Source organism: Trachypithecus francoisi, unplaced genomic scaffold (genome assembly GCF_009764315.1).
Source record: "Trachypithecus francoisi isolate TF-2019V2 unplaced genomic scaffold, Tfra_2.0 Lachesis_group11, whole genome shotgun sequence".
In the NCBI taxonomy this organism is placed as follows: domain Eukaryota; kingdom Metazoa; phylum Chordata; class Mammalia; order Primates; family Cercopithecidae; genus Trachypithecus; species Trachypithecus francoisi.
The window spans coordinates 80,981,316-81,095,437 of record NW_022681456.1 but is presented as its reverse complement, the minus strand read 5'-3'; the positions used below and the strand labels follow the sequence as shown (position 1 = coordinate 81,095,437).

Sequence of the window (114,122 nt, the reverse complement as noted above, 5' to 3'; positions counted from 1 at the left end):
ACTTTTCTGCAACTTGTTTTCTATATATCTTTTTTTATTTCCTTAAAAGTCCACAGGAAGACTGTAACAGTCATTCGTGCATCTCTGACATTTTTATATGATAATATGCTTGATATAGGACATGCTTTTTTATTTTATTATTATTATTTTATTATACTTTTTTTTTTTTTTTTTTTTTTTTTTTGAGACGGAGTCTCGCTCTGCCGCCCAGGCTGGAATGCAGTGGCCAGATCTCAGCTCACTGCAAGCTCCGCCTCCCGGGTTCACGCCATTCTCCTGCCTCAGCCTCCGGAGTAGCTGGGACTACAGGCACCTGCCACCTCACCCGGCTAGTTTTTTTTTTTTTTTTTTTTTTTTTTTTTTTTTTTTTTTTGAGGCGGAGTCTCGCTCTGTCGCCCGGACTGGAGTGCAGTGGCCGGATCTCAGCTCACTGCAAGCTTCGCCTCCCGGGTTACACCATTCTCCTGCCTCAGCCTCCCGAGTAGCTGGGATACAGGCGCCTGCCACCTCGCCCGGCTGGTTTTTGTATTTTTTAGTAGAGAGGGGTTTCACCGTGTTAGCCAGGATGGTCTCGATCTCCTGACCTCGTGATCCGCCGTCTCGGCCTCCCAAAGTGCTGGGATTACAGGCTTGAGCACCGCGCCCGGCCCGGCTAGTTTTTTGTATTTTTTTAGTAGAGACAGGGTTTCACCGTATTAGCCAGGATGGTCTCGATCTCCTGACCTCGTGATCCGCCCGTCTCGGCCTCCCAAAGTGCTGGGATTACAGGCTTGAGCCACCGTGCCCGCCACTTTTTTTTTTTTTTTTTTTGAGACGAAGTCTCGCTCTGTCACCCAGGCTGGAGTGCAGTGGCCGGATCTCAGCTCACTGCAAGCTCCGCCTCCCGAATTCACACCATTCTCCTGCCTCAGCCTCTGGAGTAGCTGGCACTACAGGCGCCTGCCACCTCGCCTGGCTAGTTTTTTTTTTTTTTTTTGAGACGGAGTCTCGCTCTGTCGCCCGGGCTGGAGTGCAGTGGCTGGATCTCAGCTCACTGCAAGCTCCGCCTCCCGGTTTTACGCCATTCTCCTGCCTCAGCCTCCCAAGTAGCTGGGACTACAGGCACCAACCACATCGCCCGGCTAGTTTTTTTGTATTTTTTTAGTAGAGACGGGGTTTCACCATTTTAGCCAGGATGGTCTCAATCTCCTGACCTCGTGATCCTCCCGTCTCGGCCTCCCAAAGTGCTGGGATTACAGGCTTGAGCCACCGCGCCCAGCCGGTCTCAAACTTCTGACCTCAGGTGATGTCCCCACCTCAACCTTCCAAAGTGCTGGGATTACAGGCGTGAGCCACCTTGCCCAGCCTCATGCTTATTTTTTTTTGAGCCGGGCTCTTGCTATGGTGGCCAGCCTGGAGTGCAGTGGCTATTCTCAATGAAATCATAGCTCACCATATCCTTGAAGTCCTGGGCTCAAGCAATCCTCCTGCCTCAGCCTCCTGAGTAGCTGGGATGTTAGGCATGCACCATCACACCCGGCCATTATTTATTTATTTATTTAGGGTAGAGACACAGTCTCACTATGTTGCCCAGGCTGGTCTCAAACTCTGGGCTCAAGGGATCTCTCACCTCGGCCTCCTGAAGTGTTGGGATTATAGGTATAAGCCACTGCTCCTGGCCAAAACATGTTTTGTTTTGTTTTTTTAGACGGAGTCTTGCTCTATCGCCCAGGCTAGAGTGCAGTGGTGCGATCTCGGTTCACTGCAACCTCTGCCTCCCGGGTTCACGCCATTCTCCTGCCTCAGCCTCCCGAGTAGCTGGGACTACAGGCGCCCACCACCTCGCCGGCTAGTTTTTTGTATTTTTTTTTTTTTTTTGAGACGGAGTCTTGCTCTGTCGCCCAGGCTGGAGTGCAGTGGCCGGATCTCAGCTCACTGCAAGCTCGCCTCCCGGGTTTACGCCATTCTCCTGCCTCAGCCTCCGGAGTAGCTGGGACTACAGGCGCCCGCCACCTCGCCCGGCTAGTTTTTGTATTTTTAGTAGAGATGGGGTTTCACCGTGTTAGCCAGGATGGTCTCGATCTCCTGACCTTGTGATCCGCCCGTCTCGGCCTCCCAAAGTGCTGGGATTACAGGCTTGAGCCATCGCGCCCGGCCTGTTTTTTGTATTTTTAGTAGAGATGGGGTTTCACCGTGTTAGCCAGGATGGTCTCCATCTACTGACCTCGTGATCCACCCGCCTCGGCCTCCTGAAGTGCTGGGATTAAAGATGTTAGCCACTGCGCCTGGCCCAAAACATGTTTTTTAATGACTGCCATGCATCGTTAGGGTGTTCAAGGCTATCTGAGGCCTTCTCCTATTTTGAGCCTAACAGAACTCCTGGAGGTAGTGAGGCTTGATGTTCCCATTTCACTGAGAAGGAACAAATTAGAAGTGGCACTAGAACCTGGCTCTTCTGTCCTATCTCGTTTTCAAAGCTCTTTCAACCATCCTGTGCTGCCTCTATAAGCTTGTGATTCACATGAGGAAATAATGTGACTCAAGTTCATATTAGTCAGCCTTTATTGATCTGTTGATACTTAAAGTATTTCTTGTAAGAAGTAGAAAAGAAATAAAAAAGAAAAAAGAAAAAAAAGCAAAACAAAAAACAACCAAAAATAAATAAGTAAATAAAAAAGAATAAGCTCTCTGCCCTTGAGGAGTTTAGAATTAAGTAGGTATAATAAGCTGGGCATGGCCAGGCATGGTGGCTCACGCCTGTAATCCTAGCACTTTGGGAGGCTGAGGCAGGTGGATCACTTGAGGTCAGGAGTTCAAGACCAGCCTGGCCAGCATGGTGAAACCCCGTCCCTACTAAAAATACAAAACATTAGCTGGGCGTGGTGGTGGGCCCCTGTAATCCCAGCTACTTGGGAGGCTGAGGCAGGAGAATCACTTGAACCCAGGAGGGAGAGGTTGCAGTGAGCTAAGATCACACCATTGTACTCTAGCCTGGGTGTCTAGAGCAAAACTCCGTCTCAAAAAAAAAAAAAAAATGCTGGGTATAGTGGCTCACGCCTGTAATTGTAACACATTGGGAGGCTAAGGCCGCAGAGGATCACTTGAGCTCAGGAGTTCGAGACCAACCTGGGCATCATAGTGAGACCTCGTTTCTATCTTTAAAAAAAAAAGGCCGGGCGCGGTGGCTCAAGCCTGTAATCCCAGCACTTTGGGAGGCCGAGACGGGAGGATCACGAGGTCAGGAGATCGAGACCATCCTGTCTAACATGGTGAAACCCCGTCTCTACTAAAAAAATACAAAAAAAACTAGAGGGCGATGTGGTGGGCGCCTGTAGTCCCAGCTACTCCGGAGGCTGAGGCAGGAGAATGGCATAAACCTGGGAGGCGGAGCTTGCAGTGAGCTGAGATCCAGCCACTGCACTCCAGCCCGGGCGACAGACCGAGACTCCGTCTCAAAAAAAAAAAAAAATTGTAGGTGTAATAAAATACGTTGGGAAAAAGTCCTAGAATGCTTGCTAAACAACAGGTAAATGAACACTGATAGCTAAGGTGTAAGTAAGAGGAACTGAGTACTGTGATGAATAATTTTTTTTTTGTTTTTTTTTTTTGAGACAGAGTCTTGCTGTGTCACCCAGGCTGCAGTGCAGTGGCAGGATCTCAGCTCACTGTAACCTCCGCTTCCCAGGTTCAAGAGATCCTCTCAAGTAGCTGGGACTACAGGCCCCCAACACCACACTGGCTAATTTTTGTATTTTCAGTAGAGACGGGGTTTCGCCATGTTGGCCAGGCTGGTCTTGAACTCCTGACCTCAAGTAATCCACCCGCCTCCGCTTCCCAAAGTGTTAGGATTACAGGCGTGAGCCACCGCGCCCGGCCTTCTTTTCTTTCTTTTTACAAAAATAATCTTCTCTGCTAGATTCTCAACTCATAAAAGAGCTCTATGATGATGGAGAAAGATGAATTAACCAGTAGAGTTCATCAGCGACAAGCTGATAACCACTTTTGAGCTTAATTCTTTGGTGGAGGAAGGAAAGAGACAGCTGAATCTGTGTTTGGGGAAGTGGTTAGTACTTATGAAACATAAGCCATTAAAGACTGTGAAATATCCCAGGAAATGAATTTCCAGAGTTCTTCCTGCCACTCACAACTCCCACCCCACCCCACTACCCTCCCTCCCCAATCAAAGAGCACCAGATCTTGTCTTTCTCATACAACCGATAGAAGGAGTAAGGATGGAAGGCAGAGAGAGAGCTGGAGGTCGCTACGGGTACTCATTTTAGTTCCCCTAGAAAACTATCTTTAAAATAATTTCGTAGGAAGTTGGGCGTGGCGGTGCACGCCCGTAGACTCAGCATTTTGGCAGGCCAAGGCAGGAGGATCACTTAAGCCCAGGAGTTCAAGGCTGCAGTGAGCTGTGATGCGCCACTACACTCCAGCCTGTGTGTCAGAGCAAGACCCTGTCAAAAAAAAAAAAAAAAAGCATAGAAAAAAGCACAGAAGTCTAAGCCCTGTTCTTCTAGTAACCCAAACCGCTTGAGTTCCCAACTAAGCTCTTTTTGTTATTTCTCTTCTCTTGAAACTTAAACTCTTATCTGAGCTCTGAAGATAAAGGAGGAAAAGGGGTGGCATTACCGATAGCGACTAAGCGACGGGTAGCTGAGAAACTGAGCTCTGACTGGAAAAAAAGGGGAAAGCCGCACTCCCAAGCAGCCTTAACGCACAGAGCAGCAAGACCCTCTGGGGCGCCGCGGGAGCGCGCAGCGCGGCGGGTGAACTACAACTCCCAGCGTGCCGCGCGCCCGGCGTTACGCCGCGCCCGCTGATTGGCAGTCGCGGATATTTGAAAGGAGGGGCTGGCGCGGAAAACGAAGGTTACATTTTGGATCCTCGCGGAGTACTGGTCGGGGGGTGGGTAAGTCCTGTACTTAGGAAAGAGGGCGACCTCTGGGGCGGTAAGGCCGGAAGGGACTCGTGAGCGTGGGTACGTGCCAAAGTGAAGGAGATCCCCAGCGCTGACGCGAGGAGAGGCGGGGGTGGCTCCTGGAGGGAGTATCAGGAGGCCTTCGGACGGCTCCGGGGCGCTGAAGGGCTGGGCCGAGGCCTCTGGGGTAGCGCGGCGAGTGGTGTGGTAGTGCGGTCGGGGATCTACCCGGAGGAAGGAAGAGCGGAATCGTCCGTTTATAACGGGAGCACGGCGTCCTGGCGTGGGTTTTCTCCCCGATGAAATTTCTGGTGTGATTCTTTGCCTCCTTCCACGACCTTCAGCCCTCTTCCCTTCCTCCAGTTAGCTTCATTAACGATCTTCTCTAATTGGTCTCTTTTTCTCTAGCTCTCTGGTGTCATGAGGAACTTCAAAGGAGTCAACTTTGGGACTCTGCTAAGCAGCCAGAAGGAGGCTGAAGAGTTGCTGCCTGACTTGAAGGTGGGGGTGCTGCCTAGCCCGGGATACACCTGGCTTTCCAAACTGAGCTGTTTTGTGTTTGCCTTTTGAAGAGATGGATAAGTTGGGGACCCTCTCTGAGCAACCCTATTTCTTTCTCTACCTCTTTCCTGCCTTTGCTAGCCCCATTCATATCTTTCTCTACTTCTAGGAGTTCCTGTCCAACCCTCCAGCTGGTTTTCCCAGCAGCCGATCTGATGCTGAGAGGAGACAAGCTTGTGATGCCATCCTGAGGGCTTGCAACCAGCAGCTGACTGCTAAGCTAGCTTGCCCTAGGCATCTGGGGAGCCTGCTGGAGCTGGCAGAGCTGGCCTGTGATGGCTACTTGGTGTCTACCCCCCAGCGTCCTCCCCTCTACCTGGAACGAATTCTCTTCGTCTTATTGCGGAATGCTGCTGCACAAGGAAGCCCAGAGGCCACACTCCGCCTTGCTCAGCCCCTCCATGCCTGCTTGATGCAGTGCTGTCGCCAGGCTGCTCCCCAGGACTATGAGGCCGTGGCTCGGGGCAGCTTTTCTCTGCTTTGGAAGGGGGCAGAAGCCCTGTTGGAACAGCGAGCTGCACTCACAGCTCGGCTGAAGGCCTTGAGCTTCCTAGTACTTTTGGAGGATGAAAGTACCCCTTGTGAGGTTCCTCACTTTGCCTCTCCAACAGCCTGTCGAGTGGTAGCTGCCCATCAGCTATTCGATGCCAGTGGCCATGGTCTAAATGAAGCAGATGCTGATTTCCTAGATGACCTGCTCTCCAGGCACGTGATCAGAGCCTTGGTGGGTGAGAGAGGGAGCTCTTCTGGGCTTCTTTCTCCCCAGAGGGCCCTCTGCCTCTTGGAGCTCACCTTGGAACACTGCCGTCGCTTTTGCTGGAGCTGCCACCATGACAAAGCCATCAGCGCAGTGGCAAAGGCTCATAGTTACCTAAGGAACACCAATCTAGCCCCTAGCCTTCAGCTATGTCAGCTGGGGGTTAAGCTGCTGCAAGTTGGAGAGGAAGGACCTCAGGCAGTGGCCAAGCTTCTGATCAAGGCATCAGCTGTCCTGAGCAAGAGTATGGAGGCACCATCACCCCCACTTCGGGCATTGTATGAGAGCTGCCAGTTCATCCTTTCAGGCCTGGAACGAGGCACCAAGAGGCACTATAGACTTGATGCCATTCTGAGCCTCTTTGCTTTTCTTGGAGGGTACTGCTCTCTTCTGCAGCAGCTGCGGGATGATGGTGTAAGTTAAGGACCTGGAGGTAGGATGGGGACATGGTCTGTGGACTCACTACCAGCCTAGGATATTTGGCAAGATCTGGAAGTCCTGGCTCCCTCCTTGTTAAGCTGCTCTCTGGACTGTGCCTAGTGAGCTAGCAAGCAGCCTAGTCTATCCTCAGAGGGCACTGGCCCTTCTGGATATCCTTCCTCGTGCTCCCTGGGCTCTGTCAGCTCTCCAGGACTCTGGGTCAGTCTTCAGCTTGGAGCCCTCTTTATCTCTGCTCCTCATACCAACCTTCTGCTTCCTTCCTCAGGTGTGTGGGGGCTCCTCCAAGCAACAGCAGTCTTTTCTTCAGATGTACTTTCAGGGACTTCACCTCTACACTGTGGTGGTTTATGACTTTGCCCAAGGCTGTCAGGTACTGTCTGGGAATCAAGGAACCTGGACTAGGCTCATAGGGTTTGGGGTTGCTCCACTGCCCTCAAACAGCTTTGGGGTTGCTTGGCTTTGGGTGTGGAGTGGATTGGAGGTCATCTTGGACCCAGCATGACTCCTCACCCTTCTTGTCCCTTCAGATAGTTGATTTGACTGACCTGGCCCAGCTAGTGGAGAGTTGCAAATCTACCGTTGTCTGGATGCTGGAGGCCTTAGAGGGCCTGTCGGGCCAAGAGCTGACGGACTACATGGGAATGACCGGTTAGTGCCCTGGGTCCCAGGCACAGAGTGTGGGAGGGTCATCACCCATTAGGCAGGTGAATAGTACTTGCTTCATGGTTCTGACCATTGTGAGGGTTCCTCATGGTTCAAGGAGGCAGTGAAAGAAATGTTTATAAGTACCAGCTACTCTATGTTTAACACCAGTAGAGAAGTGATGAGGCTAACTTATAGCAGCAGACACTATTTATTTGACTGGAATCTAACTTGGCATTAACAGTTGTACCTAATATGCAACCTTATGACCTTTCTTTTTTTTTTTTTTTTTTTTTTTTTTGAGACGGAGTCTGGCTGTGTCGCCCAGGCTGGAGTGCAGTGGCGCGATCTCGGCTCACTGCAACCTCCGCCTCCCGGGTTCATGCCATTCTCCCGCCTCAGCCTCCGAGTAGCTGGGACTACAGGCGCCCGCCACCACGCCCGGCTAATTTTTTTGTATTTTTAGTAGAGACGGGGTTTCACCATGTTAGCCAGGATGGTCTCGATCTCCTGACCTCGTGATCCGCCCGCCTCGGCCTCCCAAAGTGCTGGGATTACAGGCTTGAGCCACCGCGCCCGGCCCTATGACCTTTCAATATATTTTTTAAATTTCTATTTTTTTAATGTTTTCTTTTTTTCTTTCTTTCTTTTTTTTTTTTTTGAGCTGGAGTCTAGTTCTGTCACCAGACTGGAGTACAGTGGCGCGATCTCAGCTCACTGCAACCTCCACATCCTGGGTTCAGGCGATTCTCCTGCCTCAGCCTCCTGAGTAGCTGGGATTACAGGCATGTGCCGCCACACCCAGCTAATTTTTGTATTTTTAGTAGAGATGGGGTTTCACCGTGTTGGCCAGGATGGTTTTGGTCTCCTGACCTTGTGATCCACTCACTTCGGCCTCCCAAAGTGCTGGAATTACAGGTGTGAGCCACCGTGCCTGGCCAATGTTTTCTTTTTTTTCTTTTTCTTCACTTATCATAATCCAGAAATCATTACAAATGACCTTCCTGTATATTTAAGTGGTTGGTTTTTGGTTTTTTTTTTTTGAGACAAGGTCTTGTTCTGTTGCCTAGGCTGGAGTGCACTGGCACAACACAGTCTCAACCTCCTGGGCTCAAGCAATCCTCCCACCTCAGCCCCCCAAGCTCACCTTGCAAGTTCAAGCGACTCACCTGCCTCAGCCTCCCAAGTAGCTGGGACTGCAGGCATGCACCACTACGCCTGGCTGATTTCTGTATTTTTTGTAGAGACGAGGTCTCACCATGTTGTCCAGACTGGTCTCGAACTCCTGGACTCAAGTTATCTGCCTGCCTTGGCCTCCCTGAAACCCTGTCTCTACTAAAAATACAAAATTAGCCAGGCAGGGTGGTGCATGCCTGTAATCCCAGCTACTTGGGAGGCTGAGGCAGGAGAGTTGCTTGAACCTGCAAGGTGGAGATTGCAGTGAGCTGAGATTGCGCCATTGCACTTCAGCCTGGGCAACAGGGCACTCGAGCCTGGGCAACAAGAGTGAAACTCCATCTCAAAAAAAAAGGAGAATTCTTCCCACAGAGTACTGAAGACTGATTTTATTTTTTCCCAATCATCTATGTTGATGGCCAAGAAGCTGCATAAATAAGTTATTATCATTTATTCATTCAGCAAGTATTTGTTGAGTATTCACTGTGTGATGCACTATTTTGAGTACTTGGATGTGTCAGTAAACAAAACAAAGATTCCTTCCCTCATGGAGCCACGTTCTAGTTTGGGGGAAAAGATAAACAGATTCAGTAAATAAGTGAATTATCAACATATTAGAAAGTGATAAGAAATGTGAGGGAAAAAGAAAAGTAGAGCAGGATAAGAAAGGGAATTGAGAGTCTAAGGTGCATGACGGGGGGCACGTTACCACCTTAAATCAGGTGGTCAGGGTAGACCTCATTGAGAGGGTGATGTGAGCACAGGCTTGGAGGACGTGAGGGAGTTAGCCATGTGGTTTCCTGGAAAAGAACATCCCTGGCAGAAGAAACAACCAGTGCTGAGGCAGGAGGGGGTCTGGTTTGTAAAACAAGTGCAGATGGGCTGAGTGGTGTGGGTTCACCGTACTAGAATGAAGGGCATGGGCCTATTTGGAGCAGGAAGGGGACAGCCACCCCTTCCTCATTCCTAGCAGTAGGGGTTCCTGTCTGATCTGGAAGCTGCTGAGCTGACCATAGATTGAGCTAATCTCTGCTGCCTCTCCAGGAGGAGAGGGTGGTGGGAGCCATTCCTACGGTCAGTTGTGCCTTTTCTTCCCTGCAGCTTCTTACACCAGTAACTTGGCCTACAGCTTCTATAGTCACAAGCTCTATGCCGAGGCCTGTGCCATCTCTGAGCCGCTCTGTCAGCACCTGGGTTTGGTGAAGCCAGGCACTTATCCTGAGGTGCCTCCTGAGAAGGTACAAGGAAATGAGAGGTGCAGGAAGGGAGCTTATGTGGTCGGGGAGTGGGGGGAGCAAGAAAGGGCCTAGCCATCACCCTCCCTTCGAGTAGGGGGTTAGTAGCAGCATGTTGGCACCAGTATTTGGAGCAGTGTTTCCCAAACCTCACTGTACTGTAACTTAGTGTTTTTCTTTAGATTGACTCACTTTTTTTTTTTTTTTTTTTGAGACGAGTCTCGCTTGCTCTGTCGCCCAGGCTGGAGTACAGTGGCGCCATCTCGACTCACTGCAACCTTTGCCTCCCGGGTTCAAGCAATTCTCCTGCCTTAGCCTCCCGAATAGCTGGGATTACAGGTGCCCACCACCACGCCCAGCTAATTTTTGTATTTTTTGTAGAGACGGGGCTTTCACCATGTTGGTTGGCCAGGCTGGTCTCGAACTCCTGACCTCAGGTGATCTGCCTGCCTGGGCCTCCCAAAGCGCTGGGATTATAGGCTCAAGCCACCGCGCTGGGCAAGAACCAGTGTTCTTAAGCAAGAATACCTGTGAACTGATGCATTGGTGGGATTGGCAAGCAAGATAGGTCATAGAGGGGCTTGGGTTTCATCTTGACTGAGGTGATAAGCCTCTAAAGGATTTAAGTGGAGGCATGACAGCAGACAGGCGTTTTGGATTTCCCTGACTTCGCTGTGATGAACGGAGTGCAGGAGAAAAGACTGGGTAATCAGGCTGCTATAGTAACCTAGGCAGGGAGGGGTGGGCTGAACTGAAGCAGCTGCACAAGGGATGGAATGCAGTGGATGGGTACAAGAAGCCAAGGATTAACCTAGTAGGTGACTGGTAGGAGGGAGAGCGAGAGAAGGAAACATCAGACATGGCCCCACATTTCTGACTCAGGAGAAGGCAGTGCCATTTGCTGAGAAGGATTACAGGAGGAGAAGCAGGTTTTCAAGGGTGTGGATTGGAGCCTCTGAGTTTAAGGCACTCAGAGTATTTCATTCTTAGGTGTCTCCTGTCTTGGTTGGGGGTGGCTCAGGAGGCCCACCTGCCAACCCCACCCCACCATGTGGTGTATGTACCTATGCATGTACATCCCTTTCCACCATACACACTCACTGGCTCCTCTCCAGTTTGGTCTGTTCCCTTTCTCTGGTCAGTTGCACAGGTGCTTCCGGCTACAAGTAGAGAGTTTGAAGAAACTGGGTAAACAAGCCCAGGGCTGCAAGATGGTGACTTTGTGGCTGGCAGCCCTGCAACCCTATAGCCCTGAACACATGGCTGAGCCAGTCACTTTCTGGGTTCGGGTCAAGATGGATGCGTCCAGGGCTGGAGACAAGGAGCTACAGCTAAAGTGAGTTGGGGGCCAGATGCGATGGCTCATGCTTGTAATCCCAGCACTTTGGGAAGCTGAGGCGGGTAGATCACTTGAGGTCAGGAGTTTGAGACCATGGCCAACAAGGGGAAACCCCATCTCTACTAAAAATACAAAAATTAGCTGGGTGTTGGCCAGGCACGGTGGCTGACGCCTGTAATCCCAGCACTTTGGGAGGCCAAGGTGGGTGGATCACGAGGTCAGGAGATCGAGACCATCCTGGCTAACATGGTGAAACCCCGTCTCTACTAAAAATACAAAAAATTAGCCAGGCGTGGTGGCAGGCGCCTGTAATCCCAGCTACTTGGGAGACTGAGACAGGAGAATGGCATGAACTCAGGAGGTGGAGGTTGCAGTGAGCCGAGATCGCTCCACTGCACTGCAGCCTGGGCGACAGAGCAAGACTGTGTCTCAAAAAAAAAAAAAAAAAATTAGCTGGGCGTGGTGGCGGGTGCCTGTAATCCCAGCTACTCAGGAGGCTGACGCAGGAGAATTGCTCAAACCCCTGAGGTGAAGGTTGCAGTGAGCCGAGCTCGCACTACTGCACTCCAGCCTGAGTGACAGAGGGAGACTCCGTCTCAAAAAAAAAGTGAGTTGGGAAGGGGGTCAACCATGTTTCTCCCATGGATAGAGTGGCTTTTGGTACTCATGGTCATGTCCTTTCATGTTTATGTCTGAAAAAGACAGTAATTCCTTCATTCATTAGTTATTCATTGAGTGCCTACTATATGCTAGCCACTGTGCTAGGTACTTGTGGGTATAGTGGTGACAATGGTCTTACTTTCGTGGAGCTTATATTCTACTTGGGGAGATATTTTTAAAAAGGACATTTTGTGTCTGTTTTTTTTTTAAATAGAGACAAGGTCTCACTATGTTGTCTAGGCTGGTCTTGAACTCCCAGGCTCAAGTGATCCTCCCACCTTGGCCTCTCAAAGTGCTAGGATTACAGGCATGAGCCAATGCACCCAGCCTTCATGTATGCTCTATGAAGACAACTAAACAGTGATTTGCCAAAAGAGGAAGCAACTCTAGGTAGGTTATTTAGGAAAGCCCTTTTTGAAGAAGTGACAGATGAGACCTGAGGATGTGAAGGAATCTACTCTATAAAGATCTCAGGGAGCCTAGGCAACATAGTGAGACCTTGTCCCCACTTAAAAAAAATTAGCCGAATGTGGTGGCATGAACCTATAGTCTATTTACACTTAATTAGGAGACTGAAGTGGGAGCAAGGAAGAGCCTGGAAGATCAAGGCTGCAGTGAACCGTGATCACGCTATTGCACTCCAGCCTGGACAATAGCATGAGACTGTCTGGAAAAAAAAAAACCTCAGGGAAGAGAATTCCTTGCAGAGAGAGTAGTAAATACAAAGGTTGCAAGGTGGGAACAAACTTGGGACCATGCTTGAGAAAGCCAGCATGCTGGGGGTAGTAGAATAGGAGTATAGGATGGAGAGCCATATGGAATTGAGGTGGTCAAGGTGGGAAGAGGCCAGGTCACACAGGGCCTTATAGGCCATGGTCAGGGCTTTGGAAATGATTCCTAGTGGGAGCCCACTGCAGTTTGTTAAACAGAGGAGCAATGCAATCTGATTCAGATTTTTATTTTTTTATTTTTTTTTATTTTTTATTTTATTTTTTTTTTTTTTTGAGATGGAGTCTCGCTCTGTCACCCAGGCTGGAGTGCAGTGGCCGGATCTCAGCTCACTGCAAGCTCCGCCTCCCGGGTTCACGCCATTCTCCTGGCTCAGCCTCCCAAGTAGCTGGGACTACAGGCGCCGCCACCTCGCCCGGCTAGTTTTGTCTATTTTTAGTAGAGACGGGGTTTCACCGTGTTAGCCAGGATGGTCTCGATCTCCTGACCTTGTGATCCGCCCGTCTCGGCCTCCCAAAGTGCTGGGATTACAGGCTTGAGCCACCGCGCCCGGCCCTGATTCAGATTTTTAAAGCCATGACTGGAAACTTACTGAGCTTTCAGCAAGCCAAGGCTGGGGCTCCTCAGCATGGGAGCAGAGGCTATATGCCTTCTGGGCTCCACCCTGGTGCTGAGCATGCCCTCTCTCAGGACTCTGCGAGACAGCCTAAGTGGCTGGGACCCGGAGACCCTGGCCTTCCTGCTGAGGGAGGAGCTGCAGGCCTACAAGTCTGTGCGGGCTGACACTGGACAGGAACGCTTCAACATCATCTGTGACCTCCTGGAGCTGAGCCCCGAGGAGACACCAGCCGGGGCCTGGGCACGAGCCACCCACCTGGTAGAACTGGCTCAGGTGCTCTGCTACCACGACTTTGCCCAGCAGACCAACTGGTAAGGAGTAGTAGCTTGCGGAGGCCACTCTTGCTCCTTGCCCTAGGTCCTCTCACACTCTTCAGAACCAGTTTCCCTCTCCACATCCCTGAGTGCTCCCTTCATCTTGTGGCCATGGGAGCACATGCAAAGGGTGAGGCCAGCTGTTCTGTAGCCAGCCCTTCCCAGGGCACTGTGGCAGGTACTCATAGTAGGCCCAGCTTAAGCACATCTTCTCCCTGCAGCTCTGCTCTGGATGCTGTCCGGGAAGCCCTGCAGCTTCTGGAGTCTGTGAGACCTGAGGCCCAGGCCAGAGATCAGCTTCTGGACGATAAAGCACAGGCCTTGCTGTGGCTTTACATCTGTACTCTGGAAGCCAAAATGCAGGAAGTGAGTGTGGCTGCTGTGGGGCTCAGTAGAACTGGGTGTAGGAATTATTGTCCCTGGGCCCCCAACAAGTTGGTATCAGCCCTTTTTATTTTTGTTTTTATTTTTAGAGATGGGGTCTCTCTGTTGCCCAGGCTGGTCTTGAACCGGGCTCAAACAATCCTCCCACCTCAGCCTGCCGAGTAGCCAGGACTATAGGCCCACACCACTGTGCCCTGTTTTATACTCCAATCTTCCCCTCCAGGGTATCGAGCGGGATCGGAGAGCCCAGGCTCCTGGTAACTTGGAGGAATTTGAAGTCAATGACCTGAACTATGAAGATAAACTCCAGGAAGATCGTCTCCTATACAGTAACATTGCCTTCAACCTGGCTGCAGATGCTGGTGAGGGTTAAATGGAGTATGGCATGGGCATCTCCATGGTTTCCTAAGAGTGGAACAGGGACCCCTGGTGAGAGAGAGCCTGACCTTGTAGAGTAGGAGGTTGTGTAAGCAGTGGGAGGTTGATGTAAAGGGCAGAGGATGTTATGGAGGAAGGCAAGTTCTCTCCAGATTGCCCATGCTGAGACAGCAGTCATTTTCTTCTGGCTTAACAGCTCAGTCCAAATGCCTGGACCAAGCCCTGGCCCTGTGGAGGAAGCTGCTTACAAAGGGGCAGGCCCCAGCTGTACGGTGTCTCCAGCAGACAGCAGCCTCACTGCAGATCCTAGCAGCCCTCTACCAGCTGGTGGCAAAGGTAATGAGGTGGGGCATTTAGGGGGACCCATATAAATAAGGACTAAACCAGAAACAGCTCCTTCACCTTCTTTGGCCTGTGAGCCTGCTGAGAAGCCATGAAAGCCAGTGATGAAGCACAGGCCTGTATCACCAGTCTTATTTTAAATCCAAGCTCCCTCATTGTGTATGGCCTCGGGCAAGTTGCTTAACTTTCTAAGCCCAAGTTTCCTTATCTCTAAAATAGGGGCCATACTACTGCCTCGTGGCGTTATTATTCAGTGTGGCAGTGCATGGAAGAGGTATTGTGTAAATGGTGTGCTGGAATGTTAGCTTTAGTCTGGGCATCATAGCGAAACCCCATCTCTACAAGAAATAAAAAAAATATAGCCCGGTGTGGTGACATGTGCCTGTAATCTCAGCTACTCAGGTGGCTGAGGCAGGAGAATCCCTTGAGCCAGAAGGTGGAGGTTGCAGTGGGCTAAGATCGCGCCACTGCACTCCAGCCTGGGGGACAGAGCAAGACACTGTTTCATTAAAAAAATAAAAGTTAGCTTTAATGATTAGATGATTTGTTACCTATCAGAAAAATACATAGATGCCTTTATACACAATTTTACATTCTTACATTGTTATGTGTGCCTTTTTTTTTTTTTTGAGATGGAGTCTCACTCTATAGCCCAGGCTGGAGTGCAGTGGCGCAATCTGGGCTCACTGCAACTTCCACCACCTGGGTTCAAGTGATTCTTCTGCCTCAGCCTCCCGAGTAGCTGGGACTATAGGCGTGCAACCATGCCTGGCTACTTTTTTGCATTTTTAGTATAGACAGGGTTTTACCTTATTGGCCAGGCTGGTCTTGATCTCCTGACCTCAGGTGATCCACCCGCCCCAGCCTCCAAAAGTGCTGGGATTACAGGCATGAGCCACTGTGCCCAACTTTTTTTTCCCCCCCAGAGATAGTCTTGCTCTGTCACCCAGGCTGGAGAGCAGTGGCGTGATCTCAGCTCACTGCATCCTCCACCTCCTGGGTTCAAGCGATTCTCCTGGCTCACTCAGCCTCCTGAGCAGCTGGGATTCCAGGCGCATACCACCACACCCAGCTAATTTTGTATCATTGGTAGAGATGGGGTTTCACCGTGTTGGCCAGGCTGGTCTCGAACTCCTGATCTCAGGTGACCCGCCTGCCTCAGCCTCTCAAACTGCTGGGGTTATAGGCATAAGCCACTGTGCCTGGCCTATAAGGCCATGTACATTCTTATTTCAGGGAGTTTCACAAGCTTCCTGAAGCTCTACCCTAGACTCCATATTAGGAAATTTAGAAAAAATAAAATAAAAGCCATTATACATGCTGTTAACTGTGAGCATTAGACCATATTTCTAGCAGGGGAAGCTACCTCAGCCCTAGATTTGAGTCTTGGTTCTGCCACATACCTTTATGTGAACTTAGACAAGCAACCCATGTGAGTCTTAACTTCCTGTACTGTAAAATTGGGATTAGAGTTGTTATGAGGGTTAAATGCATTGATGCATGTAAGCCTTGGCACAGTGCCTGGCACATAGTAAGAACTCAGAAAATCCTGGCTATTGATGATGAATGGCATCTAGGCTTTAAAACAGTAGGGGCAGGGTGATGATTACTTCATCTGGGTAACCACATTCCACCCAGGCCCTGAGGTCAAACTACAGTCCAAGGTCCCAAAGGGCTGGGGAGCAGAGGGTAGAAATGGAGGCTTGAGCAGGGGTGAAGTAAACTGTGGCTGCTCTTGCTGACCAGCCCATGCAGGCTCTGGAGGTCCTCCTGCTGCTACGGATTGTCTCTGAGAGACTGAAGGACCACTCGAAGGCAGCCGGCTCCTCCTGCCACATCACCCAGCTCCTCCTGACCCTCGGCTGTCCCAGCTATGCCCAGGTGAGTGCCCAACCAGCCTAGTCTGGAGACTGCAGGGGGCCTGTAGCTTTAGAGGCCCACTTCTTTTCTGAGAAGACAGGATATCAAAGGGGCAGCTTCTCAGCCTTTTACCACCACAATTGGCTGGAGAATTGTGGAGTGTGGAGCAGTTGGAGGCGGCTGCAAGAAGGGGAGTCATCTTTGTCCTTCCTGCAAAACCAGTTGTTCATTAAGTTTACAGACTGCTGCAGGAATATACCGCCAGTCTTGTATTTCCTGACTGGTTCTGTTGCCCTAGTTGATGCTTCATTGCTCACATAAGGCTATCACAGTGTCTCCTGGTTGGTCTCCTTGGCCTCTAGTTTCTCCCTGTTCTACTTCATCTTCTTAATGACCACTGGTAGGCACAGGTGTGATCTAATCTCTTTCCTACTTAACCCTTTTCCCTTTTGCCCCAAGAATACTTGCCAGTGCTTACGGTTGCAGTGTTTACCCCTGGATAACTTTGCCACGAAATATCTCACTCTTACTATTTTCGCATCACTCTAGTATATTGACTTTGAAAACAGAAGACATGATTCTGTTTACAGCATTCTCTTTTTAGTGGTGTCATTTCCATTCACAAAATATAGTAATTCTTTTTTTTTTGAGTTCAAGCGATTCTCCTGCCTCAGTCTCCCGAGTAGCTGGGATTACAAGCACCTGCCACAATGCCTGGCTAATTTTTGTATTTTTAGTAGAGATGCAGTTTCACCACATTGGCCAGGCTGGTCTCAAACCCCTGAGCTCAGGTGATCTGCCTGCCTTGGCCTCCCAAAGTGCTGGGATTATAGGCGTGAGCCACCGCATCTGGCCAAAATATAGTAATTCTTTTTTTTTTTTTTTTTTGAGGTGGAGTCTCACTCTGTCACCCAGGCTGGAGTACAGCGGCGCAATCTTGGCTCACTGCAACCTCCGTCTCCTGGGTTCAAACAAGTCTCCTGCCTCAGCCTCCCGAGTAGCTGGGATTTCAGGCACGCACCACCACACCCAGCTAATTTTTATTGTGTTTTTAGTAGAGATGGGGTTTCAACATATTGGCCAGGCTGCTCTCAAACTCCTGACCTTGTGATCCACCTGCCTCGGCCTCCCAAAGTGCTGGGATTACAGGCATGAGCCACTGTGCCCAGCAGCCTGCTTATTTTTTAAAATTTATTTTATTCATTTTTTGAGACAGGGTGTTACTGTGTTGCCTAGGCCAGAGTGCAGTAGCATGATCATGGCTCACGGCAGCTTTGACCTTCTGCACTCAAGTGATCCTCCCACATCACCTTCCTGAGTAGCTGGGATTACAGGTACATGCCACCACACCTGGATAATTTTTAAATGTTTTGTAGAGACAGAGTCTCACTATGTTGCCCAGGCTGGTCTTGAACTCCTGGGCTCAAGTGATCCTCCCGCCTCAGCCTCCCAAAGTGCTGATATTACAGGCATGAGCCACTGTGCCCAGCTACTGCTTACTCTGTATATAGCTTTAATCTAAAAGTGGTTAACCAGGCTGGGCGCAGTGGCTCACACCTGTAATCCCAGCATTTTGGGAGGCCGAGGTGGGCAGATCACCTGAGGTCGGGAGTTCGAGACCAATCTGACCAACATAGAGAAACCCCATCTCTACTAAAAATACAAAATTAGCCGGGCATGGTGGCGTATGCCTGTAATCCCAGCTACTTGGGAGGCTGAGGCAGGAGATCACTTGAACCCCGGAGGCGGAGGTTGCAGTGAGTCGAAATCATACCATTGCACTCCAGCCTGGGCGACAAGAGCGAAACTCCATACCAAAAAAAAAAAAAAGTGGTTAACCAAGTGTTAAATGCACAATTTAGAGAGTGAATCAATAACTCCTGTGCAGATTATAATATCTGAAATAATATAATATTTATTGGACATGTTGAGCATTTTGTTTATAAATGCTTTACTCCACTTTTTTTTTTTGAGACAGTCTTACGCTGTCGCCCAGGCTGGAGTACAGTGGTGCGATCTCTGTTCACTGCAACCTCTGCCTCGGGTTGAAGTGATTCTCATGCCTCAGCCTCCTGAGTAGCTGGGATTACAGCGTGTGCCACCACGCCTGGCTAATTTTTGTACTTTTAGTAGATACGGGCTGTCACCATGTTGGCCAGGCTGGTCTTGAACTCCTGACTTCAGGTGATCCGCCCACCTTGGCCTCCCAAAGTGCTGGGATTACAGGCGTGAGCCACGCAGTCGCCCTTATTTACTCCACTTTCGTTTGAAGAGTGTGGCTGCCTTTCCTCATGTGCCCTCTGATTGCTTCCTTAGTTATACCTGGAAGAGGCAACATTGAGCCTGAAGCATCTCAATCAGACCACTGACACATACCTGCTCCTTTCCCTGACCTGTGATCTACTTCGAAGTCAACTCTACTGGACTCACCAGAAGGTATTTCTCACTTTCTTCATCTCCGAAGGCCCTGGGTATTAGAAAGAATTTAGGATTTTCTTGATATTTGCCTGGCTTTTGAGATTTCCCTGGAGCTAGGCAGAATGTTCCTGACCCTGAGAGGCAGGCATATTTCCTAGCCTTGCCCTCGCCAGCGACTTGCTCACCAGTCCTCCTCTGGTGGAGATAACAGTCCTTTTCCTTCTTCAAGGGCAAGGGGCAAAGTCTGTCCTGTGACGAAAAGCTGGGACAACAGTGATCCTGGGAAGGCATGGGAGCTCTGGACTAGAAATCCAGGGGATCGCAAAGACTTGAGTTTTCTCCCAAACTAGTTGTGTGACTTGCGCATGTCTTCTACCCTCTCATGCTCTAGTTTCTTTACGTTTTTATCATTCCTAAATTGGTGGACAAGTCACTGGTGAGGGCAAAGCTAGGAACTGTTACTGCTTCTCAGGGTCAGGAACGTTCTGCCTAGCTCCAGGGAGATCTCGAAAGCCAGGCAAATACTCAGAAAATTCTAAAATCTTTCTAATACCCAGGGCCGTCAGGGATGGGGCCACGTAATCTCCAGGGCCTCTCAAGTTCTGAAGTGCCTGTCTGACTCCACTTACTGCCTCCTCTGGCCCCTTCTCTCCTTTAGGCGACCGAGGGTGTCTCTCTGCTACTGTCTGTGCTTCAGGATCCTGCCCTCCAGAAGTCCTCCAAGGCTTGGTACTTGCTGCGTGTCCAGGCCCTGCAGTTGGTGGCAACTTACCTTAGCCTCCCGTCAGACAGCCTCTCACATTCCTTGTGGGAGCAGCTCTGTGCCCAAGGTGAAAGAATAGGGTGGATGGCCCCCTTTGGATGATGTGTATGGTTTGTCTGCTCTCAGCTCTTCTCAAACCTCATCCCCTCTGCCAGCTGTGTGGCCCAGCCTACCTAGAACCTGCACAGAGTAGGCTTGGGATAGCAGATGGGTTTCAGTTTGCCTGCTGACTCTATTGGTGTGTCAGCAATTGGTGACTGCCTGGAATACTAGGCTGAAAGGACTTTTTTTTTTTTTTTTTTTTTTTCCTGAGGCGGAGTTTCACTCTTGTTGCCCAGGCTGGAGTGCAATGGTGCAATCTCAGCTCACTGCAACCTCCGCCTCCCGGGTTCAAGCGATTCTCCTGCCTCAGTCTCCTGAGTAGCTGGGATTACTGACATGTGCCACTACGTCCGGCTAATTTTTGTATTCTTAGTAGAGATGGGGTTTTACCATGTTGGCCAGGCTGATCTCGAACTCCTGACCTCAGGTGATCCGTCTGCCTCAGCCTCCCAAAATGCTGGGATTACAGGCTTGGACCACTGTGCCCAGCCAGCTGAAAGGATTCTGAGACCCCCCATGGGATCTCAGAGGGAAGGCGTTATGAGATTGATTAGCTCTGCCTGCCTAAATGCAGAAGGAAGCATGGGAAGCAGGCTTTGCTGCCTTAGCAGCTGAAGGTGGTAAAGTTCTGGCTGCATCCTCTCCCTTCTTTGCCACACCCACCACAGGCTGGCAGACACCTGAGATAGCTCTCATAGACTCTCATAAGCTCCTCCGAAGCATCATCGTCCTGCTGATGGGCAGTGACATCCTCTCAACTCAGAAAGCAGCTGTGGAGACATCGTTTCTGGACTATGGTGAGTCTGGGGAGGACAGCAGGGCCCTGTTGGAATGGATAGGCTATATGAGAGGGCTGCAGTTTTTTTTCCAGATGATCCACACTGTGGCTGAGTGATGGTTGTCTTGTCTCTTTTGCTACAGGTGAAAATCTGGTACAAAAATGGCAGGTTCTTTCAGAGGTGCTGAGCTGCTCAGAGAAGCTGGTCTGCCACCTGGGCCGCCTGGGTAGTGTGAGTGAAGCCAAGGCCTTTTGCTTGGAGGCTCTAAAACTTACAACAAAGCTGCAGATACCACGCCAGTGAGTACAGGGCCAGAGGATATGGCAATGATGGCACCAGAGTGCCATGCACCCTTGAACATGGATTCCAAACTGTTCCACAGATTACATGCTATGTTTAGATGCATTCGTGAAAAAAGGCATTCCACAGCTAAGTAAGTGGGAAATGCTGAGTTAATCAAGGTTAGATGTTTTTATTTCCCGTAGGACTCTCGTGTCCTTCAGTATGTGGATATACCTTGCAAATCTCCAAAAGGGAGATCTAGTGTACAGCGTTTCCCTAAGAATGTTCTCCCACAGGATCTTTTTTTTTTTTTTTTGAGACGGAGTCTCGCCCTGTCGCCTAGGCTGGAGTGCAGTGGTGCAATCTCGGCTCACTGCAAGCTCCGCCTCCCAGGTTCACGCCATTCTCCTGCCTGAGCCTCCTGAGTAGCTGGGACTACAGGTGCCTGCCACCATGCCCAGCTAATTGTTTTGTATTTTTAGTAGAGACGGGGTTTCACCGTGTTAGCCAGGATGGTCTTGATCTCCTGACCTCGTGATCCGCCCACCTCAACCTCCCAAAGTGCTGGGATTACAGGCATGAGCCACTGCGCCCAGCCTCCCACGGATCCTTTTATTGAGGAATGCAGTTTGGGAAATCCTGTCCCAAGGCACAAGGAGAGTTGGGATTAGAGAGAAGAGTAGAGTTTTTCCCCAGGGAGCCTTTAAGTCAGCTTAAGGGAGTGAATGCCTTTTGGAGGCAGGGAAGGACTGAGGTAGCTCAGCCTGGGAAAGAAACAGAGAAAGACTCTCCAGGAAAACAAAGGATTCCTCTGATTGGTTCTCCTCTCCTCTCTCAACAAGGTGTGCCCTGTTCCTGGTGCTGAAGGGCGAGCTGGAGCTGGCCCGCAATGACATTGATCTCTGTCAGTCAGACCTGCAGCAGGTTCTGTTCTTGCTTGAGTCTTGCACAGGTGAGCAGCCATGTCCCCATGCCCATAGGCCGTGCTGAAATGACACACACTACAGCACATCTTTCTGTGTAAAGGTTTCGTTGCCTTTTTTTTATTTTTGAGACAGTCTCGCTTTATTACCCAGGCTGGAGTGCAGTGGTGTGATCTTGGCTCACTGCAACCTCTGCCTCCCAGGTTCAAGTGATTCTCCTGCCTCAGTCTCCCCAGTAGCTGGGACTATAGGCATGTGCCACCATGCCCGGATAATTTTTTCTTATTTGTAGTAGAGATGAGGTTTTACCATGTTGGCCAGCTTGGTTTTGAACTCCTGACCTCAGGTGATCCACCCGCCTCGGCCTCCTAAAGTGCTGGGATTACAGGCATGAGCCACCGCACCCAGCCTTTGTTCCCTTTTTTTTTTTTTTTTTTTTTTTTGAGATGGAGTCTCGCTCTGTCACCCGGGCTGGAGTGCAGTGGCCGGATCTCAGCTCACTGCAAACTCCGCCTCCGGGGTTTACGCCATTCTCCTGCCTCAGCCTCCCGAATAGCTGGGACTACAGGCGCCCGCTACCTCGCCCGGCTAGTTTTTTGTATTTTTTAGTAGAGACGGGGTTTCACCGTGTTAGCCAGGATGGTCTCGATCTCCTGACCTCGTGATCCGCCCGTCTCGGCCTCCCAAAGTGCTGGGATTACAGGCTTGAGCCACCGCGCCCGGCCCTTTGTTCCCTTTTTAATCAGATACTGACTTCTGGTCCCAGGGCAGCATTCCCTTGACTTTAGTCCAACCATTGGTCTCCTTTAGACAGCCTGTCCCAGACTTACCCTAGTTCTAGTTTTCAGTGCTTCCTAATACATTTTGGCTATTTAAATTTGATTTAGATAATATTTGGGGCCAGGCTTGGTGGCTCATGCCTGTAATCCCAGCACTTTAGAAGGCCAAGGCAGGCAGATCATGAGGTCAGGAGTTCGAGATCAGCCTGGCCAACATAGTGAAACCCCATCTCTACTAATACAAAAATTAGCCAGGTGTGGTGGCGGGCACCTGTAATCCCAGCTACTCAGAAGGCTGAGGCAGGAGAATCACTTGAACCCAGGAGGCAGAGGTTGCAGTGAGCAAGATCACACCATTGCACTCCAGTCCAGGCGACAGTGTGAGACTCTGACCCAAAAAAAAAAAAAGAAAGATAATATTTAGAATTCAGGTCCTCGGCCGGGCGCAGTGGCTCAAGCCTGTAATCCCAGCACTTTGGGAGGCCGAGACAGGCGGATCACGAGGTCAGGAGATCGAGACCATCCTGGCTAACACGGTGAAACCCCGTCTCTACTAAAAATACAAAAAACTAGCCGGGCGCGGTGGCGGGCGCCTGTAGTCCCAGCTACTCGGAGGCTGAGGCGGGAGAATGGCGTGAACCCGGGAGGCGGAGCTTGCATTGAGCTGAGATCGTGCCACGGCACTCCAGCCTGGGCGACACAGCGAGACTCCGTCTCAAAAAAAAAAAAAAAAAAGAATTCAGGTCCTCAGTCACACTAGCCACATGGCTAGTGGCTACCGTATTGAGTAGCACGAACATCCTCAGGAGGGCTGAAGCTAATCATAAAACATTGCATTTATGGCACATTTTGTCTCCTCAATCACATATACTTCTAGTATTTCATTTCCCCCACACTAGACCCCATAAAGCTGGGTGGGAGCATAGATTATTTTCATTTGTTAAATGAGAAAGTTGAGAAGTCAATGTTTGGGGCCAGGACCACAGGGTAGGAGGCAGGATTCAGGTGTGGGCCTGTTGGGGCCAGCCTGCTCTTCTCAGCCATGTGGCCCCTGAGCTGCAGGTGTGGGGGCTTTGTGGCCTGCATTTGATCCACTGTTGGTTGGAAAGAAAACATTAAAGATTTTACCTCCTAGGCGGGCGGATCACAAGGTCAGGAGATTGAGACCATCCTGGCTAACACTGTGAAACTCCATCTCCACTAAAAAATACAAAAAACTAGCTGGGCGTAGTGGCGGGCGCCTGTAGTCCCAGCTACTCGGGAGGCTGAGGCAGGAGAATGGCATGAACCCAGGAGGCGGAACTTGCAGTGAGCCGAGATCACGCCACTGCACTCCAGCCTGGGTGACAGAGTGAGACTCCATCTCAAAAAAAAAAAAAAAAAAAAAATTTTTTTTACCTAAAAAATAAGCCATACTAATATTTGATATGTTTTTTTTGTTGTTGTTTTTGTTTTTGTTTTTGAGACGGAGTCTCACTCTGTCACCCAGGCTGGAGTGCTGTGGCCAGATCTCAGCTCACTGCAAGCTCCGCCTCCCGGGTTCACGCCATTCTCCTGCCTCAGCCTCCCGGGTAGCTGGGACTACAGGCGCCACCACCTCGCCCGGCTAGTTTTTTGTAGTTTTTAGTAGAGACGGGGTTTCACCGTGTTAGCCAGGATGGTCTCGATCTCCTGACCTCGTGATCCGCCCGTCTCGGCCTCCCAAAGTGCTGGGATTACAGGCTTGAGCCACTGCTCCCGGCTATTTGATATGTTATACAGTAATACATATATATATATACATGTACATATATAAAACACGTATATTAGAGAGTTGGGCCCCAAAGTCGCTTAGGAAGTGCTTGATACCATTTCTCCTTATTTTGTAATTCTTGTTCTGCCTTCTCCCCAGAGTTTGGTGGGGTGACTCAGCACCTGGACTCTGTGAAGAAGGTCCACCTGCAGAAGGGGAAGCAGCAGGCCCAGGTCCCCTGTCCTCCACAGCTCCCAGAGGAGGAGCTCTTCCTAAGAGGCCCTGCTCTAGAGCTGGTGGCCACTGTAGCCAAGGAGCCTGGCCCCATAGCACCTTCTACAAATTCCTCCCCAGACTTGAAAACCAAGCCCCAGCCCATACCCAACTTCCTGTCCCATTCACCCACCTGTGACTGCTCGCTGTGTGCCAGCCCTGTCCTCACAGCAGTCTGTCTGCGCTGGGTATTAGTCACGGCAGGGGTGAGGCTGGCCATGGGCCACCAGGCCCAGGGTCTGGATCTGCTGCAGGTCGTGCTGAAGGGCTGCCCTGAAGCCACCGAGCGCCTCACCCAAGCTCTCCAAGCTTCCCTGAATCATAAAACACCCCCCTCCTTGGTTCCAAGCCTCTTGGATGAGATCTTAGCTCAAGCATACACACTGTTGGCATTGGAGGGCCTGAGACAGCCATCAAACAAGAGCCTGCAGAAGGTTCTAGAGTCAGGGCTGAAGTTTGTAGCAGCACGGATACCCCAGCTGGAGCCCTGGCGAGCCAGCCTGCTCTTGATTTGGGCCCTCACAAAGCTAGCTGGCCTCAGCTGCTGTACTACCCAACTTTTTGCAAGCTCCTGGGGCTGGTGGCCACCATTAATAAAAAGTGTCCCTGGCTCAGAGCCCTCTAAGACTCAGAGCCAAAAACGTTCTGGACGAGGGCGCCAACAGGTAGCCTCTGCTCCCCTGCGCCTCAATAATACCTCTCAGAAAGGTCTGGAAGGTAGAGGACCGCCCTGCACACCTAGACCCCCAGGCCGGATCAAGCAAGCTGGCCCTCATGTCCCCTTCACCGTGTTTGAGGAAGTCTGCCCTACAAAGAGCACGCCTGAAGTTCCCCAGGCCCCCAGAGTACAACAGAGAGCCCAGACGCGCCTCAAGGTGAGGTGGGACTGTTGCTAGGTGGTGGTGATGGTGTTGGATGGGGTTATTCCTGGAGGAGAATGTTTTATAGAGCAGGTGTCCCTGTGGAATAGCGGGGTCCCCAGGGCCTAGTGGAACCTTAATCTCCTGCTATCTGCAGTACCCCAACATCTTGCTTTTTTGTTTGTTTTTGTTGTTTTTCTGTTTGTTTGTTTTTTTTTTTTTGAGACGGAGTCTTGCTCTGTCACCGAGGCTGGAGAGCAGTGGCGCAATCTCAGCTCACTGCAGGCTCTGCCTCTCGGGTTCACACCATTCTGCCTCAGCCTCCCAAGTAGCTCGGACTACAGGCACCTGCCACCACGCCCGGCTAATTTTTTGTATTTTCAGTAGAGATGGGGTTTCACCATGTTAGCCAAGATGGTCTTGATCTCCTGACTTCGTGATCCGCCCACCTCGGCCTCCCAAAGTGCTGGGATTACAGGTGTGAGGAACCACCGTGCCCGGCCTTTTTTTTTTTTTTTTTTTTGAGACGGAGTCTCGTTCTGTCACCCAGGCTGGAGTGTAATGGCGCGATCTCGGCTTACTGCAATCTCCACCTCCTGGGTTAAAGCAATTCTGCCTCAGCCTCCTGAGCAGCTGGGATTACAGGCAGGTGCCACCACACCCAGCTTATTTATATATTTTTAGTAAAGATGGGGTTTCACCATGATGGCCAGGCTGGTCTCGAACTCCTGACCTCAGGTGATCCTCCTGCCTCAGCCTCCCAAAGTGCTGGGATTACAGACATGAACCACTGCGCCAGGACAACATCTTTCACAGCAGGACCTAGTTCCAAGTCTCCCTTTGCTTCAGAGACATTTTCCTTAACTCTAACGTTCCTTTTACCTTTTCATCCCACCTTCTGTTCCCTCATTTTCTCTCTTCTTCCCCTTCCAAGAGTCGCTGCCCCTCCATCTAGAGTGTTGGGTGTCATGTGGGAAGTTAGTTCTGAAATCTTCCATGGTCCTGTGGGACAGGGCCTGATGGTGCCTCCACTGCGCCACCTGCTGTCACAAGGTGTCTTGTCACTGAAGACCTCTTGGCCCTTCACCCTTTCCCTCTGCTCTCAGGTGAACTTCAATGAAGACAGTGACTTGGAAGACCCTGTCTCAGCTGAGGCCTGGCTGGCAGAGGAGCCTAAGAGACGGGGCACTGCTTCCCGGGGCCAGGGGCGAGCAAGGAACGTCCTGAGCCTAAAGACAGATGCCGTGGTTGCCCCAGGTAGTGCCCCTGGTAATCCTGGCCTGAGTGGCAGGAGCCGGAGGGCCAAGAAGGTGGCATCAAGACATTGTGAGGAGCAGCGTCCCCAGAGGGCCAGTGACCAGGCCAGGCCTGGCCCTGAGATCATGAGGACCATCCCTGAGGAGGAACTGACTGACAACTGGAGAGAAATGAGCTTTGAGATCCTCAGGGCCTCTGATGGGGAAGACTCAGCCTTAGGTAGGACAGCAAGGGTGAGATGGAAGGTGCATGTTTTGGGGGTTTGTTCTGGGGCAAAGCACAAGCAGTAAGTGCTTCCAAGGAAGTACAGGAAGAATGCTCTTTTGCTGACTCTAAGGGAGTGGATTACAGAAGGAAGAACAAAGAGAATGGCAGGGGGAGGGAGCACTGTGAAAAAGGCCTGCTCTCTCCCCAGGTAGGAAGGCTCCAGCGCCGGACCCTGAGGCAGCTTCTGGAGAATGCGAGCTGCTGAGGCTGGATTCCAGCAAGAAGGAGCTGCCCAGCCCATGCCCAGACAAGGAGAGTGACAAGGACCTTGGTCCTCAGCTCCAGCTCCCCTCAGCCCCCATAGCCACTGGTGAATATGCGACCCCTGACGTTGGTCACTTCGAGAGGGCTGAGCTTCTAGAACTCTTGGCCCCTCTGTCTTTCCAGGCTGGATTCTGATCTGGATCCAGTAGCCTGTGAACCTGTGTTTGAACCCCAGCACTCTGTCTATGAGCTGTGTGCAGGTCACTTAACCTCTCCAAGCTTCTATTCCTTCTGTAAAAATGGGGTTTAGGGGGCACGGTGGAGGGAGTTGATGCCTGTTAGTTGCATGGCACCTCATTTGGCACACTGCTCTTCATAAATGGTAGCTGCTGTTTGCCATGTGGGAGATGAGATAGGGACTCTTCTTTCTTGGAAAGTTCCTGTCAACTATGAAATAAGGAATTCAGCTGTACCAAGTGTCCTGACATTCCTCTAGGTCTTTCTACCCTGGACTCCATCTGTGACTGCCTGAGTGTTGCTTTCCGGGGCATTAGTCACTGTCCTCCTAGTGGGCTCTATGCCCACCTCTGCCGCTTCCTGGCCCTGTGCCTGGGCCACCGGGATCCCTATGCCACTGCTTTCCTTGTCACCGAGTCTGTCTCCATCACCTGTCGCCACCAGCTGCTCACCCACCTCCACAGACAACTCAGGTGGGTGCCCACCATCCCCAAGACTCCTGCTGGGGCAGACTGGAGGGAGGGTCCAGACTTTGAAGGAAGGGGACCTCACCCCTCCCTGTGTTGCTTGCAGCAAGGCCCAGAAGTACCGAGGATCACTTGAAATAGCAGACCAGCTGCAGGGGCTGAGCCTTCAGGAGACGCCTGGAGATGTCCCCCTGGCCCGCATCCAGCGCCTCTTTTCCTTCAGGGCTTTGGGATCTGGCCACTTCCCCCAGCCTGAAAAGGAGAGTTTCCAGGAGCGCCTGGCTCTGATCCCCAGTGGTATGCGGGCAGGCTTCTGGCCGGCTCCTCTGTCCTCTTCTGCATCTTCTTACTGAGGAGCTGGGTGAAGGAGTTTTAGGCATTGGTTAGTTTACATAGATTTATGACCCTTATGTCACACCTTTTCACCTGTTAGCATCTTAAATCAGGAAGGTTTGTTGTTTTTTTAAACCTCAACTTTGAATTACCAGCAAATTCAGTGTCTTTCCCCAGAGGTGAGTTCAGATGCCTGGGGTCTTCTGTACTAACATGAAACATACACGATTTGAGTACCTCACTTTGTTAGTTCCTGTGAGAAACACAAAGTACAGGACATGGTCTCTGTGCACAGGGAGCTATTAGGCAAGGGAGAGCACTTTGACCTCCAGTGACCAAGGAAGGCTTCTTGATGCTGTCTTGAGTGATGGACAGGGATTGAGTGCCCAAGACAGAGAAAGGAATTCTTTCAACAGCTGAATGATTCTGGCTGTATCCTGTTTGTCAGGGGTGACCGTGTGTGTGTTGGCCCTGGCCACCCTCCAGCCCGGAACCGTGGGCAACACCCTCCTATTGACCCGGCTGGAAAAGGACAGTCCCCCAGTCAGTGTGCAGATTCCCACTGGCCAGAACAAGGTAGGATTCCTGGGCCGTGGAGCGAAGTTGGGCTGGGTTGGGCTTTGGGTCAAGCTGCTCACATTCTGTGTTGGGAGAGGGAGAGAGATGGTGATCATGTGGACAGGCAGAGCTCTCACAGCGCCATCTCCCAAAGCTTCCTCTGCGTTCAGTTCTGAATGAGTTCGATGCCATCCAGAAGGCACAGAAAGAGAACAGCAGCTGTACTGACAAGCGAGAATGGTGGACGGGGCGGCTGGCACTGGACCACAGGATGGAGGTGTGTGCTCCTGGGGTGGGGTCAGGCCTGCCCTAGGAACGACCCGGGGGATCCCAGTGTCTTCTCTACCAGAGGGCCTGGGTCAGTGCTAAAGCCACTTCAAATCATTTCTGGAAGTGTAGACCTCAATTTAAAAATATGTCACCTGGGGAGAACTTCAGAGCCCTGAACTTGAAGAATATATGGGAATGGATATTTAAAGATATGCAGGAAAAAAAAGGACTTAAACCCAACTATCAGTTTCCCAGTTTTAGCTTTCATTGCCCACCTGTTAATATTTGTCACAACAGAGGGATAGATAATAGTCTGTACTCTCCCAGTCTCAGAAAATGAAAAAAGTTTCTAGATTCTTGCCTTCAGAAAGATACGTAAGACAGATATGCACGTTGGAAAACGCATTTTCTCATCTCCAGAATGTCAGTGCCTGTGAGAAAGAAGCTCAGTTTCCTCTCCGACTAAAGGGTCTGCCCTCTGCATTCAGGTTCTCATCGCTTCCCTAGAGAAGTCTGTGTTGGGCTGCTGGAAGGGGCTGCTGCTGCCGTCCAGTGAGGAGCCCAGCCCTGCCCAGGAGGCCTCCCGCCTACAGGAGCTGCTACAGGAATGTGGCTGGAAATATCCTGACCCCACTCTGCTGAAAGTGAGTGAGGAAAGGAGGGAATGGGGCCAGGCCCAGTGGCTTGCACCTGTAATCCCAGCACTTCAGGAGGCCGAGGCAGGTGGATTGCTTGAGCTCAGGAGCTTGAGACCAGCCTGGCCAACAGGATGAAACCCTGTCTCTACGAAAATACAAAAATTCGCTGGGCGTGGTGGCCGGCACCTGTAATTCCAGCTACTTGGGAGGCTGCAGCAGAAGAATTGCTTGAACCCGGGAGGCAGAGGTTGCAGTGAGCCGAGATCGCTGCACTCCAGCCTGGGTGACAGAGCAAGACTCCATCTAAAAAAAGGACAGGCGCTGTGGCTTAGGCCTGTGATCCCAGCACTTTGGGAGGCTGAGGCGGGTGGATCATGAGGTCAAGAGGTGGAGACCATCCTGGCCAACAGGGTGAAACCCCATCTCTACTAAAAGTACAAAACTTAGCTGGGCTTGGTGGCACGTGCCTGTAGTCCCAACTACTCGGGAGGCTGAGGCAGGAGAATCACTTGAACCCAGGAGGTGGAGGTTGCAGTGAGCCGAGATTGTGCCACTGCACTCCAGCCTGGGCAACAGAGCAAGACACTGTCTCAAAAAAAAGTAAAGCAGGGAAGGGGAAGAAACTGGACTTAATCCTTTCCCAGCAGCCATCATGAATGAAGATGGTGCTCACCACCACTGTTCCCCTGCAGATCATGCTCAGTGGTGCCGGTGCCCTCACCCCTCAGGACGTTCAGGCCCTGGCCTATGGGCTGTGCCCAACCCAGCCAGAGCGAGCCCAGGAGCTCCTGAATGAGGCAGTAGGACGTCTACAGGGCCTGACAGTACCAGGCAATAGCCACCTTGTCTTGGTCCTAGACAAGGTAAGGAGCTGGGGCAGAGGGGCAGTGTCTAGTGGGGAGTGAGTACCAACTCATCCCCATGCCCCTTCTGACTTCTGCATATACCTGGCTGGGGACAGTAACCTCTTAGTGCTTTTTGCCCAGGACTTGCAGAAGCTGCCATGGGAAAGCATGCCCAGCCTCCAGGCAGTGCCTGTCACCCGGCTGCCCTCCTTCCGCTTCCTACTCAGCTACTCCATCATCAAAGAGGTGGGGTTCAGGGAGTGGTGTCTGGGGATGACTGGCAATTGGGGAAGACCTCAACAAAGAAGGGCAGAGAAACCTGGGAAGAGAGGCGAGGGTCCTAGGAATGGCTCAGACATGGAAAGGGGCTTGGGCCTCTTGATGAGACAAGCATCCTAATCACCAGTGTCTCCTCCTCAGTATGGGGCCTCGCCAGTGCTGAGTCAAGGGGTGGATCCGCGAAGTACCTTCTATGTCCTGAACCCTCACAATAACCTGTCAAGCACAGAGGAGCAATTTCGAGCCAATTTCAGCAGGTCAGGGGCACGAAGACAAGAAGAGTGGGGAAGGGTAGACAACACACGGGGCAACAAGCCTTTTCTCCAGAAACAGCTGTTGCAGCCCACCTTCTATTTAATGATCCCTCTGCCGTCTTTGCCATCTAACTCCTGCCATGCATTTCCCTATTCTCACTCCCGCCTTTTCTCTGCAGTGAAGCTGGCTGGAGAGGAGTGGTTGGGGAGGTGCCGAGACCCGAACAGGTGCAGGAAGCCCTGACACAGCATGATTTGTATATGTGAGTGCTTAAGGCAGGGATGTGGGGAGAGGGCAGTCCTGAGGATGGTATCACCATGGGTTGCTTTGGGACTTGAGAGCCTCTGGAGACAAAGGCAGAGGCCAGGTACTACTAGGTCAAGACTCATCTCACCTCCTTCTGCCTTAGCTATGCAGGGCATGGGGCTGGTGCCCGCTTCCTTGACGGGCAGGCTGTCCTGCGGCTGAGCTGCCGGGCAGTGGCCCTGCTGTTTGGCTGTAGCAGTGCGGCCCTGGCTGTGCATGGAAACCTGGAGGGGGCTGGCATTGTGCTCAAGTACATCATGGCTGGTTGGTGAGTCTCCAAGGGCAAGACCCATCCTAGGGCACTAAGACTCCTGCCCTCACCCCAGGTTCTTTCCCAGGTCTGAATCCTGCCTCTCTTGTGCCCCATTTTCCTCCTATCCCTAGTTCTGTGGCATGCCCGGACCATTTAACCCTTAGCTCCCATCTATTCTTCTCTTGTAACCAAGGGCCAAAGGAGTTTCTCATTGGTTCAGTCCTCTCTACTCACCCACCCCACCACCAATGGTGTTTTCCTATGTATTCTGTTTTAGAGCCCTTACTTTATATTCTTTTCTTTTCCCAGCCCCTTGTTTCTGGGTAATCTCTGGGATGTGACTGATCGTGATATTGACCGCTACACAGAAGCTCTGCTGCAGGGCTGGCTTGGAGCAGGCCCGGGGGCCCCCCTTCTCTACTATGTAAACCAGGCCCGCCAAGCTCCCCGACTCAAGTATCTTATTGGGGCTGCCCCTATAGCCTATGGTTTGCCTGTCGCTCTGCGGTAACCCCATGGAGCTGTCTTTTTGATGCTGGAAGCCTCATACCTGTTCTACCTCCAAGGTTAGATTTAATCCTTAGGATAACTCTTTTAAAGTGACTTTCCCCAGTGTTTTATATGAAACATTTCCTTTTGATTTAACTTCAATATAATAAAGATACATCATTTAAACCTTGTTTTGTGTAGTTTATCTGAGAACATTTAAAGACACGTCATGACTGCCCCCCTTCCTGCTATGTGGTACTGTAAGCTGACAGGAACAGCTTACAGGAGATCAAGTTTGAGTGCCTGGGGAAGAAAGACAAAGACACAGGACAAAGCCTGCTGGGCCTGGCTGGGCCTCAGCAGACAAATCTGGAGGAGAAAGGGGCATCAAAATGCTAAGTAGAGACAGGCCCAATGAAGGGTAGTGATAGACCCGTTAAGAGTGTTTTGGCCAGGTACCATCTGTCCATCCTTTCTTCCTGCATCAGGTATCCTTGGAGTGGCACTAGTGTTGTGTTTTTTTTTTTGTTTTTTTTTTGTTTTTTTTTTTGTTGAGACGGAGTCTCGCTCTGTCGCCCAGGCTGGAGTGCAGTGGCCGGATCTCAGCTCACTGCAAGCTCCGCCTCCCGGGTTGACGCCATTCTCTCGCCTCAGCCTCCCGAGTAGCTGGGACTACAGGCGCCCGCCATCTCGCCCGGCTAATTTTTTGTATTTTTTTAGTAGAGACGGGGTTTCACCGTGTTCGCCAGGATGGTCTCGATCTCCTGACCTCGTGATTCGCCCGTCTCGGCCTCCCAAAGTGCTGGGATTACAGGCTTGAGCCACCGCGCCTGGCCGCTTTTTTTTGTTGTTTTTTTTGAGACAGTCTTGCTCTGTTGCCCAGGCTGGAGTGCAGTGGCACAATCTTGGCTCACTGCAACCTCTGCCTGCCGGGTTCAAGCGATTCTCCTGCTTCAGCCTCCCGAGTAGCTGGGACTACAGGCACATGCCACCACGTCCCACTAATTTTTGTATTTTTAGTAGAGGCAGGGTTTCACCATATTGGCCAGGCTGGTCTCAAACTCCTGACCTTGTGATCCGCCCTTCTCAGCCTTCCAAAAGTGCTGGGATTACAGGTGTGAGTCACCATGCCCAGCCATGGCACTAGTTTTAATGCCTCAGTTGCCCTGTCTCCCTCCTAAGTAGATGTTAAAGGCTACTGCTGTCTGCCCATGTACACCTGTTACACTTACCAATGTGTAACTTTAGCAGTAGAGTGTGGATCTGTGAAGTTCTAGTGTGGTTTTTCTCTTCAGTTGTTAAGCTCAAGGGAAGCAAATATCTTACTCTCACGTATTCCTCACATATAGCACATGGTAAAACTTTTTTTTTTTTTTTTTGAGACAGTCTGGCTCTGTTGCCCAGGCTGGAGTGCAGTGGCACATCTCAGCTCACTGCAAGCTCCGCCTCCCGGGTTCACGCCATTCTGCCTCAGCCTACCGAGTAGCTGGGACTACAGGTGCTCGCCACCATGCCTAGCTAATTTTTTGTATTTTTATTAGAGATGGGGTTTCACCGTGTTAGCCAGGATGGTCTTGATCTCCTGACCTCATGATCTGCCTGCCTCGGCCTCCCAAAGTGCTGGGATTACAGGCGTGAGCCACTGCGCCAGGTCTTTTTTTTTTTTTTTAAGAGACAGAGTCTAGCTCTGTTGCTAGAGTGCACAATCACAGCCTACTACAGCCTCCAACTCTGCAGCTCAAGTAATCCTCCCACCTCAGCCTCCCGTGTAGCTGGGACTATAGGCATATGCCACCAGCCCGGCTAACTTTTGTATTTTTTGTAGGGACGGGGTGTCGCCGTGTTGCCCAGGCTGGCCTCAAACTCCTGGGCTCAAGTGATCTGCCCTTCTCGGCCTCCCAAAGTGCTGGGATTGCAGGAATGAGCCACCATGCCCGGCCAAAACATTTTATTGATTAATTTGTGCTCTATGTGTTGACAATGGTGCTTCTTTGCTGTTCTCCCACCAATTCACTGGCAACGGGTTATAAACCCTTTTTCAGATTCTACTACGTGTTAGCCTGCTTCCTGCTGGGGGAAGATGGTCATAGCGAGAGGGGAAGAATTGGTTCAGTGATGAGAACATGGTTGGTTCCTGCCTTCAACAAGCTTTCAGTCTAATGCCTGATTTTTTCAAGGACAATTCAGAACGGTCTGACAAGGGATTTTTTTTGTTGTTGTTGTTGTTTCCTGCCTTTCGGCCTCAGAGGCCATCTGGGAAAAATAGTTTAGAATTTTCCTGCCATTTTCGTGCTGTGCGGGGAGGAACATTTGAAATCGGACCTGGCGGGGTACCAGTAGGCAGCACAAGCAGATGGGGTAGAGAGGGGCAGGGCGAGGCCCCAGGAGCCGTCACCATAGCAACCCAGCCTGCTTTCTAGTAGCTTATACCATCCACGTGGAGTAGCATACACTGCTTTGTAATATCGTGGTTGTGTCGTGAGAACTTTAAGATTTTGCAGTTCCTTATGGGCAGGAGTCCTGTTTGCTGCTACTTTACTGTACTAGGCTTAGGATATTTTATGAAAATAACTCACAGATCAGCCTCTGAGAGGTTCAAGCCCCTCCTTCCCTTCCGGGACGGAGGATCATAGAGCTGTATGGCGCAGCGAGGCCTCCTGGCGCCATCGAGACGCGCAGAGGACGGCTAGAGCGTTGCTAGCCGAGGGACTTCCTCTTTGTTAGTCCTCCTTCCCAACATGGCGCAGTCTATTAACATCACGGAGTTGAATCTGCCGCAGCTAGAAATGCTCAAGAACCAGCTGGACCAGGTAGTGACGGGCCCCATAGGAACCTCTTTCCCGCTCTACATCCCCTCTGCCCACGCGTACTTCCTGGCGCCCGGTCCCAAGTTGGGAGCCTACCTTTCCCAGGCGAAACCTCTATCCGGTCCCAGGACCCGCCCCCTCCCCGGCCGCTCTCCCTTTTCCCCATAGCCCTCTCATTGACCCGCTATACCCGTCCTCTGTAGGAAGTGGAGTTCTTGTCCACGTCCATTGCCCAGCTGAAAGTGGTACAGACCAAGTATGTGGAAGCCAAGGACTGTCTGAACGTGCTGAACAAGAGCAACGAGGGTATGGGGTAGGGGGGTGAGGGCAACCTAAAGTGCAAGCCTGCTTCTCTCGTCCCACCTCCTAATCCAGTTTTTCTTACCTGAAACGAGAAAATCCATTACATATCGTATACTGCTTCATGAACCCTTTGCATGTTGCCTACCTAGAATTGAAATGTACAGGACATTCCTCTGCTTCTATTGCCCCGTTTCCGTTCTTTTCACACTGTCTGTGGGTGCTGTGCCCTCTTGGAACTCTCTTTAACGTCTTACCAATTTGGAGCCGCTAACCTTCCCCAGGTGTTTGTCTTCATTGCTTTCACAGGGAAAGAATTACTTGTCCCACTGACGAGTTCTGTATCCTTTCCACAGGAACGGCTACCTGCTGCCTTCTCCCTTTCTCCCCCACTCCCCCAAAAAGCGGGGAGGGGGATTGTTTTGATTACTTCAGTACTTCAGATTATTCTCTCCCCACAATGATTTTGATAACACCTTTTTCTTTTTATTTTTAAGACAGAATCTTGCTCTCGCCCAGACTGGAGTGCAGTGGTGTGATCTCGGCTCACTGTAACCTCCGCCTCCCGGGTTCAAGAGATTCTTCTGCCTCAGTCTCCCGAGTAGCTGGGACTGTGGGCACGCGCCACCACGACCGGCTAATTTTTGTATTAGTAGTAGGGATGGGGTTTCACCATATTGGCCAGGCTAGTCTAGAACTCCTGACCTCGTAATCTGCCTGCCTTGGCCTCCCAAAGTGCTAGGATTACAGGCGTGAGCCACTGCCCCTGGCCAAGAGTACTCTTATTTCACACTTTGTAGCTCTTTTTATCTAACTTCACACCAACATCCAGCTAATGCCTTGTGAACACCAAGGAGTATGTATAGTTGAGATGTAATATTTCCCTTTGCTATTTGAGAACATTAATATGGAGATAAACCTGGTGGTTTACACTTTGCTAATATCTTAGAAGATACAGGCAATAGACAAAAATAGGAGGATATAGGAACAGGGAGGTTGGCTCTGTTAATTGTGGCTCATTTTTTTTTTTTTTTCTCTCTGTCACCTGGGCTGGAGTGCGATGGCCGGATCTCAGCTCACTGCAAGCTCCGCCTTCCGGGTTTACTCCATTCTCCTGCCTCAGTCTCCCGAGTAGCTGGGACTACAGGCGCCCGCCACCTCGCCCGGCTAGTTTTTTTTGTCTTTTTTATTTGAGACAGGGTTTCACCGTGTTAGCCAGGATGGTCTCCATCTCCTGACCTCATGATCCGCCCGTCTCGGCCTCCCAAAGTGCTGGGATTACAGGCTTGAGCCCCCGCGCCCGGCCTCATTGTGGCTCATTTCTAAACTGTCACTAAGAAACCTGGATTGTGTCCACTTGTTCAGTGTTTTACTTGAATGAGCAAGTTATGGCAGTAGGGCACCTTTAATCTGTAGTCTGAGAACTGACAGGCTAAAAGGAGCACAGGAATAGTAGTGTAGTAGGGAATGGTTAAAAAAAAAAATTAGCCAGGCATGGTTGCTCACGCCTGTAATCCCCAGCACTTTGGGAGGCCAAGGCTGGCAGATCACCTGAGGTCAGGAGTTCAAGATCAGTCTGGCTGACATGGTGAATCCCCGTCTCTACTAAATATACAAAAATTAGCCGGGCGTGGTGGCACACACTTGTGATCCCAACTACTCCAGAGGCTGATACAGAAGAATCACTTTAACCCGGGAGGCGGAGGTTGCAGTGAGCCAATAGCGTGCCACTGCACTCCAGCCTGGGCGACAGAGCAAAGACTCTGTCTCAAAAAACAAACAAACAAAAAATTAACTTCGGTAGGAATTATCTACTTCATGATTGAGGGTGTTAAGGGAAATGAGGCTGGCTTTCCACTTATAGTACTCTACAACAGTAGGAAAACATTATATATAGTCTTTCTGATAGGGCCAATGAGAAGAATCGCAAGAACTGCTTAGAGGGTGAGAGATGGGATGAGGCAGAACAAGAGGGTGTTCCAGCATACATCATTTTCTCCTTAAAGAACCAACTTCTCTGTCTTCTTTCCATTTGGAGTTATTGTTCTGAGGCCTACAGATTATTCAGTCCTTATCCCTTGAAGCTTTTTGGAAAAGGGTCTTTGGAGGCCAAGCAGGCTGGCTGGCGGAATCATGGCTCATGCTGGGCTACTTTTTGCCTTAATACTTGCTTCTCAGATGTATGTCCCTGGGAAGCTGCATGATGTGGAACATGTGCTCATCGATGTGGGAACTGGATACTATGTAGAGAAGGTGAGTGAGAGCGTGTGGATGCCCCTCTGAACAGGGAAGGGAAATTTAGGGGAAGCTCTAGAGTGCAACATGGCCAGAGGGAGTCTCCTTTTAGCCCCTCATTCACCTCTGATCTTGTAGACAGCTGAGGATGCCAAGGACTTCTTCAAGAGGAAGATAGATTTTCTAACCAAACAGATGGAGAAAATCCAACCAGCTCTTCAGGAGAAGCATGCCATGAAACAGGGTAAGTTTTTCCTGGGGCACCTGTTGACCCTCTCTGTCTCCATGATAACATGGATTGCAGAGTGAACCACGGGGGTGTCCCCTTTGCTGGAGTAAAACTACATCTTAGTTTCTCTTTGAAATCTTTAGAATCTGTGTATTGCATAATCACTATCTGTAGATTCCTGGGTTGAGTGTTTGAGAAATTTAGAGGAAGGAAATCATGTTTGTGCTTTGGTGGAGCTCCTATTTAATGAGGATGGAATGGGGGAATGAGATGAACACACAGGAAGGAATCATGATCCAAATGAACTAAATACCAGCAATTATAACCCTGACTGCACATGAGAATCACTCAGGAAGTTTAAAAAGAAAGCCTGGGTCCATTCCAGATTGACTAAATCAACTTGGAAGTCAAGGGAGGGGAAGTTGTACCAAGGTCTGTTTTCTTTGTTTTTGTAAAAAGCTCCCCTCTGTTACAATCAGGATTCAGAACCAGTGTTCCAGAGGTAAAAATCTTTCCACATTATAGTTTTCTGATTATGTCAGACTCATTTAATACCAAGTGTGTTCGTTTTTATATCTCTGATTAGCAGGGGTTTTTTTCCCGAGACAGTCTCATTCTCACCACACCCAGCTGTGGTTAACATATTGATTGATGCATTGTAGACCCTAAATTTGTGTTAGCGACCCCACAGTGGATCACTGAGGAGTTTTATTAACAGTGCCAGACGCGGTGGCTGACACCTGTAATCTCAGCGCTTTGGGAAGCCGAGGCAGGTGGATCACCTGAGGTCAGGAGTTCAAGACCAGCCTGGCCACCATGGTGAAACCCCGTCTCTACTAAAAATACAAAGTTAACCTGGGCATGGTGGTGCATGCCTGTAATCCCAGCTATTCGGGAGGATGAGGCAGGAGAATCGCTTGAACCCCGGAGGCGGAGGTTGCAGTGAGCCAAGGTCACGCCACTGCACTCCAGCCTGGGTGACAAGAGCAAGATTCCATCTCAAACAAAAAAGTTGGCTGGGCACAGTGGCTCAAGCCTGTAATCCCAGCACTTTGGGAGGCCAAGACGGGTGGATCACGAGGTCAGGAGATCGAGACCATCCTGGCCAACACGGTGAAACCCCGTCTCTATTAAAAAAATACAAAAAACCATCCTGGCTAACACGGTGAAACCCCGTCTCTACTAAAATATACAAAAAATTAGCCGGGCGAGATGGCGGGCGCCTGTAGTCCCAGCTACTCGGGAGGCTGAGGCGAGAGAATGGCGTAAACCCGGGAGGCGGAGCTTGCAGTGAGCTGAGATCCGGCCACTGCACTCCAGCCTGGGCGACAGAGCGAGACTCCGTCTCAAAAAAAAAAAAAAAAAAAAATACAAAAAAACTAGCCGGGCGAGGTGGCAGGCGCCTGTAGTCCCAGCTACTCGGGAGGCTGAGGCAGGAGAATGGCGTAAACCCGACTTGCAGTGAGCCAAGATCCGGCCACTGCACTCCAGCCTAGGCGACAGAGCAAGACTCTGTCTCAAAAAAAAAAAAAAAGTTTTATTAACAAACTGTAGTTAGTTGTCCACCTGTCCTTAAACTTGCCTGTAACTTCTCTTTAACTCTAGGTTCTCCTTTTTGCTCCTAACCTTTGACGCTTCTTTTTTTCCACAGCTGTCATGGAAATGATGAGTCAGAAGATTCAGCAGCTGACAGCCCTGGGAGCAGCTCAGGCTACTGCTAAGGCCTGAGAGTTTTTGCAGAAATGGGGCAGAGGGACCCGGCTTTGGGCATGGCTTCCTGGTGCTGGGAAGGGTCTTGTGTTTAATGCCAATAAATGTGCCAGCTGGGCAGAATGTTGGTCTTTTCTTGGATTAAGCAAGGGACTGGTGATGAGATGGGGGGGTGGTCGAGAGTGTGGGCCCCGCCCCAGAGCCTGATGCACAGGGTTGATGCGGTGCCCCTCTTGGAGGCTCCACCGCAGGGCCCTTTGACCAGCTGGAAGAAATCCTAGGCTGGCCGTGAGCTGCTGCTCCCGCTGCGGAGCTGGTTGCCAAGGCAACGGTTGGCAAGCGGAAGTGGAGCTGCGCTGGCCCTTTCCCTTCCGGGTCGGCCCTCCTGCCTCCCTGCTGGGAGAGTCTTATGGGACACCGCTTCCTGCACGGCTTTTTAACGCTGCTGCTGCCGCCGCCACCCATCTGTACCCGGCACCGCATGCTTGGCCTAGAGTCCGTCCCGCCCCCAAAACGACCCTGCAGCAAACTCATGGCATCGCCCCGAATCGGGACGCACAATGGCACCTTCCACTGCGACGAGGCACTGGCATGCGCACTGCTTCGCCTCCTGCCGGAGTACCGGGTACGGTTCGCAAAAAGTGACCTTGACACTGCGTGCATGCATGCCTCCGGGGTGGATGGCATTCCGCCAACAGGGTCCCTCCGATAGCGCGGGGCATCCCAAGCACCCTTCCTACCCGCCCTGTCTCCCTGAAGTCCAACTTTAATCTCCTACCCGGCGACCCCCGGCAGCCCCTTCACCCCTGTGTACCTCGCAGGATGCAGAGATTGTGCGGACCCGGGATCCCGAAAAACTCGCTTCCTGTGACATCGTGGTGGACGTGGGGGGCGAGTACGACCCTCGGAGACACCGATATGACCATCACCAGAGGTAGGTTCTCAGATACCGTTTATTTAACTTCCTTGACCTCAGCTTTCCTCTGTGCTCCAATTCAGCCATCCACTGCCGTGGTCCGCGTCAGCGAAAATAACTGCCTCATCGTTGAAATCAAACTCCCACTAGGACTACACCATCCTTCGGCCCTGCCTGTTCTTCACCCATCTCCTTGGCCTGGGACCTCCCTTGGTTCCCAGGGAGTCCCTCAGGCCCCTTATCTCATCTCCTTCCTTAGCCAAGGCTTTTTTCCCACCGGCGACTTCATCACCCTGAAGGGGTGGCCTGCCCCGCCCCACCTGTGGGCGTTTCTCATCAGGTGGAACCAGAGACTTGAGAAAAGAAATGAGACACGGAGACAAAGTATAGAGAAAGAAAAAGCGGGCCCAGGAGACCAGCACTCAGCATACAGGGGACCTGCGCCGGCACCGGTCTCTGAGTTCCCTCAGTATTTATTAATCATTATCTTTACTATCTTTTAGAAAAAGGGGAAGTGGCAGGACAATAGGGTCATAGTAGGGAGAAGGTCAGCAGAAAGACATATGAATAAAGATCTCTGTGACATGTATAAGTTTAAGGAAAAGTACTGTGCCTTGATGTGCATATGCAAACATCTCCATAAACATTTTCAGTGCATAAAGAGCAGCATTGTGGCTAGCACGTCCCACCTCCAGCCCTAGTCCCACCTCCAGCCCTAAGACGGTTTTCTCCTATCTCAGTAAATAGACTATCACATGGGGAGAAACCTTGGACAATACCTAGCTTTCCTAGGCAGAGGTCCCTGTGGCTTTCCGCAGTGTTTGTGTCCGTGGGTACTTGAGATTAGAGAATGGTGATGACTTTTGACAAGCATACTGCCTTCAGGCACTGGTTTAACAAAGTACATGCTGCACAGCCCCAAATCCATTAAACCTTGAGTCACCACAGCACAAGTCTCTGCAAGGACAGGGTTGAGGGTAGGGTTACAGATTAACAGCATCTCAAGGCGGAAGAATTTTTCTTAGTACAGAACAAAATGGAGTCTCATGTCTACTTCTTTCTTTTTTTTTTTTTTTTTTTTGAGACGGAGTCTCGCTCTGTCGCCCAGGCTGGAGTGCAGTGGCCGGATCTCAGCTCACTAGCTCACTGCAAGCTCCGCCTCCCGGGTTGACGCCATTCTCTCGCCTCAGCCTCCCGAGTAGCTGGGACTACAGGCGCCCGCCATCTCGCCCGGCTAATTTTTTGTATATTTTAGTAGAGACGGGGTTTCACCGTGTTAGCCAGGATGGTCTCGATCTCCTGACCTCGTGATCCGCCCGTCTCGGCTTCCCAAAGTGCTGGGATTACAGGCTTGAGCCACCGCGCCCGGCCTATGTCTACTTCTTTCTACATAGACACAGTAACAGTCTGGTCTCTCTTTTCCCCACATCACCCCAACTAAATAAACCCATCTATGATTAATCCATTCTGGTGCCCTTGCTGCTGCACCTAACTGCTGGGCCCACATGATTGTGGCAGTTCATGACAGTTCAGATGTGTGAGGTGTTCTACTTCATTTACACCCTTCCAAAGGGAAATCCTTCTTGCTCAAGGGTAGCCCATTCCAATCCTTTTCTTCCCCTTCAAGCCTCTACAACATCAAACTGATCGTCCCTGCCTCTTCGCAAAAGAAGTTGAGCATTTCCGCAGTCTCCCACCTCAAACATCCTCAGCTCCCTCCTACCAATTAAGGGAAATTTCTTCCCTTCTGTTGGAGGTTAATCTCTGTCCTGTTTCCAGTCTATTACTTTCCTCTGGGATTCCTTTTTCTTTTTTTCTTTTTGTTTTTTTTTTTTTATGAGACGGAGTCCCCCTCTGTCACTGAAGCTGGAGTGCAGTGGCACGATCTCGGCTCACTGCAACCTCTGTCTTCCAGGTTCAAGCAATTTCAACTGTCTCAGCCTCCTGAGTAGCTGGGACTACAGGCGCCCACCACCACACCCGGCTAATTTTTGTATTTTTAGTAGAGACGGGGTTTCACCATATTGGCCAGACTGGTCTCGAATTCCTGACCTTGTGATCCATCCGCCCTCAGCCTTCCAAAGTGCTGGGATTACAGGCGTGAGCCACCGTCGGCCTATCCTCTGGGATTTCATGTCACAGTTCCACTAGTGTCTCTGCCTCTCCTTCTCTACAGCCTAAAACCCTTCTCAAGTATCTTCTATCTTGAAAAGAAACAAAGGTATAAAAACAAAACCCTTCTTTAATTATACCACACCACGAAAAGTAATTATCTTGGAGAGAGGGATTATGATGTTTTAAGTCTCTCTCCTTTTTTCTTTTTTTAGCATACATTTTTTGTTTTTGTTTTTGTTTTTTTTGAGACGGAGTCTCGCTCTGTCGCCCAGGCTGGAGTGCAGTGGCACTATCTCGGCTCACTGCAAGCTCCGCCTCCCGGGTTCACGCCACTCTACTGCCTCAGCCTCCGGAGTAGCTGGAACTACAGGCGTGTGCCCCATGTCCGGCTAATTTTTATGTTCTTAGTAGAGACAGAGTTTCACCATGTTGGCCAGCCTGGTCTCAAACTCCTGACCTCAAGCGATCACCTGCCTTGCTTGCCAAAGTGTTGGGATTACAAGTGTGAGCAACTGAGCCCAGCCTGTATTTACTCAAGATTTAATAATAAAAGTCAGTTAACAAATGGAGCTCCCTAGGTAATTCTGAGATGGACTGGTATTTAGAAATCATGGCTGTAGTTTCTACTTCCCTAACATCTGTTATGTCTTTTCTCTATTTTCTGCCCCACTGCTGTTCAAATTCTTGCCTTCTTTATTCACCTGAACCATTGCTGGTAATCTCCTTGCATCTGTTCTCCATGCTGGCTGGTGCAATGCTCTAACATGCACCTGCCTGCTTAAAATCCCTCAATGACTTCGATTACCCACAGATAAAGTCCAGTGGTCTGGCCCTGCCTGCCCTTCCAGCTTTTTCTTTTGCCATTCACGTCTCACACCTGAGCTGCCTTTCCTGAAGTTCTATCAAGAGACTTGTCTCTCAGCCTCATTCATGTTGTTCCCTCTACTTGGAATGCTTTTCCTCTTTCACCCCTTGTCTATCTGGTGGACACCCACTAATTCATCTTTCAGAACTGACCTGAAGGCTCTCCTCTGAACCCTTTCCTCATCCCTTCCTTCCTTTCCCTTGTCTTGTCTAGTGAGAGTACTCGGGGGGTTGTGTTTGTCGGCCTCCAGCAGATGAATCTAAAGGCGAAAACAGTGTCTTGGTTTTTTTTTCTTGAGACGGAGTCTCGCTGTGTCGCCCAGGCTGGAGTGCGGTGGCCGGATCTCAGCTCACTGCAAGCTCCGCCTCCCGGGTTTACGTCATTCTCCTGCCTCAGCCTCCCGAGTAGCTGGGACTACAGGCGCCTGCCACCTCGCCTGGCTAGTTTTTTTGTATTTTTTAAGTAGAGACGGGGTTTCACTGTGTTAGCCAGGATGGTCTCGATCTCCTGACCTCGTGATCCGCCCGTCTCGGCCTCCCAAAATGCTGGGATTACAGGCTTGAGCCACCACGCCCGGCCAGTGTCTTGGTTTTTTACCCTTAATGTCTAATAAAACATAAAATGTGGCAGATAGGAAGCATTGAGTTAACCACTGAATGAATGCATGGAGAGTCCAGCCAAGGTGCCTCACCTCAGCCCCACCTCCCTATGCTCCTCAGATCTTTCACAGAGACCATGAGCTCCCTGTCCCCTGGGAAGCCGTGGCAGACCAAGCTGAGCAGTGCAGGACTCATCTATCTGCACTTCGGGCACAAGCTGCTGGCCCAGTTGCTGGGCACTAGTGAAGAGGACAGCATGGTGGGCACCGTCTATGACAAGGTGGGGACCTGAGGACAGAGATGCCACCCACATGCATTTCCAGCAGACCACCTGGGAGCAGTGCTCATACAGCACTCAGCACTGGGCCTCGGGGCAGGGTTCCTGGCCTATAGCAGGCCCAACACTCATCCTTTCCCTCAGTCAGGCGCATCTCACAAGGGCATGGTGATACCTCCCCTGCCTACATCCTGGGGTGGTTGTGAGAAGTGGGTGCTGTAATATATGGGGAAGGGCTTTGAAAACCATAAAGCAGCATGACCCTGTCTTTTTCTTGACAAACACAAACAGCAATTGCTCCGCACCTTTGGGTAAACAGAGGGGAGACTGCTTATGTGTAGAAGCAGATGGCTCAGAGGTTCTGGCTGCCCTGAAGGTTGAGGGAAGCGTATATTAGGCACCCCTGTAATTCACTAGTGGCACAGAAATTGGGAAGCTCAGCTGGGAAGAGTTGTATTATGAAACTGTCTTTGGATTCCACCAGTGTCCCCTGCAAGCAGCTTCCTGCTGTTGGGGAAGGAATATGGCTAGTGGCCCTGGCATGCAAGTCAGGTCTCACATTACTGAGGATAGACACTTACTTGTTTACAAGTCAAAGCTCAGGTTCAGTCAGCTGTATTTCTTGCAGGTAGGCTGTTGAGTTCAGTTCTCAGTTTTAGCTTGCCCATCTTCTACCCTCTGTAACTACAGAGCTTTTGGAATATCAAGATTTTAGACTGCCTGGGTCAGTTTTCCCTTCCACTGCTGAAGGGTTTCTAAACAACTGACAAATTTTTTTTTTTTTTTTTTTTTTGAGACAGGGTCTTGCTCTGTCATCCAGTCTGGAGTGCAGTGGCACGATCTCAGCTCACTGCAACCTCCGTCTCCTGGGTTCAAGCAATTCTCCTGCCTCATCCTCCTGAATAGATGGGATTATAGGTGCCCGCCACCACGTCTGGCTAATTTTTGTATTTTTAGTAGAGATGGGGTTTCACCATGTTAGCCAGGCTGGTCTCGAACTCCTGACCTCAAGTAACCCACCCGCTTTCACCTCCCAAAGTGCTGGGATTACAGGCGTGAGCCACTGCGCCCGGCCCTAACAATTGACTAAATTTAACCTGTGTTTATTTATTTATTTATTTATTTATTTTATTTATATTTTTTTTGAGACAGTCTCGCTCTGTCACCCAGGCTGGAGTGCAGTGGCCAGATCTCAGCTCACTGCAAGCTCCACCTCCCGGGGTTACGCCATTCTCCTGCCTCAGCCTCCCAAGTAGCTGGGACTACAGGTGCCCGCCACCTTGCCTGGCTAGTTTTTTGTATTTTTTAATAGAGACGGGGTTTCACCATGTTAGCCAGGATGGTCTTGATCTCCTGACCTCGTGATTTGCCCGCCTCGGCCTCCCAAAGTGCTGGGATTACAGGCGTGAGCCACCGTGCCCGGCCTATTTATTTATTTTTGAGAGACTGTTGCCCAGGTTGGAGTCCAATGGTGCCATCATGGCTTGCTGCTGCTTTGAACTCCTAGGCTCAAGCAATCTTCCCACCTCAGCCCCCCAAGTAGCTGAGACTGTAGGTGCATTCCACCATGCCTGGCTAATTATATATCTTAATTTTTTGTAGAGAGGGTCTTGCTATGTTGCCCAGGCTGGATTCAAACTCCTGGGCTCAAGTGATCCTCCCACCTCAGCCTAAACCCATGTTTTAACTGAGCATCAGGTTGGGGTCCAAACCAAGAAGTGCTGGGCATAGAAGTTACTTTCTCAGTGCTCTGAGAGTAGCACTTTTCTACATACCACAGGTGTAGTGTTATGGAGGCCTATTTTGTAGGGCAATTTTGCATAAAGTTTCGGCCCCGAGACTCTTGAGGCATTATCCTACCATTTATTCAGACCCAGGAGACAACTGCTGATGTCATGTGGCACATTATGGGCTTCCCTGGAACCCTAACTCAGCAACCAACTTTTGGTGTCTAGTCTCATATTCATTTTCTCCCTCTTGACTTGTGTTCTCAACCAGAGCCCCTCCTGCACCTCATTAACCATGTCACTGAATACCTACTCAGCCTACCTGGAGACTTACCAGCCTTCAACCACAGGGACCCACTCCCACAGAGACCCTCTAGCATCTGGAGACCTTCCTTGTTCAAAAGTTAGCAGTCCCCTCCCCACACGTGTTGGCTTTGGTTTGGGCTTTGTGCAGCAGAATGAGCATGGATTAGAAACCAGGTGATCTGAATTCCAGTCACAGCACAACGAGCCTTCTGAGCTTCAGCAAGCTGCTGAACTTGCCAATTCTCCCTTTTCTCATCCAGTTATGTTGAGAGATCCTCACAGGGCTGAAAGAGTGTGTATGAACATACTTTGAATCATGTAAGACTTCACATAAATAGCAGGTAGCCTCAAGAAAGTTTCCCCTGCTGCTGCCTTAGATGTATGAGAACTTTGTGGAGGAGGTGGATGCCGTGGACAATGGGATCTCCCAGTGGGCAGAGGGGGAGCCTCGATATGCACTGACCACTACCCTGAGTGCACGAGTTGCTCGACTTAATCCTACCTGGAACCAGCCTGACCAAGACACAGAGGTAAGGTGGCGTGGGAGGAAACCCTGAGACCTGTAAGAACCTTGGGCAGGGGGAAATGGGAGCATTTATTCCTCCTAAGCCCCAGCAAATTCCAAGTTTGGGCCAGCACCCTGGTTCTGATTCTCATCATTCCCAGGCAGGGTTCAAGCGTGCAATGGATCTGGTTCAAGAGGAGTTTCTGCAGAGATTAGATTTCTACCAACACAGCTGGCTGCCAGCCCGGGCCTTGGTGGAAGAGGCCCTTGCCCAGCGATTCCAGGTATAGGCCTTGGAGGAGGCATTGTGGCTTGGGGATTACTGACTGCCAATCAACAGGTGCTCCTGCTTCTACCCTAAACCTAAATCTTTCTTTTTTTTTTTTTTTTTTTTTTGAGATGGGATCTGTCTGTCACCCAGGCTGGAGTGCAGTGGCAGACAACCTCAACCTCCTGGGCTCAAGCAATCCTCCCACCTCAGCCTCCTGAGTAGCTGGGACTACAGGCACACGCCACCTCACCCAGCTGATTTTTGTATTTTTTGTAGAGACAGAGTCTCACTTAGTTGCCTAGGCTTGTCTCAAATTCCTGAGCTCAATTGATCCTCCCACCTCAGCCTCCCAAAGTGTTGTGACTACAGGCATGATCATCATGCCCAGCCTACCTTAAACCTTCTAGCTATCCTCTCCCTCTTTCAGGTGGACCCAAGTGGGGAGATTGTGCAACTGGCGAAAGGTGGATGTCCCTGGAAGGAGCATCTCTACCACCTGGAATCTGGGCTGTCCCCTCCAGTGGCCATCATCTTTGTTATCTACACTGATCAGGCTGGACAGTGGCGAGTACAGTGTGTGCCCAAGGAGCCCCACTCATTCCAAAGCCGGTGAGGCCCTAGGGAACCACCCTACTGACCTTCAGGCCTGTTTCAGCCTTGTTAAGAGAAGGCTGCCAATTCTGACCTCTGCTCTGCTCCCTCTTTCTGCCCACTTGTAGGCTGCCCCTACCAGAGCCATGGCGGGGTCTTCGGGATGAGGCCCTGGACCAGGTCAGTGGGATCCCTGGCTGCATCTTCGTCCATGCAAGCGGCTTCATTGGTGGTCACCGCACCCGAGAGGGTGCCTTGAACATGGCCCGTGCCACATTGGCCCAGCGCTCATACCTCCCACAAATGTCCTAGTGTAATAAAACCTTCCACCTCATACTGACCCAGTCCTTGACTCATTCTTGCCCTACACCATTCTGGAAACTTGTGAAAAGTGAAACAACTATTTATATGTAAGACCTTGTGCTAGATATATTTTCTTCACAGTAACTTCTCAGCCTTGCTCTCCAAAGCATTTGAAATCATACAGTTTCTAGGGTTAACGTGACCAAATTCACAAGTGGCTAAAAGGTGACAGAACAGGACCTTAACCCAAAGTCCATGCTTTTTTCCCCTACTCTACCCCAATGCAACTCCCTGGAAAAGACAGACTGGTAACTGAGTGGAAAACAAAAGGAAAACTTTTATTTATTATTAGAGGTGGGAATGTGGGGAGTGGGGCAGAACAGGTGATGGCCCTGGGAGAGGGTCCCAAGGGGTAGAGGTTGGGGATGTCTCAGTAAAGAGGGGCAGGTCATGAATACAGCCTCCACCCCCAGCAGGGGGTTCTTGGGCCCGGCCAAGCACTGGGCTAAAACGTGGAAACTGGGCATTGACAAAGTACAGCGGGATGTGAGCAATTCGGCCTGTGGACCAGCCCTGCAGAGAAGGGAAAGAAAAGGATCAGAGCCTGGGCCCAAAGAAGGGCCATCTGGCAGAGCCATACAGCAGCCAAGGCCCTCAGCTTCTCCATCCAACTCCTGGAAGCCCCAGCAGCCTGGCCCACTCACCACACTGAGCAGGGCCCCTTTGCTGAAGGAAGGATGGAAAGTGATGAGCTGGGGCTGGGCTCCTGGCTCCCCCTGGATAACGCCACTAGAAGAAAAGGTGAGCAGGCAACGGGAGGCAGAAGGGAGCTGCATGTAGTGGGATGTGGGTTTTGTGCAGGAAGGCTGGTGAGAAGTCCAGACCTAAGGGCCCACATGGCACTTACCAGGGAAGGAGCTCAAACACAGGGCTGTTTCGAGTGCGAAAAAGGAGGATGACTGGTTTACCATCCTGTACTCTTGGGTTTCCTGTAAGAAATGGATCCAGGGATAGGGGAGGAACTCTGAAGACAGAGTCCCAGGACAGGGACAGAGGAGAACTCCAGGCCAGGGCATGGCCTCACTAGATTAATTGGGAAGATGGCTGTAGGCTAAGCCCTTCATCCTTGCCTCTTACCTTTCATGAGCACAGCCAGACGCTCCCCACTGGGGTCCCAGACCATGGAATGAGCCTCTCCCCCAAGCCTGTGAGTGACGACAGGTTAGGAGAGTTTCAATGTGGTCCCTTCCACCTGCTTTTCACTGCTACTCCCTCAACCACTCAGCTCACCTCTCCTCCCCATCTGGTGTCTGTATTGTTGTCTCAGACAGATCTGCCACAATTGTTGCTGACTTTGCACCTCCAACGCGCCCCTTTCCCTCACCTGTGGATGGATAAGAGCAGAGAGGTTCTTGCAAGAAACAGGCCTCTCACTGGTCCCCCGCCAGCTCACCAAAGGCATCAACACCTCGAAATTTCCTAAGCTTCTATATTTCCCTTTATCCCTCAGAGCTGCATCTTACCAAAGGTTGCTGCCTCCCTCTGACCACCCCAAATACTGAAATGTTGCCCTAACTCACCACATTGTTCTGGAAAAGATAGGGAGTAAATCAGTGGCTCTCCCAATACAGTGAACAGCAGTCGGTTGCCATCTGGGCTCCAGCAGCCAGTCTGGGGTCAGGGAGCAAAAGGCAGGAGAAGGTATGTCTACAGTAGAATGCAGGAGGGAAAGTAGAGGTGGCCGGGCTTGGGGGCATCAGGGGCCCATTGGAATCATCTCCTCCCCAGCGTCTGTCAGTCAAGAGTCCCCTCTTACCTGACAGCGCCCTGATAGAGTAGGCCACCTCTCACAAGTCCACATCTGGGCCTCCCAGACTCTTAAGCCAGAGAAAAGCAAATTATAGCTCAGGACCTCTAAGTTCTAAAACTTGGACCCACCTCCCTTGACAGAGCTTCCAGGAGCTAAGTGCCTTTATCTAGGTCCTTGCCCTCCCTCCATCCTCCTCCCACTCACCGAAAGACAGCTGAAGGAGTGGTAGCCAGGATTTTGCTGCCATCTGGGGACCAGAGCAGGTTGGTCACCCCACCTCCTCGAAACCAAGGAAGGGGGACACAGGTCTCTGTTGAGACATCCCATACCTAGGAGAGTGGGGCAAAAGATAAGGGAAAACCCAAGCACCCTATCATCTCTCAGAGGGCTGGCCTCTCTAACGCACACAGAGCCAGAAACCAGAGGAAGCAGGAGAGGGACTGTGAAACAACAGGCATGGGTTCATGCTGACAATCACAGAGAATGGAATTTTAAACCTCATGAGTCTGATGGCAAAGCTCCTCTCTGGATAAGTTTAAGACTGAATGAACCAAGGTCCCTCCTCCTTCCCCCAAGATGTTTCCACCACCGAGTGAGGAACGCTTTTGCCAGGACTGAAATGCACATGAGGGGCAGGGACCCACTCACTCGGATAGCAGCATCCACGGGTGAAGCTGAGAGGAGCCGCCCCCCACTGGGGGCCCAAGCTAAGCTGGTAACAGGTGTATGCCCAGGGTGAGACAGCACTTGGGCACAGCCAGAAGAGGGTCTGGAGGGGAACACAGAGGATGTGGAGTCAGGAGATGACAAGAAGCCATCCCCAAAATTCTATTTCTTTGCCTCCTGCTAACACCTCCTATCGTGATGGTTGGGAAAAAGGAATAAGGATTGTGGAAGTTAAAAGAAAAACACAAACGGCGAAGGGGAAAAAAGGCCAAATCACGAGCAGGTCAACAGAGAAGAGGTGATTTGCAAGATCTCAGGCCAGGGTGAAAGAGAGTGCTTTCACGATAGGCCATGAGGAGGCAAAACCTAACCAGAAACCTAGAAGGTACTGCCCTGGGGCGGTATTAGGCCTCACCCCAGAACACAGCTATCTGCCCACAGGCCATCCAGCCTGGCCATCCATCCATGCAGGGATAATCTATGACATTACTTCAAGGTTCCAACCTTTTCTCTCCAGAGTTATCTAACACTCCTCAGAACACACCCTGTGCTCCGGAACAGCCCTCCTGCCTTGCCTTATCAGAGCGCCTCCCACCTCTGCACTCCTGCGTTTGCTGCTTATCATAAAGATGGTGCATGTGGCTCAGCCTCCATCACCAGCAAGGAACTACCTGACGGCACCTGCCATGTGTCTGCAGCTGTGTGTCAGCTGTGTATTTCCAGAGTCATGTGCCTGGCCTGACAGATGAAGGCTACTACCTGAATTAACGCCACCTTCTCTTTCTACCTAACTATAACCACCTTCAGCTCCAGTGAAGTCTTAGTCACAGATGTACAATTTAATTCTCTTGAACTTTACAATAAATCACAGCTGCCTTTGCAGGTGGGTTCAGATTCATCTCATTCTTTTCGGTGGCTCCACTGTATATCACTCAATAGATGAACTATAATCTATTCAGTCCTGCCTCTACAAATGGACATTTGACTTGTTTGTAATTTTTTATTATACATAATGCTGTGAAAAATATCTCCTGGGCCAGGCATGGCGGTTCACACTCCAGGCTGGAGTGCAGTGGCACGGTCATAGCACACTGCAGCCTCAAACTCCTGAGGCTCCTGCCTCAGCCTCAGCCTCTAAAGTAGCAAGGACTACAGATGTACACCACCACGCCCAGCTAGTTTTTTCATTTTTATTTTTTGTATAGACAGTGTCTATGTTGCCCAAGCTAGTCTCAAACTCCTAGGCTCAAGTGATCCATCTGCCTCAGCCTCCCAAAGTGCTGGAATTACACCCATGAGCCATCACGTGCTTGGCTTTGTTTTTTGTTCATGTATTTATTTAAAAAAATTTTTTTAAATCAAGTTTCGCTCTTGTCGCCCAGGGTAGAGTACAATGGCATTATCTCAGCTCACTAAACTTCCACCTCCTGGGTTCAAGCGATTCTCCTGCCTCAGCTTCCTGAGTTGCCGGGATTACAGGCACGCGCCACCACACCCAGCTAATTTTTGTATTTTTAGTAGAAACAAAAACAAAAAACCAACAACTTTTTTTTTTTTTTTTTTTTTTTGAGAGGGAGTCTCGCTCTGCCGCCCAGGCTGAAGTGCAGTGGCCGGATCTCAGCTCACTGCAAGCTCCGCCTCCTGGGTCTACGCCATTCTCCTGCCTCAGCCTCCCGAGTAGCTGGGACTACAGGCGCCCGCCACCTCGCCCGGCTAGTTTTTTGTATTTTTTAGTAGAGACGGGGTTTCACCGTGTTAGCCAGGATGGTCTCGATCTCCTGACCTCGTGATCCACCCGTCTCGGCCTCCCAAAGTGCTGGGATTACAGGCTTGAGCCACCGCGCCCGGCCAAAACCAACAACTTTTCAGGCGTGGTGTATGCACCTGTAGTCCCAGCTACTTGGCAAGGGGCTCACTTGAGCCCAGGTGTTCAAGGCTGTGATGTGCGATGACTGAGTCTGTGAATAACCACTTCATTTCAGCCTGGGCAACATAATGAAACCCCATCTCTAAAATAACCAAAAAAAGGCCAGGTGTGGTGGCTCACGCCTGAAATCCCAGCACTTCGGGAGGCCGAGGCAGGCGGATCACCTGAGGTCAAGAGTTTGAGACCAGCCTGGTCAATATGGTGAAACCCCCGCCTCTACTAAAAATAAAAAATTGGCTTGTGGTGGCATGCACCTGTAGTCCCAGTTACTTGGGAGGCTGAGGCGAGAGAATCGCTTGAACCCAGGAGGCAGAAGTTGTTGCAGTGAGCTGAGATTGTGCCACTTGCCCTCCAGCCTGGGTGACAGAGTGAGATTCCATCTCAAAAAGAAAAAAGAAAAAAAATCTGTGATTACGTATTTTTTTCTTATAGTACCTACTATCAAGGTTTAGGTATTAGTGTTACATTAGCTTTATAAAAATAAATCAGGATAGATCCTGCAACAAAAAAAGGGAGGACAGGCCGGGCGCAGTGACTCATGCCTATAATCCCAGCACTTCGGGATGCTAGGCAGGCGGATCACGAGGTCAAGAGAAGAATCCCTTGAACCCGGGAGGAAGAGGTTGCAGTGAGCCGAGATTGTGCCACTGCACTCCATCCAGCCTGGGCAACAAGAGTGAAACTCTGACCCCCCCCCCAAAAAAAAAAAAAAAAAAAAAAACTCATTATTTTCTTCTACAATCCACTTTGGTAACTTGCATTTTGCTAGAAAATCAAACATTTCCATAGGGCGCAGTGGCTCACTCCTATAATCCCAGCCCTTTGGGAAGCCAAGGCGGGCAGATCACAAGGTCAGGAGTTCAAGACCAGCCTGGCCAATATGGTGAAACCCTCTCTCTAATAAAAATACAAAAATTAGCTAGCGCACGCCTGTAGTCCCAGCTATGTGGGATGCTGAGGCGGAAGAATCACTTGAACCTGGGAGGCTGAGACTGCAGTGAGCCAAGATCACGCCACTACACTCAACTGAACAACAGAGCGAGACTCCATCTCAAACAAACAAAAAAAGAAATCAAACATTTCCTTCAGATTTTCAAATTTGTTGGCCTAAACATGTCCATAATACTATTTTATAATTCTTCTATTTTCTACCATATCTATATCTTTCCACTTCTGAAAATAGTATACTTTGGTTTTCTTTTTCTCCTTAATTAGGCTGACCAAAAGGTTTTCTTCTTTATTCATATATCTATATATATATATACACACACACACACATACACACTTTGTTTTTTGAGACAGTCTTGCTCTGTTGCCCAGGCTGGAGTATGGTGGCGTGATCTCAGCTCATTGCAACCTCTGCCTCCAGGTTCAAGTGACTCTCCTGCCTCAGCCTGCCGAGTAGCTGAGACTACAAGCGAGCGCCACCACGCCCAGTTGATTTTATTTTTTTTAGTAGAGATGGGGTTTCACCGTGTTAGCCATGATGGTCTCGATATCCTGATCTCATGATCCACCCACCTCAGCCTCTCAAAGTGCTGCGATTACAGGTGTGAGCCACCGCACCCAGCCTTTTTCTTTCTTTTTTTTTTTTTTAGACAGTGTCTCACTCTGTCACCCAGACCACAGTGCAGCTGCAGTGGTGTGATGTCAACTCACTGCAACCTCCGCTTCCCAGGTTCAAGTGATTCTTGTGTGTCAGCCTCCCGAGTAGCTGGGATCAGAGGCATGCACCACCACGTCCGGCTAATTTTTTTGTATTTTTAGTAGAGATGGGGTTTCACCATGTTGGCCAGACTGGTTTCAAATTCCTGGCCTCAAGAAATCCACCCGCCTTGGCCTCCCAAAGTGCTCGGATTACAGGCATGAGCCACTGCGCCTGGCCTAATTTTTGTATTTTTAGCAGAGACGGGTTTTACCATGTTGGCCAGGTTGGTCTCAAACTCCTGACCTCAGGTGATCCTCACGCTTTGGCCTCCCAAAATGCTGGGATTACAGATGTGAGCCACTGTCTGCAGACTTTATTCATTTTTTTTTTTTTTTTTAGACAGAGTCTCGTTCCGTTGCCCAGGCTGGAGTGCAGTGGCATGATCTCGGCTCGCTGCAACCTCCGTCTCCCAGATTCAAGCGATTCTCCTCCCTCAGCCTCCCAAGTACCTGGAACTACAGGTGCACACCACCACGCCCAGCTAATTTTTGTATTTTTTTTTTTTTTTTTTTTGAGACGGAGTCTCACTCTGTTGCCCAGGCTGGAGTGCAGTGGCGTGATCTTGGCTCACTGCAAGCTCCGCCTCCCGGGTTCACGCCATTCTCCTGCCTCAGCCTCCCCAGTAGCTGGGACTACAGGCGCCCGCCACCGCGCCCAGCTAATTTTTTGTATTTTTAGTAGAGACAGGGTTTCACTGTGGTCTCGATCTCCTGACCTTGTGATCCGCCCGCCTCGGCCTCCCAAAGTGCTGGGATTACAGGCGTGAGCCACCACGCTCGGCCAATTTCTGTATTTTTAGTAGTGACATGTTGGCCAGGCTGGTCTCGAACTCCTGACCTCAGCTGATCCACCCGCCTCCACAGTCCAAAGTGTTGGAATTACAGGCATGAGCCACAGCGCCCAGCTTATTCATAATTTAAAGAACCAATTTCTGGTTTTATTTTTAGTTAGTTCTCACAGGTATGCTTATTCTAATTTCATTAGTTTCTGATCTTATCAACACTAATTTTCTTCACATTTCCTTTAAGTCTCCTGATAGTCCTCTGAAAGACAGTCTTTCCACCCCATAACCCACAGACACATTGTCCCCACAATCCAAAAAGCCCCTAGTTCTGTCTCTTTCTCCAGATTAGAGTATTCTCAGCAACCCACCTTGATCTTACATCTGCTTTTCCCACAGCCCTGGGAAGTGCTGTGAGGACAAAGAACTTCTCCTTTCAGACCTCCTCACCATCCACCATGCCTAGCATTGCGTAACTCTCAGGCCAAGGTAAGACAGGCTACTAAGACTTACCGGGTAGACAAGGAGGTAGGGTCCAGGGTCCAGATGAGAATGCAGCTCTGGCAGGCCACAGCCAAGACAGAGGCACTAAGGGGTTTCCAGGCCAGAGCCGCCACATTTCTCTGCAGCCGGTGCTTCAGGGAGGGGACTATGGTGCTAGGGTGAAGGGATAGGAAACTGAGTCAAGGCAGGAACACTAAGGCTCCAGCGACCAGAGTGCAGTTAAGGAGGAAAGTCAGAGAGAAGGAGGAGGATTCATCTAGGGGCCAGGGGCACTATAGGACAGGAGGGGATAAAGGTTAGGTCTAGAAAAAGCACACATCCAGTTATCAAGTTTCCCTGACCCCAGTTCTGGAAGGAGCCCTATGAACCAGGTTCAAGAACTACAGGACTTCCCGGGACCAACGCTGGCAAGGGAAGATGATATTGACAAGTCAGAGCCCACCTGGTGTCTCCATACACACCTGCTGGCATTATACACACGGACTGAGTCATCTAGCAGGGCCACTGCAAACTTGTTGGTGTGGGGGTGCCACGCAAAGACACGCAAGCAGCAGCTGGACCTAAGGAAGGGTTAACATGAAGAGTTCCTGCACCTACCCCTACCCTAGACCAGAAGCTCACATTCATTTCCAGTAAGAACATGGTTTTTTTCTACTTTTTCTTGTATTCTCTTTTGGGGGGACAGAAGGAATGAGAACATGGTGAGCAATCAGAAAAGCAGTAGGAGTCTTTGCCTTCTCCCCAGAGGAATTTTCGAGGTTCAGGACTTCCTTCCCACAAAGCTCCAGGGCTTGTGCACTCACCAATTTGTGACTTGGGCAAATTCAGCAATCAGATCTTCACTCCTGAGCTGTAGGAACAAGGCAGACAGAGGACACACTGGGGCAAAAGGAGCCCATCCCCTCAATATTCCTACCGGGGAGCTGGACCACTCCTACCTTCTGAAGTCATCACACCCAACCCTGACCTGCAAGGATAGGAATGGGGGCACAGTAGGATGGGGACGCAGCAACTGCAGAGGGCTGGGGAGGAAGCCAAACTTACAGACAGATGGGGGAACAGGGACCCATGGAGGGAAGAGGCCCATCGACAGAGTGCCAGGGCCCAGCCGGATGCCGTCTTCACCCACTCAAACACTGTAGGGTTGAGGAAGCAGCTCTGATTAAACCATTCACAGGCCTCTTACCAGGTACCCTCTAGGTGAAAGACAAGGAAGGACAGGCACTCCCCAGGTCCTTCTGCCCAGTAAGTACTCTCAACATCCCACTCTGGACACCCACTCTGGGTTATTTGGGTAGGCAGAGGAGAGAAGACGACAGGAAAAATAGAGCTAAAAGAGGCTGGGCCAACAGTTGTCAGGTGAGTTCAAGAATATGGAGGGTCAAGCCTGTAATCCCAGCACTTTGGGAGGCCGAGGCGGGTGGATCACGAGGTCAGGAGATCGAGACCCTCCTGGCTAACACGGTGAAACCCCGTCTCTACTAAAAATACAAAAAACTAGCCGGGCGCAGTGGCGGGCGCCTGTAGTCCCAGCTACTCGGAGGCTGAGGCGAGAGAATGGCGGGAACCCGGGAGGCGGAGCTTGCAGTGAGCCGAGATCGCGCCACTGCACTCCAGCCTGGGCGACAGAGCGAGACTCCGTCTCAAAAAAAAAAAAAAAAAAAAAAAAAAAAAAAAAAAAAAAGAATATGGAGGGGAAGATAACCACAAAACGAGGGAAGGCTGGAGAGAAAAATACTTACCCTCTTCTTCTGAGTTTGCAATTTCATTTAGCACACCAAAAAGGCCCACATCACGCCTGATAAGGGAGGAAAATGTGGGTCAGATTTCTCTGATCCCGTGTCCCCCTCTACCAGTTTCATTCATTCATTCAATACACATGTATTAAAAACACAGACACATTTAATGAGTGCCAACTATGTACCAGGCACTCTACATGTTGTCCTTTCATTTACGTATCTCACAAATCTGAAAGAGATTCTAAACATTTACGGATGAGGCAACCAAGCCTCAGAGGACTTTTGGGCTTTGTGAGCAGGTTAAGGAGATGGGACTTGCTCTAAGACAGTGAATGGAAAGCCATGGAAGGGTTCTAAGGAGAGGAATAAACAGATCACACAGCAGCATTTTAGAAAGAGCAGTCTGGCTGCAGATTAGAGAGTGATAAGAATAGAAAAGACCAGGATGGGCGCAGTGGCTCATACCTGTAATCCCAGCACTTTAGGAGGCCGAGGTGGGCAGTTCACGAGGTCAAGAGATCGAGACTGGCCGGGCGCGGTGGCTCAAGCCTGTAATCCCAGCACTTTGGGAGGCCGAGACGGGCGGATCACGAGGTCAGGAGATCGAGACCATCCTGGCTAACATGGTGAAACCCCGTCTCTACTAAAAATACAAAAACTAGCCGGGCAAGGTGGCGGACGCCTGTAGTCCCAGCTACTCGGGAGGCTGAGGCAGGAGAATGGCGTAAACCCGGGAGGCGGAGCTTGCAGTGAGCTGAGATCCGGCCACTGCACTCCAGTCCGGGCGACAGAGCGAGACTCCGCCTCAAAAAAAAAAAAAAAGAGATCGAGACTATCCTGGCCAACATGGTGAAACCCCGTCTCTAATAAAAATATAAAAATTTGCCAAGCGTGGTGGTGCGTGCCTATAATCCCACCTACTCAGGAGGCTGAGGCAGGAGAATCGTCTGAACCTGGGAGGCGGAGGTTGCAGTGAGCCGACATCATGCCACTGCACTCCAGCATGGGCGACAGAGTGAGACTTCGTCTCACAGAAAAAAAAAAAAAGAGAAAAAATAGAAAAAGTCCAGGTGCAGTGGCTCACACCCGTAATCCTAGCACTTTCAGAGGCCAAGGCAGGTGGATCACCTGAGCTCAAGAGCTTGAGACCAGCCTAGGCAACATAGAGAAATGCTGTCTCTACAAAAAAATACAAAACGTAGCCAGGTATGGTGGCACACACCTGTAGTCCCAGCTACTGCGGAGGCTGAGGAGGGTGCATCACTTGAGCCCCTGGGGGCTGATGATGCAGTGAACCGTGTTCCATGTTTGCACCACTGCACTCCACGCTGGGCAACAGAGCAAGATGCCATCTCAAAAAAAAAAAAAAAAATAAGAGAAAAATAAATCAGTTAAGAATCTACTTCAGGGCCAGGTGCAGTGGCTCACGCCTGTAATCCCAGCATGCTGGGAGGCCAAGGCAGGCAGATCACGAGGTCAGGAGTTTGAGATCAACCTGGTCAAGATGGTGAAACTCCATCTCTATTAAAAATACAAAAATTGGCCGGGCGCGGTGGCTCAAGCCTGTAATCCCAGCACTTTGGGAGGCTGAGACGGGCGGATCACGAGGTCAGGAGATCGAAACCATCCTGGCTAACACGGTGAAACCCCATCTCTACTAAAAATAGAAAAAATTAGCCAGGCATGGTGGTGGGCGCCTATAGTCCCAGCTACTCGGGAGGCTGAAGCAGAAGAATGGCGTGAACCCAGGAGGCGGAGCCTGCAGTGAGCCAAGATCATGCCACTGCACTCTAGCAAGGGCAACAGAGTAAGACTCCGTCTCAAAAAAAAAAAAAAATTAGCCAGGCATTGTGGTGTGCATCTGTAGTCCCAGCTACTCCAGAGGCTGAGGCAAAAGAATTGCTTGAACCTGGGAGGCGGAGGTTGTAGTGAGCCAAGATCACGCCATTGCACTCCAGCCTGGGTGACAGAGTGAGACTCTGTCTCAAAAAAACAAAAAAGAATCTACTTCAGGAATCTAGGAAAAAGGTGAAAGTGGCCTGAACTGGTGGGATGAAGAAAAAGAGAGATTTGAGAGACTTAGGAAGTAGCATGAACAAGATGTGAAAACTAATCAGACATTAGTAAAGGAAAGAGCAATCAACACAAGAAAAACACCTAGGTAATAATTACATCAGCTAATAAGCTTACAATGTGCCAGCTCTGGACTAGGTGCCTCACATGAACTAATCAAGCCATTATGACAATTCTACAAGACAGGTATTGTTATCACTGCATTTATTTTTATTTTATTGAGACAGGGTCTTGCCCTGTCACCCAGGCTGGAGTGCAGTATTACCATCATGGCTTGCTGCAGCCTCAACCTCCTGCACTCAGGTATTCCTACCTCAGCCTCTGGAGGAGCTGAGACTACTAGCACACACCATCATGCCAAGCTAATTTTTAAATTTTTTGTAGAGACATGGTTTCACTGTGTGTGTGTGTGTGTGTGTGTGTGTGTGTGTGTAAGACGGAGTCTCACTTTGTCACCCAGGCTGGAGTGCAGTGGTGTGCACTCGGCTCACTGCAACCTCTACCTCCTGGGTGCAAGCAATTCTTGTGCCTCAGCCTCCTGAGTAATTAGGATTACAGACGGAGTTTCACCACATTGGCCAGGCTGGTCTCGAACTCCTGACCTCAAGTGATACACCTGCCTTGGCCTCCTAAAGTGCTGGGATTACAGGCGTGAGCCTCCGCGCCCAGCCTATCACTGCATTTTTAGATGAGAGAACAAAGGTGTGAAGAGGTTAATTAATATGAACAAGGTAATCTAAGTAGAAAGTAGTCAGGATTCAACCATCTATCTACCCCAGAACCTACACTCAAACCACTTTTTCCTGAATGAGTAATATGATCATTCCTTAAAGTGAACCATCCAAGGAAGCAAATTTGGAGAGAGAAATAAAGAGACTGGATTTGAGCATGCTGAATATATGAAGTCTGAAATATTCAAGCAGGATAATTTGACAAACAAGTGAACATCAGGTCTGATGCATCGACTGAAAATCTAGCCCCAAGAACACCAACATTCAAGGGACATTAGGAAGAGGAGCCACCAAAAAGCCTGAGAAGCAGCAGCCGCAGAAGTAGGAGACAAGAAGGAGCCTGGGAATGAATGGATTTTCAACAAACTGATGTTCAACTTCACACACACATGCCCATTAAACTGTACTAAAGTACCAAAGATCAAAGCTTAACAGCACGTATTGGAAAACAGGCACTCTCATACACTGCTGGTGGGAACATACACATGTACGATTTTGACAGAGGACTATTTGGAACAGCTCACAAATTACAGATGAACATACCCTCTGAACCAGCAACTTAACTTCTAGGAATTCACCCTATAAATAGTAATGGTATTAATAAAATATTAACTTTTTTTTTTGTTTTTTTGAGACAAGGTCTCACTCAGTGCCATTGCACTGTCACAATCTTGGCTCACTGCAACCTCCACCTCCCAGGCTCAAGCAATCCTCCTATACATAAGCCTCCTGAGTAGCTGGGACTAAAGGTGCATTCCACCACACCCGGCTAATTTTCGTACTTTTCTTGTAGAGAAAAGAACATGGTTTCGCCATGTTCCCCAGGCTTGTCTCGAACCACTGAGCTCAAGCAATCTGACAGCCTCAGCCTACCAAAGTGCTAGGATTATAGGCATGAGTCACTGTGCCTGGCATAAATAACCCTTAAAGGGATTTATATATGCCATTAATAGGTCCAGGTGCAGTGACTCACAGCTGTAATCTCAGCACTTTGGGAGGCCAAGGCAGGCAGATTACCTGAGATCAGGAGGCCAGACCAGCCTGGCCAACATGGTGAAATCCCACCTCTACTAAAATACAAAAATTAGCTGGGCATGGTGGCACGTGCCTATAGTCCCAGCCACTCGGGAGGCTGAGGCAGGGGAATTGCTTGAACCTGAACCTGAGAGGCGGAGGTTGCAGTGAGCTGAGATTGTACTACCGCACTCCAGCCTGGCAACACAGCAAGACTCTGTCTCAAAAAAAAGAAAAAAGAAAAAAAAAGAAAATGAGCCAGCGCGGTGGCTCACAGCTGTAATCCCAGCACTTTGGGAGGCCGAGGCAGGCAGATAATCTGAGGTCAGGAGTTCAAGACCAGCCTGACCAACATGGAGAAACCCCATCTCTACAAAAATTCAAAATTAGCTGGGCGTGGTGGCACATGCCTGTAATCCTAGCTACTAGGGAGACTGAGGCAGGAGAATCACTTGAACCTGGGAGGCAGAGGTTGCAGTGAGCTGAGATCGTGCCACTGCACTCCAGCCTGGGCAACAAGAGTGAAACTCCATCTTAAAAAAAAAAAAAAAAGAAAAGAAAAGAAAATGAGGCCGGGCGCGGTGGCTCAAGCCTGTAATCCCAGCACTTTGGGAGGCCGAGACGGGCGGATCACGAGGTCAGGAGATCGAGACCATCCTGGCTAACACGGTGAAACCCCGTCTCTACTAAAAAATACAAAAAACTAGCCGGGCGAGGTGGTTGGTGCCTGTAGTCCCAGCTACTCGGGAGGCTGAGGCAGGAGAATGGCATAAACCTGGGAGGCGGAGCTTGTAGTGAGCCAAGATCTAGCCACTGCACTCCAGCCTGGGTGACAGAGCGAGACTCCGTCTCAAAAAAAAAAAAAAAAAAAAAAGAAAAGAAAATGAAACCAGGTAGTGTGGCTCCACTCCTACAAGTGCAAAGTGGATGACCTATGTAGATTATTCAATGCAACCTTATATCTAATCTTGCTGAGCTTTAGGTAAAAGCTCAGAAGTGTTAATGACATGAGGTGGGGGCAGGGAGCAGGTTCACCTAATCAAGCCAGAAAGCAAAGCAACTTACTAGAGATTAAATAGAAGTACTTTTTCCATAGTGTTCCTGGGAAGGGCAAGGAAGGGAACCTGATATTTATTGAGCATTTGATTTCTACAATAAGGACTAAAAATTTCATATGATTTAAGATATACAGCTCTCATGGAGACAGCCTGAATAAGTCTTTTCAAGAACACCCCAAGGTAAAGAGTGGTGACTCATTTTCCAGGATCTGCAGACTATGACCCAGAAAACGCTTTGCCATGCCTCACCAAATGTTGATGCATCTCTTCCACACTTGCTCCCGGTGATGGATGAAGGCAGTTCTTGTGCCATGGTCCAGCCTTCCAGGGGTCTTTAGGGGATCCTTGGTCAGGTGTAGGACAGGAAGATTGATCCACTATAGCACAAAAGCGAGGGGTGTGATGGTGAGTCAAGATTCCAGAGGTCGGTTTTCCGTTTCCACAAAGCTAACACTTGTGAGTATGGGAAATAAGTCTTAGCTCCCGTATCTGTGCAACTAGAATAATATTTCATAGGGTTGTGATTATGAAACCATATAACATTTTTAGAAAACACCTGACTCATCCTCTTTCTTACATAACAAAAGCTCAGTAAATGTCAGTTTCCCTTCCTTGTCCTTCCCAGGTACACCACGGAAAAAAAGTTCCAAGTTGTACCTTTCTGATCCTCCCCAGATACCGTCCCCAACTTTTAGATAGTTCTCCCTCATTCTCTCCATTCCCTCTAGGACTCCTCCACAGCTCCTTAACCCCCCCTTATACTCCAATCCCTGCCCTAAAACAGATTCCAGCCCTTCTATTCTCCTGCCGGGGCCAAGCTGTTTCCAGTCCACCAGACTCTGCGACCCTGCCCCTGTCACACTGCTTCCCTTCTCCAATTCTCCCCGACTCCGCCCCCATGCCTGCAGGTCCCCTCCCTCCTCGCCCTGGCCACCTGGCCCCGGAAGTCGGGGGGAGGGCTCTCATAGCTACTGCCCGTCACCAGCTCGTTATTGTGCTCATATAGGGTGACTTGACCCCGAGGCGGTGGAGGAGGGAACAACCCCAGGGAGCACATCTTGCCGGTTCGCAGGACGTCTAGAGTCGGCAAACTCCTGGCCGGAACGGCACAGACGGCCCTCCCGCAACTCGGTTCCCGGGCTAGATTCGTATGCGGACGGGTAGCCGCAAGGGACAAACGGCGAGGCGGAACTCGACGGAAGTGAAAAAAAGACTTGACAGGAAAGAAGGACGAGTAAGCGGTCCCGGGACAGACCGCCAAAGCGTCCTCCTGCGCCCCCTGGCGGCCGGAGGGGGAGCAGCGCGGACACGTCCTCGGGCCAATCGTTGGTTACCAGGCTGGAGCGGGGTTTTTTTTGTTGTTGTTTTCCAGGCGACTACTGTTTTTCCCAGCCCCGAATTCCCCAACGCCTTTTCCCACTCACTCTTTTAACGCTTAGAAAGCCCGAAATAACCCACATTCAGGGAAGTACCAAATTAACCCTCCCAGGCCTGGGGATCACCCAGAGGAAAATACAGGCTATGTCACAGGCAGCTGGCTGGAAAGTTGAGGGAAAAACCTCAGAGAGGAGGAACAGTGCTGCACCCACAAGGTTAGGCGGACTCCTGGAAAGGGAGGTGGGGACAGGTGGAAAAGTAACATTTCCTGCCAGGCGCGGTGGCTCACGCCTGTAATCCCAGCACTTTGGGAGGCCTAGGTGGGTGGATCACCTGAAGGTCTGGAGTTCGTAGACCAGCCTGGCCATGTTGAAAACCCCATCTATACTAAAAATACAAAAATTAGTCGGGCGTGGTGGCGGGCATCTGTAATCCCAGCTAATCGGGAGGCTGAGGCATGAGAATCTCTTGAACCCGGCAGCGGGGGGTTGCAGTGTGCCGAGATGGCTGTGTTGCACTCCAGCCTGGGCAACAAAAGCAAAACTTTGTCTCACAAAAAAAGAAAGGAAAACTTTATTTTGTTTTATTGAGACAGGGTCTCGCTCTATTGCCCAGGCTGAAGGCAGTGGCGCTATCTCAGCTTATGGCAACCTCTGCCTCCTGGGTTCAAGCAGTTCTCCTCTCTCAACCTCTGGAGTAGCTGGGATTACAGGCATGTGCCACCATGCCCAGCTAATTTTGTATTTTTAGTAGAGACAGGGTTTGATCATGTTGGCCAGGCTGGTCTCAAACTCCTGACCTCAAGTGATCCGCCCGCTTTGGCCTCCCAAAGTGCTGGGATTACAGGCCTGAGCCACCTTGCCAAGCTACAAAACTATTTCCTGAGCACTTGTTATGATAAGTGCTCTTATAATCTTTACAACCCCATAAGGTGGGTGCTGTTCTGTCACCACGAGGAAAGTGAGTCACAGAGAGATTGGACCTAGGTACACCCAAACCAGTTATTCTGACTTAAGAATAAAAGTGAGGCTGGGCATGGTAGCTCACACCTGTAATCCCAGCACTTTGGGAGGCTGAGGCTGATCTCTTGAGCCCAGGAGTTCAAGACCAGCTTGGGCAACATAGCAAGACCCTGTATCTACAAAAAATTCAAAAGTTAGCCAGTGTGGTGGTGTCAAGCATCTGTAGTCCAGCTACTCAGAAGGCTGAGATGGGAGAATCGAGACTATAATGATCCAAGATTGCGCCACTGCACTCCAGCCTGGGGCAAAGAGCGAGACCCTGTCAAGCAAGCAAGAGAGAAAGAAAGGGAGGGAGAAAAAGCCAGGTGCAGTGGCTCACGCCTGTAATCCCAGCACTTTGGGAGGCTGAGGTGGGCTGATCACCTGAGGTCGGGAGTTCGAGACCAGCCTGACCAACATGGAGAAACCCTGTCTCTACTAAAAATACAAAACTAGCCGGGGCATTGTGGTGCATGCCTGTAATCCCAGCTACTTGGGAAGCTGAAGCAGGAGAAATGCTTGAACCTGGAAGACAGAGGTTGCGGTGAGCAGAGATCACGCCACTGCACTCCAACCTAAGCAACAAGAGTGAAACTCCATCTCAAAAAAAAAAAAAAAAGGAAAAAAAAAAGGGAGAAGGAGAAAGAAATATTGAATTCTTTGAGTCTCACTTTTCTCATTTGCAATGTCCTAATTATTTCATATGGTTGTTTTCCATACAAAATAATGAAGTGAAGCTATTTAATAAATTTTAAAGTGCTAAACAAATGTCAGAGGTTAATAGCTATAACTGTGCCATCAGCTAGGTGACCTTGGTCAGAGGTCATTAACAAATGTTAAGTGATTTGAAGAAGTAGAAGGCAGTCCCCACTCCCAAAAACTACCAGTCTTATTGAATAATCTAGGGGGCATTTAGTTCTAGTATTCTGGATTCCGTGTCTGCCCTTCTTTTTCACCTGAAAAATTTCCCCCAAGAGAGTTATTCCCAGGTCAGAAAACAAAGGGCTCCACAGTCTCCTGAAAACGCACTTCACCTGAGAAGGCAAGTGGATCGCCTCTAATCTAGTACTTATCAACTGTTAACGGACATATGAATCTCCTGGGCATCTTCTAGGGTGGAGCTCAGAGGCTATATTTCCAAAGAATCCCCAGCTGATACTGCACAGACGACATTTTAAGTAGCAAGGCTCTAACCTAGGGGTCCCCAATCTTTTTAGCACCAGGTTTAGTGGAAGACAGTTTTTCCACGGGGAGCGGGGGAGGGAATGGTTTTGGGATGAAACTGTTACACCTGAGATCATCAGCCATTAGTTGGATTCTCATAAAAAGCGAGCAACCTAGGTCCTTCACGTGCGCAGTTCACTACAGGGTTCGCGCTACTATGAGAATCTAATGCCGCTGATCTGACAGAAGGCGGAGCTCAGTTTGCTCAGCTCACCTACTGCTGTGCGCTTCCTTTACAGGCCACTAACACTAGGGGCGGCGGGACTCCTGCTCTAACCTTTTCCCATAGCCCCATTTAGTTTCCTAGATGAGTTCACCGTCACCTGGGAAGTCACAGAAAGCTTGAAGAGCATAAGGTATACACTAGGGATGGTTTGGGGAACCTGGCTGGGAAAGCTCTCCCTGAGAAGGGGAAGTGAGCAGGTTTGAGGGAAAGAGGGAATAGGTGACTGACAGATTAGTGGAGAGCACTGAAGACCCACGATAAAGTTTCCGTTTGTACCTTGGTAACACCATCCAAACCCAGATACCCCTAGGAAAAATCACTCCGGCCTGCAACTTGCATCCTTCGATGAAACCTCGATTTTCACCAACAGGTTATAATGATCGGTTTAGGTGCCTGCATCTTACCCTGTAAGGTGAACCAGAGAGAAGGAACAGTGCTGTTCCGCCCGCAGCCCCCGCCCTGGCCTGGCACAAGTACTGTCCCCTCCCCCATACTGCTTATCTAACATTTGTGGAACGCTTTTCACAATTTGCGGGTTCTAGAAAGGCCCAAGTCCAGGCCTAGCGCGCTCACCCAGTAACTTCACCAGGGGGCGCGGCGGGCCCGGCGACGCAGCGACTGTTACCCCATGGGCTCGGAGCGCTTAGCGGGCGGTCTCCGCCGGCCCCTCCCTACGACCTGGGCGGGAACCGAGACAGCGCGCAGGCCGCTTCTAAAAGGGGCCCCCCACTTTGGGAGTCATCGCCGGAGCCTGGGTGCCTGGAGCTCCGCCCGCCACCCCTTCCCGGGACCGCTGGAGCCCGGCGTCCCGACCCGGGGCCGGTAACCAGGCGCACATGGCCTGCCCGGCCCTGTTTGTCCTGGCAGCGCGCCGCCCTATTTGAAGCGGTTTTTATCTCCCAGAAACCAGCAAAACCCCAAGCGGAGTCTAGGGAAGATGAAAGGGGCCGAGGGGCTAGGGAGGGGAGTACCGCGAGGCTGCGGCGGGCAGGAGCTGGCACCGGACAGGCGGAGACCGGGAGGCGAGAGGGCCAGACTCTGGGGGGTCCGGAGGAGCCCGTCCGGCGGGGTTGGGGCGGGATCCCGGGGGTCCACTCCATCCAGGCCGCCGCCTCGCTCAGACCAGCTCCAAGGCGCCCCCCTTCCTTCCTCCGCCCCAGCCCCGTCTCCCGTGTCTCTTCAGTCACAGCCCCCAGCCCACTAAAGAAGTCTTCGGAACTCGGATTTCTTCAAAGCGCCTTTGAAGCAGCGCGCCCCGCCAGAGGGCAGGAGATGTCCCACCTGGGCGGGGGCGGGAGTGGCGTCAGGGGGTGGGGGGGCTCGTAACCCGAGCCCGCCCAGGATCGCCGGCCCCCTCCCACCCGGAGTATCGCCTCTTGCGACCTGCGAGGTGGACAGTCCGACGCGGGTCGCAGCTGGGAGTCGGGCCCAGGCCAGGGGGAGTGGCCTGTGAGTCCCCTCGGCCCAGCGGGGGAACCTTGGGGGGCGGGGGCCGCACAAAGCCCTATTGTAGCTCGGGGATGGCCGCCACAGAGTGGCTTTTGTTCTTCGGCTAACTCCGTGGCGGGCACGACTGATTGCAGGCCCCGGGCAGGGGGCGGGTTACGTGCCAGGCCCAGTCTGCCCGCCGGGAGCCGCACCACCGCCCGACTGGGGCCGCGCTGTAGTCCGCACTGCAACCGCGGTGCCAGCGCTCGGTCGCGTCACTGCCCTGACCAGGCTTAATTGGTGCAGTCCAGAAAGTGCCAGGGTAGAAACCAGTGAGTCTTCCCAACTCTGCAGAAAGCACTGCACGCCCAAAAACAACACCGCCGGAGGATTTGACCGAGAAACAATTTTGTGTTTTGTTTTGAGACGGAGTCGCTCTGCCGCCCACGCTGGAGTGCAGTGTCAGGATATCAGCTCACTGCAACCTCCGCCTCCCAGGTTCCAGCGATTCTCCTGCCTCAGCCTCCCAAGCAGCTGGGATTACAGGCACCTGCCACCACGCCCGGCTGATTTTTGTGTTTTTAGTAGAGACGGGGTTTCACCATGTTAGCCAGGACGGTCTCGAACTCCTGACCTCAGGTGATCCGCCCTTCTCAGCCTCCCGAAGTGCTAGGATTACAGGCGTGAACCACCGCACCCGGCCGATAAACTATTTCGCCGCGAGCATAATAAGCAAACGTGCACGATAGAATATTCACCCATGAGTAGTCTCCAATTTGCTAAGGAAAAAAACTCATTGGCCCTCGATTCGCCCTTCCTCTTCTCCTTTTCTCACCAGGACAAAATTTCAAATTCAACTTTTATTTATTAAATTAAAAAAAAGACTCCACAAAGGGCATGATCCCTTCCATTCCACAATGTTCTCTCCCCAAGCTCCAGCGGCTTTAACCCTTTAACTTGGGGCCTTGAGACAGCAGGGGACAGAAAAGGAGGATCCAAAGTTACAGGAAAGGCACGAAGCGGCTTTAAAAGTCACTGGAGGTGGAGATGGGAGCATCCGAAGTCCCAGGGTAGGGGTGTGTGGATGCACCCCCAGATCAGCTTGGGGGCCTCTGTCTTCCTAGCTCTGTAAGTTGTTCTTTCTCAGGGCTTCTAGGCACCACGTCTAGCACAGTACCTTGCACAGAGTAGGCACTCAAAAAATACTTGATTTATTTGAATCTGAACCCAGAGAAAGCCTTCCCCACTGATTCTTCAGGAGGTGCACCTCCAAACCAATGTCCTCCTGTTAGATGGGCTTCCCCAAAGAGCACATCTAAGATGGCAGCTGCAAGCTCTCCATAACCATGGCAACAGGGGATTAACCTGATGGGGTCATGGTGTCTAAGGGGAGGGGCAGTGGAAGAACCTGCTCTGGGGTCAAGGGAGCTGGGGTACATTCCAGTACTTCTCCCCTCCATAGGACTTGAGGTTTCACAGCTTCTGGCTGGGGCTGGGGATGTTAGGGATCCCCCTAATCAAGAGATACCCCATCAACTCTTTAGCAGAGACCTAGCTAACCCAATTTGTAGACACTTCATTATAAGAGAAACCCCATCAACTGAGATCCTGATGATAGACAATCTATTGCCAAGATCTTCTCCACTAACATTTTGTCTATACAGAGATGCATTTGACTAGAATTTCCTTAGTAGAAATGGATCCACTTCCCTCCCCAGCTCACTCTACCTGACCTGTCATCATAACTTACATAAATAGAATTATTATTACTATTCATTACTCCTGGTACATAGGGATTAAATATACAGGCCTGGGGGCAGCCTCCCTGACCCTGGGGTCACCCCATCTTTGGGATCAGATCCCCGCTGGTCTGCCCCCCTCTTAGCACCCTGCCTCTGGCCAGGTCACTAACCCCAATCCCCCTAACCATGGTCCCTGATGAAGAGGCCACCAGGGGGCAATAAATTATCATTATCATTGTGTTTGTAAAAAGGAAAAGTTCTGGAGAATGGAAAGCAATGATGTAAGAAGTTGGGAAGACTGAAGCCTAGAGGCTGAGGGACAGCAGTAAATAAGCTTGAGAAGTAGAAAGGGTACATTTCAAGGAGTGAGATGGAGAAATCGTGTTGGGAGCCCAAACGGAAAGAAAGTGTGTCGGTGTGGCAGGGCCAGAGTCTAGGAAGCGGGAGTGCGGAAATCAGGCACAAGTGGAGGGCCTGAGATGAGAGTTTGCAGAAAGCCAGTCTCATGGTGAAGGGAGGTGAGCTGAGGAGGCATGCAAGGAGATACCCAAGCCCAGAATGACCAGGAGGGAGAAAGAGGGAGAGAGCCCTGAAGGATGGCATGCATGGGGCAAAGAGAGTGATTGGCAAGCAGTGGTCTAGCGAGCCAAGAGAGACTGGCAGGGCAGCCCTGGGGTGGGAGACCTTCCACCCGGCTCAGATCTCCAGCAGGTTGCTCTGCTCAGGGCTGCCTCCAGGGGCTTTCTCTGGGGTTGCTGGCGAGGCGGAAGGTCGGGGCGTCTGACTGGCCTCCTCTTCCCCCGTGCTGCGGACCTCCCCCAGCTCCTTGGGGCCACTGGGAGGGGGACCTGGGCCTGGTTCTCCATGGGTGCGCTGGTGTTTGCTCAGGTGGTCACTTCGGGTAAAGCGCTTGGAGCAGAGCAGGCAGGTGAACTTCTTTTCCCGGGTGTGAGTGCGCACGTGACGCTCCAGCTCATCCGAACGAGTGAACCTCTTGCCACAGAAGAGCCAGTTGCAGACGAAAGGCCTCTCGCCTGTGTGCCAGCGCAAGTGGGCCTTCAGGTGCGAAGCCTTGCCATACACCTTGCCGCAGCCAGGGATGTGACAGCTGTGGATGGGCTTCTTCCGCAGCCCAGCCGCTGCTGCTCCCAGCCGCTCTAGCTCCTGGCAATTAGGGCAGTCGCAGGAGGAGCGACCTGCCCCACTGCCCCCATATCCACCACTGCCCCCGGTGCTTGCACCTCGTGGGGGTTTGGCTCCACCACTCCCTTCCAGCTGCCCACTATTTCCCACTGCCTTGGGTTTATAGACATCTTGGGGCAAGACATGCTGGGGCCCTGGTTGCAAGAGGTGGGGAGCTGGGTAGGGGGCTGGATTAATAGGAGCAAAGTCGGATGGGTAGGTGGGCAGCTGGGGGTTCAGTGGAGGCTGAGCTGGACCTGTGGGCAGTGTTCCTTGCAGCCCATCACCCTGGCCCTGTCCACCACCTAGCCAGTTGCCTCCAGGGTGCACGTCCCACCATGGAGTAGGAGCATTGCCTGGGCCTGGTGAAATGCCTGCATGGATGCCTGCCTTGTACCAGGAGCCATAGGGATGTGTCATGTCCAGAGAGGTGTAGACACTGGGCAGACAGTCAGAAGAGCCGTGCCCCTTGGGCACTAGTAGCCCAGGCTCCTGGGTGCCCGTGGGCCCAGGGAATGAGTGGGAAAAGGGAGGGTAGTCATTGGCATAGCCTGAGGTGGGTGCTGGAGGACTGCCTGCAGGTGAGAGGAGCCCATTAGTGCTTGAAAAGGGGGCTGGATAAGCATCCCCCATGGTTTTGGAGGCTGAAAGGTCACTGCCCACAGAGTACGGCTTCTTTGTGCCTGCTTTGCCCAGTGTTGTTGAGTCCCGCAGAGGGCTGGAGCCACCAAATTTGCTGCACGCTGCCGTCAGCATGGCCAGGGGACTGGAGCCATAGTGAACTTCCTCCTGTGGAAAGAGGGACACACTGCTTAGGCAGAGGGGAGGAGAGGTGCAGAATGAAGGGCAACACTTTAGGTCTGTGACCTAGAGACATCCACAGCAGAACAGAGGGGTCAGGGAAGAGTTGAAGAGGGTGAAGAATTACAGGTAAAAGAGGTTGGCCGGTGAGAACTGGACCTCAGGGCAGACTCACATGGAGTCGTGGGAAGAAGAGCAGAGGCCCAAGACTGCAGCTCAGTATCCCAGCCTGGGAGGCAGGAAGCAGAGCTCATTCTGGAGTTGCTAGGGGTGTACTAGGGGCCTCCAAGGAACAGGAGGTTCTTTTTCATTTTGTTTCTGTTTTTTTTTTTTTTTTTTGAGATGGAGTCTCGCTGTTGTCGCCCAGGTTGGAATGCAATGGTGTGACCTCAGCTCACTGCAACCTCCGCCTCCCGGGTTCAAGAGATTCCCCTGCCTCAGCCTCCCAAGTAGTTGGGATTACAGGCGCCTGCCACCACACCTGGCTAATTTTTTTTGTATTTTTAGTAGAAACGGGGTTTTGCCACGTTGACCAGACTGGTCTCAAACTCCTGACCTCAGGTGATCCACCCACCTCGGACTCCCAAAGTGCTGGGATGATAGGCATGAGCCACTGTGCCCAGCCTTTTCTTTTCATTTTTTTTTTTTTTTTTTTTTTTTTTTTTTTTGAGGCGGAGTCTCGCTCTGTCGCCCGGACTGGAGTGCAGTGGCCAGATCTCAGCTCACTGCAAGCTCCACCTCCTGGGTTTACGCCATTCTCCTGCCTCAGCCTCCTGAGTAGCTGGGACTACAGGCGCCCGCCACCTCGCTCGGCTAGTTTTTGTATTTTTAGTAGAGACGGGGTTTCACCGTGTTAGCCAGGATGGTCTCGATCTCCTGACCTCGTGATCCGCCCGTCTCGGCCTCCCAAAGTGCTGGGATTACAGGCTTGAGCCACCGCGCCCGGCCTTTCTTTTCATTAAAAAAAAAAAAAAATTATTTTTTGAGACAGTCTTGTTCTGTCACACAGGCTGGAGTGCAGTGGCCCAATCTCGGCTCACTGCAACCTTTACCTCCCAGGTTCAAGCAATTCTCCTGCCTCAGCCTCCCGCATAGCTGGGATTACAGCTGCATGCCACCACATTGAGCTATTTTGTATTTTTTAGTAGAGACGGGGTTTCACCATGTTGGCCAGGCTGGTCTTGAATGCCTGACCTCAAGTGATCCAAAACTCCTGACCTCAGCCTCCCAAAGTGTTGGGATTACAGGCGTGAGTGGCCACGCCCAGCCAAAAAAATATTTTTAGAGACAGGGTCCCACTGTGTCTCCCAAGGCGCCATCACAGCTCACTATAGCCTCAAACTTCTTTCTGGGCTCAAGCGATCCTCCCACCCTTAGCCTCCAGAGTAGTTAGGACTACAGGCATATGCCAGGGGCTCTTTTAAAATGGCTGTGAGACGGCCGGGCGCGGTGGCTCAAGCCTGTAATCCCAGCACTTTGGGAGGCCGAGACGGGTGGATCACGAGGTCAGGAGATCGAGACCATCCTGGCTAACATGGTGAAGCCCTGTCTCTACTAAAAAGTACAAAAAACTAGCCGGGCGAGGTGGCGGGCGCCTGTAGTCCCAGCTACTCGGGAGGCTGAGGCAGGAGAATGGCATAAACCCGGGAGGCGGAGCTTGCAGTGAGCTGAGATCCGGCCACTGCACTCCAGCCCAGGCAACCGAGCGAGACTCCGTCTCAAAAAAAAAAAAAAAAAAATGGCTGTGAGAAGAACTGAGGATAGAGACAGCAGCTAGGTGAAGTGAGAATTGGGGATCCTGACTCTTGGAAGTAGGTTTGGAGCAGACCAAGGCCATGGTCAGGGCCTTGGAGAGGAAAGATGAGGCTCGAAGAGCAGTGTAGGAAGAAGGTCAAAGTATTAGGGGACTATATTTGTTCCCATGCCAGATTTTCCCAGCTTCATCCCATACCCCATATTCCATTTCCTGTCGCTGCTTCAGCTCCTGACTAAGGCAGTGGTCTGGTCTCCCTGAGGTCCAATCCTCATGTCCCTGGTAAGGAATCTCTTGGCAGGGACTCGGTTGGGGAGCAAGAGGAAGTGATGGTGGAGACACTGGGACATTGAGAGGGAACAGGGCTGCCGCCAAGCCCGAACTGTGGCTGAGACAAGAATGCCTTTCAAGCAGGCAGTGAGCACCTCCTGCTTTGTGGTGCCAGCTGGTACCCCTTTTTTTTTTTTTTTTTTTTTTTTTGAGACGGAGTCTCGCTCTGTCGCCCAGGCTGGAGTGCAGCGGCCAGATCTCAGCTCACTGCAAGCTCCGCCTCCCGGGTTCACGCCATTCTCCTGCCTCAGCCTCCCGAGTAGCTGGGACTACAGGCGCCGGCCACCTCACCCGGCTAGTTTTTTGTATTTTTTAGTAGAGACGGGGTTTCACAGTGTTAGCCAGGATGGTCTCGATCTCCTGACCTCGTGATCCGCCCGTCTCGGCCTCCCAAAGTGCTGGGATTACAGGCTTGAGCCACCGCGCCCGGCCGCTGGTACCCCTTTGAGAGGGCAGGAAGAGCCCAAAGTCATCATTCCCTTCCAAGGCAAGGAATGGGGTGACTAACACACTGGCCCACAGCCACACTGCTTCATGCCTCAGTGTCCCCTAACATGTAGTCCTTCTAGTACTGTGAATGAAGGAAGACACGGATGTAGTGTATGGGAGTCTTTTAGAAATGCAAGGGTATCTTCTGGCCAGGTGCGGTGGCTCATGCCTGTAATCCCAGCACTTTGGGAAGCCGAGGTGGGTGGATCACGAGGTCAGGAGTTCAAAATTATCCTGGCCAAGATGGTGAAACCCCATCTCTACTAAAAATACAAAAAAAATCAGCTGGGTGTGGTGGCGGGCGCCTGTAATCCCAGCTACTCAGGAGGCTGAGGCAGAGAATTGCTGGGAGAAGGAGGTTGCAGTGAGCCGAGATGGCGCCACTGCATTCCAACCTGAGCTATAGAGCGAGACTCCATGTCAAAAAAGAAAAAAGAAAAAAAAGAAATGCAAAGGTATCTTCTTTTTTTTTTTTTTTGAGGCGGAGTCTCGCTCTGTCGCCCGGACTGGAGTGCAGTGGCCGGATCTCAGCTCACTGCAAGCTCCGCCTCCCGGGTTTACGCCATTCTCCTGCCTCAGCCTCCCGAGTAGCTGGGACTACAGGCGCCCGCCACCTCACCCGGCTAGTTTTTGTATTTTTTAGTAGAGACGGGGTTTCACCGTGTTAGCCAGGATGGTCTCGATCTCCTGACCTCGTGATCCGCCCGTCTCGACCTCCCAAAGTGCTGGGATTACAGGCTTGAGCCACCGCGCCCGGCCGCAAAGGTATCTTCTTAATGCCCACCATGCTGCTGCTACCATGCCAAACCACTCTCAAGATCTCCGCCTCTCAGGAAATCATGGTACCTCTCCATGGGGGAGGCATCCATGGAGGAAATGCCCTACAGCATTGCTGGCTGGCATAGACATTCATTCATTGCTGGGAATCCCACCAAAAAAGATGCCCTCAACATCTACCCCTATACAGTTATATGAGTATGAAAGGGCTAAAAGAACATGTTTTGAGGATTGGGTTCTTCACAAACTGATATGCCTGATCCTTTCCCAGTAAAGCTGAGAAAATAACTCAAGAATTCAGAGTTCTCACACCTGCCTGGTAGCTCTTAGCATGTAGTATGTGTATGATGCCAATCTGAGAGGTGGGCCTGGGGCCCTAGGGTTGCCATGAGGCGTATGTGCAGTCCCCACTCCTGCACTGCTCCCCAAGTGCAAACCTGCTGCTCCTCCTGCCTAGTTACCTCTCTCTAAAGTCCCGTTGACTCCCAAACTGAGCCACCAAAAGCTTTCTCCAGTCTAACCACAGTGAGCACTCACGGTTCCTCCTAGTCAGGGTTTCCCAGGAACCCCTGATCTTCCAAGCAGTGGGTGAGCTATGGCAAGGCAGCTGATGGGGAGGACTCAAATCCTAGCAGAAAGAAGAGGTAGAAACATGGAGTTCAAAGGAGAGATGCAGATACCCAGAGACATGGGGCACAAAGAACCTGCGTAGGGTGAGTGATTGAGGTAAAAGACCCATAACAATGGGGAAAGGAGGACCTGAGAGGAAAAACTGGCATTGAATGGCAGAAATAGCTACAATTCCAGCACTTTGGGAGGTCAAGTGGAGGAGGGTTACTTGAGGCCAGGAGTTTGAGACCAGCCTGGGCAACATAGTGAGACCCCATCTGTATAACAGATTTTAAAATTAGCTGGGCTTGGTGGTGCATGCCTGTAGTCCCAGCTCGTCAGGAGGCTGAGATGGGAAGATCACTTGAGCTCAGTAGTTAGAGGCTGCAGTGAGCTATGATTGCTCCACTGCACTCCAGCCTGGACAACACAGCAAGACCCTGTCTCAAAAACAACAACAACAACAACAAAAAGAGGCAGAAATAGGCAGGGACCTAAAAGAGCAGAAAGGTAAAAAGACACAAACTAAGAAGGAGAGATGATGGAAAAGAGACTGGGCTAGAAAAGCAAAGAAAAACAGAGACGAAAAGAAAGGTGCGGAAAAAAGAAAAGGGGAGGAGAAGGAAGAAGGCAGCCTTCCTACCTAAGAGAAAACCACCATGGTGCTGGGCCCCAGAAAACCCCCAGACCAGGCCACTCCTCCCTTCTTCTCCCCCCTGACCGCCCCCTCTCCCTCTGCCCAGCCCGGCTCCGATGGTTTCCCTGCGGTCGGTTTATTTTTAAAAACGCCGACGCCGTCCCCCACCCAGCCCTCACACTGCGGCCACAGGGGCCTCAGCCAAGCCCAGGGACCCCACCCAGCTGTGGGGAGGGAAGGAGCGGTGAAAGAAGGCAGCCAGCCCCAGGCCAACAGGAGACCCCAGCCCTGGGGAGTGGAGGCCCAGAGGGCCCTTGAAGGCAGGGAAGGGGGAGCAAGGAACCAGACCCCAGTGATCGGGGGGCTACGGGCTGAGCACGTGGCTAAGTTTCACCACAGCCTCAGTTTCCTTCTCCTGCTGATTGTTCTCTCCTGAGAACTCAGGGAAAGAGTCCTGGTTAAGAGTTTTAAGTATGTGTTCCCATACCTGATCAAATGTGTTCCCTTTCCAGGGCCCAGCAGTCCCACCTTCAAGTTGTTCCCTCCCGACCTCCACCCCACCACCCTTAAAACAAAACAAACAGAATTAAAGTATTGAAGTGGGAGTGTTTGGAAAAAGAACAAGCTAGGAGCTGTCCCAACTCTCCCACCCAGATGTGGAGCAGGGGAGGGGGACCCCTCCTCCCAGGGAGCTCATGGTGCTGTACCCAGCCTGTCCTCCCAGTGGAAATGCTCACTAGACATCTCAGGGCTGACTGGCCTTAGGTTCCCATTTTCCAGTTCTCAACTTTCTCAGCCTTCTCCCGAGTTTCTTCGTTCTCCCAGCTTCCCAATTCTCCTTTCCCACCTAGGCCCCCAACCATTTCTTCCCCTTCCCTGTTCCCTGCATCTCACTTGGCCGAGGTGAGCCCCTCATCAAGCAGCAGCTGCTTCCCTCTCTGAACCCCACGTTCTTCCCACTGCCAGAGAGCCCACCCATACCAGGCAGAGGGGTTCCTGGGGAGGTGGGGAGGAAGTTAAGGGCCCTGGTACCCAAAAACTAGGTGCAGGTGGTCGAGGGATAGGAGGGACTGGTGTGCCTTTGTGTTGCAGGCATCTCTAGCTCACAGGAATGAGGGGACATGAAAGCCTAGCTTCCAGGACACTCTCCTTTCACCATGCACTATCCCAATCCCATGTCTTTCCAGCAGGCCTCTGGGCCAGTCCCTCCCAAGGCACCAGCGCCACGTTGGCAACACTGGCATGATGCCCACGCCCACTGACACTGTCCCTGCCCTGGGTGGACCCAGGATTTCCATGCATCTTATTCCTCAAGACCACAGTGTTTCAACAATGGCTCAAAATAGAGTCTGTTGGGGAGGCGGCAGGACAACAGTCTGCACCCATTGCATCTGCGGGTAGACCCCTGGCTGGATACAGAGTGTGACAAGGGACATGGTGTCCATCTGGTTGGCTTGCATGCTATTCCCCCAAACTCAGCCACAAACTCACTGTCTCTCAGCCTTGTGCACACACCATTTATCACTTGGACTCACAGCACTCAGATGGCCCCACTTACACACACACACATACATGCTCTCTCTCTCTCTCAGAGCCCGCAGCACACTCGACTGCACCCTAACGATTACACTAAGGCCAATGAACACAGGTGGTAAAAGACTCCTGCCCCATCTCTCATACACACACCTCTCCCACAGGTTGAGTGAGTCGGCTTCCTGTTTGGCCCCGCACCCCTGGGTCTGAGCTAGGGCACTGGGAAGTGAGATGTGGGACCCAAGAATAGGGCAGAGTCAAGGCTACTGCAGGGGGCTGACTTTCGGGGAGGGCCCTCTGGCCCTCAATTTCTGCAGAGAGACCTAGAAAGCAGGACAGAGATGGTGACAGAGGAACAGTGTCAAAGACCCAGAAGCAGGGAGGAGTCTGGCCCTGAGTGGCTGTGAGCCCTCCCTTCCCAACTCTGTGCCTTGAGTCTCCTAGAAGCCATGGTAGAGTCAGAAATTTCTCAAGACGCCAAACCCTGACCCCGATAGTACCCCAATTCCCTTTGTCCCCAGCGCCAGAGGCAAGGGATGCTGGGGTCCCAGCCCGGAGGGGAAGTGGCCCAGTCCGCCCTGGAGCCTCCCACTCCCAAAATAGAGCTGAGTTTGTCTTTGGCTGAAAGCTAAATATTTGTGAGCCGGGCAAGCGGCCTCAGACCCCGTCCCTCCTCCTTGGTTCCCTCTCAGGCCTGGGCTCAGTTCCCCTGGTCAGCCCCCACACACGCACAGGCTGGCCTCCTCCTTTCTCTCATAGCCTGCCTCCTCTCCTCCACACACCAGCTCACAGGCCCAGCCCCCTCCCCACACAACCAGGCAAGATCCTGCCTGGGCTACGAGTCCCAGGAGACAGGACCCCTAAAGAGCTATACCCAGTTGCTGCTCTGTGCCCACTCAGCCAGTCCTCTCTGCCTTCTATCTCTGCTGCCAGCTTATGTATTTCCTACCTCTCTCTCCTCACTACCCCTCGTCCCCCTCCCCCTCCCCCTCCCCCTCCTTTCTCCATCCCTTTTCCACTCCTCACAGTCAGTGTGCTTAGCTGACCTTAGGTAGGGGTCCATGCCGTCTTCTGACCTAATCCCCTCTCACCCTCTTTTCACTGCCCTCTGAACCCTGGCCCTATTCTTCCCTCCCTTTTCTTCTGCCCTCTGCTTCCCCTTTCTTGGACCCCACTCCTCTCTCCACATCAGAAGGACCCCTGGAATTGACAAGCACCAGAGCTACTATCTATGTGAGTTGGAGGAGGTGGGTGGGCAAGGACTAGGACCATTAAGGTTGTGGCTGGTTTCCTGGGGAGAAGAGGGGACAGTTACCTCAAGCAGGGAGGACGCCATCCTGAGGCTGGGGAACGGGTCCCAAGGAGCCAGGCAGATGGAGAGAGCTGAGCCGAGGAGAGAGAGAGAAGGGAGAGGGAGGGAGAATGGGAGAATGGGAGAGAAGAGATCTAAAGTTAGAAGGGACCGGGGTGGGGGGTGGGGGGTGGGGGGCTGCTCTCTGTCTGTAGGGATCCACCCTCTAATTACAGCTTTCCCAGTGGAGAAGGCTCCGGATCCAATGAGGAGGGTGAGAGAGGGAGGCAGAGGGTCCAAATTTCCTGCTCCATTTGCTGAGCTCCCCAAAGAAGGGATCAGGGAGGGAGAGGAGAAAAAGGGGCGCCCATGGAAGGGGTGGGAAGCAGGAAGAGGGGAGAGCAACACGGGCAAGTTGTCAGGGCTTCCTCGCGGGGGCTGCTGGGGGGAGAGGTTAAAGGGATGGTGGACCCCGGTGTCCTACACATGGCAGCAGTCCCATAGGCATCTGTGGGCACCCCTCCCAGAGCTCCCCAGTGTCATGTACCTGGGGAACCTGGGGCTGGCTGTCCCGAGTCTCTCCTCTCTGGAGGTCTGGCAGGGAGAGTGCAGGAAACGGGAGGCCTGAGGGTGCTGGAAGGGATCCGCTGTCTCCCAGGCCAGCTCCACTCCTGTTCCCACTCAGGCTCCGGTCCTACAGTTCTACTCTGACTCCAGAGTCCTTGCTGCTGCTCGGCGGCTGCTGCTTCTGCTACTGCTGCTGCCTAGGCTGCTGCTGCCCGCCGCTGCTGAGGAAAGGAACAGGAGGGAAAAGGAACAAACCCCAAACCACTAATTAGAGATCCAGGGGGGGGATGGGGGGTTGGGGACGACACTCACACACAGAGACTGGAACGCACTGACATACACACTCATGGCCGAACACAGGGGTGATGCATGCACACGTACACACAGTACCACTCACATGGGTACAGCCACTATCATGAATGAACACAGACGGACACACACAAATGCACACAGTGACACACTAGAGGCACACGTACCACACCCGCCCCAGCTGACCATGCAGAGGCTTGCTTCCCCAGTCACCCACCTGCCTCTAGATCAGGACAGCAGTGTGTACGTGCCCCTGTGTGTGTACGTGCCCGTGTGTGTGTGCATGTGTGTGTGTTTGTGTATGTTGTGTGAAGAGGGATGGAAGGTTCTGAGGTGGAGGTTTCTCCTGCCTAAACTTTTAGTGTCACTGAGGTAGGTTCCAGAGCAAGGCCTGGAGGAAGGGTTGAAGAGTTGGGAAAGGCTTGGTATTGGCTTGGGGGTCCCTCAGTCTTCCAGTGCCTCAGTTTCACTGTTTGGAGGTCATACCTAGGCCTACCTCACTTCCTGGGGCAGAACCTGGATCTTGTTGATGAAGAGAAAATTTAAGACAGGCAGGAGTGAGGGTGGCGGTAGAAGGTCATTGGGTCAACTCATTCATGCCGACACCTAGCCCCTTTGGATTATTTCCCCCAAAAAGAAATACCCTAACCTCCATCATTCCTTGTCAGTTACCATCCCTGGGTAACCAAGTTACCATCTCTTAGAGGCCATGGGTTTAATCTCCATCCTTTGGTGGACAGTTCTCCTGAGTGATCTGACTTTCCTGGGAACTCCTGGTTCCCTTTCTCATTGCCATACATCAATTCCCTCTTCCACAGAAAGAACTGAAGTTAGAACTTAATAAGGACTTCCCAACTTTGACTTCCCATCAAAATAGAAAATAAGAGAAGGAAGGTCTTAAGAAGAGAAACCCAAAAAGTCTATTACCTGAAACCTGGGCCCTGGGCCCTGAGGTGTTTATGGGAGAGAGAGGACTGGGCAGCTAAGTGGTAGAACCGGCAGCTCTCCCACAGGGGGGCTTAGCCTGCTGGGGTTGTTTTGCAGGTTATTCCTTAACACACACCTCTCCCCCTCCCAGCTCTGCCTGTCAGGGGAATAAAGCCCCATCATTTCCACTCTCCTCACTCCGCAACACCATCCCCTCACTTTCTCGGAGTGCCCACTTCCTTGCTCCTTTTGCTCTCCCAGATCTCCACAGAAAAAGCTGGTAGGTGGCAGGAGCAGATGGAGGTCCAGGGAGGGTTGCACAGCAGTTTCGCCAGCAGGCAGGGACGAATTTCAGGGTAGGGCCCAGGAGTTCTGGATTCTAGCCCCATGATTTGATTTACCTCAAGGAACTCTGGGAACCCAAGGTTTAGGGGAAGCGTTTGGGAACCAGGTGGCTGATAGACAAAGAAAAGGCAGCAAAAGAAGAAACAGAGCAAATGAAACAGTCCAAGAGAATCAAAAGAGCTATCACCAGGTATAAGAAAGAGAGAGGAAAGAGGAAAACAGAAGACCAGATGTGTGGCTTTAAACAAAAACAACAACAACAAAAACGGAGCAGGAAAGAAACTAAAAAGGTAAAGAAACAGGCCCAGAGGAACAAAGATGGGGAGACAATGGCTTTGGAAGGACAAGGAAAACAGCCTGAGGCATAGCCAGGTCCAGAGGAGGAGGAGGAGAAGGAAGAGAAGGAGGAGGAGGAGAAGGAAGAGGAGGAGGAGGAGGAGGGTGGTTGTCTTGTGTTGCCAGGCAGGTGGGGGGGCGGGGATGGAGTATAAATAGCACATAATTGTGTCCGCTGATTACACGGGCCACCCCACCCGTCTGCCTGAGAGGAAGTGCCCGTGGTGGGGTGTCCCTGTGACCTCGCGGTCTCCCCCTTGTGGGGGGAGTCTGAGACTGAGGTGCCAGATGGATTTCCGGGGCCCCGAACTCAGAAGTTGGGAAAGAGAAGCTTTAGAGAAATTCTGTATCACCAGCAGAAAAGCCCAAGCCCAGTTAGATCAGGCAGGAAACTGAGGCAGAGGAGAAAGTCTAGACTCTAAAGAAGAGATAGCAGGTGAGGAGGGGATTGGGACTCAGATTAGATGAGAGAAGAAAGGAAGAGACTGAAGGGGAAAAGGAGGGAGGATGGAAAGATGAATGGACAGACAGGGCTGGGGAGAGGGGTTGGAAGGAAGGGTAACCTTCTCACTCCCCGTGTGGGCTTTAATCCCTAACCCTACCCGGGAAGGGGCAGATCCTATGAGTGCTTGGGAAATAAAAAGGAGGAGCAGAGTCCCAGGAGGATGTGAGCCAGGGCCCCTGATGTGTCAACATAGGACACCCTCTGGACACAGAGCCTGCTCCCCACCAGAGATCAGCGCCAAAGATAGGTAGCGGGGCTGCCTGAAGTCCCCAGTTGCTGCCCTCAGGACCCCCTGGGTTCTGACTTCTCCATGTCTTTTTAAAAAATAGACCTGCAGCCAAGCTGAGGCTCTGGCGTTCCTGGGTCCAGCTCCCTAGTTTCCTTCCCAGGGCCCTGAGGGGCTGGGGGCAGCAATTGGAAGTCCTAACCAAGGACCTACCTCCACCCTCTCAGGCCTCCCTCAGCCCAGCCTCCCAGGGGGTGGGGCAGCCCAGGCAGAGGCGCCATGTGGCAGGGGCGGGTAGAGGCTGCGGCTCTGGTCCTTCCAGTATAAACCCCCTAGGCATCTGGTTTCTATCCACCACCCCCCACCACCCTGGGGGCCCCTCAGCCTCCGCCCACGGCCACCCAGACGCTGAGCTCCAAGGGATGGATGCCCCAGAAGGAAGGGGTGGGATGATGCCTTTCTGATATCCCAATGCCAGGACTGGGCTGAACCACAGGAACCACTCCCTTCCCGCCCTCCCCTAGGAGAATCAGGGTGGGCTTTCTAGGTTAGAGGGGGTTGAATCTGGCACCTGCCTCAGTTCTCCAAATGATTTTGGATCTTTTTGGAAAGATCAGTGGGGTGAAAACAGAAGGAAAACTGGGCAGAGTGGGGCCAGGTGCGGTGGCTCACGCTGGTAATCCCAACGGTTTGGGAGGCCAAGGTGGGTGGATCACCTGAGGTCAGGAGTTTGACACCAGCCTGGCCAGTACGGTGAAACTCCGTCTCTACTAAAAATACAAAAATTAGCTGAGCATGGTGACGGGTGCCTGTAATCCCAGCTACTCAGGAGACTCAGGCAGTAGAATCACTTGAACCCGGGAAGTGGAGATTGCAGTGAGCTGAGATCACGCCATTGCACTCCAGCCTGGGCAACAAGACCAAAACTCCATCTCAAAAAAAAAAAAAAAAAAAAAAAACTGGGGAGAGTGGGAGACCTGTACCCTCTATTCCCAAGGGATGCTACCTCCGTCGTCCACACCATCGCCCTCTACCACTCTTCTAGGTTGGGCTGTCTCTAAGAGCCTCGTCCAAAGGGACTCCCAACTTTTCACTGTTGCTGTTATAGAAGGTTTGACTACCCTAGGGAGAATCACCAGAGAATAGTGAGCAGAGCCCCTGAAACAGAGACTGACACATGCACTAATACATACCTGATGAGGGACACATTCATATCTGCATACTTGCACACACACAAGGTGACACATAATTCATACACATTTGTACTATGCAGGCATCCATATTGACAGACACTGATATATACATATACAGATAATGCTTACCCCAAGACACCCTAACCCCCAATCATAAAAATGCACACACCAGTATATATATATATATACATCGTACAGACTCACAACCACCTAGACTACTCCCTACATGGACTCCCAGACACCCATCAACACACACATGTACACATGTGGCAAATGTCACATACATACACCCAGGGCTATCATTACAACTTTACAGCTCTGGAGATCTCTGAGGTCTCCTAAAGGGCATTTGGGAACCCGTCTCCCTATAAGGATCTGGGGATAAGGGTGATATGGAGGCCAATGCCAGTCCCACAAATTGCTGCCTCCAACTCCTACTAGTATAAGAAGCTCCAGTGTACCTTTAGGTACTGTTGATCCAATACTCCACACACATACCAGAGTTCAGAAACCCAGATGGCCCAGCAAACACCCTGGCCCTGGGGAACCCCAGCATCCCTACCCCCACCCAGGCCCCCGCTGCTCTGCGGCCCCGCTGACTCATCTCTCCCTCTGTGGAGCTCCCCAACCACAGGGGCCTGGAAGAGAAGCTTGGAAAGTTGCGCTCATGTCCCGGGCCCCTGGTCTGGCCACTACCCGCCCATGCACCCAGCCCAGCCCTTGTCTCCAGTGGATACTCCAGCGACAGAGAACATAGAGGGGACAGGAAAGAAGAAGGCACCCAGAGACAGGGAAACAAAAAGACACAGGAGAGACAAAGAGGAAACAAATGGTGGGCATACAGATGAGAGACCCTGAGGATCAGCTACTAGTCTGTTGGGTCCTCCAAGAGCAATGGGGCTGATGACCAGGAAAGCTTGCTCCTTGGGTTGAAGGAACATCCACTCATGGCCTCAGGATTTAGAGACTGCCGAGTGCCTTGACCCAGCATTTCTGACACTAGGCTCAGCGTACTTGGGGAAGAGGATCCAATTTTAGGAGGCAAAGCTGAGGACACGGGGTAGAAGGAAAGCTTTTAAGAGGCTGGCAACCTTTGTATAGGACAGCTTGGAAAAGGAGCTCCTCATCCCAACAAATATGTACACAAATTTACAGGTACAGACAGACTACAACTTCCCTCCCTCTCTGCTAGGTCTCCCCATCCCCTCTTCCAGCACCAGGGCTACAAGGCAGGACTTCTGCGACTGGCTCTGGCTCCCCTCTTCCCTGAACCTTGGGTTCCTTCATTGATATTGAGCCCTGATATAATTCAGCAGCTTTAGGAGAGGCAGATCAGAATCAGAAACAGAAGTACCATGTAAGGAGGAGGAAGGAAACTGGATGGCAGGGGACAAAGAGGAAAATGAAAGGAAGGGGAAGACTGAGGTCTGATTCTGAAACAAGGGACCTGTCCTGGATGCCTCTGTCTAAAATGGGACAACATTGAATTAAGTAAGAACCTAGTCATCTCTAGAAAATGACCCTTTGTAAAAATGACCCTAGAATCTGATCCATGAAATATACTAGTGTCTTTCATAACTAGAACTTGGGGTGATGGAGTTCTGATCACATCATCCCTAGGAGTGAGGCTGAGCAACTCAAGGGGATGGTCCTTCAAAATCCTAAATACAGACTGAGTGAGGTGGCTCACACCTGTAATCTCAGCACTTTGGGAGGCCGAGGTGGGTGGATTACCTGAGGTCAGAAGTTGGAGACCAGCCTGGCCAAAATAAAATTAGCTGGGTGTGGTGGCATGTGCCTGTAATCCCAGCTACTTGGAAGGGTGAGGTAGGAGAATCACTTGAACCTAGGAGGCAGAGGTTGCAGTGAGCCGAGATCGCGCCACTGCATTCCAGCCTAGGGGACAAGCGAGACTCCATCTAAAAAAAAAAAAAAAAAAAATCCTAAAAATACACACCTCTCCCCGCTTTATCTGGCCTGCTGTGTTCTTCATGGGAGCACAGATTTTTGAGATGTGGAATGAACCTAAAGAACATTCTTTCATTCAACAAACGTTCAGAAAGCACCTACTTTGTGTCAAGCATACTGGGCTAGACTTAGGCATGCGATAACAAGCAAGACAGACTCATCCCTTCACCTCACAAACTAACCAGCAACTAATACAGAAGAGTAGGAAGTATCTCGATAGAATAAATACTGGGGAGCTGGGCGCAGTGGCTCATGCCTGTAATCTTAGCACTGTAGGAGGCTGAGGTGGGCAGATCATGAGGTCAAGAGTTCGAGACTAGCCTGGCCAAGATGGTGAAACCCCATCTCTACTAAAAATACAAAAAAACTTAGCTGGGTGTGGTGGCGGGTGCCTGTAATCCCAGCTACTTGGGAGGCTGAGGCAGAAAATTGCTTGAACCTGGGAGGCGGGGGTTGCAGTGAGCCGAGATCATGCCACTGCACCCCAGCCTAGACAACAGAACGAGACTCCATCTCAAAAATAAATGAATACATAAATAAATAAATAATAAAAATAAAATAAAAAAAAAAGCACTGGATGTTATAGGAGACAAAAGGGTAAATCTAAGCCAGTGTTGGGGGGGGGGTGAAATTAAGGAAGGCTTCCTGGAAGAAAGGATGACTAAGTAAAGAAACTGAAGGACGAATCAGAGTTATCAAGTAAAAAAAGGAAGCGTGGCCCGGCGCAGTGGCTCATGCCTGTAGTTCCAGCACTTTGGGAGGCTGAGGTGGGTGGATCACATGAGTCCAGGAGTTCGAGACCAGCCTGGGCAACATGACAAAACCCCATCTCTACAAAAAATACAAAAACAAAAAACCATACCCTGGGTGACAGAATGAGACCTTGTCTTTAAAAAAAAAAAAAAAAGTGGCTGGGCGAGGTGGCTCAAGCCTGTAATCCCAGCACTTTGGGAGGCTGAGACGGGCGGATCATGAGGTCAGGAGATCGAGACCATCCTGGCTAACACGGTGAAACCCCGTCTCTACTTAAAATACAAAAAACTAGCCGGGCGAGGTGGCCGGCGCCTGTAGTCCCAGCTACTCCGGAGGCCGAGGCAGGCGGAGCTTGCAGTGAGCTGAGATCCAGCCACTGCACTCCAGCCCGGGCGACAGAGCAAGACTCCGTCTCAAAAAAAAAAAAAAAAAAAAAAGAGCCGGGCGCGGTGATTCAAGCCTGTAATCCCAGCACTTTGGAGGCTAAGACGGGCGGATCATGAGGTCAGGAAGTCGAGACCATCCTGGCGAACACGGTGAAACCCTATCTCTTTTTTTTTTTTTTTTTTTTGAGGCGGAGTCTGGCTCTGTCTCCCGGACTGGAGTGCAGTGGCCGGATCTCAGCTCACTGCAAGCTCCGCCTCCCGGGTTTACGCCATTCTCCTGCCTCAGCCTCCCGAGTAGCTGGGACTACAGGCGCCCGCCACCTCGCCCAGCTAGTTTTTGTATTTTTAGTAGAGAAGGGGTTTCACCGTGTTAGCCAGGATGGTCTCGATCTCCTGACCTCGTGATCCACCCGTCTCGGCTCCCAAAGTGCTGGGATTACAGGCTTGAGCCACCGCGCCCGGCCGGTGAAACCCTATCTCTACTAAAAAATACAAAAAACTAGCCGGGGCCGGGCGCGGTGGCTCAAGCCTGTAATCCCAGCACTTTGGGAAGCCGAGACGGGCGGATCACAAGGTCAGGAGATCGAGACCACCCTGGCTAAGACGGTGAAACCCCATCTCTACTAAAAAATACAAAAAACTAGCCGGGCGAGATGGTGGGCGCCTGTAGTCCCAGCTACTCGGGAGGCTGAGGCAGGAGAATGGCGTAAACCCGGGAGGCGGAGCTTGTAGTGAGCTGAGATCCGGCCACTGCACTCCAGCCTGGGCGACAGAGCGAGACTCCGTCTCAAAAAAAAAAAAAAAAAAAAAAAAACTAGCGGGTGAGGTGGCGGGCGCCTGTAATCCCAGCTACTCAGAAGGCTGAGACAGGAGAATGGCGTAAACCCCGGAGGTGGAGCTTGCAGTGAGCTGAGATCCGGCCACTACCCTCCAGCCTGGACGACAGAGCAAGACTCCGTCTCAAAAAAAAAAAAAGAGGAAGAGTGTTGTAGGCAGGGGGAAGAGTATATGCAAAGGCTCAGAGGTATGAGGGATTAACAACTTTTGAGATGCTGAAAATTGAATGTGAGTGCAACACAGAGTGCAGGCTGATGGAGAAGTTCTAATAAGCTATGCAAGGGGCCTAGACTTGATCCAAAGGCAACATAGAAGAATACTTGTATATTAGAGAAACAAGTGACTTCAGAGAGGAGAATGAAATAGGGGCTTAGAGCCAGGCGGTTCTGGGTAAATCAGGCATTTACAATGGTGCAAGCTTGGGTAAGCTATTTAACCTTTGAGGCCTAAGATTCCTCTCCTGTTGAAAGGGACAATGTAATATGGTAACCTCCCAGGGTTGTTACAAGGATTAGCAATAATACATTTAGAGTTCTTAGCACAGTGTCTGGCACTTAGTAGTTTCTCCATAAATGGTGTCTATCAGTATTGTCACAGTTGGGAGAAGGGCAAAATTGGAAGCAAGGAAACAATCTGTTGCAGCAGTCCAAGCAAGATGTGGGAAGGTGTGGCCTGCAGTAGCAGAGAGGATGAGCAGAAGTCAATGAAGGGGGCCAGCACGGTGGCTCACACCAGCACTTTGAGAGGCCAAGGTGGGCAGATCACTTGAACCCAGGAGTTTGAGACCAGCCTGGCCAATATGGTGAAACCCCTTCTCTACTTAAAAACACAAAAATTGGCTGTGCCAATTTTTGGCACATGCCTGTAATCCCAGCTACTTGGGAGGCTGAGACATTAGAATCGCTTGAGCCTGGGAGGTGGAGGTTGCAGTGAGTAAGAGATCGCGCCACTGCTCTTCAGCCTGGGCGACAGAGACAGACTGTCTCAAAAAAATAAAAATAAAAATATAAGTCAATGGAGGGGTGATATTGAGGATGTGAGGTGGAGAGGACTTGGTGTCCAATCGGATGTGAGGGGTGAGTAGTCACAGATGACTTCCCTTGATCTATGTGTTGATGTGTGTGCTTGCACACAGGACGTGCAGGCATTTTAGAGGTGTATCTATTCAGTTCTGAGAATAGTTCTTGACAGTTGCTGGATCTGGCCAACAGAGTGAAGGGCAAGGGCAGTATCTGAGGACCTGGCCTGCAGTTTCCCAGAAGAATCCCCGCCTCTGCCCTCTGCCCCAATCCCTCCTGAACTATTTCCTTTCCCTCTTTTCACCCATGTCTCCCTCCCCCCACATTCCATCACCTTCCCTACATAGGAACCGGCTGTAAGTTCTAAGCCTACCTAGGCCCACTCTTTCCCTTCCTTCCTTTTTCCACTGCCTCAGTTAATGAGGGTCCTTGGAACTCAGCTACCAACATTACCACCTCCTCCCCGCACAGCCTCAATGGGACGCCCCTCTCTGGATTTCAAAGCACTGTTCAACGTCCCCCATCCACCCCCACCCCACGTGGACGTGTGAGGCACAGTTGAAGCTGAGGCAGGATGGGGGGGTCTCAGCCCGCAGCCACAGCTGTGGGAGAGATAGGCACCCTCAGACGGACAGAACAGGTCGTGAGCTCCGGGGCTGCTGCGAGGTCTCTCGCGGCCTAGGCCGGGCTCAGGGCCGCCAGGGATCTCGCCTCCCTCCCGTGCCTCAGTGTCCCCGCGCGGCCGAGGGGCGGGCAGCCGGGGGGCGGGGAGCGGGCGGGGCCGGCCGGGCCAGGCGCCCGGGCAGGAGGCAGCTGCATATCTGCGGTCCCGACCACAATTGCTGGGAGTCGCGTCCCGGAGACTGGCGGCGCTGACTCTGCCCGCTGCGGCCGCCGCGCCGATTAGAGCCCGAGAGGGAGCGCCAGCCCGGGGGAGGGGGCGGCGGCGGGGGAGCTCCGGATGCCCCTTCGCCTCCGCTCAGCCAGCGCCCCCCGCTGCCCGGCCCAGTCCTTTCTCAGCCGCCCGAACTCAGGACTGGAGTCCTGCGTCTTCGGTCGTAGCTTTCTCGAGGCTGCATCCAAGCTTCTTCCTCCGGATCCTGCAATGCCCGAGGTCCCGACGGTGCTAACATCCCGTTGACCCCAGCCTGCCAGTCTCTCGTGCCCTTTCTCTTCCCCATCAACCCACACAGAGAGCAATCAGGATCTCAGAGCTCCCCCATTCTCATATCCTCCGCTCCCCAACGCACTCTGTAGGCAAAAGCCCTTCCAAGCGAAGAAGGAGGTCAGAGACGCAGAGGAAGGGCTTTCCAGGGCCAGAGCACCCCCTGCTGGCTGGCCCGAAGTCCCTCCCCCTCCCCCTCCAGCTGTGCTCTCCAGCTGTGGTGGCTGAGAAGAGCTGGCTCCTTTGATCTAGGAGCGTGGCAACCCCCTCCAGGCGCCCCATTAACCTCCATTATCCCAATTAGGCAGCCCTCCCAGTCCTGGATCCAAGCTTCAAAGCCCCCTCAGTTGGGAGAAAAGGGAGCTGAATCGTAGGCCCCCTACCTCCCCACCAAGCCACACCACTTTCAGACAAGATCCAGGTGCTCTGGTCTCCAGCTTGTGTACATGATAGCAGGGCCAGAAGAGGGACCCTCAGGGGCCACCCTCGTCCCAATCCTGAAACTTCATTAAAAAGAGAAGCAGATAGTCAAGGGGACCCTCTTTTGCTGGCCCATTTTCCTGCATTCAATGATTTCAGTGGCAGCATCCAGGTTCCTGGCTGACCTGAGCTTCCTATCAACTTATCCAGCTTTATCCTGTGGAAAGGGGAGCCAAGAGCCAACCCTCTCCTCCCTTAATCCTATCTCAACACTCCCTTCCTCCCTCCCTCCTGGAACAATTTCCGCTGGGGGAGCCAGAGCAGGGCCCAGCACAGTGGCCACTTCCTGGAACATTTTCCTGTATCCGAAACCGCGGCTCCCTCCCCAGGGACCGGCTGATCAAGGCCAGATGGGAGCAGGGATGGGGGAGGAGGAGAGGGAGCCAGACTCTCACCATCACCCCCTCCCAACACATATGCACACCACAGGAGCCCCTGCCCTGACACACAGAGGCTGACACAGGCATATACCACGTGTCACAGTCACACCATGGGCATTCATGGGGACACATGAACCACAGAGGTCAGGTCTTAGAAGAAGTTAACACACCCATAGATGATCACACTCTCTCTCTACCTGGCCCTCTAAAGTGTCCTTGGACCCTAGGCCTTCCTTGCCAGATAAGGAGACTTTAGGAATCCAAGAACACTGGCACAGGATAAAAGGAGGACTTCAATTAACAGAGGAGACAGAGACATCTAATGTGTCCGGCCAGACAACACCCACCATCCCACTCTACTTCTAGATGATGCTCAGGCCTGCCTAACCCATCTCTCCAGGATCCTGGGAACTGGGGTAGAGGAAGGCTGTGGGGGCTTATTCTCAAGTGCTACCTTCAGAGCACTTTCTAGTTGCTTCCAGATTCTTGGAGAAGATGCATACGATGTCTAGTCAGCTCACTCATGGCAGCCAAAGGACAAAGAAAGGGGAATAATGTGTGCAGCTGCAGGGAGCTCTGGGAGCCTGGAGGAGGAAGGAGAACCAGAGTAACTCCTGGGGACAGAGAGGAACCCTAGGGATTTTGTGGTCTTACTGGTGACATACTGCCCCCAACACTGCTCCTCCTGATCTCTTCTATCTCAGCCCTGGTGATTGAGAAGAAGAGGATAGGGATTGTGCCCCCAGCTCAGCCCATTCTTCAACCATATTATCTTCTGCCAGTAATCTGAGCACATTTCCAGTACAAGACCCTAAATTTTCCTTTTTCTAGATAGAGTCTTGCTCTGTCACCCAGGTTGGAGTGCAGTGGCATGATCTCAGCTCACTGCAACCTCCACCTCCTGGGTTCAAGCGATTATCTTGCCTCAGCCTCCCGAGTAGCTGGGACTACAGGCATGCGCCACCACTCCTGGCTAATTTTTGTATTTTTAGTAGAGATGGGGTTTCACTATGTTGGCCAGGCTAGTCTCAAACTCCTGACCTTAGGTTATCCACCCACCTTGGCCTCCCAAAGTGCTGGGATTACAGATGTGAGCCACCACCCGGCCCTGATGACCCTAATTTTTACATCCCTCATTTGTCTTTTGCTGGAAAGGGCACAGATTTGTGCATGGATACAATATGGAACAGAGCTATGGAAAAGCTGAGGATGGAGGTACATAGTCTTGTCTTTCCTGGAACATATCACTGGTTTAGGGAAATATTTGAAACTGGAAAGTTCCAGAAAATCTGGGATGCATGGTTACCATGAAGGGATGAGGGACTGACTATATAATCATAAGAACCAAAGCTAATCAGGATGGCCAAAAGTCCTTGTGTTCTTTCTTCAGTTTTGTAGCCCCATTAGAAGGTATATCTTCCTTTCCCAAGCTCACCTGGGGAGGCAATACCTCAAGCCATCTTTACTCACATGTTTAATGGTTTGCCTCCAACTATCCAGAAGTTATTTATTTATTTATATTTTTGTAGAGACAGGGTCTCCCTATGTTCTCCAGCTAGTCTTGAACTCCTGGGCTCAAGCGATCCTCCCACCTCAGCCTCCCAAAGTGCTGGGATTACAAGCATAACCCACCATGCCTTGCCCAGAAGTCCTTTATGTGGTATAACCATCATTGTCTATCTTCTTTTCAGCTTGTAACTTTTTGCTGTAGCTCCAATACAGAAGACTATTCATCAATTTGGTAGTCAATGGCATTTATTGAGTGGCCTCTTGGGTGAAATACTACAGAGAAAATGCTGCATACAACTCTCAGTCCTTGCTCTTTAGGAGTTTAGTAGTGTGGTTAGGGAAAAGAGATACAGGAAAAAACTAGGGGCCAGGCGTCATGACTCCCACCTGTAACCCAGCACCGTGGGAAGCCAAGGTGGGTGGATTACCTGAGGTCAGGAGTTTGAGACCAGCCTGGCCAACATGCTGAAACCCAGTTTCTACTAAAAATACAAAATAATTAGCCAGGCTTGGTGGCGAGTGCCTGTAATCCCAGCTACTCAGGAGCCTGAGGCAGGACAATCACTTGAACTCAGGAGGCAGAGGTTGAAGTGAGCCGAGACCGCGACATTGCACTCCAGCCTCCAGCCTGGGTGACAAGAGCAAGACTCCGTCTCAAAAAAACAAAAACAAAAAACAAAAAAAAGAAAGAAAGAAAAGAAAAAACTATGGACCATATTTGAAGGCATAGATGACTCACTTTACTCCTCAATGCCTCTATTTCCTCATTCAAAAATGAAGGAATTTGCCGGGCGTAGTGGCATGTGCCTGTAATTCCAGCTACTCAGGAGGTTGAGTTACGAGGATGGCTTGAGGCCAGGAGTTCTAGACCAGCCTGCACAACACGACTTTTTTTTGTTTTTTTTGAGACAGATCACCCAGGCTGGGGTGCAATGGCGCAATCTTGGCTCGCTGCAACCTCCGAGAAGGCCATCTCTAAAAAAAAAAAAGGAAGAAGTAGTAATTTGGCTATGTCTAATTGAGAACCACTAGTCTCCATGATCTTTTAGGTCCCTTTCTGATTTACCGCAGGAATTAGTTAATAAAGAACACATTAGGCCAGGCATCGTGGCTCACGGCTGTAATCCCAGCACTTTAGGAGACTGAGGTGGGTGGATCACCTGAGGTCGGGAGTTCAAGACCAGCCTGGCCAACATAGTGAAACCCTGTCTCTACTAAAAATACAAAAATTATTCGGGCATGTTAGCACACACCTGTAGTCCCAGCTACTTAAGAGGCTAAGTAAGGCAGGAGAATCGCTCAGACCCAAGAGGCAAAGGTTGCAGTAAACCAAGATTGCACCATTGCACTCCAGCCTGGGTGACAGAGCAAGACTCCGTCTTAAAAAATAAAAATAGGCCGGGCGCGGTGGCTCATGCTTATGATCCCAGCACTTTGGGAGGCCCAAGCGGGCGGATCACTTGAGGTCAGGAGTTCGAGACAAGCCTGGCCAACATGGTGAAACCCCGTCTCTACCAAAACTACAAAAATTAGCCAGGTGTGGTGGCGAGAGCCTGTAATCTCAGCTACTCAGGAGGCTGAGGCAGCAGAATTTATTGAACCCAGGAGGCGGAGGTTGCAGTGAGCCCAGATCCCACTACTGCAATCCAGCCTGGGCGACAAGACCGAGACTCTATCTCAAAATAAATAAATAAATAAATAAAACACATTAATATGTTAAGCAAGAAAAATCAATCAGGCGTGGTGGCTCAAGCCTGTAATCCCAGCACTTTAGGAGGCTCAGGCGGGTGGATCACCTGAGGTCAGGAGTTCGAGACCAGCCCGACCAACATGGCAAAACCCCATCTCTACTAAAAATACAAAAATTAGCCGGGCGTGGTGGCAGGCGCCTGTAATCCCAGCTGCTCTTCTCAAGGAGAATCTCTTGAACCTGGGAGGCAGAGGTTGTAGTGAGCTGAGATCACACCATTGACTCCAGCCTGGGGGACAGAGCAAGACTCCGTCTCCAAAAAAATAAATAAATAAATAAAAGAAAAGAAAAATCACATCATCAATTCAATGGATGCTAAGAAGACATTTGACAAAAGTCAAGATGGCTATTCTTAATGAAACTCATTTAAAAAAAAAAAAAACAGTATTCAACAAATGATAGAGATTACCATTTTAGGATCCTTCTTGAAGGTGAAATGTGTTTTCTTTTTCTTCTTCTTCTTCTTTTTTTTTTTTTTTTTTTGAGACGGAGTCTCTCTCTGTCGCCTAGGCTGGAGTGCAGTGGAGGGATTCTGCTAACTGCAAACTCTGCCTCCTGGGTTCAAGCAGTTCTCCTGCCTCAGCCTCCTGAGTGGCTGGGATTACAGGCATGTGAGACCACGCCTGGCTAATTTTGTATTTTTACTAGAGACGGGTTTTCTCCATGTTGGTCAGGCTGGACTCAAACTCCCGACCTCAGGTGATTCACCCGCCTCGCCTCCCAAAGTGTTGGGATTACAGGTGTGAGCCATGGCGCCCAGCTTGAAATGTGTTTTCTTAGAGTTGGTGGGAGCGAGGGATAAGAAGGTGGGTAGGGAGGCCGGGTGCAGTGGCTCACGCCTGTAATCCCAGCACTTTGGGAGGCCGAGGTGGGTGGATCACGAGGTCAGGAGATGGAGACCATCCTGGCTAACACGGTGAAACTCCGTCTCTACTAAAAATACAAAAAAACTAACCAGACATGGTGGCGGGCGCCTGTAGTCCTAGCTACTTGGGAGGCAGAGGCAGGAGAATGGCGTGAACCCAGGAGGCGGAGCTTGCAGTGGGTAGGTGGCTGATTCTTTTTTTTTTTTTTTTTTTTTTTGAGACGGAGTCTCTCTCTGTCGCCTAGGCTGGAGTGCAGTGGAGGGATTCTGCTAACTGCAAACTCTGCCTCCTGGGTTCAAGCAGTTCTCCTGCCTCAGCTCCCGAGTAGCTGGGACTACAGCCGCGCGCCACCACTCCCAGCTAATTTTTGTATTTTTTTTTTTTTTAGTAGAAATGAGGTTTCACCATGTTGGCCAGGATGGTCTCGATTTCTTGACCTCGTGATGGACCTGCCTCGGCCTCCGAAAGTGCTGGGATTACAGGTGTGAGCCATTCCGCCCGGCCCTTTTTTGTTTTGTTTTGTTATGTTTTTCTTTGAGACGGAGTTTTGCTCTTGTTGCCCAGACTGGAATGCAGTAGCACCAGCTCAGCTCACTCCGCCTCCCGGGTTCAAGCTATTCTGCTACCTCAGCCTCCTGAGTAGCTGAGGTTACAGGCACGCACCACCATGCCCAGCTAAATTTTTTTTGTATTTTTAGTAGAGACGGGGGTTTCGCCATGTTGGTCTCGAACTCTTAGCCTCAGATGATCCGCCCGCCTCGGGCTCCCAAAGTGCCGGGATTACAGTCGTGAGCCGCCGCGCTTTTTGTATTGTTTCTGTCTTGAAGCCTTCATGGTGGGGTTGTGCACCATAATCTTTTCAGAGCTTAGGATCTTTAAGGGTCTTAACTCTATCCAATTCAGCATATCGGAAAACAGGAATGTCAAGGCGTGCTGCAAATGAGAAAGGATTCCACAAAAATAAAACCCTCAGGGGAACCGGCAGTGTGCAAAGAGCTTCTTCCACCCTTTTCTAGACAAGCTCTTCCCTTGGGTCCACTGCCGTGGAGAATGAGAAAGGCTTATTACTACCACCAGGTGGCAGAAGTGAGCCGCTCAACAACACCGATTACCGACTGCTTGGAGCTCATGGCTGGAGGCAGAGTGTTGGCACCTTTTTTGCAGGGGGACAGTGGCAGAGTTGTCAGCGCTTGAGGCAAGGGCTGAGGTGGGAAAAAGTCTCAGAGTTATGGTACTTATTCTATCGTTCCCTACAGTCTTGGTACAGAGAGGGCAAATACAAGGTATCCGGACTCCTAGTCAGAGTTCAGCAAGTGCTGGTCTATTTCCTGCCCCACTAGCCTACCTGATTGCCTTTCACAGACATTTCCTAAGCATTTACTGTGTGCCAGGTATGTGCTAGAAGTGTACAATATAGTATTTAACAAGACGTGTGCAACCTAGTGAAAGACAGCTTGGTAAACACTACACTCCTATGAGACTGAGAATCAGTTTGAGTAGTGCTTAAGTACACTCCCTTGGAGGTCAGAGTAGGGTGTGAATTAAAGTACCAATGCTTGCACTATCTATCTGAGCCTCAGTCTCCTTGTGTATAAAATGGGAGTAGAACACCTTCATAGTAGACTAAGATGATATAGAAAAATTCACTGCCTAAGGAGAAAACATAAAGGTCATTGCCTGCCATGTGGCAGTTATTACAAATGCCAATGCTGGGGTAGCAGTCCCCAGCTCAGTCTTGAGGAGACTTCTCAGAGAAGGGAACCACTGTGTAGAACTGTGACGGATGAGTCTGGGCGCAGTGGCTCACGCCCATAATCCCAATACTTTTAGAGGCCGCAGTGGGTGGATTGCTTGAGGTCTGGAGTTTGAGACCAGCCTGATCAACATGGAGAAACCCCGTCTCTACTAAAACTACAAAATTAGGCTAGGCACGGTGGCTCATGCCTGTAATCCCAGCACTTTGGGAGGCTGAGGCGGGTGGATTGCCTGAGGTCAGGAGTTCGAGACCAGCCCCGTCTCTACTAAAAATACAAAAATTGGCCGGATGTGGTGGCTCACGCCTGTAATCCCAGCACTTTGGGAGGCCGAGGCAGGCAGATCATGAGGTCAAGAGATCGAGACCATCCTGGCCAACATAATAAAACCCCATCTCTACTAAAAATACAAAAATTAGCTGGGCATGGTGGCACATGCCTTTAGTCCCAGCTACTCGGGAGGCTGAGGCAAGAGAATCGCTTGAACCAGGGAGGTGGAGGATGCAGTGAGCTGAGATCGTGCCACTCCAGCCTGGGCAAGAGAGCAAGACTCTGTCTCCGAAAAAATAAATAAATAAATAAGAAATACAAAATTAGCTGGGTGTGCTGGCGCATGCCTGTAATTGCAGCTACTTGGGAGGCTGAGGCAGGAGAATTGCTGGAACTAGGGAGGCGGAGGGTTCAGAGAGCTGAGATCATGCCATTGCACTCCAGCCTGGGCAACAAGAGCGAAACTCCATCTCAAAAAGAAAAAAAGAACTGTGAAAGATGAATGGCAGATGTGTAACGGTCTGGTGGGGAAAAGGTGGCGGTAGGGGAAAGTGGGCCAGGAGGAGTAACACAGACAAACTCTAGAGAAGATGAATGTACACGCCCTACTTCACCAGCACAGGGACAGGATAGGCCCAGCTTCCCATAGTGGAGGCTAGCATGGTCTGGATTCTCTCCTCAAATCAACATGCATTTGGTGAGCACCTGTCAGGAACTTCTTTCTTTTTTTTTTTTTTTTTGAGACGGAGTCTGGCTCTGTCGCCCAGGCTGGAGTGCGGTGGCCGGATCTCAGCTCACTGCAAGCTCCGCCTCCCAGGTTCACGCCATTCTCCTGCCTCAGCCTCCCAAGTAGCTGGGACTACAGGCGCCCGCCTCGTCGCCCGGCTAGTTTTTTGTATTCTTTAGTAGAGACGGGGTTTCACCGTGTTAGCCAGGATGGTCTCGATCTCCTGACCTTGTGATCCGCCCGTCTCGGCCTCCCAAAGTGCTGGGATTACAGGCTTGAGCCACCGCGCCCGGCCCAGGAACTTCTTTCAAGAGTTATAAGAGTTGGCTGGGCACAGTAGCTCATGCTTGTAATCCCAGAATTTTCGGGAGGCTGAGGGGGGGCAGATTACCTGAGATCAGGAGTTCGAGACCAGCCTAACCAACATGGTGAAACCCCATCTCTAATAAAAACACAAAATTAGCCAGGTGTGGTGGCACGCGACTGTAATCCCAGCTACTCGGGAGGCTGAGGCAGGAGGATCACTTGAACCTAGGAGGCAGAGGTTGCAGTGAGCCAAGATCGCACCATTGCTCTCCAGCCTGGGCAAGAAGACCAAAACTCCGTCTCAAAAAAAAAAAAGTTATAAGAGTTAATGAAGATATGGCCGGGCGCGGTGGCTCAAGCCTGTAATCCCAGCACTTTGGGAGGCCGAGACGGGCGGATCACAAGGTCAGGAGATCGAGACCATCCTGGCTAACACGGTGAACCCCGTCTCTACTAAAAATACAAAAACTAGCCGGGCGAGATGGCGGGCGCCTGTAGTCCCAGCTACTCGGGAGCTGAGGCAGGAGAATGGCGTAAACCCGGGAGGCGGAGCTTGCAGTGAGCTGAGATCTGGCCACTGCACTCCAGTCCCGGCGACAGAGCGAGACTCCGCCTCAAAAAAAAAAAAAAAAAAAAAAAAAAAAGAGTTAATGAAGATAAGGCTGGGCACGGTGGCTCATGCCTATAATGCCTGCACTTTGGGAGACTGAGGCGGGTGGATCACCTGAGGTCAGGAGTTCGAGACCAGCCTGGCCAACATGATGAAACCCTGTCTCTACTAAAAACATACAAAAAATTAGCTGGGCGTGGTGGCACATGCCTGTAATCCCAGCTACTCGGGAGGCTGAGGCAGGAGAATCACTTGAACCCGCGAGGCAGACATTGCAGTGAGCCGAGATCACGGCACTGCACTTCAGCCTGGGCAACAAGAGGAAAAACTCCGTCTCAAAAAGAAAAAAAAAACAAAAAACAAAAACAAGAGTTAATGAAGATAAATAAAGAGCCGACAGCTAAGCACAGTGATGCACACCTATAGACCCAGCTACTCTGGAGGCAGAGGCAGGGGGAGACCTTGAGCCCAGGAGTTCAAACATGCAGTGAGCTATAACAATGTCATTGCACTCCAGCCTGGGTGACACAGCAAGATGGATGGAAGGAAGAGAGGGAGGGAGGAAGGCAAGAACAAAGGCAGGAGGGAGGGAGGGAGAGAGGGAGAGAGAAACGAAAGAAGGAAGGGAAGGAGGGAGGGAGGAAAGGAAGGAAAAGAAAATAAAAGAAAAAAAACAAAAGAAGAAACAAAAGAAAAGAAAAGAAGGGCTGGATGTGCTCACACATGCCTATAGTCCCAGAGGAGGATTGCTGGAGTCCAGTTTGAGCCCAGTTCCAGATCAGCAACATGATGAGACCTTTTTTTTTTTTTTTTTTGAGATGGGGTCTCATTCCCTCACTAAGGTGGAGTACAACAGCGTAATCTTGACTCACTGCAACCTCTGCCTCCCAGGCTCAAACAATCCTCCTACCTCAACCTCCTGAGTAGCTGAGACCACAGGTGTGCACCACCACACCTGGCTAATTTCTTTGTATTTTTGGTAGAGACTGGGTTTCATCATGTTGCCCAGGCTAGTCTTAAACTCCTAAACTCAAGCAGTCCACCCACCTCAGCCTCCCAAAGTGCTGGGATTATAGGCGTGAACCACTGCACCCGACGAGACCCTGTCTTAAGAAAAAAAAAAAAGAAAAACAAGAGGCTGGGCACAGTGGTTCATGCCTGTAATCCCAGCCTTGGCCTCTGGAAGGCTTTGTGAAACCCCACCTCTAGTAAAAATACACATACACACACAAAATTAGCCAGGCGTGATGGCATCCACCTGTAGTCCCAGCTAGTTGGGAAGCTGAGGTGGGAGAGTCGCCTGAGCTTGGGGAGATTGAGGTCGCAGTGAGCTGACGTCCTGTCACTGCACTCAAGGTCTAATCTTTGTTCTCAGACAGCCCACAGAAACTTAAAAGAAGAAAAAGGAATGAAGAGTTATTGAAGGATGTGGAGCAGGGAGGTGAAAGGACCAGACTTTTATATCAGAATCGTCACCATGAGAAAGTATTACACAGAACTGTAAGATAACATGTTTGAGAATATTCATGACAGATTTCTGGTTCAAGAAGCTAGTTCTTGGCCAGGCATGGTGGCTTCACACCAGTAATCCCAGCACTTTGGGAGGCCGAGGTGAGTGGATCACCTGAGGACAGCAGTTCAAGACCAGCCTGGCCCACATGGTGAAACACCATCTCTACTAAAAATATAAAAATTAGCTGGGCGTGGTGGTGGGTGCCTGTAATCCCAGTTACTTGGGAGGCTGAGGCAGGAGAACTGCTTGAACCCAGGAAATGGAGGTTGCAGTGAGCCAACACGGTGCCACTGAACTCCAGCCTGGGCAACAGAGTGAGACTATGTCTCAAAGGAAAAAAAAAAAAAGAAGCTAGTTCTCCATCTTGCAGGGAATACTATGCAAAAGTTAGAAGTGATAAACTAGGCCACGTGCAGTGGCTCACACCCGCAATTCCAGCATTCCAGAACTTTGGGAGGCTGAGGCAGGAGGATTGCTTGAAGCCAGTAGTTAAGAGACCAGTCTGGCCGGGCACAGTGGCTCAAGCCTGTAATCCCAGCACTTTGGGAGGCCGAGACGGGCGGATCACGAGGTCAAGAGATCAAGACCATCCTGGCTAACACAGTGAAACCCTGTCTCTACTAAAAATACAAAAAACTAGCCGGGCGAGGTGGCGGCGCCTGTAGTCCCAGCTACTCTGCGAGCTGAGGCAGCAGAATGGCGTAAACCAGGGAGGCGGAGCTTGCAGTGAGCTAAGATCCGGCCACTGCACTCCAGCCCGGGCGACAGAGCAAGACTCCGTCTCAAAAAAAAAAAAAAAAAAGAGACCAGTCTGCTCAACATAGCGAGACTCCATCTCTATGATAAAAAATAAAATAAATGAACTGATAAACTAGATATACCTATAGAAACATGGATAAATCTTTTTTTTGGTGGATGAAACTTTTTTTAATTTTTTTTTGAGACAGAGTCGAGTCTTGCTCTGTCACCAGGCTAGAGTGCAGTGGCACGATCTCAGCTCACTGCAACCTCCACCTCCCAGGTTCAAGTGATTCTGGCTCACATGGTGAAACACCATCTCTACTAAAAATATAAAAATTAGCTGGGCGTGGTGGTGGGTGCCTGTAATCCCAGTTACTTGGGAGGCTGAGGCAGGAGAATTGCTTCAACCCAGGAAATGGAGGTTGCAGTGAGCCAACACGGTGCCACTGAACTCCAGCCTGGGCAACAGAGTGAGACTATGTCTCAAAGGAAAAAAAAAAGCTGGAACTACAGGGGGCACATGCCACGACGCCCAGCTAACTTTTGTATTTTTAGTAGAGACGGGGTTTCACCATGTTAGCCAGGATGGTCTCAATCTCTTGATCTCATGATCGGTCCCCCCTCGGCCTCCCAAAGTGCTGGGATTACAGGTGTGAGCCACTGCAACCCACTGAAACATTTTATTTTATTTTAAATCTATTTTTATTTTTATTTTTATTTTTTTTTGAGATGGAGTCTCACTCTGTCGCCCAGGCTGGAGTACAGTGGTGCCATCTCGGCTCACTGCAAGCTCTGCCTCCCGGGTTCATGCCATTCTCCTGCCTCAGCCTCCCGAGTAACTGGGACTATAGGAGTCTGCCACCACGCCCAGCTAATTTTTTGTATTTTTAGTAGAGATGGGGTTTCACCATGTTAGCCAGGATGGTCTTGATCTCCTGACCTCCTGATCCGCCTGCCTCAGCCTCCCAAAGTGCTGGGATTACAGGCGTGAGTCACTGTGCCCAGCTATTTTTAATTTTAGATTCGGGGGTACAAGTGTAGATTTGTTACCAGGGCATATTGCATGATGCTGGCTGTTCACGGTGGCTCATGACTGTAATCACAACACTTTGGGAGGCTGGTGGATCACGTGAGCTTAGAAGTTCAAGACTCACGCCTGTAATCCTAGCGCTTTGGGAGGCCACAGTGGGTGGATCACCAGAGGTCAAAAGTATGAGACCAGCCTGGCCAACATGGTGAAACTCTGTCTCTACTAAAAATACAAAAATTGCCGGGCACGGTGGCTCAAGCCTGTAATCCCAGCACTTTGGGAGGCCGAGACGGGTGGATCACGAGGTCAGGAGATCGAGACCATCCTGGCTAACACGGTGAAACCCCATCTCTACTAGAAAATACAAAAAACTGGCCGGGCGCGGTGGCTCAAGCCTGTAATCCCAGCACTTTGGGAGGCCGAGACGGGCGGATCACGAGGTCAGGAGATCGAGACCATCCTGGCTAACACGGTGAAACCCCGTCTCTACTAAAAATACAAAAACTAGCTGGGCGAGGTGGCGGGCGCCTGTAGTCCCAGCTACTCGGGAGGCTGAGGCAGGAGAATGGCGTAAACCGGCGGAGGCGGAGCTTGCAGTGAGCTGAGATCCGGCCACTGCACTCCAGTCCTGGCGACAGAGCGAGGACTCCGCCTCAAAAAAAAAAAAAAAAAAAAAAAAAAAAAAGAAAATACAAAAACTAGCCAGGCGAGGTGGTGGGCGCCTGTAGTCCCAGCTACTCTGGAGGCTGAGGCAGGAGAATGGCGAAAACCAGGAGGCGGAGCTTGCAGTGAGCTGAGATCCGGCCACTGCACTCCAGCCCTGGCGACAGAGCGAGACTCCGTCTCAAAAAAAAAAAAACAAAAATTAGCTGGGCGTGGTGGCGGGTGCCCATAATCCCGGCTACTCGGGAGGTTGAGGCAGGAGAATCACTTGAAGCTGGGAGGTGAAGGTTACAGTGAGCCGAGATTGTTCCATTGCACTCCAGCCTGGGCAACAGAGCGAGACTCCGTCTCAACAACAACAACAAAAAAGAAGTTCAAGACCAGCCTAAACAACATGGTGAGACCCCCACCCCCCATCTCTACTAAAAATACAAAAAAAGAAAAAAGAGGCTGGGTGCGGTGGCTCATGCCTGTAATCCCAGCACTTTGGTAGGCCGAGGTGGGCAGATCACCTGAGGTCAGGAGTTCGAGGCCAGCCTGGTGAACATGGCGAAACCCCGTCTCTACTAAAAAAAATACAAAAATTAGCTGGGCATGGTGGCATATGCCTGTAACCCCAGTCTTGGGAGGCTGAGGCAGGAGAATCACCTGAACCCAGGAGGAGGAGATTGCCGTGAGCCGAGATGGCGCCTTTGCACTCTAGCCTGGGCAACAAGAGTGAAACTCCGTCTCAGGGAAAAAAAAAAAAAAGAAAGAAAAAGAAAAGAAAAGAACAAGGAAAAAGAAAAAAAGCTGGAAATGGCAGTGAGCCTGTGGTCCCAGTTACTTCAGAGGTTGAGATAGGAAGATTGTTTGAGCCTGGTGGGTGGAGATTGGAATGAGCCAAGATCATGCCACTACACTCCAGCCTGGGTGACAGAGCTAGAAGACCCTGTCTCAACATCAACAACAGCAACGCCGGGCGCAGTGGCTCAAGCCTGTAATCCCAGCACTTTGGGAGGCCGAGACGGGTGGATCACGAGGTCAGGAGATCGAGACCATCCTGGTTAACACGGTGAAACCCCGTCTCTACTAAAAATACAAACAATTAGCCGGGCGAGGTGGCGGGCGCCTGTAGTCCCAGCTACTTGGGAGGCTGAGGCAGGAGAATGGCGGGAACCCGGGAGGCGGAGCTTGCAGTGAGCCGAGATCTGGCCACTGCACTCCAGCCTGGGCGACAGAGCAAGACTCTGTCTCAAAAAAAAAAAAAAAAAAAAAAAAAACAGCAACAACAACAAAAATATTGCTGAGGTTTGGACTTCTACTGATCCCATCACCCAAACAGTGAGCATAGTACACAAGAGGTATTTTTTAGCCCTTCTCCTTCCCTTCCCCCTTTTGGAGTCCCCAGTGATTACTGTCCCCAGCTTTATGTCCATGTTTAGATCCCACATATAAGCAAGAACATCCAGGCCGGGCGCAGTGGCTCACGCTTGTAATCCCTGCACTTTGGGAGGTTGAGGTGGGCGGATCACCTCAGGTCAGGAGTTGGACACCAGCCTGACCAAGATGGAGAAACCCCGTCTCTACTAAAAATACAAAATTAGCTAGGTGAGGTGGCACATGTCTGTAATCCCAGCTACTTGGCAGGTTGAGGCAGGAGAACTGCTTGAACCTGGGAGGCGGAGGTTGTATGGGCCAGGCACAGTGGCTCACGCCTATAATCCCATCACTTTGGGAGGGTGAGGCAGGTGGACCACCTGGGGTCAGGAGTTCAAGACCAGCCTGGCCAACATGGTGACCCCCATCTCTACAAAAATACAAAACTTAGCCAGGCATGATGGCAGGTGCCTGTAATCCCAGCTACATGGGTGGCTGAGGCAGGAGAATTGCGTGAACCCAGGAGGCAAAGTCTGCCTTGAGCCAAGATCAAGTCATTGCACTCTAGACTGAGTGACAAAGTGAGACTCTGTCTCAAAAAAAAAGGCACGGCACGGTGGCTCGCACCTGTTTAATCCCAGCACTTTGGGAGGCCGAGGTGGGTGAATCACCTGAGGTCTGGAGTTCAAGACTAGCCTGACCAACATGAAGAAACCCTGTCTCTATTAAAAATGTAAAATTAACCACGTGAGGTGGTGCATGCCTGTAATCCCAGCTACTCGGCAGCTTGAGGCAGGAGAATCGCTTGAACCCGGGAGGCAGAGGTTGAGGTGAGCCAAGATCGTGCCACTGCACTCCTGGGCAACAAGAACGAAACTCCATCTCAAAAAAGAAAAAAAAAAAATTAGCTGGGTGTGGTGTCACCTGCCTATGGTCCCAGCCACTGGGGAGGCTGAGGCAGTAAGAGCCTGGGTGACAGAGCAAGACCATCTCAAAAAAAGGAAGAAATATTTAACAGGGACTTACGAACAGAAGCCATGTTTGTATCTCTGGCGGTGCTGAGACAAGACAGTGTATCCCTGTGCCATTAATCTCCAGATCCAGAATTTATATACCATAGGGAAGGAATGTGTAGGACAATTGAAGTTGACCTCTACAGGAAAGGCAAGAATGTTCTGTGAATCTGCCTAAGGGCAAGATTCATGGTCAAGGTGGTCTTGACCTAAGGGCAGGATTTATAATAAGTACATGCTCTTACCCAAGGATCAGTAGATAAAATACAATTTTTAGAGGCATTCCTGGAGCTAGGGCTATTCAGAAGTCAACATAGCGGATTAGCATCCAAGATGGAGTTGCTTCAGCCTCCATTCTGTAAAACTCTAGAAAAAAACAAATCTAGGGGCCAGGCACGGTGGCTCATGCCTATAATCCCAGCACTTTGGGAGGCCGAGGAGGGCGGATCATTCGGTCAAGAGATCGAGACCATCCTGGACTCCGTCTCAATTAAAAAAAAAAAAAAATTAGCTGGGCGTGGTGGCAGGCAACAAGAACAAAACTCCATGTCAAAAAACAAAACAACAACAACAACACCTGCAGTATGTGTGGAATTTAAAAAAAGACAATCCATAGGGAGAAAGTATTTGTCCACATTTTAAACAAATAATATAATACACATAACAAGCTCTTTTTTTTTTTTTTTTTTTTTTTTTTTTCTGAGATGGAGTCTCGCGCTGTCACCCAGGCTGGAGTGCTGTGGCCGGATCTCAGCTCACTGCAAGCTCCGCCTCCCGGGTTCACGCCATTCTCCTGCTCAGCCTCCCGAGTAGCTGGGACTACAGGCGCCGCCACCTCGCCCGGCTAGTTTTTTTTGTAGTTTTTAGTAGAGACGGGGTTTCACCGTGTTAGTCAGGATGGTCTCGATCTCCTGACCTCGTGATCCGCCCGTCTCGGCCTCCCAAAGTGCTAGGATTACAGGCTTGAGCCACCGCGCCCGGCAACAAGCTCTTTTTTAATTTTTTCTGAGGCAGAATCTCGCTCTGTTGCCCGGGCTGGAATGCAGTGGTGTGATCTCGGCTCACTGCAGGCTCCGCCTCCCGGGTTCACACCATTCTCCTGCCTCAGCCTCCCGAGTAGCTGGGACTACAGGTACCCGCCACCTCGCCCAGCTAATTGTTTGTATTTTTAGTAGAGATGGGGTTTCACCATGTTAGCCAGGATGATCTCAATCTCCTGACCTTGTGATCCGCCTGCCTCATCCTCCCAAAGTGCTGGGATTACAGGCGTGAGCCACCATGCCTGGCCACATATAACAAGCTTCTTTGGCCAGGCACGGTGGCTCAAGCCTGTAATCCCAGCACTTTGGGAGGTCGAGACGGGCGGATCACAAGGTCAGGAGATCGAGACCATCCTGGCGAACACAGTGAAACCCCGTCTCTACTAAAAATACAAAAAAAAAAAAAAAAAACTAGCCGGGCGAGGTGGCGGGCGCCTGTAGTCCCAGCTACTTGGGAGGCTGAGGCAGGAGAATGGCGGGAACCGGGAGGCGGAGCTTGCAGTGAGCTGAGATCCGGCCACTGCACTCCAGCCTGGGCGACAGAGCAAGACTCCGCCTCAAAAAAAAAAAAAAAAAACAAGCTTCTTTAAGTCAAACAATTCAATACAAAAATGTAGGCTGAGCACAGACCCCATCTCTACAAAAAAATAAAAACATTTGGCTGGGCACTTGTGGTGGCTCATGTCTGTAATCTCAGCACTTTGGGAGGCCAAGGCAGGAAGATCACATGAGTCCAGGAGTTTGAGACCAGCCTGGACAACATATTGGGACTCCATCGCTAGAAAAAAATTTTAAAAATTAGCTCGGTGTGGTAGTCTGCGCCTGTAGTCCCAGCTACTTAGGAAGCTGAGGCAGAAAGATCACGTGAGCCCAGGAGGTTGAGGCTGCAGTGGACCATGATTGCATCACTGCATTCCAGCCTGGATGACACCTAAGACCTTGTCTCAAAAATTCATTTTAAGGCTGGGCAGGCTTATTCCTGTAATCCCAGCATTTTGGGAGGCCAAGGCAGGAGGATCCCTTCAGCCCAGCAGTTCAAAACCAGCCTGGAAAACATAGTGGGACCTTGTCTCTACAAAAAAAAAAAAAAAAAAAAAAATTAGCCAGGTATGGTGACAGGCACCCATGGTCCCAGCTACTTGGGAGGCCGAGGCAAGAGGATTGCTTGAGCCCAGGAGGTGGAGGCTGCAATGAGCCAAGATCCCACGACTGCACTCCAGGCTGGGTGACACAGTGAGACCCTGTCTCAAAAACAAAAACAAACAAATTATTTATTTATTTTTTTGTTTGTTTGCTTTTCTTTTGTTTTTGTTCTAAGACAAAAGCCCTGTTGCCCACGCTAAAGTACAATGGTACAATCTGGGCTCACTGCAACCTCTGCCTCCCACATTCAAGCGACTGTCTCACTTCATTCAGCCTCTGGAGTGGCTTGGGACTTCAGGTGTGCACCACAATGTCCAGCTAAAAAGAAATTTTTTAAAAAATAAAAATAAAAACATGGCCGGGCTCAGTGGCTCAGTGGTCAGGAGATCGAAACCATCCCGGCTCACACAGTGAAACCCCATCTCTACTAAAAATACAAAAAATTTGGCCGGGCGCGGTGGCTCAAGCCTGTAATCCCAGCACTTTGGGAGGCCGAGACGGGCAGATCACGAGGTCAGGAGATCGAGACCATCCTGGCTAACACGGTGAAACTCCGTCTCTACTAAAAATACAAAAACTAGCTGGGTGAGGTGGCGGGCGCCTGTAGTCCCAGCTACTGGGGAGGCTGAGGCAGGAGAATGGCGTAAACCCGGGAGGCGGAGCTTGCAGTGAGCTGAGATCTGGCCACTGCACTCCAGTCCCGGCGACAGAGCGAGACTCCGCCTCAAAAAAAAAAAAAAAAAAAAAAAATACAAAAAATTAGCTGCGCATGGTGGAGCACGCCTATAGTCCCAGCTACTCAGGAGGCTGAGGCAGAAGAATCACTTGAACCTGGGAGGCAGAGATTGCAATGAGCTGAGATCACACCTGGTGACAGAGTGAGACTCCGTCTCAAATAAATAAATAAGCTTCGATGTGAACCTTGACCTGTGGCTCCACCACCTAGATTCACTTCGTTCCACTGTGTGTTTTTTATTTTATTTTATTTATTTTTCTGAGACAGAGTCTCATTCTGTCGCCAGGCTGGAGTGCAGTGGCACGATCTCAGCTCACTGCAACCTCTGCCTCCCAGGTTCAAGCCATTCTTCTGCCTCAGCCTCCCAAGTAGCTGCGATTACAGGTGCCCACCACCACTCCCAGCTAATGTTTGTATTTTTAGTAGAGATGGGGTTTTGCCATTTTGGCCAGGCTGGTCTCGAACTCCTGACCTCAGGTGATCCACCCACCTCAGCCTCTCAAAGTGCTGGGATTACAGGCATGAGCCACCGCGCCAGGCCTCCACTATGTGTATAAAGATACAGACTAGTAAGGGCAACAAAGTGTTAACAGCTGCATGCTTAATAAGACAGTAAAGGTTGCAATGGGGGCTCCTGGAGTAGTGTGGCCAATTCAAAGAGAAAAGGGATGTTTTGCCTGTAATCCCAGCACTTTGGGAGGCCGAGACGGGCGGATCACGAGGTCAGGAGATTGAGACCATCCTGGCTAACACGGTGAAACCCCGTCTCTACTAAAAATACAAAAACTAGCCGGGCGAGATGGCGGGCGCCTGTAGTCCCAGCTACTCGGGAGGCTGAGGCAGGAGAATGGCGTAAACCCGGGAGGCGGAGCTTGCAGTGAGCTGAGATCCGGCCACTGCACTCCAGTCCGGGCAACAGAGCGAGACTCCGCCTCAAAAAAAAAAAAAAAAAAAAAAGAAAAGGGATGTTTTTGGAAAAGACTCCAGAACTGCAGCTTAATCTAAGACTTGAAAGGTGAGTTCTTCCCAGTACTTTGGGAGGCTGAGGTCATCTGAGGTCAGGCGTTCAAGACCAGCCTGACCAACATGGAGAAACCCCATCTCTACTAAAAATACAAATGTTTTCGGCCGGGCACAGTGGCTCACGCCTGTAATCCCAGCACTTTGGGAGGCTGAGGAGGGCGGATCATGAGGTCAGGAGATCGAGATCATCCCAGCTAACACGGTGAAATCTCGTCTCTACTAAAAATACAAAAAAATTAGCCAGGCCTGGTAACGGGCACCTGTAGTCCCAGCTACTCAGGAGGCTGAGGCAGGAGAATGGCGTGAACCCGGGAGGTGGAGCTTGCAGTGAGCTGAGATCGTGCCACTGCACTCCAGCCTGGACAACAGAGCGAAACTCCACCTCAAAGAGAAAAAGAAAAGAAAAAAAAGAAAGGTGAGTTCTTGACCTATGGGAGAAGGGCACTCCAGAAGGGCACACCTATGTGTGTATCAGGGCAACGTCACAGAGGAAGGCACTTGGTCTATTTTTTTTTTTTTTAAGAGACGGAGTCTCTGTTGCCAGGCTTGAGTGCAGTGGTACTATCTCGGCTCATTTTTGTATTTTTAGCAGAGACAGGGTTTCACCATGTTGGCCAGGCTGGTCTCAAACTCCTGACCTTAAGTGATCTGCCCACCCTGGTCTCCCAAAGTGCTGGGATTACAGGCGTCAGCCACCGCGCCCAGCCTTGATTTCATTTTACCCCGATGAGGTCTGTGTTCAGGTGTTCAGTAAGAGTCCCTGAGGCCACAATGTGGTGCCTATTTTGAAGAAGATCAACCGGGAGACAATGAATCTGTTAAATGCATACACAGGAGCAATGCAAATAAGCAATGAGGGAGTTAGGGCTTGTGGATAACTAAAGCAGTGACTAGGGGTATGGAGAGAGCAGAAGAGATAGGTCTGAAAGATACTCGTGGAATAAAATTGATGGAACTTTTTTTTTCTTTTTTTTTTTTTTGAGATGGAGTCTCACTTTGTTGCCCAGGCTAGAGTGCAGTGGCACGATCTCAGCTCACTGCAAGCTCTGCCTCCTGGTTCATGCCATTCTCCTGCCTCAGCCTCCTGAGTAGCTGGGACTACAGGCACCCGCCACCGCACCTGGCTAATTGTTTTGTATTTTTAGTAGAGATGGGGTTTCACCATATTAGCCAGGATGGTCTCCATCTCCTGACCTCGTGATCCGTCCGCTTCGGCCTCCCAAAGTGCTGGGATTACAAGCATGAGCCACCGTGCTGGGCCTCTTTTCTATTTTAGACAAAGTCTCACTCACTGTTGCCCAGGCTGGAGTGCAGGGGCACCATCTCAGCTCACTGCAACCTCCATCTCCCCGTTCAGCGATTCTGCTGCCTCAGCCTCCTGAGTAGCTGGGGCTACAGGCACATGCCACCACGCCTGGCTGATTTTTGTATTTTTATTAGGGACAAGGTTTCACCATGTAGCCCAGGCTAGTCTCCAACTCCTTGGCTCAAGTGATCTGCCTGCCTCGGCCTCTCAAAGTGCTGGAATTACAGGCATGAGCCACCATGCCTGTAACCAAGCCTTCTTTTATTATTTTATTTTAAATTATTTATTATTTTATTTTAAATTGATAAGATTTGATGACTAATTACATATGCTGTGATGGGGATGATGGAAGTTTGAGAAGGAGAGACTAGAAGTTTGTTGGGGAGTAAACTAGACAGAAGTTCCCTGAAAAAGGGGTAACTTGTATATGTATCTCCTTCATTGCAAGTAGGACAGTATATTATGATGACCTGTGTATGCATCTGCTTCCACTAGTAGGCCATGAGTCAGGGCCATGTCTCATCCCCCTCATCTTCCCTAGCATCTGGCACAATGTCTTGCACACAGTATGTTCAACATTGATGAAAGAATATCAGTAAAGAGTGGCCTTAGTCTGGGGTGGTACTAAGGAGAGCAGAGAATGGTGGGGGTGTAAATAATCACACCAGTTGGAAGATAGGAAGTTCTCCAGGCTACTCCCTCCCTCCTCAGTCTTAGTCAAAAGTCTGACCCACAGAGGATTGCTCAATTTTCTCTGAGTCCTTTCCTTCTCTGGACTAGCCACACAGTGTGATAGATGCTGACTAGCTGGGACATGGATGTCTTCAGTATGGGGGAGAGGGTCTCACCCAAAGTCTACTACTACTGCCCAGAAGCCATTCTTTTTTTTTTTTTTTTTTGAGACGGAGTTTCGCTCTTGTTGCCTAGGCTGGAGTGCAATGGCGCAATCTCGGCTTACTGCAACCTCTGCCTCCTGGGTTCAAGTGATTCTTCTGCCTCAGCCTCCTGTGTAGCTGGGATTACAGGTGCCTGACACCATGCCCGGCTAACTTCCTGTATTTTCAGTAGAGACGGGGTGTCACCATGTTGGTCAGGCTGGTCTCAAACTCCTGACCTCAGATGATCCATCCGCCTTGGCCTCCCATAGTGCTGGGATTACAGGTGTGAGCCACTGCACCCAACCCAGAAACTGATTCTAAAGAGGCACTGTGTGGGAGAAGCCTCAGACTTCTACTTCCCTTCTCTAAACCAGTAAGCCTTGACACATATGGCAAAAGGTGGCATGTCCTTGGCTCTGTGCCACAGGCTCATTTGGCAAGGGGATAAGAGAAGAGGGCAGCTGAGAAGGTGCTGAACTCCAGCGAAAAGGAAAGGAGGCCATGGGCCTGAGGCTTGTGCTATGAAAGGAGAAAGGAGCCAGTGGGGATTTGTATTGTTATGATTATTATTTAAACATTTTGGCTAGGCGTGGTGGCTCAGAGCTGTAATCCCAGCACTTTGGGAGGCTGAGGCAGAAGGATGGCTTGAGCCCAGGAGTACATGGCTGCAGTGAGCTAAGATCATGACACTGCACTCTGGCCTGGGTGACAGAGGGACACTCTGTCTTAAAAATTTTTTTAAATGGGTTGGGCGCGGTAGCTCACGCCTGTAATCCCGGCATCCCTGAGCCAGCAGACTGCCTGAGCTCAGGAGTTCAAGACCAGCCTGGGCAACACAGTGAAACCCCGTCTCTACTAAAATACAAAAAATTAGCCGGGCGTGCTGGTGTGCACATGTAGTCCCAGCTACTAGGAAAGCTGAGGCACGAGAATCGCTTGAACCCGGGAGGTGGAAGTTGCATTGAGCTGAGATCACGCCACTGCACTCCAGCCTGGGCGACAGAGCAAGACTCCATCTCCAAAAAAGAAAAAAAAAAATTAAAAATGGCCGAGTGCAATAGCTCACACCTGTAATCCCAGTACTTTGGGAGGCCGAGGCGAGCGGATTACCTGTGGCCAGGAGTTCCAGACCAGCCTGGTCAACATGGTGAAACCCTGTCTCTACAAAAAATACAAAAATTCACCCAGCATGGTGGTGCGCACATGTAGTCCCAACTACTCAAGAAGCTGAGGTAGGAGAATGCCTTGAACCTGGGAGGTGGAGGTTGCAGTGAGCCGAAATGGTGCCACTGCACTCCAGCCTGAGTGAGAGTGAAACTCTGCCTCAAAAAGTAAAAATTAAGGCCAGGTGCGGTGGCTCCCGCCTGTAATCCCAGCACTTTGGGAGGCCGAGGCAGGTGGATCACGAGGTCAGGAGTTCAAGACCAGCCTGGCAAAGATGGTGAAACCCCGTTTCTACTAAAAATACAAAAATTAGTCAGGCGTGGTGGTGGGTGCCTGTAATCCCAGCTACTAGGGAGGATGAGGCAAAGAACTGCTTGAACCCAGGAGGGGGAGGTTGCAGTAAGCCAAGATCGCAACACTGCACTCCAGCCTGGGTGACAGAGCGAGACTCCGTCTCAAAAAAAAAAAAAAAAAGTTAAATAAAACTAATACTGTCCGGGTCAGGCATGGCAGTTCACACCTCTAATTTTTTTTTTTTTTTTTTTTGAGGCAGAGTCTCGCTCTGTCGCCCGGACTGGAGTGCAGTGGCCAGATCTCAGCTCACTGCAAGCTCCGCCTCCCGGGTTTACGCCATTCTCCTGCCTCAGCCTCCCGAGTAGCTGGGACTACAGGCACCTGCCACCTCGCCCAGCTAGTTTTTGTATTTTTAGTAGAGACGGGGTTTCACCGTGTTAGCCAGGATGGTCTCGATCTCCTGACCTCGTGATCCGCCCGTCTCGGCCTCCCAAAGTGCTGGGATTACAGGCTTGAGCCACCGCGCCCGGCACACCTCTAATTTTAGTACTTTGGGAGGCCAAGGCAGGAGGATATTGAGGCCAGAAGTTGAAGACCAGCCATGAGGCAACAGAGCCAGACTCCATCTCTATAAAACAAAAATTTGCCGAGTGCGGCTGGGCGTGGTGGCTCACACCTGTAATCCTAGCACTTTGGGAGGCCGAGGCGGGCGGATCACGAGGTCAGGAGATTGAGACCATCCTGGCTAACATGATGAAATCCCGTCTCTACTAAAAATACAAAAAATTAGCTGGGCGTGGTGGCGGGCGCCTGTGGTCCCAGCTGCTTGGAAGGCTGAGGCAGGAGAATGGCATGAACCCAGGAGGCGGAGCTTGCAGTGAGCTGAGATCGTGCCACCCCACTCCAGCCTGGGCGACAGAGTGAGACTCCGTCTCAAAAAAAAAAGAAAGAAAAGACAAATTAGCCGAGTGCAAGGGTGAGTGCCTGTAGTCTCAGTTAGTTAGGAGACTGAGGTGTGAGGATCACTTGAGCCCAGAAGTTGGAGGCTGCAGTGAGCTATGATCATGCAACTGCACTCCAGCCTGGGTGACAAAGTGAGATCCTGTCTCAAAAAAATTGAAAAATTTCACCATTTGTACTGTTAAAAAATCATTTAGGCTGGGTACGGTGTCTCATGCCTGTAATCCCAGCACTTTGGGAGGCTAAGGCGGGTGGATCACCTGAGGTCGGGAGTTTGAGACTAGTCTGACCAACACGAAGAAACCCCGTTTCTACCAAAAATAAAAAATTAGCCAGGTGTAGTGGCACATGCCTGTAATCCCAGCTACTCAGGAGGCTGAGGCAGAAGAATCACTTGAACCGGGAAGCAGAGTTTGCAGTCGGCCAAGATTGTGCCATTGCACTCCAGCCTGGGCAACAAGAGCAAAACTCTGTCTCAAAAAAAAAAAAACAAACAAACAAGGTGAGTTATTGACCTATGGGAGAAGGGCACTCGGAGGCTACAACTGTGTGTGTATTAGTGCAATGTCACAGAGGAAAGTACTTGGCCTTTTTTTTTTTTTTTAAGACAGAGTCTCACAAAACTTAGCTGGACATGGTGGAGCACGCCTATGGTCCCAGTTACTTGGGAGGCTGAGGCAGCAGAATCTCTTTTTTTTTTTTTTATTTTTTTTTTTTGAGACGGAGTCTCGCTCTGTGTCCCAGGCTGGAGTGCAGTGGCGCGATCTCGGCTCACTGCAAGCTCCGCCTCCCGGGTTTACGCCATTCTCCTGCCTCAGCCTCCCGAGTAGCTGGGACTACAGGCGCCCGCCATCTCGCCCGGCTAGTTTTTTGTATTTTTTAGTAGAGACGGGGTTTCACCGTGTAGACCAGGATGGTCTCGATCTCCTGACCTCGTGATCCACCCGTCTCGGCCTCCCAAAGTGCTGGGATTACAGGCTTGAGCCACCGCGCCCGGCCGGCAGGAGAATCTCTTGAACCCGGGAGGCAGAGGTTGCAGTGAGCTGAGATGACGTCACTGCACTCCAGCATGGCAACAGAGGGAGACCTGGAATCAAAAAAAAAAAAAAATCATTTAAATCGGTATAGAGAAGAAAATGAACCTAGAACACCCATCATCTAAACTTAACAATTATTATTATTGTTATTACTATTTTGAGACGGAGTTTCCCTCTTGTTGCCCAGGCTGGAGTGCAATGGCGTGATCTCGGCTTACGGCAAACTCCGCCTCCTGGGGCTCAAGCGATTCTCCTGCCTCAGTCTCCAGAGTAGCTGGGACTACAGGCACGTGCCACCTCACCCAGCTAATTTATTTTAGCAGAGAGGGGTTTTCGCCCTGTCAGGCGCGGTGGCTCGCGCGTGTAATCTCAGCACTTTGGGAGGTCAAGGTGGGTGGATCATTTGAGGTCAGGAGTTCAAGACTAGCCTGGTCAACTTGGTGAACCCTCATCTCTATTAAAGATACAACAATTAGCAGGGCATGGTGGCTCACACCTGTAATCCCAGCTACTCGGGAGGCTGAGGCAGGAGAATTGCTTGAGCCCAGGAGGCAGAGGTAGCAAGGAGCCAAGAATGTGCCACTGCAATCCAGCCTGGGCAACAGAGCAAGACTCTGTCTCAATATAAATAAATAAGTAAATAAATTCCACCAGTGGTCACTGCACACTTACGGAAATGCTGAAGAAGTAGAATTGTAGTCAGGGAGTCCTGCCTGACCTGCCTTGAGACCTTGGTCGGGCACACTTCTCAAGCTCTGTTTATTTCCTAACTTTTGGAAAGGGATAATATATCTACAGATGTTAGTTATGAGTTTGTGAGTGACTGGAGAAATTCTTCCTGGGACACTCCCAGGGACCTTTGCCCAGGCACCTCTGATAGCCTACAGCGGTGGGGGAGGGGAGCGCAGAGCGCTGGTAGGAGGTGGTGAAGATTAACGCTTCCAAGCAGGGCATCTGGGGC

General features: G+C 50.9%; 5 protein-coding genes across 7 annotated transcripts; 3 read left to right on the top strand and 2 right to left on the bottom strand.

The window, feature by feature from the left end:
- Nucleotides 1-4,454: 4,454 nt before the first annotated feature.
- Nucleotides 4,455-32,097, top strand: ESPL1 (extra spindle pole bodies like 1, separase). 2 transcript variants are annotated; one of them, XM_033221920.1, is made up of 31 exons: nt 4,455-4,887; nt 5,309-5,401; nt 5,571-6,632; nt 6,925-7,029; nt 7,187-7,307; nt 9,579-9,715; nt 10,855-11,048; nt 13,131-13,370; nt 13,595-13,739; nt 13,981-14,119; nt 14,332-14,471; nt 16,224-16,358; nt 18,654-18,773; nt 19,414-19,585; nt 20,289-20,417; nt 20,542-20,698; nt 21,524-21,633; nt 24,275-25,263; nt 26,355-26,724; nt 26,921-27,082; nt 27,473-27,686; nt 27,787-27,977; nt 28,462-28,589; nt 28,726-28,848; nt 29,330-29,485; nt 30,172-30,342; nt 30,466-30,570; nt 30,745-30,860; nt 31,037-31,120; nt 31,268-31,432; nt 31,727-32,097. In XM_033221920.1, exons 2-31 carry the CDS (start codon nt 5,321-5,323, stop codon nt 31,926-31,928), a joined length of 6,363 nt encoding a protein of 2,120 aa, XP_033077811.1. In that variant the 5' UTR covers nt 4,455-4,887; nt 5,309-5,320; the 3' UTR covers nt 31,929-32,097. The 2 variants fall into 2 exon arrangements, with proteins under 2 accessions (XP_033077811.1, XP_033077810.1); XM_033221919.1 differs by having other exon boundaries at nt 4,455-4,960.
- A 2,276-nt stretch (nt 32,098-34,373) lies between these two features.
- PFDN5 (prefoldin subunit 5) lies at nt 34,374-39,310 on the top strand. Its single transcript, XM_033221918.1, has 6 exons — nt 34,374-34,716; nt 34,917-35,019; nt 35,323-35,354; nt 37,192-37,266; nt 37,387-37,492; nt 39,129-39,310. The coding sequence occupies exons 1-6, from the start codon at nt 34,645-34,647 to the stop codon at nt 39,203-39,205; spliced, it is 465 nt and encodes a 154-aa protein (XP_033077809.1). The 5' UTR covers nt 34,374-34,644; the 3' UTR covers nt 39,206-39,310.
- A 129-nt stretch (nt 39,311-39,439) lies between these two features.
- On the top strand, nt 39,440-47,699 carry MYG1 (MYG1 exonuclease). The gene is made up of 7 exons (XM_033221917.1): nt 39,440-39,812; nt 40,009-40,121; nt 43,803-43,962; nt 46,370-46,522; nt 46,659-46,781; nt 47,196-47,377; nt 47,488-47,699. The coding sequence occupies exons 1-7, from the start codon at nt 39,597-39,599 to the stop codon at nt 47,669-47,671; spliced, it is 1,131 nt and encodes a 376-aa protein (XP_033077808.1). The 5' UTR covers nt 39,440-39,596; the 3' UTR covers nt 47,672-47,699.
- Nucleotides 47,700-47,975: 276 nt separating this feature from the next.
- Nucleotides 47,976-62,893, bottom strand: AAAS (aladin WD repeat nucleoporin). Of its 2 annotated transcripts, none has more exons than XM_033221916.1 (16): nt 62,608-62,893; nt 61,923-62,050; nt 56,801-56,856; nt 56,103-56,194; nt 55,862-55,908; nt 55,520-55,618; nt 55,068-55,211; nt 50,121-50,241; nt 49,677-49,801; nt 49,479-49,539; nt 49,243-49,333; nt 48,953-49,046; nt 48,800-48,867; nt 48,570-48,651; nt 48,367-48,451; nt 47,976-48,235 (listed from the first exon to the last, which is right to left on the bottom strand). In XM_033221916.1, exons 1-16 carry the CDS (start codon nt 62,728-62,730, stop codon nt 48,011-48,013), a joined length of 1,641 nt encoding a protein of 546 aa, XP_033077807.1. In that variant the 5' UTR covers nt 62,731-62,893; the 3' UTR covers nt 47,976-48,010. The 2 variants fall into 2 exon arrangements, with proteins under 2 accessions (XP_033077807.1, XP_033077806.1); XM_033221915.1 differs by lacking the exon at nt 62,608-62,893 and adding an exon at nt 62,448-62,597.
- Nucleotides 62,894-67,774: 4,881 nt separating this feature from the next.
- On the bottom strand, nt 67,775-79,660 carry SP7 (Sp7 transcription factor). Its single transcript, XM_033221914.1, has 3 exons — nt 78,621-79,660; nt 78,098-78,165; nt 67,775-70,642 (listed from the first exon to the last, which is right to left on the bottom strand). The coding sequence occupies exons 2-3, from the start codon at nt 78,116-78,118 to the stop codon at nt 69,368-69,370; spliced, it is 1,296 nt and encodes a 431-aa protein (XP_033077805.1). The 5' UTR covers nt 78,119-78,165; nt 78,621-79,660; the 3' UTR covers nt 67,775-69,367.
- Nucleotides 79,661-114,122: the final 34,462 nt, after the last annotated feature.

Bases quoted from the DNA above. Each gene is read 5' to 3' on its own strand.
- MYG1 (XM_033221917.1), top strand. From the start codon at position 39,597: ATGGGACACCGCTTCCTGCACGGCTTTTTAACGCTGCTGCTGCCGCCG. The intron at 39,813-40,008 runs GTACGGTTCGCA...TGTACCTCGCAG, and splicing joins GCCTCCTGCCGGAGTACCGG to GATGCAGAGATTGTGCGGAC. The intron at 46,523-46,658 runs GTAAGGTGGCGT...CATCATTCCCAG, and splicing joins AGCCTGACCAAGACACAGAG to GCAGGGTTCAAGCGTGCAAT.
- PFDN5 (XM_033221918.1), top strand. From the start codon at position 34,645: ATGGCGCAGTCTATTAACATCACGGAGTTGAATCTGCCGCAGCTAGAA. The intron at 34,717-34,916 runs GTAGTGACGGGC...CGTCCTCTGTAG, and splicing joins TCAAGAACCAGCTGGACCAG to GAAGTGGAGTTCTTGTCCAC. The intron at 35,355-37,191 runs GTATCCTTTCCA...CTTGCTTCTCAG, and splicing joins TTGTCCCACTGACGAGTTCT to ATGTATGTCCCTGGGAAGCT.
- SP7 (XM_033221914.1), bottom strand. From the start codon at position 78,118: ATGGCGTCCTCCCTGCTTGAG. The intron at 70,643-78,097 runs GTAACTGTCCCC...CTCTTTCCACAG, and splicing joins TGGCGTCCTCCCTGCTTGAG to GAGGAAGTTCACTATGGCTC.
- ESPL1 (XM_033221920.1), top strand. From the start codon at position 5,321: ATGAGGAACTTCAAAGGAGTCAACTTTGGGACTCTGCTAAGCAGCCAG. The intron at 13,371-13,594 runs GTAAGGAGTAGT...TTCTCCCTGCAG, and splicing joins TTTGCCCAGCAGACCAACTG to CTCTGCTCTGGATGCTGTCC. The intron at 31,433-31,726 runs GTGAGTCTCCAA...TTCTTTTCCCAG, and splicing joins AAGTACATCATGGCTGGTTG to CCCCTTGTTTCTGGGTAATC.
- AAAS (XM_033221915.1), bottom strand. From the start codon at position 62,573: ATGGGGGCGGAGTCGGGGAGAATTGGAGAAGGGAAGCAGTGTGACAGG. The intron at 49,334-49,478 runs GTAAGAGGGGAC...CCCTGACCCCAG, and splicing joins CTCTATCAGGGCGCTGTCAG to ACTGGCTGCTGGAGCCCAGA. The intron at 48,652-48,799 runs GTAAGAGGCAAG...CATTTCTTACAG, and splicing joins TCTGGCTGTGCTCATGAAAG to GAAACCCAAGAGTACAGGAT.